This window comes from Sphaerodactylus townsendi, linkage group LG05 (assembly GCF_021028975.2).
Source record: "Sphaerodactylus townsendi isolate TG3544 linkage group LG05, MPM_Stown_v2.3, whole genome shotgun sequence".
NCBI lineage: Eukaryota > Metazoa > Chordata > Lepidosauria > Squamata > Sphaerodactylidae > Sphaerodactylus > Sphaerodactylus townsendi.
This window is the reverse complement of record NC_059429.1, coordinates 65,209,775-65,311,187: the sequence shown is the minus strand read 5'-3', so window position 1 is coordinate 65,311,187 and position 101,413 is coordinate 65,209,775. Positions and strand designations below refer to the sequence as shown.

Here is a 101,413-nt window from a genome sequence, read left to right as displayed (position 1 = left end):
AACATGCAACCCACATTCCAGGCAATCAGTGGTTAATGCCTCATTTAGACTAATGGTTCCAGATGTTGTCTTAAGCCTCTTAAAATAATTAAATATGGCTCCATAGTGAGTTGACCTAATCATCTCCCTCCCTCCCTCTCCTCCCTCCCCCCACCCCCCAGCCAAGGTTTACGAGTGCTTACAGATAGATCAGAAGAGATTTTTCTTTGACTGGACTTTGCTAAGTACTATTAGCTATCTGTTCTTATTTAATTCCTTCAAAACATCCAAGGAGTTTGTAGATCCTTGGACACTACTACCTCTACTTGTATTCTTTTTACAATACTGGATGGATCCCTCCCCACCCCACACTATCATTTAAAGTTAAAATAACTTTCTTGTGCCTTTTCAGTGTAAATAAACTGGAAGATTGAGAGTGCAAGTGGCATAGCCTCCTAGGTGAGGCTGGACCAAGGCCTCCCGTGAACTCCAAGAGGCCTCCTGGTGTGAAGTAGCAGGCCTATGAGACACTGATACCTCAACTGTAGTGAAAGTGCTTCATTTGGTTTTCCTTTGAACTGTCTGGGGAATGCAGATCTAGATCACTTTCACACCGAGCAGGTTGCATTCCAGTCCGCCCCTTTCCTCATGGCCTCCCACATAAAAGCCTAGAGCAGCCATTCTCAAACAGGGTTCCCTGGTACCCAGGGGTGCCGTGAGCATGTCCCAGGGGTACCGCGGCAACACTACCGCCGCCCCCTCATTTTTGTGGTGTCTCCCACCAGCGCCAGCAAGGACATGGAGCTGGCCCATGGGGGAGGGCCTGCCACAAGGTCAGCAGCCACCACCACCCCCAGTGCTACCCTTCACCCTGGGAGGGGAAGGTGGGGGGTGTGGCAAGCAGGGGCAATGGGAGGGGAAGGTGAAGGGTGGCGGCAGGGGTACCGTGAGATATGAAGAGTGAGGTCAAGGGTACCCTGACTTCAAAAAGGTTGGGAAACACTGGCCTAGAGGCAAAACTGATTAAATGGGTTTCTTGGCATGGCGTGCCAAGATTTCCAATCTGTTTGGAGAAATGCAGTTGCTGTGAATATGGGGCTGGCAGTGGAACACAGAATGTATTCAGAATGCTGAGGATGACAATACTGTGGGAAGATCTAAATACACTGGATTGATGAAGTTAGGATGGGGGATGTAGATTTCTGATAGCAGAAGAGTTCAAACAGGTCGGAACATGTGAAGGAGAAAGTACTGAATTGCAATCCTTTGTGTACTTTTTAATAAACAACCGAAGGCCGTTTCCGCACGGGCGTTTAATGGCGACCTGGGGACGGAAAAAACGCCATCCCCAGGCCGCCATTCGCACAGGGGGCGCAGCTGCTTCGCAGCCGCGCCGCCCTCGGGCCGCCCGCCCGTCCCCACGCCAGCGTTTCCCCAGTGTGCTCGGAACCGCACTTGTTGGGGAAACACCGGCTGGAAGCCGCTGCCGTGCAAATGGCAGCGGCTTCCCGGCGCTTCCCCCCCCCTTTCTTCCTGTACTTACCTTGTCCCCGGGCCTCCGGCGCGTCGCCGAGGCCTGGGGACACGCCCCCCTGCCCTGCGCCGCTGGAGGCCTGGGGACACGCTGGGCCGGCCGGGCGCCGGCTGCCCGGCTCTTTCTAGGACCGTCTGTGCGGACGGTCCTAGCGTCGTCGGGTCGGCGTCGAGTACGCCAACCGCGCCGCTTCCGCATTCGTGCGGAAACGGCCTAAGAGAGCTTGGCTTCTGCAATAAGGCTAGTGGGATACCGTGCATATATTAGCTTGTTGCATATCCAAGATTCATTGTTTAAACTTTATCCTTTTGACATGGACAAAGAGTGGGGCTATAATAATTCCTTCTATTATAGTTTCTCTTTCAGGCTTTGTGATGATCAGCAATCTGACCATACCTGCTATGTATCACCGCAGCGAGCTGCTCAATGAAGAAGCCATGCAGGTAGCAAGTTCCCTGCTAAAGTGTTCTGTAATAACCACATTGTGCACACAATGATTCATCTGTCATAGTGCGTTGTTACTCTTGCTGTGCTGGTATATAAGCCCTAACTGGCTTCTTTTGCTATGGCATGAGCAGTGAATTCTGAAACAAACTGTGTTAATCCCAAACTACTGAGAAAGGACAGTGGCTGCCTCAAATGTTGGGAGGTTCCAAGACAAATGCCTTCCTGAAGCCAGAAAATTAAACTAATAAAATACATGTAAGAAATGTATTTTTTTCCAGAAAGCATATTTTAAATATGTTAAAATGTGGAATTTTGTCTCCTCTTTAAATTAGTATTTATTTTCAGTAAGCCTGTAAACCCAAGAGCCTGTATAACAGGCTGGCAGGGGCCGATGGGAATTGTAGTCCATAACATCTGGAGTGCCAAAGGTTCACCACCACTGCATAGAATTACCAACCAACGACTGTAGATATGGCAAGCTGTATACCTTGAGAGAGAACCAGATTCTTCATTTGAAAATCAGGTTATCACATGTATTATTTTGTAAAATGAGGAACTGTAATAAATGCCAGTTTCAGTTCTGCAGCCTTGTTAACCCTCAAGTGTTTTACATTCCTTCCTGTGGACTGGCAGGACATGTTCTATTCAATTGTCATTGTGACTGTAGAAAAGAAAAGTACACACGTTCAAGACGTTCCTGTTTAGAAAGTTAAACCATGCTTGTCATAGTATGTGCTGGTTTTGTCCTTTCAAGAAAAGTTCGTATTTGTTCACTTAAGACAGTGAACTTTCTTCCCCGCAAAGTAGTTTTTAGAGAAAGGAGCAAATTTTACCAAAACCAAAAAAGTAGGAGTCCCAGCTTTCACAAAGTACCTGCAAAAAAATGTGAAAAGTTACCACCTTCTCCATTGCTCACCCAAAGGTTAATTTCAATTCTATTTCATATTCTCCATGTATGGTATTTTGTAAGTCAGTGACTGTGGAATATTTTTTAATGGAAAAAAAACTACTGTTGCCTCTTATATCAGACCCGTAGCCTGCTCTGAAATCTTAGGTCAGGAACAGAAACAATTTAATCTGGATGGTGCAATGAATAAACTACCTCAATAGGAAAATGAGAGCCTGGTATGTAGAAAGTTAAGGAACAAGCAGTTGGAAGTTTGCTTTTCTTTAGCTTTAGTATCTAATTTGCAACAAAAATACCAGAAGCCTGCCAACAGAGGATCAATATTTAGCCACTCTAGGGCGAAGTATATCTGCCACTTTACCTGCCATTCTAGGGCAGGCCCCACCATGGCTCCAGACTGAGATAAACAGTAACATGTTTACAAGTTTATTCCTGAGGGAGTTACTGTACTGTGCATGAGATACTTATTCCCAGCAGGACCTGTGAATCCAAACAATAAATCAGCCCTTTGATTAGTCTGTGAGCCCTGCCCCTTTGATACTGCAAACTTGCCACTTTATTGATCAATGAATAACATGCATCTCACCTTTGGTGCTGCAGCACTTGCAACAATGTGGATTGGGGGCATATCTGATGTATCTCTTCTCTTTCTTCATCCTCATAATAAAGCTATGCGAAGTAATGTGGGGGAAAAACAGATTTAACATGCACCTGCAATACACTTTAACCTTGGTAAGATTTTCATCCAGGTCATGCAGTGGAACATTTGCAACTCTGCTTGTTTTGGGTAGAAAGAAATCTGAAAGGTTCTTGCCTATGATTAATTAACAGAATTAGTTTGTCACTGCTGTTCATTTTGGCTGGTTTATGGGATCTAGCACTAAATCAGTAGAATGGTGACAATTTCAGAACTGTTGTGGTAATTTGATTTCACACATTGTCACATTCTGCTGTCAGACAGATAGCCCTCAATAGAACTAAACAAACTTTTAAAAGGTTTGCCAGATAGCTTTGTTTAAAATATTTACCTGTGTTGATCAGGAAGTCTGAGACATGACATAAATATCTGGTAAAACACCACTGCTTCAAATATTTTATTAAAATATTTATACCCTACTTTCTTCCCAAATAAAAGTGGGAAATAAGACACATAATTATGTAAGCGAAAGCAATAATTTAACAGAATAACAGCAGGACCAAACAAGCAACATAAAAACTTCATGGCTACAACTGATCCCCCCCGCCCCCAGCCCCATTATTGCCTCCTCAGATACCAACATACACCTTCTCAGGAAATCTTCTCTTAAACAGTTCAGTTTTACAGGCTGTCTAAAAGCAGTCTGTATTTGCTCCAAGAGGCCACTTCATTTCCCACAGCCTACTACTGGAATGTAACTGTAACCAATACCAAAATATATAACCATTACTGGGAAAATAGGATCACAGCAGTTAGTCCATAATCAAATGGACAGCTGTGTGCTGAACCACATGGAAGTTTAAAGTTTCCAAACTAGGCTCCACAGCACACATCACAGTAATTGGGCCTTCAGGTTACTGTAGAATGGATCAGTGTGGTCAGGTCAGCTGACTTAAGGTGTGTGTGTGTGTGGGGGGGAATAACTTCTGAGATACATACAGAGTGAAAAAATATTTTTCTGATGAAGCAAACCTCACTCCATCAAATACGGGAGTAGCAAAACGATCCAAACCAAAAGGCTTGCCAACTAGCATCACTAGATAACAAGACATTTCTTTCTTCTTGCTGTTTTACTGAATGACAACTAAAGACTTGGAACTATTTTTGAAAGACTCAAACCCATTTTACTTGGAATCCTCCCAAGTGCTATTATTGATGCTGTTTCATAGCCAAATACCAGAAGCAACCTTGAAAAGCTCTCCAGAGCAGCTCCTTCCAAGGCTGATATTTTTTTTTATATATAGGAAATCCAGTGATAATAAAGTGGGAGTTTCCTAACAAGGTCTCAGTGCTTGACTGAATGTGGTAGTTCCAGAATGCTCTCCTTGCAGCCTTGTTCATAAAGCGGATATTATTGCTATTTTAAAAAAACTAAGTGCCACCAATGTGCTTGGCATAGTATAAACACAGAATTTAAGACACATTCTTTCCTGGAAAAGGCTTGATTTACCTAGACAAAGGAGAAGGGAGCAGAGGAAGGGGAGCATAAGTCAAAGCAGAAGTTAAGCTCACATTACTAACAAACAAAAGAACTCCAAACTACAAGATAAACTGAAAGTATCCTTTTAATGATAAAATAAGGGTACTTTCTAAATTAGCCTACCCTGAATGTCGCAGGCTAGCCCAATTTCATAAGATATTGGAAGCTAAGCCAGATTGGCCCATATCAGTATTTTGATGGAAGACTATCGAGGAAGTTCACGGCCACTGTGAAGAGGAAGGCAATGGCAAACCACCTCTGTTTATCCCTTGCCCTGAAAACCCCATAAAGGGTTGCCAGCTGTGACTTGACTTTACTTCACATACACATTTTCAAAATCAGATAAATGCCAATTTCATATAGATGCAATTTCCTACCTCTAATTCACTAGGATAATATTTTCTTTCTGTATCCCAGGGAGGTAGCTCTTCAAACATGACCATTAAATGTTCGATAAATCTGAAAGAGATGAGAAATGTTACTCTCCTATAGCAACATCTTAGCCCATCATTAGTATTTTGATAATACTTCAGCAACCATTAGCATGAAATGAAAGCATACCACTGTGAATATTCAAATCAACCTAGCTTTATAAAAATCAAGCATGGTATTTATTTTCCAGAATTCTTTAATAGATATGTTCAGGGTGAGATTGTAAAACCATTCTTCTTTAATTGTGATTAATCTAAAATAGCAACTTTTCTAACACACTGTCCCCACAGTCCCTATTGTAGATGAGAATCACACCATGTAAACACATACTGAACTACTGGAAAATCCTTCAACTACCCAGGAAAAATGCTCAGTTAAGATGGGTTATCAAATTTAGGTCCTAATGAACATCTCATAAGAACATAAGAACATAAGAACAAGCCAGCTGGATCAGACCAGAGTCCATCTAGTCCAGCTCTCTGCTACTCGCAGTGGCCCACCAGGTGCCTTTGGGAGTTCACATGTAGGATGTGAAAGCAATGGCCTTCTGCGGCTGTTGCTCCCGAGCACCTGGACTGTTAAGGCATTTGCAATCTCAGATCAAAGAGGATCAAGATTGGTAGCCATAAATTGACTTCTCCTCCATAAATCTGTCCAAGCCCCTTTTAAAGCTATCCAGGTTAGTGGCCATCACCACCTCCTGTGGCAGCATATTCCAAACACCAATCACACGTTGCGTGAAGAAGTGTTTCCTTTTATTAGTTCTAATTCTTCCCCCCAGCATTTTCAATGAATGCCCCCTGGTTCTAGTATTGTGAGAAAGAAAGAAAAATTTCTCTCTGTCAACATTTTCTACCCCATGCATAATTTTGTAGACTTCAATCATATCCCCCCTCAGCCACCTCCTCTCCAAACTAAAGAGTCCCAAACGCTGCAGCCTTTCCTCATAAGGAAGGTGCTCCAGTCCCTCAATCATCCTCGTTGCCCTTCTCTGCACTTTTTCTATCTCTTCAATATCCTTTTTGAGATGTGGTGACCAGAACTGAACACAGTACTCCAAGTGTGGTCGCACCACGGCTTTATATAAGGGCATGACAATCTTTGCAGTTTTATTATCAATTCCTTTCCTGATTATCCCCAGCATAGAGTTTGCCTTTTTCACAGCTGCCATACATTGAGTTGACATTCCCATGGAACTATCAATTAAGACGCCCAAATCCCTTTCCTGGTCTGTGACTGATAGCACTGACCCCTGTAGCGTGTATGTGAAGTTTGGATTTTTTGCCCCTATGTGCATCACTTTGCATTTTGCTACATTGAACTGCATTTGCCATTTCTTAGCCCACTCACCTAATTTATCAAGGTCCGCTTGGAGCTCCTCGCAATCCTTTGTGGTTCTCACCACCCTACATAATTTGGTATCATCTGCAAACTTGGCCACCACGCTACCCACCCCTACTTCCAGGTCATTTATGAATAGGTTAAAGAGCACTGGTCCCAATACGGATCCTTGGGGGACACCACTCCCCACATCTCTCCATTGTGAGAATTTCCCATTTACACCCACTCTTTGCTTCCTGTTTCTCAACCAGTTTTTAATCCATAGGAGGACTTCCCCTCTTATTCCTTCATTGCTGAGTTTTCTCAATAGTTTTCTCAATAGTTTTCTCAATAGTTTTCTCAATAGTTTTCTCAATAGTTTTCTCAATAGTCCTGGCTCACTTCACATACACATCCGACCATCATATATCCTGGTCCCCTACTGTATTGCAATGTTATTCCCATACATCAACCCATGCCAGTTTTAGAATAATTTAAAAAACCCAAGATTATTGCACCACAAAGTCCAGTTCTCCATGGAACCATTATGCAAACCTGGCCAGATGTTACACTAGGGAGCAGAATTCCACACCAGAGGAACAAAATCCCTGGTTTCACGCTCCAGCCATGACCCAGTGGTGACACAACTGCTATAAAGTATATACCAGGATGGAAATCTGTATTTAAAACATTTTATGCTGCCTTTCCACTTGATCAGGATCCACAAGGTAGCACATAAAACAATAAAACATTTAAGCAATTAAAAATGCAGCTAAAATTATAAAATAACCCAATTAAACAATTGAATAGTGTATTGTAGAAGGCTTTCATGGCCAGATTCAACTGGTTGTTGTGGGTTTTCTGGGCTGTATGGCTGTGGTCTGGTAGATCTTGTTCCTAATGTTTTGCTTCCATCTGTGGCTAGCATCTTCAGAGATGTATCACAGAGGGAAGTCTGTTACACACTGTGTCCAGTGAGAAAGGAGTAAACAGTGTGTAACAGACTTCCCTCAGTCATACACCTCTGAAGATGCCAGCCACAGATGCAAGCAAAATGTTAGGAACAAGATCTACCAGACTACGGCCACAAAGGCCAGAAAACACACAAGCAACCAAATAAACAAACAACCAAATAAATTACCAGGGCAATCTGAGGCACTGAGTGATTCCACCAGGCTAGGGAGTAGGGTTTTATACTCAGCAAGTGGAGGTCACTGTTTCTAGCCATACGGAGGCATTCCATTTCACCTCACAGCCTCCATATCCACAGGCAGCTCTGGGATGGGGAAACACGTCATAAATCACTCCTTTGATGATGTCTGGGCAAGAGATAATTTTTTAAAACAATCAAACAAACCTGGATTCCTCATGAAAAGCAGAGATTAAATCACTTTGCCCATACTCAGGATACAAGAACAACACTGGCCAGGAAAGGCTACCATTTTCATCAAGACAGACCCTGGGACCAGCTGCACTCTTTGAGCTCAAGCCATTTAAAGACATCTCAGCCAAATCTGCTGGTATTACATTGTCATCCTTACAAGATTCTGGCAAAAAATTGATATTGCGATCCTATATCAAAAGGACAAAAGGGGGACATATAAACACACTTCAGACAAGGATTCAAAACACATTTTCATGCATTTAAATGGGCAACAATTTCAAACAGCATTTTTTAGAAAATAAATCTACCTGGATAGCTTTGAATACAGCATCTTTCTGAGCCTGTTCCTTCTTCTCCAAGAATCTGGCTTTTCTCAGATCTCTCTCTCCAGTACGCTGCAAGACAGGCAAAGCTACATTTTAACTGTGAAAAGTCAATGACACCCCCCCCCCCAGTCTGGTCTTAAAAGTATTTCTGAGAGATGGGGTGCCAATATTTTACAATAAACAGATCTACAGTACCTACAGTTGTGTTCCTTCCCCCTTCTAACCTTTAGTTGGTCAGCTTTAGCTCTTGTTTCTAGGAGTTTCTTCTCTTTTGGATCTATTCTCAGTCCCTCCTCACACCACGTCATGGCTTCAGAAAAATGCTTGAGTTCCAAATGGCACAGGACTCCTGGAAAAGTAGGTAGAAAACCTCTAGCACATAGCAAAACATGCACATATCAGTAAGATACAACGCATGTGTGGTAGCTGCCAAATTTCCAGCAAGGAAGCAAATGGGTCACGCCAGCCTCTTTAGACACCTGAAAGGCTATTTCAGGAATCAGGGACCAGCATGGCCAAAAAGCCTCACATCTGGGATGAAGGAGAACTGCAGTGAGGAGGGGAATTGGGGAGACTGCCCTTTCTCCTTTTAACACCCAAAGTTGTTAACTGGATATACTGAGTAGGCAAACAACAGACCATTTATGCCAGTCAATTTCTTCAGGATCTAAGTTCAGTATCAGGAAATGGGTCAATGAATGCAAAGACAGTGTGGACAATTTGCTTTTGTCACTGACCTACTCTGAGCAACATCCCTGCCAGGTTCCCAGGCTTCAGCTCTGTTTTTTGTCCACCAAAAGCAGGCACTACTCTTCAGCATGTATTATATTATTTGTTTCACTTAATTATAGCCCATCTTTCTCAGACTGAAGGCAGATTACAGAGTACAGAATATTTCATAACTTTCTGAAAGCTTCTCTTTTGAAAAAATTCCCTCAACACCCACAATTTTTGCACTGTTAAAGGAAACAATATTTCCTGCTGTTACTGGTACAAGCAGCACAACGTTTCTGTAACTACTTAAAGGAGATGTGTCAAACATGCAGAGCAGGGGCCGGATCCAGCCCCCTGAAAGGGATTATCAGGCCCATAAGCCAACTGAGGCAACCTCCCTTGCTCCCAATCTAGCCTGTGAGCTCACCACACCAAGCACCCACTCACCCCACTCCCAATCTTGCCTAGAAAACCCATTGCAAGCTTACCAAGTCCAGGCACCCACTGACACCCCACTCCCAATTTGGCCTGGAGAGCCTGGCATAGCCATCCCACCCCCAGTGCCAATCTAGGCAGGTGAGCCTAATGCAGGCTCACCAACTGAGACAGTTCCCGACACCCAGTGCTGAACATCTCTCCCAGTGATGTTCTGGGCTGGTGAGCCCACTATGGGATCAACAGTCAAGGCAGCTGCCTTCACACTGCTGATCTGGACTGGCAAGCCTACTGCAGGTTTGCTAGCTGAGGCAGCAAATCCCTCAGGCCCCAACCGATCAAGTCACATTAATGTCATATCCAGCCCTTGTAATAAATGAGTTAGACACCCATCTTAGAGGCTACCATTTACCAAGTGTCACCACTGGACCTGGTAGACTGTCTCACCTCTTATTATAGCTTTGAGGTGGTTGGGCTTGAGCTTTCTGGCTGCAGTAGCATCATTGAGAGCTGAGCGATAGCTGCCTAAACAAAAGATAACAAGAAAACATAGATCATTACACTGTTCTCCTGGATTTCAATACAGTTTTTGACAGGTTCCCCCATGATGTTCTGATGGGTAAACTGAAGCCTTGCAGACTGGACTCTAGGATTAAGTGGACTGAGAACCGATTGGAGAAGTGCACTCAAAGAATAGCTAGCAATAGCATTTCATCTGATTGAAGGAAGGTTTCCAGTGAAGTGCCTAAGGATTTGGTTCTGGGCCTGCTACTTTTCAACATTTTTGTTAATGATCAGGTGTGTGTGTGTGTGTGTGTGTGTAGGTGGAGGGACCATCCTTTAAATTTGCAGATGACACCAAATTGGGGTAAGTAGTGAATGCCCCTGGAAAATAAAGATAGTTTTCAACGAGATCTGAACATTCTGGAAAAGTGGGTGGATGTGAACAGGATGCAATTCAACAAGGAGAAATGCCCAGTTTTATATTTGGGTGACAAAAATGAGAAATGCGCCTACTGGAGAGGGGATACACTTCTGGATAGCAGTATGTGTGAACAAAATCCTGGGGTACGGATGGACTGTAAGCTAAACATGAGCAGTTGGTGTGATGCAGCGGCAAAAAACACAGTCATAACATTCTCAGAAAATCTAGGCCTGCATATGCAAGACTGAATTCTGGCTTTTGGAACACAGTAGAAAATGCTGATCATAGACTGTAAAGGTGGACACATGAAAACTTTGCCAGTTTGCTTCAGTGTTCCAATCAAAATCTCCGTCCCATTTGTGACATTCCATCACTTTCAATACACTCATCTGGACAGGCAACTGACAGAAATGAGTGGGCAGAGGAAGAAGAGTTGGATGTATGCCCTGCCTTTCTCTCCTATAAGGAGTTTCAAAGCAAACTCTCTCTTCCTCTCCCCTCAGCAGATGCCTTGTGAGATATTATTATTATTATTAATTGGGTTTATAAACCGCCCTCCCCCGAAGGGCTCAGGGCGGTGAACAACATAGGTAGAGCACAGCATCAGATTAAATACAATAAATATGGATTAAAACAGCTCTAATAAAAATAAACCCTACCCCATTTAAAATGCAGCATTAATTAACTCAGGATGGCGCCTGCTATCAATTCCCACAAAAACCCCAAAAGGGAAGGGGTGGCAGGATCTCCATGATGTTATAAAGGAGGGAGAGGAAAAGGAGGGCCCCTTATCAACGGCTGGTCTCCCCAAAGGCCCGGTGGAACAGCTCAGTCTGCAGGCCTCTGCGGAAATTCAGCAAGCTCCCGCAGGGCCCGGACAGCTGATGGAAGAGCGCTCCAACAGGCAGGGGCCAGAGCTGTGAAGCTGCTCCCGCCTGGGTGGGAGGCCAAGTGTATCATCGAGTGGCTAGGGGATCACTAGGTAAATTGGCCTCTGCCGAACGCAGAGAGACTCATTCGGGACATATGGGGTAAGACGGTCCCGCAGGTACGGAGGTCCCAGGCCGCGCAAGGCCTTAAAGGTTAACACCAACACCTTGAAAATGATTTGGAATTCGATTGGTAACCAGTGCAAGCGGCGGAGCACAGGTGTAATATGTTCTCTCATGGCACCCCCTGTGAGCATACGGGCCGCTGCATTCTGGACCATTTTCAATCTCCGAATCAGACGCAAGGGAAGGCCCGCGTAGAGCGAGTTGCAATAGTCTAGCCTGGAGGTGACCGTTGCATGGACCACAGTGGCCAGGTCAGCTTGGGAAAGGAAGGGGGCCAGCCGTCGGGCCTGACGTAGATGGTAAAACGCGACCCGGGTTATATGGGCCACCTGGGTCTCCATAGAAAGAGACGAATCCAGGTGGACCCCCAGGTCGCGGACAGAGGCAGAGATAGATGAGGCTGAGAAAGTTCTAAGAGAATGTGGATTTGGATGTGTATCCTGTTTAACTTGAGTCTGACAGGTGGGGAAGGGGAATCAGAATTTGAGTCTAAGGATGTTATACTCCAGCATTCAAAGAGAGCAGGGCTGTAGCTCAGTGATGGAGCATCTGCTTGGCATACAGTAGGTCTCAGGTTCAACCCCTGGCATCTCCAGTTAGAAGGCTCAGATGATATGAAAGATCTTTACCCCTGACCAGTAGTTCTCAACCTGTGGGTCGGGACCCCTTTAAGGGTCGAACAACCTTTTCACAGGGGTCGCCTAAGAGTCTCTGCATCAGTGTTCTCCATCTGTAAAATGGATAAATGTTGGGAGTCACCACAACATGAGGAACTGTATTAAAGGGTTGCGGCGTTAGGAAGGTTGAGAACCACTGCCCCAGACCCTTGAGAGCTACTGCCAGTCTGAGTAGACGAATGGGCTGATTCAGTATAAGAAAGGTCTATATGTGCATTTAAGGACAACCTCCCCCACCCCCAGACCTTCAAAGTTTAAAGGACTGGTTATTGTCTGATGAACTCTCCTTTTTCATGCTGGCTGTAGGGAAAAGTAGGCAGGACGACTCAGGAGCTCTGAATGCAGCTGCCACCTGGCAGGATGTTGTTTTGTTTGACTCATTTAAACTTGGCCAATGAAGTTTCCTCATATTTCCTTAAAAATATGAAGGAAGAGAGTTCTCTTGGGGAGAGGAGACTCAGGCTGTACACCTTTCATAGCCTCCTCTCTCCCCTTTCAGGCTGAAAGACTTTAGCCTTGTACATCTCAGCTACAGCTGCAGGCCACATGATGGCAACACACATGTTTAGCCCACACAGGTTGGGATCATTTGTTTTAAACCACAATTTTCATGCATATCTTTGGAGACCCCAAGGAACCCCTTTCTGGTATAACTTTCCCTCCAATTCCTGCCTGACACAGCTGTACATGAAATCTTCAACTGCTGTAATGGGGGTGTAATTTTATTACAAGGATGAGCAAACAGATATCCAAAGATTAACTTTATCAGGCCTCAAGTGGCCCTGCTGAATTTTAATAAACATATGATAATAGCTATGTTATTTCAATTGCAAGAAAAATGTTTTTAATTGTAAGAAATAGAAGCCACACTTTAATGTTAATCTCTTTCTTAGTTTGTAAGCAACCACACATTTTGCATGCAATACTGTCTTCAACATATGTGCCAAATAATTCATAAGCCTTTACTGCTAGATACTGCTGTTTTATTATGGAATCTGAACAGTTGTCTATGTCTTATAACAGACTTCTGGCTCTTGGACATTGTAATGGACTGTAGAGTAGCCTCTGACAACACAGAAGTTGAGCATTTACTTTTTTGGTTATTTTGGATTTTAAATTATTTGATTTACACTTTTAATTAAAAAGTGTATTCCGTTTTCTAAAAAACAAGATGTTTAGTAAATAAAGTAATTCAATGGATAATGCCATTGGATTTCTGAGCCCGATTAGTCTCATTTTACAGACAAAGATTTGATCACAGTTCTCTTGAATAGTCTTTGAGCACCCTTGACCAACTGTTTAATGCACACCTGCTTTTTAGTATTTATCTCTTCAGATGTGGATACTCAGCAGCTCCTTGGCAGCTTTCGTTTGTTTGAAAAACATTTCAAAATCAGTCTGCGATCACTAAAACACATAGGGGAGGAACTCTGATTTTTAATTATTTTTTTGCTACACATGAAAACAACAATATGGTACATTACCCAAATAAAACTGGGCTGCAGCTCTGTTAGTATGAAGCACTGCATTCAATTCTTGGTCACTACATTTCTTTTTTAGTCCTTCTGTATATGATATCACAGCCTTCTTATAATCCTTTTCCTTGAAGTAATCATTGCCTTCATTCTTATAAGTCATTGCTTGCTCTGGTCAAAAAGAGAGAGAAACATCATAGCCTTCTGTCAGAAGCCCGGGGGGTGGGTGGGTGGGGGGGAGAGATTTATTAGGTGCCACCAACCTGGTATGATAGGTTTAAGCCCCTTGGGGATTGGGCGCTCACTCACTCGCGAGAACCCAGAGCACCCTCCCTGTCCCAGACTGCTTCTTTTCCCAATAGGGAATACTTTTTAGGTGACCAAATGAGGCATGAGGACCCAGGCAGATTAACGAATACTTTTTAAAAAGAGATCTAACAACAATTCAAATCACATATAAAATGAGATCAGTAAAGACCAGTAAACAGACTACCACCCCCCCCACCCCACAAACAAGTCTACCTTTACTATCCCTAGCAATCTCTTGAAACTAGCCTGCAAATCAATTAACCTCTTCCTCCTCTTCCTGGATGACGACTCCCTCTAATTTAAGCTTCTCTCCAGCCCTGCTCCCTCTCTTTAGAGCAGGGGTCTTCAAACTATGGCCCTCCAGATGTTCATGGACTACAATTCCCATCAGCCCCTGCCAGCATGGGCAAGTGGCAGGGCGGATGGGAATTGTAGTTCATGAACATCTGGGGGGCCATAGTTTGAAGACCCCTGCTTTAGAGCAAGGCCTTTTATGCATTCTTCCCAGGCCCCACTCCTCCACCTACACTGGTCGTACTTTTTCCTCCAAATCCTCTTTTACAAATCACAAGGCCCACACAGTGCCTGGGATACGGTATGTAGGCCTGCTATCAATTTTAATATAGGCCTTCCTAGGGCCTCTAGGCCACATTCTAGGCCTAGGATCATGACACCTTCAGAAAGGCAATCACTGGAAGATTCCTCTGCCCAACACTTGTAGAGGCAAGTGAATACCGAACTGAAGATGGCAAGTTACCCACGACAGTCAAACAAGAACATATTCAGATTCTTGGAAAAAATACTGAAGAACATAACAAATTCTATCAATTGTTTATATTTAAAATATGCAAGCAAGACTGTGAAAAATACCTTCAAGAGTTTGCTCTTCGTCAAAAATTATAGACTGAAGGCAAGCCAAGTCGGGATTATGCTTAGGATCTACTTCAGAAGGACCTTTCTTCATGAACATTGGAATCTTCTCAAATTCCTGCCAATAGAAAAAAGGTAAAATAACAACAATACTGCCCAGACAGTGGTCCAAGAGGCAGAACTTCAAATGTAATGACATTTAACAAATGCAGGCAGCTCAAGTTAACACATGAAGTTAGCACCCCTGCTCTTGCCCTTTCCTTTTATTCCCTTCCTGTGTCTTTTTCCCCTTTACCCTCTCCATGCCCTTTCCTTCCCTACTTGGTTCTCTCCTCCCTTTTATCCCTCCCCTCCCTTCTTCCTCCTCCTTTTAGTGAGTAAATTGCATGGGAATGGGGCTGAGCTACATTAAGAGTAGCTAGAATTATCAGATTATACCCGCTTCTCCCCGTTTAGAAAACAGAATGGAAAATGATACGTTCTTGCATATTTATATTTTAATTGGTTATTGATTAACTTGAGTCATTTTAACTGTTATTGTATCAACTATGGTTGTGTCTGATTTATGAATGTGCATTCATGGGTTGTAAGCTGCCCTGATCCCGGCCTTTGGCTAGATTAGGTTAGGGGAGAAATTAAATAAAAGTAAAGTAAAACACTTTTACAAAATATACTCCACACTTGAATGATCAGAAGAGGTTTTTTTCCACTACACATTTGATTTTGCCCTTGGTCCTTTCTAAAGTCTTTTATTTTGGAATCTTTGCCTGTAGGTCAACTAATTGCAGGATGGTTTATTCCAGGGGTCGGGAACCTTTTCCCCTCAAAGAGCCATTTGGCTCACCCTCCCCCGCTCACCCCCCACTCGCTCGCACGCCCCCCCTCCGCTCCCCGCCCACTTGCTTGCTCTCAGCCCCTCTCTCGCCCGCTCAATCCCCTGCCTGCAGGGCGGGCTGGTGGGTCCGGCGGCTCCGCCAGTCGGTTTCCTTGTAACCAGCAGGGTCCGCAGGTGGCGAAGCCAGCGGTGCGGGCTGGCCGCCTGGCCGCCGCGAGTTCTACGCCCGGTTATGCTTGCAGGGCGGGCTAAGATAACCAGCTGCTCGGCCCATGGAGCCGCAGAACAGCGGGCGAAGTTGAGGCGTCGCGACGCGGCTTGCGAGCCACGGGTTCCTGACCCCTGATCTAGGAAAAATGCCTGGAACAAGTGGTCTGTGTTTACATGGAGTCCTCTTTCCTTGATGGCATTACTAATCGGGTTTGTTTTGTGTCTGTGAATAATTACAAACAAGGAAGAAAAGAGAAACGTCATAGAATTACATATCTGGGGGTGGGGTGGCAACTTAATTTACATGGAGATAGGTTTTGAATGTGTATTTTTTGCTTTTTTTCTGGCCCTAATACTGAAAATGTGTCAAGAAGGAATAAACCAGGGGTCGGGAACCCGCGGCTCTTCCGCTGCTGTTCTGGGCTCCATGAGCCGAGCCGCCGGGCCCCTCTTCGCCCGCCCTGCAAGCAGCAGGGCGGGCGCATCACTCGCCCGCGGCCGGCCAGGCCGTGCCGCGGGCTTCGCCTCCTGCCCGCCCCGCTGGTTGCGAGGTGGGTGTTCTCCCGGCAGCCGGCCAGGCTGAGCCGCCAGACCCATCTTCGCCCGCCCTGCAAGCAGCATCACTCGCCTGTGGCCGGCCAGGCCGCGCCGCGGGCTTCGCCTCCTGCCCAACCCGCTGGTTGCGAGGTGGGTGCTCTCCTGGCGGCCGGCGAGGCCGAGCTGCCGGACCCATCTTCGCCCGCCCTGCAAGCAGCAGGGCGGGTGCATTACTCGCCCGCGGCCGGTGAGGCCGCGCTGCGGGCTTCGCCTCCTGCCCGCCCTGCTGGTTGCGAGGCGGGCGCTCTTCCGGCGGCTGGCCAGGCCGAGCCGCCGGGCCCATCTTCGCCTGCCCTGCAGGCGGGGGGGTAGGGTGTGAGCGGGCGGGGGGGGGGCGCGAGCAAGTAAGTGGGCGGGGAGCGGAGGGGGGGGCGTGCGAGCGAGTGGGGGGGTGAGCGGGGGAGGGTGAGCCAAATGGCTCTTTGAGGGGAAAAGGTTCCCGACCCCTGTGCTAGACAGATATCTTCCTATTACATCTGGGGGAGAGGCTGTGAGCTTACAACTATAAAGTTACCAAATGTTTTCACAGTACAAACAGATCAGATGCGAACTTGGGACACCACCTACAACAACTCTTCCCCTCCACGAGTCCTGATTAAATCCTGTGGCACCCGATTTCCTCAATGCAAGCTGGTCGCCCCGATTTATCTTGGCACCTTTTTTGGCCAATATAATTCCAGCCTATCCCTCCCATCTCTTCCCAATATCTGGTCAATGACTGTAAATAAAGTCTTCTTCTTCTTCATCTCTTCCCAAGTCGCAGCTCCTTCTCCCTCGGAGTCTGTCCCAGTGCCCTCTCGTCACGACCTTAACTGAGGTGAAGCCCACCGGCCCCCACAAGTCTGGCCTCGCCTGCCCCGTAGAAACCCACCTCCTCCCAGTTCTCTGGACTGAAGCCCCCCTCGTAGCGCTCAGGGCCCCGGAACTTATCCAGGAAGTCGTCCCAGTCCCCCTCGTGGTCCCCCTCTTGGTCCGCCATGGTGATTGCTCTTCTCCGGCCAGCAGAAGCTCCGCTCTTCCGGAGGCGGGGCCGAGCGGGAAAGCCAATAAGGCTCTCCCTGGTTTGCAGGCATCGTATCTGTTGAGTGCTGCAAGTGTCATTAGGGAAAAGGGGCAGAATTTACACTCCATCTCTATAGTAACCTTTTAATTTTTACAGAGACTTTTTGCTTAAAATTTGCGTGTGAGAGAGAAAGAGAAAGCATCCCTCCCGCACTACGTACCAACCATCTAGTGGACTTTCTAAAACAGTCATTGTACAGAGAGAAAGGAGGAGCAAGCTCAGGGAAGTTAACCAGGAAGACTAAATGTGCGTTTTTATTGAAGAACCAGATAATTACCTGTGAGCCAGTGTGGTGTGGCAAATTAAAATTGAGAAGGGAACGTGACTCACTTGCGGGGGGGGGGGGTACTAAAAGGAATGACAGGATTGCCCATTGGAAACATTGGGGGAGGCTGGAAGGCCCATTTGAAATAATGGGAACCAGGAATGCCACTTGACTTGTATGGACTCCATTGAAATACATTAGGGCACAAACAAGGTAGCAAAGAAAATGTGGAATGGACTTCAGCGAAAGTCTCTGGGCCCACATAGACTACCTTGATACTGGAAGGACAGTGACAGCCCCTGGGGACAGACTCTATGCTTTGGGACTGGAATGATAGGTCTCACACTGGAATGACAGCCACGGGTAACAGAATATGGGACTAGAATGGCAGGTTTAAGGAACAAAATCTGTGCTCTGTGACTGAAATGACAGGTTGCAAACCAGAATGGCAACCTAGAGAATAACTGCTGGAACTGACATTCCAGTCCCAGAGCACAGATTCTGTTCCAGGGACTATCAGTGTGAAGGCTGTCATTCCCTATGTGTTGCGTGGTGGTTTATATAGCCCTTGTGAGACCTTAGGTGGTGTTCCAATTTGGCTACCGCTTGGGTTACCTTGTTTGTGCTGTAATGTATTTCAATGGAGTCCATAGGAGTCAACCGGCATTCCTGGTTTCCAGTATTTTAAATGAGCCTTCCAGCCTCCCCCTTTATTTCCAACCAGCAATTCTATCATTCCTTTTAGCACTCACTGGGAGAGTACCTGCTTTGCAGGTCCCCAGATTCAATCCCCAAAATAGTTGAAACAATCAGATGATGTGAGAGTTCAGCCTTGGATAGCCACTGTCAGAATACACAATAATAATCTTGATCATGCAGTGATCTGCCTCAGTGTAAAGCAGTGGTTCTCAACCTGGGGGCCGAACAACCCTTTCACAGGGGGCGCCTAAGACCATCGAAAAACAGTCTTTTTATATTTTATATATACCAATGTTATGGTTGGGGGTCACCACAACATGAGGAGCTGTATTAAAGGGTCATGGCATTGGAAGGTTGAGAACCACTGGTGTAAAGCATCTTCATGTTTTCTTATGTCCCCTTGAATTTCACAGGCCAGTCACTTTTTCTACCTAACCCACCTCATGGGGCTGTTGTGAAGATAAAATGATGGAGCGGAGAATGATGCTGTAAACAACTTTGAGTTCCCATTAGGAGAAAAGCAGGGTATACATATCTAATCTAAATAAAGAATAATTGAATATCCTAAACCCCATACCAACGGCTTCCATACTGGGATGTCATTCCTAATTTTTATTTTAAATAATGGGAACTTAAATGCCCATAACTTGGCCTTGGTTGCTGTACGTCACTTAAAACTTCTATCAGATTAAGAGCAAGTAAAACACTTATTGACAGCACTTATACCTCTAACATATCTTGAATAGTTGACTCAAGAAATATATTTGAGAAATATATATTATTCAGCTCAGTCCTATTTCTGAATCAGCCGTTTGGCTTAACAATATAAAATGGAACACATAAAATAATATATAGAAATGTAGAAGAGGTTGTACAGTTGTCTGCAACTGGGTTTTTTTCCCCAGTGCAGCTTTAAGTCTCTTGCAGATAGAAAGATGTAGGAACATGAACAGAGCCTTCTTATAGTACTGGTGATTCAATATACAGGTCCCCACTCAAGCATGGTACCATCAGAGTTCTGTAAATGTAAGTTGAACAGTCTGTCTTGTATACAATTTGCAAAACCTTTCTATTTTAATATGAGATGGTTTTAAAGGGAGCACAGCAATGGATAAAAGAACTATTCACATGTGTCACTCCAAATTCCAATTTAAAAACTATTTTCTCTTCTTTTTGGAGATAGTTTCTTGATCACTGAACACCCAGAATATATTTCATTTTGAACTTTTTTTTTGGTGAAAGCATGAAAGATATCTGTAACAATTAAACCAGTAAATAACTGAGCTAAAAGTAAGTTTCATGCTCTAGGAAATGCTCAAGTTAACTTTTCTAAGTCATGAACATGATAAAAATTGATGGGCCTATATAAGCCAGTCATCCCTTGCAGCAGTTTGTGAAGCTGAGGCAGAGAGGGATAAAGGCTAAGGTTAACCACTGGAAGTTCTTCACAAAGGCAAGATGTAAATGCAGTTTTCCTTAATCATCACATTTGAACGGGTTTGTCATTTATTCTGATCACTCACAGTGTGGAATACAATTTACTGGTAACATAATCTGATGTTTAGAAAATCATCATTTTTATACATGAACAAAGTAGCTGTCAATGTAATAGAGGCAGATTACAATCAATGATTAAAAATGCTGGATGAGCAGAGAGGAGAGATAGTAGTAGGATTTTTTGTAATTAGTAGTTCAGCTTTCAGATTAACAATTGATATATTTTGCTTCCTCAGACATTTGATAATAAGGCTGTTAAGCCACCTCATTTTTGTTATTTGGTTCATCACCTCTGTGACTCAGCATCAATAAGTGGCCAGTTGACTTTAAAATCAAATACATAGCTTGAAAGTATGCTTAACTTAAAATGCATGATTTTTCTAAAATTAAAATGTTACAGACTCCAACTGGATCCAAGTTGGCCATCTTAAATCATGATGAAAGTTGGGGTACAAATATCTCAACAAAAATATTCTTAGGCTAAACCCCTAAGAAACATTCGAACCTGTCCCAATCTTGACTAGTAAATGCACCATACTACTTTATAAGCCAGTAACATAGCTAGAACTCATATAATTTAGCTAGCAAAGATCAGAAAGACTCAGACACCCCATATTCAGAGAGCCAGTGAAGTATTCAGACCATATGGATCTCACCCCTACTCCACCTGGGAAATTCCTAGAACAAACTTAAAGAGTACTGCCCCTTTTGGATCTGTGTGTTCATCCTTTTTCAATTTCATTTTCATATTAGCCATGGATACAGGATTGCTTCAGGAGAAAAGGACTTTGGTAAGCACTTTGTTTCAAAGTATTTTAAGATTTACTTCAACCCACTCTCCTACAGATAAACTGTCAGATTGAATACACATTACTATGAATAACCAAGGGCTAACCTGGGTCTACAGTGCTGGAGAAACATCCCGATGGCACAGAGGGAGGTATCATCAGAGCCAAAGTCACTGGTCAAACTATGTCAGCAAAGCTTTGGAAAAGAAGTCATAACCTTTTTTCCTTTCAGTCCTTGAGCTAGATAGAATTATCTGGCTATTTCACCCCCTCACTCTGTTTATTTCAAAAGCATTTAGCTCAAGATTCAAAAGCCAAACACTAAAGAATTAGCAGGTTGACACTTTACTTAGAAAATCAATAATGGCTTGTCTGGTGAGGAACAAAGTCTCACCAGTCTTGTGATTCCATACTTCAAACAGTGAAGGGTCATCCAAAGCCTTCTTCCCACCAATGATCACATAGGGGTATCCAAGTTTTTTAGCATCTTTTAATCTATTACCAATGGTGAGATGAATCCGGTCATCAAACACTATTTCCTCTTTGAGTTGAGGGATTGCTTCAGCAACAAAGTCATATAAATCTTCCAGAAGCACTGTTCCTTTCTCCTCCTTGCTGCCTTTCTTTGGAGGAATGAAGCAGACTTGATAAGGTGAGATGAGGCTTGGCCAATGAATGGCATCCTCTGTAGAAAGCACTTCAATGGAAGCCGCCAGGATGCGAGTCACACCTAAACCATAGCAGCCCATTTCAGCTGGAGCAGGTTTACCCTGAGAAGTTTGAAAAGTAGCATTAAAAACAGAAGAATATTTGGTTCCCAAGAAGAATGTATGGCCAACTTCAATTCCTTTGGTCTCAACCAGTTCCCCTTTGCAAACTGGACAATACTTCTGATCTGGGCTTATTAATTCCACATTGGTTGAAAAGTCACACTTTGTGCATGTCATCAGCTTGTCCTCACCAATGTCAGCAGGAAGCTGGAACTCATGAGACATTGTCCCCCCAATGCTCCCTGTGGCTGCTTTCACTTTCACAAACTGCAAACCCAAGCTGTTGAATATATTACAGTATGCATTGCAAACGAGAGCATATGTGTGATGGGCAGCCTCCTCAGAGGCATCAAATGTGTACATGTCCTTCATATAGAACTCTCGACCACGCAGCAACCCAAAGCGTGGCTTTATCTCATCTCGAAACTTTCTTGTTATCTGGTACAGCAAGAGGGGGAGTCCCTTGTAGGACAAGTGGCCTTGAGAAGCTATGAGGTCTGTGATGGCTTCTTCATGAGTAGGTCCTAGACAATATTCTTGGCCATGTCTGTCTGCCAGGCGTAAGAGCTCTTTGCTCATCAGCTCCCACCTTCCACTGGCTCTCCAGAGCGTTGCTGAGCATAATGTGGGCATGTTGATTTTCTGACCTCCTATGAACTGCATTTCTCGGTCTATCACTTTGATGAGCTTCTCCATGGCTCGGACAGTGTATGGCATATAGTGATAGCAGCCAGGGCTGGCAGGATAAATCAGGCCTCCTAGTAACATTAGCCTCTGACTTTTACATGTCATTTCTCCCATCTTGCTCTCTTGTGATACCAAACTATCCTCCCGAAGATTCATTGACAGAAAGTGCTGGGATAGCAACAGGCGCTTCCGTCTATCATGGTAAAATCTGCAATGCTGTTGCTGCTTTCGACAGAGACTCACATAGTTTGTCACAGCAGGAGATAATATTCTCCATCTTCTCAGAAGTATACCCATGTCAATACTAACAGGAACAGCCTCTCTTTCAAATCTGCACATGGAGAGAGAACATCAGATAAACTGGTGCATTTAGGCATGCTGTAACTGAGGTGCTAGTAGGATTCCACCTAGACCTGCTTAGGATTGCACTGTGAGAGCTGCTTTCAGGGGGGAAAAACTTTACTGGCCGCTTTACAAGCTTCTGGCCAGACTGCAAAATAGACAGGCAGCAAAGTGCTCTCACACACAGTGCTCATGCACAGCAGCATACAAATTGTGATGATAGGGAGAATCTTCACAGTAACTTTGTAGGAACAGGCTAGAACTGGATAATAGATATTGTTACAAATGTTCTCAATGGCTACAACAACTGAGAACAGTGGCCATAATGCTATTATGTCCAGCCATTATGTCAATGGAAAGCTGAAGTGAAAAACTTTCACATTTGATTTATAAAGAGGAAACTACAACAACACATGAGGGAAGTAGTCAGAAGGAAGAAGAAAGATCACATCACACTACTTGGAAGCTAGTTAAAACGCTAATTAAGGCCCATATGGAATGCATGCTTCAGGTTAAAAAAGGTACACTACCCAGAGATATGAGGAAGAAAATTTTCTAAAATAGATTTTTTTTCAGTGTTTTATCTTCCCACAGATTTCTAAAGATCCACTGTTTCAGAAAATTAACAGGAATGAATGGATGGCATTGTCAAGATTAGGTAAGTCTGGCAGTTTCAAAGAGGAATTAATGTTTCTGTCTGGAGTCGGGGGATCCCTCCCCGCCCCCGCGCACAGCCCCCGCAACTCACCGGCGGCCGGGAGAAGGGCCTCAGCCGGCAGGGGAACGGGACAGCAAAGCCGGCGCGTTCGCACGAGGCCAGGACGCGCAGCCCAACCTGGGGGCGGGGCAAGAGCCGCCGGTCGCCCGAAGAACGCCCCGACGAGCCGGAGCCGGAAGTGCAGCCTACGGCTTCGCTCGGCAGCTGCCCGGACCCAGCAAGGCCCCGCTCGGCCGGCCAGACGGGCAGGGAGCTGGGAGCGGCCAGGACAGGCACGGATGGCTGGGAGAGGGCGGGGAGAATTAAGAGGAAAGACCAGCGATTGGGAGGGAGGTGGGAGGAGGAGGAATTGAGGGAAGATGAGCGAGAGGAAGGGGGCTGTGACTGTAGGAGATGGAAAGGGGTAGTGAGAAGAGAAGTGACGTTTGTCAGGAGAAACAGAAAGCGAGGGAAGGGGAGGAGGCCGCGGAAGAACTGGCGAGGAGGGTTTTCTTTTTGCCAGGGATAGGCCAAACTGTGGGTGCACAAGCTTCTAGGAACCCCATGCCAGCAGCCTGAGGCCAAGTACGGGTCTGGCAGCACCCGGGCAAGGAAAGGTGGGAAGGATCGGGCCTCAGCAAGCAGGGCCAGGGAGGTGGGGCACCACAGTTTCTTTGGTGCTTATTCTTGGGAATTGTGTGAGAGCAGACGTGTATTTCCCTGATTTATAAATGAGGGAGGTTAAAACATGAGTACATATTTTAAATTTTATGTATATGAAAATACAAATACAAAATCATAAGAAATTCAAGTGATTGGTTGTGGAGGTCAAAATCAAAACCAAAGCAAAAATTCTGATTTGTATGCTCCTGCTTCCATGGTACAGGGATGTTGTAATTTACCAGTCTAATATGGAACTAATAAGTAATGCAGGTGACTTCCATGCAGAATAAAATAGTTGGGATATAGATGAATAGACATTCAAGTATCCCACACACTTCTCTGAGAGCTCTAAAAAGTGTTGTAATTATTTTCTGTAAGAATACAGGCCAGAAAAGAATGTTTGCCCTGACCCGGATGGCCCAGGCTTGTCTGTTCTTGTCAAATCTCAGAAGCTAAGGAGGGTCAGCTCTGGTCGGTATTGGGATGGGAGACCACCAGGGAATACAAGGGTTGCTACACAGCAGCAAGCAGTGACAAACCACCTCTGAAATGTCTGCTGTCTTGAAAACTCTGTGGGGTTGCCATGAGTCAGCTGCCATTTGAAGCCAAAAAAGTTTTCTATGCTTTCTTTTTCTCCTCAAGTTTGGACAATGCAAGGGAGGCACACACTACATAGTCTTTAAATGTCAATTCAGTGTGTGGTAGCAGTGGGAAAACCGATTCAAACTCAGGCTGCAGGGTCATTAGGAAAAGGATAGAAAAGAAAACCATCAGTATTATAATGCTTTCGTATAGGCCTATGGTGTAATCATATTTAGAATACTGTGTACAGTTCTGGTCACCGTTCCTCACCAAAAATATTACAGAGGCTGGTGCAGAAGATGGAAACTATGATGATCAAAGAGCTGGAGCATCTTTCCTCTGAGGAAAGGCTAAATTATCTGTGCTCTTTCCTTATAGAGAAAACCATTAATACCAGTGCTAGGAGATGTCATCAGTATAAGACATTGGTCTCCATGCCCTATAGAACATCCAGTATAGTGGGCAGTATTCTGTAAGACAAGATGCTGGATTGCACCATTGATCTGATCCAGCAGGCCATCGCTTACATTTTAGTCCAAGTGCTTGCTTCATCCAGTCCTGGCCTAAACCAATAAAATCTCTGTCCCTTCTGAAAGACCTCGATACAACTCAGCGGAAAAGATGGGAAGGAGTGTGCTACAGAAGCAAACAAATTCCTTTATATTCCCCTATGATACCCTTCACTGACCTGTTACCATCCCTTTCACAATCAACTTTTCTTGAACTTAAAAGTATTACTGATTTCTACAGGACCTTATTCTAGCTCCATGTGAATGGTAGTGTTACATAACTATTTAAGGCATCATTTCAGATTCTGAATGGTAGGGGATAAAGCCACCATTAAGTTAAACACTGCTTCCTACTTCATTTTGAGACACAAGGAAATAATGGCAGCCTCCATTCCTCAGTTTCTCTTCATTAATACACACAGATATCACACAGTGTGGCCACACAGAACAGTCACCATCCATGGGCAGGCTTAAGATCAGCACAGTGAATAAAGGAGAGGGCTGGGATCAAATCTCCCCACCGCCACAGGCTCACTGGGTGGCCTGAGGAAAAACACTTTTTCTCAGCTCCTCATGCGCAATACAGAATATTCTATAGGGCATATACTCTAGGTTACTTTACCAACCTTAGGATATATGCTATCGGATACTTTACCAACATTATCATAAATCTCACTGGGCAAAACTAGGACAGTCACACACTCAGCTTACCTACCGAGCAGGATTGTTATTGGGGTAAAATGGATAAGAAGGAATCATTAAGGAATCACTCGGACCCCTTCAAGAAAAATGGATCCAACGCAAACTTTTAATGTGGCTTTCTACATCTCCCTTCCCCGGGTTCACACCCCACAGATACCAGGTCATTTGTCACAGAAAAATACATTTCTGAAATGACACGGACCATTTTATGGGAATAGACTTGCAGCCTGGAGTAGCCGTCCAGGCCTTGTTAAAGTGTATTGACCTTCCTCCCTTCTGCTTAGGCCCACCTGACAACACCAAACAGCATATGGATGAGTTTCAGACCCAAGCAGCAATGGTTTAAGCTGCATGAGTTGCATCACCAGCCCAAGAGCAGTTTGCAGAAATGAAAAGCAGCTAATGAAAAGCAGGTCCTTTTGTATCTTCACCCACACTGCTTTGTAATTATCTTTGAATAGTGTATCATTTTGCCCAGTTAAGTTTATTTCCAAATATTTAACTGGATTTAACATTACTGTGCATCCTGTAGTCCTAATACCTTACTCTTCCTAATTAAATTTTTTACAATTATTTTTGTCTTTTTCTTGTTGATTTTACAGTTCAAAAGGGACCCAAATGTTTCAATTTATTCTAATATAAAATGCATCGACAGTTAGGAATTTGCAATTGTCAGCACTTCATCAGCAGCATAATTTTTCATTTTGAACTCTTCTCCTTCCACTTTCAGTCCTTTAATTCTAGGGTCTTGTCTAGTCTTAGTGGCCAGCACTTCTAGTGCTAGAATAAATAGAAGCAGTGACAAAAGACATGTCTGAACATTCCAACTGAACATTCCAACTGAATGCCTTGAATGTGGCCCCCAAACTGATGGAACAATCAAAATCACCAGCCAGAAATTAACAAGGTCACTGAATTCAAATACCTTGGATCACTGGTTTCAGCTAATGCAAACACATTGACAGATGCCTGGCCACAAGTCAATACTGCATGGCTTAAATGGCAGCAAACCACTGGCATCTTGTGTGACAAGAAAATGCCTGAACACCTCAAGGCCAAAATCTACAAAACAGTTGTTAGCCCAGTAGCACTGTATGGAGCCGAATGCTGGCCAGCAACAAGAAAACATGAACAAGCCCTTCATGTCATGGAAATGAGGATGCTTCGATTGATGCTAAACCTGATGCTGTTCAACCATGTGCCAAATGATGACATACAGCAAAGACTTAAAATCACCAATTTACCAGTACATGAGGCAGTCATGGCTAAGGTGGTATGGCCACGTCATGTGCCGTGAGGAAACATCTGTAGCAAAGACAGCCCTGCACTTTGAACCTGGTGGATGCCGCCCACGTGGCAGACCCAAAAAACGGTGGATGGACACAATCAATGAAGATCTGCGGGCAAAGAACCTTACCCCAGAAGACACTCAAGCTCATGACCCCTGGAAGAGACAGTTACAAAACTGATCCTGCATATGCAGGAAACCAGTTTGGAAAGAAGAAGAAGTGATCAAAGACACCCTTGGCATATCCCTTTTTCACTTTGAAATCCATCAGCTCAAACTCCATTTTTAAAAATCTTTTCATGCTCTTTTGTATAATTACTCTATCCAATTCACAAATCTTGAATCTCAATTTAAATTCCAAAGCATCTTCAATTAAAGAACCAACCTATATTGTGGCACCTTGATAAATTAACAAGTTCAGTTTGCAGTTTATGCAGCAATATGTTGGCTAGATGCCAGGGCCATTTTGTTTACCTATGGCTTAGCTCTCCCTTTTAGTTGTTGCAAAATGTTTTTCCCTCTTGCATAATGCCTTGGCCTCTGTGTTGGTTGTTTTGGCAACCAACACACAACACTGAGTGTTCAAGGATTTTGCCAAGGACTCAAGACAAAGCCAGAACAAGCTTGTGCAGTTACAACATTGCTGAACTTCTTTTACGCTTGCCTGTCTTGACTACAGGGTAGTGTGTTTCAAAATGGTATAGGTGCAGTCAATTATTATGTCTGATTCTTGCAATGTGAACTAAATCTGTGAAAGGCACTTTAGGGAAAGAAATTAAACAAGTGTAGGGGAGTGGCTAATTGTAATATTACACAACAGCTATAGCAGGCTGACAGTCTGACAGTCAATAAATATTTATGTTCTACACAAGGAGTTAAAGCAGTGGCGGGATTCAAATAATTTAACAATCGGTTCTGGTGGTGGGATTCAAATAATTTAACAACTGGTTGTTTACAAGCACCATTTTAACAACTGGTTCTGCCGAAGTAGTACGAACCTGCTGAATCCCACCACTGAATTAAATTAATTTCAATATCCAACCATATAGTGACTGATTGTGTAATCCGGAGAACACTCTCCTGGGAGTAAGTCTCGTTGAGTAGACTTCACTAGGATTCTAAGTAGACCTGCTTATGATTACAATGTGAAGCTCATATAAAGAAATGCCTGAAAGTTGATTTTCAATATGAAATATGCCCTAAAATGTTATCTCAGGGTGCAAAATGCCTTAGGGCAGCTGTAACCCTGTCTAGGTAGGCAGCCAATGAAACCAATATATATTTTATTTCCTGCTGTACCTGTGTCTCATATAGCACATATGAGGCAAAAATAATTGAAAGTTCAACTCTGGGGTGATTTTATATTTTCTTAGAAGGATTAAACATTCACATTTCTGACAATTAAAAATGTGGGGGGGGGGAGGTTTACATTTATGAATATCAATCCACATACCTCCATTTTTCCACATACATAGCAGCAGAATTACTACTTGGTAGGTGCTCTGAGCAGTACACAATTCTATTACATAGCTCTTCATAAAATAGTTTCTCTGCCAAACAAAGTAAATGAATTATTGTACTAAAAGAACAAACTTGGTGAAAACTTTGTTTTGTACTGTGGCCCAGAAATCCGCTAGTCAAAAAGAGAGTGAGCGTTCATTCAGTTTGCCTTTGTTAAAGTCACACTTAATTGTTTCAAAGAGCAGCTTCACCAACTCAGTCTTCCCTTTGGCCACCATGGCTTTTGACAGTTCAAGCACCTCAGTTGTGTAATGGCGGCATACCAGCTTAAGCTCCAGCTGTAGTCGCTGTTTTGGGTATTTCTCCTCAGCTTTCTTTACCCAAAATTCTACTTCCTGCATCAGCATCTCAGTGTTCATCCTTTTCTGACTGAACAAATTAAGTAGTGTTTCCATCAAACAACGGAAACTCTCTGTGTACACAGAACCCACATCATCCAGCTCTATTGCCTGTTTGAAGTATTTAATGGCATTCAGTTCTTCATTTTTGATTCGTAGACATTTCCCTCTCAGCAACTGGATTTCAGGTAGGACATTTCCCATGTCCAATTCCATAGCTTTAGCAAAGAACGCAAGGGCAGTATTCAGGGCATTTTCATCCACTAGAAAAAGCTCTTGTATGGCATCAACTCCCAAGTAATAATAGACCTAAAAGAGAGCAGAAAAGGAGGAGTTGGAGGTTATGGTACAGTTTCCAACTCTGGCTTGTTAAATTCCTGGAGATTGGGGGGTGGTTCTGGGTAAGCCAGAGTTTGGGAATGGGAGGGACCTCAGCATAGGTGAAATGTCATAGAGTCTCCCCTCTAAATCTATTTCCTCCAGGATAACAGAAACAACGTGAAGGCACTAAAGATAATGACTTGCATGAACCTTCCATCAACTGTAAAAAATACTGAAACAACTTATAAATAGTAACCTCCCTAAAACCAGCTTCTTTTGTGTGTATTTGTGTATCTTTTTATTCTTTGCCATAAAAACTTCCTGCTTTAGTTCTTGTAAATAAGAACATTTGATTCTTTGTTTAACTTTATAAGCTTCTGGTGCCAGTTAATTATGATGTTGTTTTTTGACAATCAGGAAAAAGTTATTTAGGTGTCCCTGCAGAGCTGTTTATTTTCCTGTCTGTAAAGTGCCCAAGCTGAACAGCTAAAGAACATTCTTACTGTTTCATTTAATTTATACAAGTGGGAAAACACAAAGTGTATACACAAATTCTAAATCCCCATATTCATGCTACTGCATAGTAACATTGACAGACAAAAGGGCTAACTGACCTTTAGAAAATCAAAGTTTAACTGACCATTAGAAATTTGAAAAAAAATTCTCAGGGCACGAGGCAGTGGGAAGGCTTTAGGGCACCAAAGTCCCTACCTCTCATCATACCTGCAGTCATGCTGATAATCTGGCCACTTTGACTACATTTTTGCAGCATCCCTGTTGAGGCATAAATGATTCATCAGCTTCAGCATTCTACCTACTGTTTCTTGGAGCCGCAATATAATTTCCACATTTTATTGTCCCTGTTTGTAAAAACAAAACAAGGAAGTACAAGCAATGAAAAAGTCTGAAGAATTTGGATGGTTTCACTCACCTGGCCGAGGTCAAGGTATGTCTTCAGGCATGGATGTACCTTCACGACACTCTCAAGATCAGCTTTAGCATCAGAAAGGTTTTTCTGGTCTGGCATTCCTCCCAAGCCCATCTTTACACGTTCCAGGTCACGCAAATATAGTTTAATTAGCATCTAAAAGACAGATATATTAAATCAGTGGCTTATTTTTTCATTGGCATTATTCTGTGTTTTTCCTAATAAGCCTACAAACATTAGAATTGCAAACAGTGGATCAAGACACAGGAAAAGGCTTTTTTCCTAAGATGTGGATCTAACCAGAAGCCAATACAGCAGATACAGACAGGACAGACATTGATAAAAGGACCTTCCAGAAAGCAGAAGGCTCCAGAAAAAAGTGTTTTTGTTTAATGTTACTACAGAAAAGCCTGGTCTCTTCAATAACACTAGTATACTAGGAAAACATTATTTTGAAGGCATGTGTAATGGAGTCCTTATATTCCAGGCGAGGGAGAGATATTATCCCACCACTAGCTACCAATTGTAATGGGATGGGTGGTCTACAATCAAGGTTCCCACTAAACTGACCACTGGGGTTTCCTTTGCCACCCAAAATATCCCAGGCTAGTATTCAGGGATTTTTTAAATCTGCTGCCACCATTAAAGAGAAGGAACTAGGAATCCCAAAACTGCTTCTGGCTGCCAAATATATAAAGGATCCCACCTCACATTCGCTCTTGATCTGAGGGGAATGTCCTTCAGAGTCCCATATACAAAAATGGAGGGAACTCAAAATTGGCTGGGATTCTAGTCTCACAGACAGGCACTCTTCAACCACTCACACACAAACGCAGACTGGCACGAGGGTAACTTGAACACAATGAATGAAATTTATTTTGAAAACAAAAGAAAGGCTTCTTAAACTGGCTCAGAGAGGTACTAACACTTGATGGTTTCAGAGAGGTTCTTTTCACTTAAAAGTTACAAAGCTTCAGATGTTACTTAGGTTTCACACACACAGAGACACACGCAGGTGTCTCTTCAGGAACGATTTTTCTTTAATTCTACTAAATTTCTTCACAGACAAACACTAGTCCTTTCTGGTCCACAACCCACTGAATACACGCACACACAGTCTATGCCCTGTGAGATTCTGGTATACAAAGCCTCCCTCTCTCACACTAATCCCAAACTGGCCTCACTGCCTCTGGATCAGGCTTTCCCCAGACTGGTGTTACACAGGGGTAGGGCAGACCCTAGGTCTGGACAGTATTCACTGTCAAGCCACTGACTGGTGCGTCACTTTGCACCAAACTCAGGGCCTCCTTTCTCTGACAAGCCTCCTCAGCTTGTAGAGTGACTGGAGTTCTGTCAGCTAACTCGGCTGAGACAGAATCCTACAATACAGATCTGACAGACCGCTCTCTGTCAAACTCTGGCTCCTTCTGATCTCTGTATCAGAATCTCTTTAGAGAGAGTGTATTCTCTGACAGGCTCTGCTCTGTCTATTTATACTGCCAACACTCTGGCTCCCCCTATCCCGGGCCATAGGCAACTGTGCCTTTCTCAACCAATCAAATGGGGTCTTTTGTATAGTGGAGCCTGATGCCTTAACTCTGGCTGTTACTAAGGCCTTTTCCATTAGGCCTTTCACACACACCAGCCCTTCAGGGTGGGGCAAGGCTGTTACAGCATGCAACATACCTTAGCACGTATACAGTATGCTTGCCAGTTGAGTGCTGGGTCTGGCAGAACATCCAAGGCCATGTTGCAAACAGCCATAGCCATCTCTTGCTTTCCAAGGAAGTGGAAGATTTTTGCCAGACGGTTTAGAACAGGTGGATTGTCTCTTGCTATTTCTATTGCCTTCAAAGCAAGCACATCCCCCAAAAAAATATTTTTAGCAAAATTTCACCATTGTATGGATTATTTGGTTATAAATAAAAGAAATTTACTTGGTTATGTTCACATAGTAGACACAGCTACAGATTATGGTCTTTAGAAGAACTAAATGTGTGAGAGTCCAATTTGGGACAGAGTTTACTTTGGGACTGAAAATAAAATTTGCTGGTGGTTCCTGGCCCCTCTATGATTCGGCTGGCCTCAGCTTGGGCCAGGGCTTTTACTGCCTTGACCCCCACCTGGTGGAACATTCTGCCTCCAGCTGTTCAGGCCCTGTGGGATCTGGAGCAGTTCCGCAGGGCCTGCAAAACAGCTGTTCCGCTGGGTTTTTGGGGAGGCTGGCCGGTGATGTGCCGTTCCCTGCATGCTTTGACATCTGCACACTTTACCATCTTATTACTACCATCATGGCCCAAACCTCTCCCAGAAGTAAATGGAAGAGGCTATGTTAACTATGGGTTGCTATCTGTATTAGTTATAAATGCCATTTGTTGTTTTACTTATTGTTTAATTGGTGTGCTGGTTGTTAAGTTTTAATTCATATATTGTCATGCCCCCAGAGAAGCTCTTACTATTTTCTTATTAAGTCTCAGTTGTTCCTTTAGTTATTATGGATTTAATTCCTCTTGTATAGTGTTCTATGGGAGGGAACTTCAGTTAGACCCTGTCCCTTTGAGCAGCTCCCTAGAGGCAACAGTCTTACATTCTTCCTTTTATTACTCAGTAGTGCTCCTGTTCAGTTAGTTATAGTCTAAGGTGCCAGTGGAGCTGGAAGGCTGTAATATCTCTTAGGTCTAAGGTGTATGTTATGGAAAGTAGAGTCCTGATAAAGGACACTGAAGGAACCAAGAGGGAGCACAGACAAAGTGAACTTTCTTGGAAGAAGTCAAGAAAGGATCAAAGTCTCAAGCTTCAAGTTGTTCCAGTCAAGCAAGTACTTTGTTTTAGTCAGACCCTGGGAGGGGTTAGGGTCTTAATTCTTCTATGCAATAAAACCTCTTTTTTTGAACTATTACACCTTTGCTTGTGAGTCTCCCACTCTGTTCTGGCTGAATACAGGGCACCTAGACTATTTTACTTGGGGAACAGGACATATATATTGGTATTTATTGGGGTTTTATAGTGCTTTATAGACGTCATTTGTACACCGCCCAGAGCCCTTTGGGAGTGGGCAGTATATCAAGTCCAATAAACAAACAAACAAATGAATGAATACAAGAGAAGAAAAGTTCTTCTCATATTAACAGGTAAGAAGCAAGACAGAAATTGTGGGTTATAATTTGAGGTCCTCAATATCTTTCCATAGCCATATTTCTGAATTAAATTTTTAAAATGGGAGATCTCACTTCTGAGTGCCCGGACAATTTTTCAAAATCATGTAATGATTACAGAAATGCTTCCACAATTCTCTAGAAACGTTTATATTTGGGTGCTGAATGGCAGAGAAGAGCTTTGTCTAGATTTGGTGGCATTTAGGTGTACTGTTTCCATTAGTCAGCTAAAAATACAATTTGGGGAAGTTTGTTCAATAACTATAACCACATGGGCCAATTCATGTTTTGCAGCATGTTTTGCAGCATGGGAATTGTAACAAGGGAACAGCAATCCCTCTGATCACAGCCTAAAGTATTTCCTCCATTTAATTTTTTCTCATCTCCTCCAAGACCATGTCCAAACCAGAAATGTGAAGATTCCATTTAAAGCACTCTCTACCCTGTTATTCAGAGCAACTTGAGGAATAACAGGTATGTGTTGGATTAATAAAAATAGTAAAGGAATCCGGGAATACTGCTGGTCTGAGTAACAACTATGTTCTCTGCATTTCAGCAATGATATATAAATCTACCTTTCCAAAGCAGTCAAGGGAGCCATTCCCAGAGTAACCACAGTCTTGAATACCCATGGGGGTGGAAGAGAATGTTTCTGTCCTTTCAAGCAATATCCCAAGATAACACCAGGATAGAGCTAAAATCAAAAGAAAATAGCATTCAGAGCAAATCAAGTATGTCTTATTTCTACAAGCCACTTTTGAAAATTAGCAGCAACTGTAAGAGTTACAGCAGCATGAACAATAGGAGTGTATAAGTGTTTGTATGTAAATAGCTCTTCTGCATCTTGGCCATGAACCCTTATTCTTTTAGCTGAACAACCCAATTTGCTAATTTTATTACAATAGTTTTACATATAAACAGTCAAAGATGTGAAATACTCACAGAGCTGTTGTCATACTAGAAATATTATTCTACCTCTGTAATTTAAATTAGAAGATTTGAGGACTTGTTGAAGCAAAACCAGTGTCCTGTTGAAGGCTGGCAACCTTTTTTCCTCATTGTTACCATTGTTCAGCCACATTCCATCCAATCTGCAAAAGAAATGGAACCGCTGTTTTTGTTTATTTCTCAGCACATGTAGAAATACAATCTATTTGCTTCTTCCAGATATCTTCCTACTTGCATTGAGTTGCCACATTTTTTTAAAAAAAGATGACAATATGGGGAAGATATGCTTCCCTGACATGACTACCATAATTCTCCTCTGACATATAACCCCCACCAAATACATACAGACTTCAGATGTTTAACCGTTGTGGATCAGTCACTTAGAACACCTCCCTAATGGGTCCTTGTAAATTTGATTTTAGCACACAGATGATATTATTGGAAATGCTTCCAGTTATGGGCTGAAAGTCCCATTAAACAAAAAGTAGTCCATGTGAGGTTGTGAAATATGCCTGAAACTATATGAAGTGAAACTGAAGAAATATATTGTCCTAACTGTTGGAATAGACAATACCTAGAGTACAAAGAAGAAAAGAAAACCTTGCAGGGGATAGTAAGAGGGCAGTTAGAATAGTGAGGTTGGCACCTTCTTTCCTGTTAAGTATCATTCTTTGTCTCAAGAAAGCTACTCTTAGGGCAATAACTGGTTTCTTCTTGGAAGTTCCTGACTGTTGGGCCGATTCTGCATGGGCTAAAAACAGTGGTGTGAAAACTGTGTAAAATGGTTTAAAGCGGTGTAAAAGGGTTTTGACACCACTGTTTTCGGCCCATGTGGAATCCGCCTTGCTCTCTCTCAGCTAATCTTGTAGTTAGGAGTCGGACACTATCTCTCCCCTCTTCACTATCATGGATGTCAGTTCCTGAATAAACCTTTATCTATACTTTAATCAGGTTGTACATCTTTGCTGTGTTTATTACTCTGCCAACACTAATAAGAATGAACTTTGAAGAATTTGGTATACTGAGTTGGAATGGATTACAAACTCTTTTGACTCATATAAGATCTTTGGATTTTAAGGCATTAGGGACTGTTTGGGTATAAGAAGTGGTGATGGGGGAGATCTGGAGTGATGTACAAGCATGTGAAGGGCCCTTTTACAAAAGTGAAAGTTGGTCATGGAAACAGTGGATGAAGTTTGGTTAAAATTTGTTTCTAGTTGCCTGGATGGAAACAGCTTCATACCAAAACTGTTTTGTTACAGACTGGGAGTAAGGGTCAGTGTTTACCATAATAATATACTTCCTATTACAAGCAGATAATTACTACAGTTTTGTTGAAGACTTTTATAGCTGCCATTTTGTGGATATTCTGAGACGGTATCTTAATTATTTTTAAAATGCCCACAAGCCTAATAAAAATAATTCAATAAGAAAAGAGACCTTTAAAAAGAATTTGGCAAGATTCTGCAGAAACATATTTCAGCTGGAGAGAACCTTTTTGATATTGCACAAACTTGCAGAATTGGTTCAGGAATCATAACATACTATTGGAGAATTCAATCTGCTTCAGAACTGTCCCTACCTGCAGCGAATACAATTGTAGAAATGGTAAGTCGAAGAACTGGTAAAGTGTCTCACAGATTAAGAGGCTTTCCGAGGCGACCTAAGTTCGACTCGTGTCCGCGGAAATCGTTACCTGAGCTTGACTCTGCTGTTACTCCGCACAGCAGCCAGGTCATCTCTCCGGAGCCGAGTTCAAAGGGCAGGATTACCTCCTCGCGTCTTTCGCTCCTCATTCCCGATTGGCTGCCATTCTATGGCTGGAAATGTGAGTGCGCATCCCTTTTTTTCCGTTTTGCCACAGCCGCCAGAACATGCCACCAGAAAGGAGGGAGGGAGGTTGGCAGGGAGCGTGTTTGATTGGCTAACCCACAGAGATGCGGGATAACTGTTACAATTTCTGGCCGTTGCTTCGTGCACAAGAAGGGTTTTTTTTAAGGTGCACTTTTCGCCGCCACAAGTCTCCCGATCTGCGCATGGCCAAAATAGTACACTGTGATTGGCTGGTCAGGAGAGTCGAGGTGAGGGAGATTCCGCACTGTGCCAGCTTCGGCTTGAGTGCAATCTGGGTTCGCCAAAAAGTTGTGCCTCCCAGTCGAGCTCGAAAATTTGACGGTGAGGGGGGAGCAGAGACAGACACGAGTCGAACTCTACGGCTGTGCCTGGGTCGGACCTACGTCAAACTAAGGTCGAATCCTACAGTGCGAAAAGGGCCTAAACTTATTTCAAAGGTTCAAGAATAGATTCCAGAGAAAAATCATCAGGAAATCTAGACTACAAAGGAAAACCTCCAGAAAACCCCAAAAATCAACTATGCAGAAGACAGCAAGAAAATGGATTAAAAAAAATAAGAAAACTTTGGGACATTTTTTTCATTGTTGATGGATTTGTAAAAATATAAGAAAATGTTACATACTAGTTTTTGCAAAGACCCTCTAAAACACCAAGGATTAAATAGGTCTCAAATTTATTGGCGTTATGGTGTAATTATGTTGCTAAATACATTTTATAACAATTAGTAAAACATTAATAAAAATACAGAGTATATGTTGGAATGTTAAAAAATAATTTGGCTTCCTTTTTATATATAAGATGAATTTGTAAAAGGATAAAAATATATATGAAAAACTGGCTTTTAAAAATTATTGGATTTGCAAAAAGGTAACAAAATTGTGCATATTAAATTACACCAAGACTCCAAAAACAGGTTTTAAAATTAAAACTGTTATGGTATAATGATCTTGTAAGACACTTTTTCTTAACAGTCAACAATAATAAAAATACAAGAGTACTTGTTGATAAAGCTAAGAAAAGCTTGGTTTTTAAAAATATATATATGATGGATCTGTAAAAAGACAAAATTTTGGATATTAATTTACACTGAAATCTTATGAATTACCAAAGATAAATTTTTAGATGGATCTTAAAAATGAAGGTGTTATGATATAAGTATATTGTTAGGTATCCTTTATTAGAACAATAGTAAGAACTAATTTTATATTTACAACTGAACAGAGAGTGTTATTGCCTTTACCTGGAAATCTGAAAGAACTCCCATTAAAAATAATTGCAAAGATAATATGGGAATATTTATATATAGCTAAAACTTACTAATTTTTGAATAGAAGATTTGAATATAATCCAAAAATAGGATGGGAATCTTAAATTAATCATTTCTTTATGCGTATTAATGTTAAGTTTATGCTTTGCTAATATAATTCTGAAGTATATGTACACAAATTAATGTCTCTTTAATATACATAACTTTTAATTATATAAATGAATTATATAAGTGAATTATATAAATATATAAATGAATCTAAATGAATTATTCACATGAGTATGATAATATGTAGAAACATATGTAATATAATGTATTATATGTAAAATAATGTATTCTATATATATTATACATTATATAATACATTATATAATACATTATATTATAATGTATTATATATGTGTAAAATAATGTATTAAGCTTCTCTTTTCTATCTTGAATGTGATTGATGTTTTTTCAGTTTCGTGAGCTATTAATAAGCTGTTCTTACTGTATCCCCCTTCCCCTTCTTTTTTCTTTTCTGTATTATTCCTTTTTTATTTATAGAAAAAAATTAAAAATCTTTTTAAAAATACAGTATGATAATTCCAAATGAATAATTTGCTACCTGAAGTGGAACTTTTGGACATACAGTTAATATGTTCTAAACGAGTCATTCTTGAGCAATAAACCCCACATAATTACTCACACTTTGAATTTACACATGATATGATCTTGGCTGGACCCTTTGAATGAAAGCTGCAGTGAATGGCCATAAATATTTAATTGCTTGTTTGGTAGTAAACAGAGACAGTCCTTCAAATGTGTAAATGAATTAAAATATATCTTTCCTTTAACAGATACTTGAATTTGACAGGCCATGGGTAAACTGGGCCATAAAAAGCAATTCATTAATCTCACCCTATGGTTCTTGTATGAAATAGTCTTACTATTGGCCTGTAAATTGCCTAGAATATCTATTAAACCATACATGGCTTCAAACTTTGATTCTGCCAAACGTTTACCTTCTATCTCCAACCTTTCCTATCTCAACAAAAGCTAGTGGCATCTCTCACAAAGGTGGCACAGAGTAAGTAGGCACAGTGCAGAAAGCAGGTTCCTTTGAACAGATGCTAGCAAAAAATTGGGAGGAGGGACATTAACAATTTGAGATATGCTGATGATAGTACATTACTGGCAGAAAATAGCAAAGACTTGATACGAATAGTGTTGGAAGTTAAAGAAAAAAGTGCCAAAGTGCCATCAAGAAGACAACAGTAATGACTACTGCAGAATTAATTAACTATAGGGTGGACAATGAGGAAATTGAAATTGTTGAATACTTTCTAATTCTTGGCTCCATCATCAACCAAAAGGGAGACTGCAACCAAAAAATCAGAAGGAACAGACATGAAAGGGCTAGAACAGATTCTTGAGTGTCAGGATGTGGCACTGACAACCAAGATCAAGTTAATGCTACAGTATTTTCTATTACTATGTATGGGTGAGAAAGCTGGATAATGGAGAAAACTGACAGGAATAAAGTAGATTCCTTTAAAATGTGGTGTTGGAAGAGAGTGTTACAGATACTGTGAAAAATCAAAACCAAACAAATCAGCACGTTCTAGATCCAATCAAACCTGAACCTGAACTCTCCCTGGAAGCTAAAACAACTAAACTTAGGTTGTCGTACTTTGGTCACATAATGAGAAGACAAAGTCACTGGGGAAAAAATGCTAGAAAAGGTTGAAGGAAGCAGGAAAAGAGGAAGACCGAACATGAGATGGATTGACTCTATAAAAGAACCCATGGACCTGAGTTTGCAAGACCTGAGCAAGGTTGTTTGTAACTGGACATTTTGGAGGACACTGATTCGTAGGGTCACCATGAGTTGGAATTTTATGGCACCTAATACACACATGCAACAGAATATCACTATGATGTTACCAGATTGACCCACGGTGGGTTGGGGGAACCCTGTTTTATGGTCTCTGTTTTATGGCCAACCCTTGGGGTGCCTAGCAGTGCCATGCCAAAATGGGAGCCCATTCTCTGCATTGTATCCACAAGGACAGTAAAAGCTTGTCTGGACTTGTCCTTGCCCCTATCTGCCTTGCAAAGTACCTTTCTCACACCCTTCCTAAAGAGATTAAGGGAACATAATACCCTTGCCTTGGAGAGCATTCCCATCTCCAGCCCTGGAATATACACCCTGTGAAGACAAAGGACTTGTTAATGTGTTTGCCCCAAGTGTTGCTGCCAGTGTTGTAACCCAAAAACATCTTCTGCTGACTAACCTCTCTCTAATGACCACCTTATTTACATTGCTGTTGTTTATAGTTGTGATTGATTCAGCACTCTGCCCACCTCTGGGCACTCCTAGCTTAGCCCATCAAGCTAAGCACTTAAACCATTAGCTTAATGGCTCAACACTTAAGGTTGATTTCTGCTTCTTGTCTTTCCCCAGAAAGGCATGTTTCCTGTTTGTCCTGTGAGATTAATGGCCAATATGCATAACCCTGAGGGTTCCTTTTTCCCCATAAGAAGTTCCCTGTCCCAGTAGCCAGTGTTCAATATCTCTGGACATCTCTCTGTCTATTGATATTGCCCCCAGCACATTGATCTTTCTTCTACCAGAGCTAAGCACATGTCACTCAGCTCTGTCCATCGGACCTGTCTGCTCCAAGATCAGGCAACAATAACCCTTACTTCTTCAGTTCCTTTAATCTGTTCCAAACCTATCCCCCAATCACTGCTTATGTTCTAGGACTGTGTGTGTGTGTTCTGCTGCTTTGATTATTGTGTGCTTGGGTACCCCTATTATTCCTTAATAAAATTGTCAGACTTTATTTTGCTCTCCTGCAGATTTTTTGCAAAAGCTGACCTTGGTATACATAGGCAAAAAAAGACCCCAAGCTTGTCCGATCTTTTGCTAAGCCAAGAGTCTGCTCTTGCTAATTCCCCACTCTAAAAGGGACAAACTCCCACCATTTTAGGTAACAATGTTAGTGGCTTCAAGTCATGCCGGTGTCATCCCCCATGCAAGTGGGACAAACAGAGTATTTCTGGTAAATCCAATCACTTCAACCATTAGTATTGCTAGCCAAACACTCATCACCACTTTGGCTTGCAGAATCATAGCTGCATGGAACAGCCCAAACAGAAACTTCAGACCATGTTCCTGGGCAACTCCTTAAGAAGAAAGGGTAAGTACTGGTCCAGTGACCATACTATCTTCATCAACAGGTGAATTCTACCATGTTGGAAGTCCTTAGGGTAGTGTGGACATATAGGGACTCCAAAAATGCCTAGGTTGTGTCCACTGAGCTCACTTGCTCATTATTGCTATTGCAGAACAATACTCATTGTCCTCATGTCTGTTTGGGCTCTTTCCAGGCAGTTCTCCAACAGGAGTGAAGGAAGAATAGAACCCCATTCACAATGCAGTGCAGATGATATACCTACAACATGACCAACAGTTCAGCAACAAAGTAAATTCTACCACAAAAACTACTTCTAGCCGGCCTGCCATTATTTCTCCTCTTGTTTGTTGAGCAATTGCTGCCTTTCTTTCTGGAGTGCTTTCCTACCTAATGTGCAGTGTAGCCATAGTGAAGTACCAACTTCTTTTCTCCTCCAAAGGCATCTGTAACAGAAACAAGTCAGTAGAAAAGAAATAGCTGCTTCCTGCAAAGAGATATGTGGATATAATAGCTCCATTAAACAAAGGATTCCAGCAACCAGCCCTGTTCTCATGATACTCAACAATGCTATCTATGTTTGAAGAGCAAGCTGTAAACTTAAAGCAGGACCCTAATCTTAAAAAATGCAGGAAATATGCAGTGAAGTTTCACCACATACTGTCAGACTATCAGGTGTTTGAAATTAATGTTCTTTACACCAAGGGAGATCATATTGCCCCCTCCCTTCCCTTTAGGACAGTGTTTTCCAACCTTTTTGACGTCATGGTACCCTTGACCTCACTCTTCATATCTCACGGTATTCCTGCCATCCTCCCCCCCACCTTCCCCTCCCAGTTCCCCTGCTTGCCACCCCCACCTTCCCCTCCCAGGGTGAAGGGTAGCACAGGTGGGTGGGTGGGTGGGAAGTGGCTGCTGTCCTTGTGGTAGGCCCTGCCCCCTGGGCCAGCTCCTTGCTGGTGCCGGTGGGAGACACTGCAAAAGTGAGGGGGGCTGGTAGCATTGCCGCGGTACCCCTGGGAAATGCTCACGGCACCCCAGGGTACCACGGAACCCTGGTTGGGAATCACTGCTTTAGGATTTACTTGGAGTCAAATATTACCAAGACCTTTATTATAGCAGTCATTTTTGTGGCTGAATCAAAGTTATTTTCCCACAGTAGATGGAGCAGGCAGAATCATTTAAATCATGGCTGAACACTGATGTTTGCTTCAAGGGCATCATGTTTGAGTGTTCCCTGTGTATAAGAAATTACACTGCTTTGTGCAGTTTCATAATCTTTTAAAAATGAGTTGAAAGAAAAGACATAGCAAGCAAATGATCTGCAAATGATGTTCAAAATATGTAGGACACACCTGAAAGCAAATCTGTCATTATTTGGCCAAACTGCAACAGAAAGCCTGAAATATTTGAGGTTAAAGAGTTTATTTCTTGCCAATGTATCTGAAGAAGTAAGCTCTGTCTCCCAAAACCTCATAACATTGCTAGTCATTAAGGTGCTAGTGGATTTACAATAGACGCACACAGGTCCATGCTGCACAGCACAAATAAGACCCCCTGAGGACCTTAAAACAAGTGTATTGGGAAGGAATTCTGTACAACTTTTTCCCCAAGACGTCCTCAGCTCAAGGTGTCTTTTTTTGAAAATGTTTTGAAGTGCACCTTTCCCCCTTAAGGTGCTGCAAGACGTCTCCTGCCTGGCTATTTGGAATGCAGAGCTGAGGAAGCATCTTATTTTTGCCACCTGACCATTTCTCTCTCTGGTCAGTTTCACCCCCTACAGCACAGAAAAACAAAGGTAGTCCACAGAGGGCAGGTCTACCCAATGCTTTTCAATGGGAGGTAAAGCAGACTTCCGAGTGGCTAAGATTCTCTTATTCATGTCTGCATAACTACGAAGATAGTTCCTCAAATTTCTTTTTAAAAAACAGGAAAACTATATATTGCCAGAATCAGAAGGACGAGCTGAGTACAACTATCTACTTTTTGGGCTGAAAAGGCATCCAAGATTGAAGCCTGCAGAGCAGATGTCCTGGGGCAATCTTCAGCAAATGGAGGCAAGGAGAATCCTTTCACCAGCACACAAAGGCTGTTTTTGCATGGCCAAAAAACAGCGCCCAAGGGACAGAAAAACACCATCCCTGGGGCACTGTTCACACAGCTACCGTGTGCCGGCCCCTGAAATGGCGGGAAAACGAGTTTTCTCAAAAACGTCAACTTCCTGCTGGCGCGGTGAGGGTGCTGCTTTTAGCCCCTCCGCTGTTAGCAAGGGTCACAGGGAAGCGTGGGCGTATCTTTCCAGCTGTCCAGAGGTGCACAGGAAGGAAAGGTAAGTGCCTTGCTAACACCCTGGGCGGCTCCATGTGGAGCCGCCCCTGCGGGCAGCAGTGGCGTCAAGACTGCGCGCATGGGACTGTGAGAGTGGTCCCAGCATTCCACCGGCTTTCTGTAAGCCGGTGGGAAGCCGCTGCTCTGGCCGTGCGGAAACAGTCAAAATGTCGGGTGCAAGTAGAGGGTGAAACTGACCAGAGAGTGAAATGGTTGGATGGGGAAAAGTCTCCTTTCTCCTCTGACACCTTTGCTATCTGGAACCAAACTAGTAGCTGCCTCTTTTTAAACATCCCCCAGACATCTTGTTTTGAGTGTGCGGAGTGAAAAGGAGCAGTTGCCTCTTTTTTAAAACATCTCCTAGATGTCTTTTTTTGTGCTGAGTGGAGCAGACCACAATTACGCAACTGGCCAACCCTATGTACATCTACTTCAAAATAAATTCCATTGAAACAGGCAGGATTTACTTTTAAGTGAACTGACAGCAGCCTTGGCTGACAGAATAGTCCCAGCTTACAGAAAATTTGAGCTGAATAACTTGTAGAGCAACATTTTTGTTTAGTCTTGCCAAAGGTTACAATTTTAGTGTGGGTTTTGAATCCCCGTTTTTGGCTCTTTTCAAGCTTCAGAAGTTTGGTAGTTTAAAGATAAATACAGCCCAGCCTCAGTGCAAACAGAGTTCCCTCCCAGGTACCTGCCCTTCTGTGGGTGATTCCTCTAAAAGAACTATAAACTGGACGAACAAAGTGTCGCACCTTTGTTTAGATAGCAGAAAGGAACCAACAGCATATACTCTGGAAACTGGAACTAGTAGAGATTGGTACAGAGAGTTTGGAGCATTTATTGATTCACTTGCAACCCATGTCTAGACCTATGTGTTCCCTTTGTTGTAGCGCCAACAGTTTGTTTGTCCATGTTGCATGCCATAATGGCTACTGTACATTAAGAAAAAGGATGATATCCTGTGCAGACATTGTGAATTGTATGCTTGCATGCCTTCAGAACAGTGGTCCAGCAACAGTGGTGGGATTAGCTTGGGAACACTATTACCAGACCTGAATGTATGAACAAACGCAAACCACAAATGGACCTCCTTAATTATCTTTAAATCTTCCTCAAAGCCCCATGCACAGCCATTTAAAACATTTTTTAAACTTTGCAGCACCGTATCCAGTTGCAGGATCCAATAGTTTATTTACTTAGATTTACTAAATCTCATGATTGAAAGTGGGGAGGGAGAGATGGTAAATTACTGTTTTTAAATTTAAACCTGTCACCTGATTTAAAAAAATCTTAAATAATTTGTTTAACTAATTAATTATTATCAAACACTTCACAGTCATTGAATAGTCACTTTACAGTCACTGATTATTATCAAACACTTCACAGTCATTGAATAGTCACTTCACAGACACTGATTATTATCAAACACTTCACAGTAATTGAACTCCATGCAGAGTCCAGGAATGGAGTCAGCCCCGCAGTGTTTAACTGTGCCCTGACCTTGAATGGGGTGTCGTTGTGAGGGGGGGGGCACATAAGTGCATCCCCCAGGAAGTGGCACCCTGTCTATAACCCCCTTCATCCCCCCTATGCCAGTGCTTACAGGGTCACTATAAGTTGGTTGTGACTTGGCGGCACTTTCTACAACCACCGGAGAAAATGTCCAGTCTTAGATGTCTCCTGGCAGCTACAGTTTTGATATTAGAAATGGCTAGCATTTTTAAACATGGGTTGTCAAATTAATCAAGTCAATCAAAAGGTTTTTCAGTAACATTAACTGACGAACTTACTAAATGCTGCAGCTTGATTTAACTTGTTTTCCTACTTATTTTTCCTTTGGCTCCATAGTTGAACCCATGCTATGTATACAGAAGATCACTGCTTTTGTTCATGGAATTTTCATCAAAAAGATCTTAGATAAAGGGTCTGGAAAGTTCTCTGCCTGTATCAGCTCAGACCTAGATAACTAAGTGGTCTAAGAAAAGGGTAGGTTTATATGTTTAACCCATTAAATCATCCTCTGATACCAACCTACACACAGATCATTAACTACATTTTCATTTCTTCTCATCCTTCTGATGAAGACTACTGATGAAGGTTAAAGCTGAAAGTACAAAAGCAGGTGTACAGCTGAACATCAAGAAGACAAAAGTAATGACTACTGAGAAATTATTAAAGATTTTGTATTTCTTGATTTCCTCATCAACCAAAAGGAGACTGCAAATATAAGAAAATCCCATATGAAAAGAGGCTTTGCCTCTGTCCCCTTGGTGAAATAGATTCCCTTAGAACTGGGTTCATCTATCATGTTTTCCGATATGTTCATGGATTCATACTCCTTATCACTTCTGCCAGCATGGCCAATTGGGCATGCTGGCAGGGGCTGATGGGATTTGTAGTCCATGAACATCTGGAGAGCCGTAGGTTGCAGACCCCTGCCCTAGAACATATGTTTTTTAGAGGTCCTATTTATGAAAAGTTTTGTAAGGAAATCCTCAGTCCAGTCCTGGCAGGCCTGACTGGCTTAAATGACAATGATACACTGGACTACATGCTAATGGGTAGGGATCACAAAATCACATGTGCAATGACTCGCTTTTGTTCATTAATTTGTAAACATAAAAAGAGACACCTGGCGGTTGAACAGGAAGCAATGGGATGCTCTTAAATACTGTACAGTTTTAATGTTTAGATTAATATGCTGAGTTTTAAATAGGGATCGGGTACCTCTTTTAATGGTGTTTAACTTTTAATGTTTAATTTATGTACTAATCAATGTATTTTATTTCATTGTCGCTGGTATACCATGATAAGATGGGGTTTTATATACTGGACGTTGACTGTAAATAAACAATTATGAATTATTATGACTGCAACCAAGAACTCAGAAGGAGCTGGAGACTAGGAAAGGCAGCCCCAAGGAGCTGGAAAAGGTTCTTAAGGTCGATTCCCCACTGGCAGAGTCAACCTAGGTTCGACCTAGGTTCAACCTAGGTATTCCCCACAGCTGCTGAGTTCGACTCGGTTCCATCCCAGCTTCACCCCCTCTAACTGTCAAATTTCCGACTCCACCAGGGAGGTACAACTTTTTCAGCAAACCTAGGTCGAACTCAGGTTGAAGCTGGTAAAGTGGGGAATCGTCGAGGAACTGTTCCCTCCGGTCAGCCAATAACAGCTCAGTGTTTGGGGCATGTGCAGAATGGGAGACTCCCGGTGGGAAAAAGTGCGCCTTTAAAAAAATCCTTCTTGTATACAAAGTGATGGCCATACATATAAACAGCACACATTTACACGCTGCTTCTAACTACATAGAGCACTGCTTTGTGGCTACGTTGCCATTATGTAAAAAACAAAAACAAAAAAGGATACACGTTCACGTTCCCATAGTAACACGACAGCCAATTGGGAACAAGGAGCAGAAGAGGCGCTGAGGTGATCCCACCCTCTGAGCTCAGCTCTGGTGGGATGAACTTGGCTGCTGTGGGTAGTAACAATGGAGTCGACCTAGGGGGAATTGGCTCCCCCACCCCATGACCGCCACATGTTGAGAGCTGAGGATCCACCCCCTGCCATTCCCCTCTGAAGCTCAAAACGCGGGGAGAATTGGCTCCTCCACGCCCTGCGGCAGGCACATGTTGAGAACTGAGGATCTCCCCTCTGTCTGAGGATCTCCCCTCTGTCTGAGATGCAAAATGCAGGGGAAATAGGCAGGGAGAATTGGTCCTTCCCCCATGCCCCATGACTGTCACATATTGAGGCAAGTGAATGTGCACAGAAGCTTCCCTCTTCTGAGCCCTGCATTCTTCCGGGGCCAGCTTTGTGCAATGCTGACTATGGCAGGAAACTTGAGGAGATACATGGTGGGATCCTCTTCCACAAATTCTGCTTACCCAAGTCCAGGGGGCTTGGAGGAGGGCAAATGTCCGCCTAGTTTATCATCTCCAGCCGCATTGTGAAGAACTCCTCCGATTCCAGGTTGGGAGGAGCTGGAGGCAATAGCTGCTTGGCATGGCTCTCATGATCGGGGTGTGTGTGTGATGTTTCTGCCCTCCCCAACAATCCTTTCGAGCTCCTCATGGAAGGGGAAGATTGCCCTGTCGTTACCCGACACCCTGTTGTGTTGCACAACACTCTTGAATTCTCACCACATTGTCTTGGTCTCGGTGCAGCATTCAACGGCAGTCCTGCTGTGATCCCAACTCCTCATCTCCACAGTCACCTCCTCCAAAACATCCATGTTCCTATGCCTCTCGATAAGGGCTTTCTGGATCGCCTGCTCGCCCCAGATCCCGGGCAGGTCCCTGGTTTCTGCCTCCTTCCAGGCGACACCTCTCCCTAGTCCCTTGGCAGCTCTCCTGCCGGAGATCCCAACAACAGCATTGCCACTTGATCCAGCCATTATTGTCCATGCACTCCAATTGCTCAAAACCACACTAGCAGTTGCTGGTGATCCCTCCTTAATACTGAACTCAAACTGTTTCCTGTCTGAGATCTGTTTTGGGCCGTTGCCACTCCCACAAAAAGGCTGTGTTTCTGACTGGTCAACCCCCAGCGAGCACGGGAAAATGAAGCCCCCCCTTTTCCAATTCTTGATAGTGCCCGGTGCAGGCCTCAACCTGGAAAGTGGCAGCAACAACCTGGAAAGCGGCACAGCATCACATCACATTCCCGCTCACTTTCTCATATCTTTGTGGAAAGGAAGAAACTCCACTCCCCCCCGTGATATGCCCACTAACATTTGGTCCAAAGTGCACATCCCCCTAGCTATGCGCTTCGAGCAACCAGTACATGTACAGAAACGAAAACGGGGACATTTTGGGACTTCACTCCTGATTAACCTAGCCAAAATGGCACCCGGTCAATACCATGAGCAGAAAATGAGCTTAGGGGAACATTTTGGGAAGGGCAGGCTGCAATGGTCAGCAGTTCAGCAGAGTTGAAAACTGACATGACGTCAGGTGGGGAGATCAGGGGGTGGGCGGTGGAGGAGATCAGGTGGCTGGGCGGGAAAAATAAACTGGTTCTGCTCCCATGGTGTTTGCACAGTAGCGGGTTCAACAAGGGATTTTTGAAAAGGATCACCATTTTGGCAAATTTTGAAAAACCCGTGATGAGGGAAATATTGTGGGACAAACCCGCTTTAGGACCAGGAACCGTGCAAACTTCTTGGCCAAACCGGAATATTTCCCTTGCTCAACCCGGGGTATTTGGACCATGTAGAAATGACCTTAGAATCCTACTGAGGTCCAATCATTAGGTGTTCTTTGGATTGCGCTGTTAGGTTCAAACTAGAAGAAATGCTGGCAGATCCATAGTGAACTCTAGTGCATTTTTATTGTTAAATTGCAGCCAAAGGAACCTTGATTTGGATCAGGGCTAACCACAGGAGGGAGAGAGGGTTAACTTCACTCCATGCAGTTTTCCCAACCTCAATGCATCTCCCCTAAACTTATTTGACCCATGGGGAAAATGTTAGACCTCATGAGGCAATCTGTATCTTTTCCCCAGTGGGCTAAATTACAGCTTGTGGTATGTGCATGCACATTACAGTTAAAAGCATGGAAGAAAGAATTAAAAAGGTGCTGTGTGGTTTTCAGGCTGTATGGCCGTGTTCTAGGATCAGATCCTCTGATGATGCCAGCCACAGATGCAGGCGAAACGTCAGGAGAGAATGCTGCTAGAACACGGCCATACAGCCCGGAAACCACACAGCACCCCAGTGATTCCGGCCATGAAAGCCTTCGACAATACAAAGAATTAAAACTTTCTCTACACTAAACTATGGTTCCAATCCAGACAGAGTGGGGACTGCTATTAAGTAATTTTAAAAATTGAGTTGTATTCACAATTTTTCCAGAGTTTCTTAGCAGCCATGCTCGAAAAACATTTCTAAAGAGAAAGTGAATATAGTGCAAGTTCTGAACCCAAAAATAGAAAGTGTGTGTATTTCTCATCTATGAAGCCTGATTGTCTACTTAGGGCCAGACTTTCTGAAAATCAGATATTTATATACATATAAAACTGCGTCATATCATTTGTCTGTTTAGCTAAGTATTTTTCTGGACTTGTATTGGCTCTCCATAATCTCGGGCAGAGAAAGGCTTTTCCGAACTCCTGTTACTTCAGGTGCTTTGATAGGAAAAAAAGGTCCTGAGTCTGTTCAAGACAGAGGTTCAATTCATTTAAACTGTGGAGACTAGTAGGGGTTGAACCTGGGAGCCTGTGCTTGTAAGACATTAGGTTCTGCCCACTGAGCTCTAATCCCCCATTATCTGCTTGAACCACTTCCCTCCCCTCCTGCCCTGAATAAACTGTAACATAAAAAGGGTCAAATGCCTCCTGACCTGTTTCCCATAAGCAAGAGCCTTCCCATAGAGTGTGAGGCCGGCTGTCAGTTTCTCCAGCTTCTCTTCTTCATTCATCAGTCCAACATCAAAGGCATAAGCATAGCCCTGCTCTGCTAAGCACCGAGCAGCATTGAGCTGGGGATCCTCTTGTGGCTTGTCTTTGGAATCCAAGCCCATGAGGTGGGAGAGTCTTTCAGTGCACTTCGCCTCTTCTTGCTCATCATTCAGTTGGTCATACACATAGGCCAGATTGGCCCAGGCATTCAGATTCTCCGGGTCCTCCTGAGAAATGTGGAGGAAAATCTCCTTGGCATGCTCCACATCCTCCAGGTAGAAAGAAAAGACCCCGAGGAGGTTTCTGATGGCAAACTGCTGGGAACCCGTTTCAAACTCTAATTCATAGGTTAAGCTTTCTCGTTTTAACTTCAAGTCTCTTCCCTGGAAATTCATAGGTGAAGAGGATTCAAAATTCAAGTTCATATCTAGGTGAAAGTGACCAGGAATATAATCCATCTCATCAATGAGTGTATCAATATCCACCTCAGGTTCTTCCATTTTTTCAATAAAAAGAATATCCACAGCTCCAGTTATCCTTAAACAAGTTGTATGCACTTCCCCACTTTTCTTCTCCAGCTGCCTCACAGTATATTTGCTTTTCCACCTCCTCCACCTCTTTCTTTACTTGTATTTCTGGTTTAGCTGATTCATATGACATCTAGAAAGGGAGGAGCACAACAGAACGCTTGTCATTCTTCTGCTAGCTTGCTGTTCAGAGTTGTCATTTGTGTAGTGAATGGCAGAAAGCCAAGACCAAACAAAGCCCTGCCTCAATTGATCCTCCTTGTTTGTCAGTAATGGGCAAGGCAATGAGATCTGACAGGTTGTCATGGTGTGTGGGTTGTACAAAGATCAGCTTCTTGATGTCATAAAATGGTAATACATTAATATTTGTGTGAGCACTGGGAATGAGCTTCAGACAGAGTAGGAGTTATGCATGAAGTGAGTAAGCCACAGTTTAGGCCTTCAGATTCTGAGGGACCTCTAAATGTGAGGGGGGAACGTACTTAAGCTCCCTAAATTGCAATTTGGGAGAGTAATGCTGCCGTATGAGCCTTCATCAATGTGATGAAGCCTCAGCATGTCTTACTCTAGCCCCAAATGAACACTAAGAATACTGCTGTCTTCTTAATATTCGTTTTGTTTGGAAATACATAAGCATAATTTGGAAATACATAAGAATACATAATCCTGATTCAGCAGGGAACACTGGTGCTAATTGGCAGAGGCTGAATGCCAATTGAGGTGGTTCCTTGTAAACTCTCAGTTCTCTCTCTTTACCCTTTTCAAAACTACAGAACCAATTCCAAACTGTTTTTCAGCTTCTTCATAAGTTCCAGAGACTATCATTTTTCCCAGGCTCTAATGGACAGTACCTTCTGAAGGCTTATTTCTAGGCCTTGAGGAAAACCTGTGATTGTCATATCATGTCTTCATAACTTTGAAGACACCTCACTCACTACTACCACAAGGTTCATGTTTTCCAGCTTTGGGTATCAGCATCCAAATATAATGAAAATGGTAAAAAGGAGCCCTATATCTGCTTACAGTTCTTGTTCTGATCACAATGCTAATCCAGATAGCGGACTAGACAGTAGCAGTATCAACACAGGCTCAAAAAGAGGCATTTTTTTTCTGTCCACCTATGGTACTTCTTGGGGTACCTTTTACCTGTTTGAAGTTTAGTGTCACAGCACAAGCAAGCTGAGGAAGAATCTGCCATTTCTACAAGCCACAAATCACGTCAAGGTTCTGTTTGTTCCATGGGGGTTCTGATGATGAGCTGGACCAGCTGCTTGAAAAGTCATACCTCCTTGTGAACACAGCAGCCTGACCTGAACACTTGCCCCTCCCATGGCAATAGAAGCTCAAGCGTCTGATGTTGCCATGGCAATGAAATTCCAGAGCTATTCTTAGCTGTGGTCACTCATCAAGAAGGTGGTTCTTCCTATGCTCCAGACCCCAGAGGATGGAGCATGGAACCAAAGGGCTTTTCAGGGGCCCCATTTGGGTCTCAAGCAGCCAGGTAAGGAAAGTGTCAAAAGGATCCAGGATCAGTTTTGTTTAGTTACGTGTTTCTATAGATAGGGACTTATGTGAACATGTGAAGCAAGGACTTATGTGAACATGTGAAGCAAGAAAAATGAGAGGGCCTCTGAACATGTTCAGAGTACTTTCCCCTAACCCTTCAATAATCATATCTTGCCTCCAGAAATCTGAAATTTGGTGTAAGAGCTTACAGCTCAGAAGTCTTGATCCCCAGGAAGGCAGGAGGAAGCCAGGATGCTGCTAAGTACTACCTACCAGAGGTTTACAATTTACAGGTCACCCTTGTTCTGTGACATTGGGTCAGTCACCACATTCAACCTAATCTACCACAGTGGATTATTTTGAGGATACAATTGAGAAATAGAGAATGATGTAAGTCACTTTTGGCCTCTATTAGGGAAAGAAGGCAGGGTATAAACGATGTAAAGCTTCAAGTTTGAGTACATAATTGTAGTAGTGCACTGCCGACCCGGGTGAAAGTCGGTAGTGAGAACGCTACACGCCTAACGGACTCCGCGCCTTGCCTGCTGCCAGATCGCACTCCCCCACTCCTCATCCCCCCATGAGTCACAGGTCGCGAACTGTCTGGCTCAATCACCGGGCGCAGGGACAATGATCTTGCCCCCAGGTGAGGATTAGGCTCAGACGCTGCGATTTCCTCGGTGACGTAGCCAGATGAGATCAAGCGCATCACCTGATGATCTCCTCCCGACCTCCCGCCTCCCGAACTCCCCCCCAGTCCCTCCCTCCTACACGCCTATAGAGTAACAATAAAGGTGCCAGGAACCGCAGACGGGAGATTCGCGAACACGGACCGTCTCCGCTGCTGGCGCATTCCCCACCAGATGTTATCTCCGCTACTCGCTCGCTTTCTACGCTTGACCGCGCGGTCGACATCATGCTTGTGCCGAAACCCGGAATCCTCTAACCTCCAATTCTGCTCACCGTCGCCCTGGGGAAGGGCCGCTATACCGGAAGTCCGCTGGATCGGCGCAGATCCAGGGACTCCCCTGCTTTCGTATCATCGCTTCGTCCTCTGGATCGGGCGATCCAGAGACACGCCAGTCTCTAGGACACTCCTCTCAACCGGGACTGAACACCGTGAGTATGGGAGCTTTGCAAAAGCAGGCATGGTGACAAGCACGCTTGACGAAGCTGGAAGGCTGCTGACTTAAATGCGCAGGGTCCCTCAGAAGAGAAGGGAGCTGGCGCAAATTGGTTGAGGAGATTGAAGCCCAGTGTCCATGGCAACGCAGAGGTGGGGACACTCGAATCTTAAGGACTGGGGAAACGATCGGGCGACTTCGCGATAGAGCCTCGCCAGCCGATGTCGCTGCTACTGACGGGAGACAATGTTTTGTCGCCATCAGCCCGCAGACCTACGTACCCCTCGCTGTAGGTCCGCCTCTTCGCCATCTTTCTCACCTTCAATTTCAACCCCGGAATTTTCTCTATCCACTAAATTGATGCCTGTCCTCCTTCTGCCCCTCGCCCTTCACCCACTCCAACTCCTCCCGCCGCCTCAGTCAGCCTCCCCTTGCTCCGGCCTTCTTCATTTTCCGCCAATACTCGTGCACTCCGGCTACGCTTATCGTAATGGCGCTGGTTTTCGAAACCTTCGCAGAGCCGCGATAGCCAACATCTGCAGAAGAAGGAAACTCTGGACGGAAGATCTATTTATTATTCTCAGATTGTGCCCCATCCACTCTACAGATAATTTAAGAGGATGGCATAGTTCGGGCGGGTTGTCGAAAATACGCTTCCGAGCCATAATATCCTTTACCGAAGCTCCAATAATAAAGCAATGCGGACGTAGGAGTCACTAGCCCCTACGGAGAGGCATGCATGGAAGTGCCACCGCAAGGAACCACCTAATGGTTCCGTGATGACTGAAAACCACCTTCGTGATGCTCCTGAGCCCCTGCACAATTTGTAGTCTGGGAAAGTGAGTTCCGGGCCAGCAATGCTTCAACAGAGTCACACTTCTGGTATGCGGCGCCACACCGGGCCAGCCAGCTTTACGGCTTCGGGATGCTTTTTAAGCAACCCTGGAACGATCAGGATTGTCCTGCCTGAGGCCACCTTCTACGGTCGCCTTCTGAGTGGCGCCTCTATAAGGCATTTGTCAAAGTCCCTAATGCCGCCAGCCAACTCAGAGTTTCTCCCTCCATCCGCAGAAACCCCAAGATTCTATGCCACTTTGTGAACAGGCTCCAGGAAGCGCCAAGAGGCAGGTAGTAGATAGCGAGGAGGCTCCAAAGCGAAGCTCCCTCATGCGCCAGCAAAGCGGTGCAGCGCCACGCCGCCTGAGAACGCTGCCTATGGAGTGCCAAAGCAGGGCACTCACGGGCCTAGGCAAAATCCTGAATCCCGTGTTTGAGCAAGCTAAAAGCTTGCCAGGACATTGGATCCTCCGCCCACTGCAAGCTAGCCTCCGGCCAGCAGCACTCTCCATCCGGGCGGGAGACGGGCCCCAGGATTGACTGCTTTGAATCCGCGGCAGACCCGACACTTCCCTCGGAGGGAGTGGTAGGCAGTCTCCGGCGGGGGCCTAAGCAACCCCTCATGGGAGCACAGGAGGGTCCTCCCCCCCCTGAGGTGGAGGGAGAAGGGGCCACCAAAACCCCGGGCGCCCATCATAAGCCAGAAGGGCTTCCACTGGAGAGACGACTTTATCGCCTGGTCAGAAACCTCCCGCCTCGGGCGCCTCCCCAGCCCAGGACCAAGGAGGAGAGTACTAGAGCAAACTCAAATGCCAAGGCTGCCCCCTGCCAAACCACACTCCCCTCGCGGCATCTCGCCTCACGCATGCACTCAGCCTCGTCTCCTTTTTTGTCTTCCCCTGCCCACGCAGGTTCTTTGTCGCCTCAACCCAGCATGATCTTGCTTCCATCCCCAGCCGGATTTCAATTGGGCTTGCGTTGCCAAAGTGCCTCTGCCGCTGAGCAGGGACTGTTCATCGCCCCCGAGTGATCGACTCCACGCACCAAGGACCCCATCCACCTCCAGGTCTGACAAACATCCCACAGTGAGCTGCCCGGGCTGGAGCCAGCTACTTTCGCGCTTCTCAGCTGATTCTTCTTGCCTCTATGCGCTGCCTCATGTCGCTGCCTCCAATAAAGCACAGGCTACGAGCTCCCCAGTGCAGCTAACATGGCGCAGCTCTACGCCACCGCTTTCAAAGCAGCGTGGAGACGCTTATCGGGAGCTCCCTCGCCCGTCTCTGGAGAGCTCGCCATAGAAGGATGTAGGGGTTCGGCGGCCTGCGGACACCGGGCGCTTGATGTTACTGGCCATCAGAGCAGCCGAAAGTGGCCTGCGGCCCAGTGGCCGCACCGAGGCTTGCCCGCATTACATCTGGGTGGGGAGACAAACTACATGGTGACGGCAGCATCCGCCTTCACGGTCAACAGTTCCAGGACTCGAGCGCCGCAGCTCATGTCCCGCTTCCCATCATTCTAGACATCCATGTCAATCTCTGGGAAGAGACTCATGAGTCAGGTTAGAATCCACTACCTGGTCTGGGATGGGTAAAGCCGCCACGATTCGCTGATTCCACTCGTGGCCTTCCTGTTGCCTCCTAATTTCCACAGGAAATCTGCTCTCCCTCCCCCCCCCTTTTCCTTCTGTTTTTTCTATCAGAATGCGAGGGCCAACTGGCTGACTGGCTCCTCCTGGATTAAAAAATCTGGGCCCGCCCTGATAACAGAAAGCATCTGGTCAGGACAGGCCCTAGTTTAAAAAAAGGGCTGCCTTTATTATGCGCGCTCTAATACTCTAAAACTCCGCTTAAGCGAGTATTGCCCAGCTCTGGCAAATTCCTTTATCAGTACCAATGCTAAAGGCCATGCCAGGCCTAAACCGCCTCTTTAAGGAGCGGGTCCCAAGGGCTGCAATTTCCAGATAATTCTATCACAAAATTCTAGCACCATCCAGCTTCCTGTATTGGCCACCAAGGTCACGGTAAGTGCAACTCCCTTGCAAAGCAGGAAACTCTTCTCCTTTGTGTGTGTGCAAGGAATTTGCCTCTAACGCCTGATTAAGCTTCTATCTTCCCTGGATGCACCCATCCTCCTAAAGGTGCTTCCAAAGCCCCTTTGTGTTGCTGATTAAGCAGCATACCCACAATCCTCCCCAGGGACTCCTCGGCCCTGTTCTCTCGGAGGCTCGGACCCTCGGCTTTGACGACCTCCCATGATGACGCTTGAAGCTAATTCCCACCCAGGGTCAGCCTTTACCTCCTGCCCCTCCTCCCTGTCAAACAACTACAAAGAAAGTAGGAGTGTAGGCGCCCCCCAGGAGGGTTGCATTAAAAGCAACCTTCACAGGCTGCAAAACAAGCCTTCTTCTCTTCCCATACTAAATATAAACACTAACTCATCCCACCTCCTTCAAGCCATCCGGGCTTAGAATTGAGCCTGGCGGGACTCCGCCCCCCCCCCTCGCAACTCCAGGGGCAGTGTGTGTTTCAGTCCCTCTTTCCTACAGGTTCCTCGCGGACTCCGGATTCGGCTGTTTTACAGGCCCACTCTTGCATGGAATGGCCAGTGAGTGAAACCAACTCCCCATCCCGGAGATGGAACGCATCTCTAGAGGATCCCCGGGCCCCAGCTGACCTCGAGCTAGGAACGCCACGCCAACGCCTAAAAGCACCCGTGATGACTCGGGAGACGCCTGCTACACTCACCAGCCAGGTTCTAGCTGCTGGCGCCAGCAAGACCACGACCCCTGAGACACTCCCGAGAACCTCAGGGTGTCCTCTTTGCGACATCATCACCACTCAACTCAGCAACCACTCATCCTTTTGCCTGCTCTGCTGCCTTCCCGTCATGGCGACATCGGGCCACCCCTGACTTAGCTTTCACTCAGACCACCATCTGGGAGCAGTTTGCTGTCAGCTGCCAACGCTTCATCTTTCTGCCTGCCAGGTACCTCTAGGGAGTCGGGAGCCTGCTAAGCTTCTGCTCTGCTCCTCGCCTGTAAGCTTCCGAGACTTCCTGGCATAGAGTCTGCTGAGCCCCTTCACGAATGCCTCTATCCATCAGGGATATTCTCTATGAGCGCATCGTACTGGGACCCGCTGGCCAGCCCCTGCTGGCTTTTTTCCCTTTGTCACCAAGACGGTCGCTAACCACGAAGTCCAACACTCTTGCGCCGTGATCACCGGGCAAGAGCCGAACGGGAACCCACCCGGGCCCATTCGGCTGCCTCGGGCCAGTTGGAACTGCATCACATGGAGGACATTCCCTCGCGTGTTCGAAACATCCTGCCTCCCCCCAGGGGCTGGTTCTGGACTCCAAGGGGAGAGGGACGCTTAACCATATCCCCGCCCGGCCAATTCTGGCCGAACCCTTTGCTGCCTCAGTCAGCCTTCACCATTGTCCTACTCCCAGGCTCCACCTCCCCCGAGCTCCTCCGGACGCCAGCTGGCCGCTTCTGCTCTTCTTTTCGACCCTCTCTGTCGGAGCTGACGCTGGCCGCCTCTCCACAAGCTGGAGTTCGCCCCTCCTCGCGAACTTCCTGCAGTGGGAGTCCCCCCCCTGACTCCGCTTCCTAAGGGAATGCAATGCTAAGACCTGCTGCTGGCCTGTGCCCTTGGCGAAGTCCATCAATCCTACTACCTCCACCGGCTTCTGGATGCCCTGGCCTCCTCGGGAGCAGCAGCAGGAACTGGGCCTAAGTTTGACCCAATTCTACAATCGTGCCGCTACTATTTGTTTGCTGTTGCTGCATCACCAAGGCTGTGAGAATGTACATAATATGTGTTGTTTTAATTCTTTCTGATAATTCCCAGTTGATCCATTACATGAAAGCGCGGAGCTGCAAGAAGTTGTATCTAATCTGAAGTACGATGTTTTGCCCCATTGGTGGTCAGCCCTCTGGAGCTGGCTGCCGGGAGGATGGTTGAATGCTATTGTACAGCTCTGCATTGGTTTAATTGTATGCCTCGCTATCGGATCTTGTTTCGCTCAATGCATGTCTAATATTGCCTGTAACGCGGTGTGTAAGAAACCCTCAAGATTTCTTTACCCCGCAACCAAATTCTAATGTTGTACAAGCAGCTTGGCTCGGCTTGACTATACGACGGAGGAGACAAGCTGCCCCTTTAAATCGCCCCTAGCATTTCGCCAGCCCCCCGCTTTCTAAAAATGTGTGCGAGGAGATGCTGTAGTAGTGCATCGCCGTCACCTCGCAGTGTTGTAGTAGAACGCGGCACGCCTAACGGACTCCGCGGCTCTGCCGGGTTGTATCGCACTTCACTCCTCATCTCCTTCATAAGGAGTCAAGCAGGTAATGCGAACTGTCTGGCTCAATCGAATGGGCGCAGGGACAATGATCTTGCCCCTTAGGTGAGGATTAGCTCAGACGCCTGACATTTTCTCTCGTGACGTAGCCAGATGAGATCATGCATCACCTGATGATCTCCTCACCTCCCGGCCTCCTCCCGAACTCCCCCAGTCCTCCCCTCCTCCTACACGCCTGGTTAGAGTAACAATAAAGGTGCCAGGAACCGGGCAGGACGGGAGATTTCTTCCGCTTAGGAACACCGGACCTCCTGGCCTCCTCGGGCTGCTGGCGCATCTCCACCAGATGTTATCTCCTCGCTCGTCTTCGTTTCTTATACGCTTTAGGGATCACAAGGGGTCGAATTTCACACATAATGTGACTCAGACTGAACTTTGAAGCAACATATCATAGACAGTGGTGCAGTGTCTCTGCTCCCAATGAAGAAGTCCAAACTGTAGTTCTGTCTTGCTCCTCCAAATAACAGCAGGTAGTCTTGTGTTAAAGCGTGAAGTGCCAATAACTGTTCCAAAGGCTCTTATGTCACATGCAGGGGTGGGATTCAAATAATTTAACAACCGGTTCCGATGGTGGGATTAAAATAATTTAACAACTGGTTGTTTACAAGCACCATTTTAACAACCGGTTCTGCTGAAGTGGTGCAAACCTGGTGCGAACCTGCTGAATCCCACCACTGGTCACATGATTTTGATTTCAATGGCAACATAAGGATCTTTTGGTTTTTTTGCAGTTTGACTTAGTTGTAATTTCTTGTATTTCTTTGCTAGATTTGATATATCAGCAATTTATCCAAATTTCAAGAAACCTAGTACCTTCCTGCAGGCTCCTTACTCCAAATCTGTCTGTTCAGACTTGGTAAGTTCCCTGATCTCAACCGGGATGGGTTCACACTGCTCAATATTAAATGCACAGATACCCGGCGACGCATGGTTTGCACACTTTTCTCAAATCTTTGATTGCCCCTTGACACTCATGTCACTCTCAGATTTAACAATAAATGTGGTTCTTGACGATATGCGCTTATCCCCAGACTGGCCCCCAGTAAGGGAGAAAGAAATAGAGAATTTGATCAGCTCCATTAAAACTGGGAAAGGTCCTGGAGAAGACCAGATTCTTAATGATTTGTTTAAAACATTTCCATCATGGTGGGTGCCAAATCTTGACAAACTCTTCACCCAGATTAACAGCACAGGCAGTTTTCCTAGTGGATGGAAAACCAGAATAATTGTCCCAGTCCATAAAAAAGGGGATAAAACAGACCCAAACAACTATCGCCCAATAAGTCTTTTGAACACTGCCTCCAAAATATATGGCAAATACCTTCTTCTCAAATTAGAAAATTGGGTAATTGAAAACCAGGTACTACATCCACAACAGGCAGGATTTAGGAAGGGACAAGCCACAGTTGATCACTGCCTGGTATTATACTAATTAGCTCATTCAGCCATAAGAGGCCCAACTAAAGCCTTATGCATTTGTTGATCTGGCCTCGGCGTTTGATTCAGTCTGTAGGTGGAAATTGGCAAACACAAATATAGAGATAAACACCTATTCTTTCTTATTAGGAAGCTTTACAAGGAATCACAGATTAAAGTCAGAGTGAATACACCCTGCAGTAAGACAGTTAATTTTATTTTAATTATGTAGCATCATAAAGTTCTTTGACAATAGTATCATGGGGGAAGAGATACAATTTAGGTTGGAGTGAGAGGAGATATAAACATTGGCAGGTATAATAGGTCAAGATTTTGTATAAAATGATCTACCGTATATTGGTTTTCCTGATTGTAGAATTCCCTAAATGAAAAAGAGAGGAACTTGTGTATGGCTTCTTAAGATATATGTATTAAGAATGTTTTATACATTTTATATTTTCAAACCCTATATATATATAAAAGTCAGAGTGAATACATCAGGCTCTTTAACAGACGAGATTATCAGGCTCTTTAACAGACGAGATTATAGCAAGGAAAGGAGTTAAGCAGGGCTGTCCACTTGCCCCCACTTTATTTAACCTGTATATTAATGATGTAATCCCCAGACTAACTGGCCCTGAATTTGTTGCCCCCTCAGAAAATTTCGATTCTGCCTTATGCAGATGACATGGTCCTGACCATGTAAACCATTACAAGGAATGGTTTAAAAATACTTTTATATAGCTTGGGTGAGTACTATAGAGAGGAGGCCCTCTCCATAAATTATTCCAAAACCAAGGTAATGGTGTTTAAGAAAATATCAGGAAAACACAGATGGAATATTCATAATATTCCCATTGAGCAATATAGTAATTTTAAATATTTAGGTGTAACATTTAGTCCTTCATTAAACTGGAATGCCATATAGCAGTAGTCAAAGCAGGAGCCCAAAAATCTGTGGGGGCAATTCTGAGATTTTACCATACAAGAGGAGGTCATTTAGTAGATCCAGCCCTAATTTTTTTTTCAAACGAACGCTTTCCTTAGACAAATTCTGTTATTCCCCAAAGGAACACCAGCGGCACTTCTCAGGGCAGAACTCTGTTTGCCCTCCTGTAAAGCCTGCGGTCAATTGGCAATTCTGAAATATATCAAAAAGAGCTCTTTAAAACCTATTTCATTTGGTAACCAAAGTCTGCAGATACTATTAAAGGTTTCAAAGTTACATAACACCTCTGTAAGCAATATATTGCATAGTTTCTCAGTACCAGATGATTTACTGCTTTTGTCATCTTCTAATCTTGACCTTCGGGACTGGATATTTAAAGGTGATAATTCTATGGACAGAGATATACTTTTACATTCCAAATTTGCTCCTTAATATAGCCCAGGGGTAGGGAACCTTTAACACTCAAAGAGCCATTTGGACCCGTTTTCCACGGGAAAAGAAAACACTTGGAGCCGCAAATAATTTTTGACATTTAAAATAAAGATAACACTATATATATATATAGGGGTTTTTTTTACCTTTTATTCCGCTCATTCTGAGAAGCGCATGGATGCGCCCGCCCTGCTGCCTGCAGGGCGGGCAAGGATGAAGCCAGCGGCTCAGCCTCACCGGCCGCCGGGAAAGCGCCTCTTCGCCCCGGGCCCAACGGGCGGGCGAGAGGAGAAGCCCGAGGCGTGGCCCAGCTGACCGTGGGCAGTTGGTGTGCCTGCCCTGCTGTCTGCAGGGCGGGCAAGGTTGGGGCTGGTGGCTCAGCTCGTGGAGCCACAGTGCAAGGGCAGAAGAGCCGCATGCGGCTCTCGAGCCGCAGGTTCCCTACCCCTGGTATAGCCGCATCAAAAAAACCATTACAGAGCCCCCTATCTTGTTGGCATAACCCAATATAATATAAGGAAGGCTCTGACTGCGCTACGATTTCAATCAATGCCAACAAACTATCTAGAAAGCAGATACACTCAAATACCAGTAGAGCAATGAATCTGTATTTGCAAACGTGAAGTAGAAGATCTACCTCATTATATATTGAACTTCCCCCTGTATGTTGAGCCTAGGACCTGTTCCTTCACAGTTTTATATCTATGGCCCAGGTATACTCTGATCCAGATAAAATATACTTTCTCCTGTCAGATTCGGATCCTTACATATCCTATAGGGTTGGCCTCTTTGCTTTGGCAGCCTCAAAGATCCGATCTAAAAACTCACTGAAGTAAATAGTCAAACCAAAAGTTGTGCAAGATATGTTTGACTCTAATTTAGATACACTGGAAGGGGAAATTGAGAGAGTCTCAGTGTCCATATATTTGAATTTTAGCTGTTAAACCTTTTTACTGGTGTATTATGCTGATCTATGTGTTTTGATACTGTAATATTGCAATGTCTATGACTCTACAATAAAGTTGTTGTTGATGATTACTTGGTAAGTCTGTCTACAGTTGTATTCACAAAGGGACATTATTCTTTGGATTTCCATTATCTTGGAGTCTCTGTCTGGGCAACTAGCTCTTTGTTTCTTCCACGTTACAATGACTGCCACCCAAATGGAGCCTTATATGGGGGCTTCCTCCTGCAAGTTATCCCCACATGGAACCAGTCATGTTAAATAGGTGTGGGGCCAGAGCCGCGTTTCTGGTCCTACACAGCTGAGTTAGTTTTAAGAAAAACTTAAAATTAGCAAACACCCATGAAGCAGTTTTGAGAAAGATATGTTAGAAATAAATTCCCAAATAAAAGCACAAGACCTCTGACATTAGAAACAAACAGACAATTTTTACTTAGCAGAATTTAGATAAGATACAGAAGGTGACCTCTCCCGAGGGATAGGCACGCCCTGGTGCTCTCAATTGAGAGACACGGAATTTAGAACATTACAGGAGGTTACCCCTCCCGGGTGGCTCTCGAAAGAGGCACGCCCCGTAGAGGAAGAGCCTTAATTTTTATAGATACAGAATTACAGACGTCACACAATCCATCCCCTTACGTTCCACGTATCATAATCCATACCTCTCACGTGCTACAAGCATGTGTGTTCAAACCCCATTGGTCAGATCTGTCTCCTGGTCACATGAAGGCAACCTCTTATTCTACTACGTGTTCACATTCCTTCTGTTACTCAAATGCTACATGCTGTCAGCGCATGGCCTCTATGCATATACAAAGGACAGCCATAAAACTAGCTTGCTGTCTTCAAGAAAAACCCGTTTTGCTAAGTTTCTCCCAGAGAGAGCTATGTCCCTAGGCAATGCAGGCTTAAGCTATGCAGCATTCTGACTCTACATACTTTTAGATCATAAAACTTCCCTTTACCAGCATGAAATGTTAAAACATGATTCTAACAGATTTTACATACACTGATTCTAAAACAATAGAATTATAGTAAAATACTAATACATGTGAATTACTCATTATCATTTCTCTGTATTCATTTAACTATATAGAAAAACACTTTGTAATTTAACTAATCACATTCATTTAGCTAGTTCTAACCCAAAAACAAGGTAATAAAATGCATCTTGTTCATGCTAAAGGTCACGTAGGCCCCTCAGTGCCAAGATGTCAAAGATGTTATCTTGTTTGGCTTATATAGTCACTCAGCAAGCTGCTGGTAACATTCCTTTTGAACCGTTACAAAACTACCGTATATTTCTGCTGGTCACTTACACAGAAGCTCCCATTTTGATTCTTTGCAATCTCTGGTTCTATGACTTTCATGTTTCTTGATTAAATACAATTTTTATACACATTCTGATCCGTTCCCACATAGGAATGTGGGAAACATACATACCCTGTATCGCAAAGTAGGAGAGGGATTTGGAAATAGTTGATGAAATCACAGTATCACTGAAGACTTTTACTGAATAAGGATGTTAAGATCCATTTCCAATGTTGTGTTGAAGCAGATGAAAGTATTAAACTTTAAATAATCCTATATTGTTTCATTTTGTCTTCACTCATCCAGCAATGCAAATTCTCCACTTTCATCGCATGAACTCCTTACAACAATGTGAAGGCATGCTAAAGTTCTGTTCCATCTGTTCATGTGTGTTCTATGTGCTTTTAGCCTTCAGAGATACAGGAACATGGCCATTACTCCCTAATAAGTGAATGGCTACTGTATCCTGAGCTGTGTGAAATTTTAAGGAGAATAGCAGGAAGTGTGTATAAAACATGCTAATGATACTGAGGGAGCACTCATTGGGCCCCTAGTCTACAGCATACAGTCTAACTGCTAATCTAAATGTTCTCCAATATTTACTCCATTTTTCAAAGAAATTGTACCAATGCAAAAAATCCCTCTAATCTTACATTTCCTTTAGAACCGAAGATTAGGACCTGGCACTTACAGTACTGACCATGGATGCTTCAGTTTCATCACTGTGCAGAAATCTTCATTCTCTACCTGGGCAAAAGCACAGGAAGCAACAAGACTCACTGAAATGCCACATTTTAATTTTAAGGAAATATGCAAGAAAGGGAAATTTCTGGTGAGCTTTTGATTTTGTCTCTTAACTGCATGTTGGTTGGATCAAGGACTGAAAATATTAGGCAGATCACTGTCAACTGAACCGGGAACTCTAAACAAAGCTTCCACCCACTCCCAGCTGCACTCTCAGTCAGTTGTGTAGATTCTGCTGTAGTAAATGCCCATGTAGTACTCTCTTAAATCTGAAGTTTGGTTTCCAGACAATCAGTGATTCATCTGCATTATGAGCAGTGTAGTCTTAAGCGCATTTATGGATGCAGAAATACATCTTCAAGTAAGTTATGCACCCCCAAATAACTGTAGCCATAGCATCACAAGTAGGCATGGCAAAGATAACAAGTATTTCAGCATCTTTAAAACTAAATTATAGTTACATAGGCTGCAGTTCAAATTGGGGCCGGGCTGGATAGCGAAAAGGACATTTAACCATTCTGTTCAGGCATGATTTCTCTCATCAAAATTGGGTGTCCTGTACTCTTGTTAGCTCTTTAAATAAAAAGAGATCATTGTCTTTAAAAAGAAGAGCTGTAACTGTGGGGGCAGAGGTATGGAGGGAGTTTTAGATAGTGAAAACAGGCAGAAGTTGAACAGTTAAACCATCTCTTCATTTCTTCACTCTTACATGGCACTGATCTGGATGAGGGCCCAGTCACCTGTCACTCAGCTTTAAATAATGTTCAATAATTTCAGTCACAGATCCCCCAGGGCCTTGTTTACTTTGATCCTTAGCCTAGAACTGTGGTGGTGAACCTATGACACAGGTGCCAGAGGTGGCACTTGGAGCCCTCTCTGTGGGTACACGCAAACAGATTATTTTGTGCTCGATTATTAGCATTAAACCTAGGACTGAGTTTTGGGGAAGCAGTGCAGATAACCCTCTAAGCGCTGTTAAACCCCACTGATTTTCATTTGAAGAACTAAAATGCGATCCTTCACCTGGGAGTAAGCTTGGTTGCTGGCAATGGGGCTTGCTTCTGAGTAAACCCTCCTAGGGTTGTGATTCACCTGTTGGAAGAGCTGTAACGGTTAGCCCAAAGCAAAGCCAGCGCACTACCACTAGGCTTACTCCTGGAGTAACGCATGCCTTGGACCCAACCATTTTTTTTCAAACTAAAAAAAACCTCAGTATTCAGGTTAAATTGGGCCGCGGTTGGCACTTTGTACATAAATAAGTGGTTTCTTTTGGGCTTCGCAATTTGGGCACTTTGGTCTCGAAAAAAAGGTTCACTAATACTTCAGCCTAGAATGTTGCTATTATTGAATATGAGGGAACAGCCTATTGATGGGTCCGGCAAGTAGAAAGGGGACCCTGCCATTTTTCTCCAATTCTGAAGGTTATTCATAACCATGAGGGGAAATTTCAGTGAACCTTATTTTCAAATAAATATGTTTCAAACAATTATTTGAATTTTATATGTAGGATAATGCAACTTGACAGTCATGTTATGCCAGCTCTTATGCCACCAGTGCCATGCAAACTGGCATGGACACTGGTGCCAAGGAATTTACTTAGGTGACTGGCTGCCACAGTGCCGAAACCTTGACGCTGGCCACTACGGCAGCTAGCTGCCATCACAAATACTCATGCAGGCATGGAGGAAGGTGTTCCAGGGGTGTTCCTAGAGGTGCAGCTGACTTTAGTTGGCTCCCAAAGGACTTTTGGCCTGGGAATGCCCCCCTTCAGTGGAACTGACTAATGTCACCAAAAAAAATGATGGGGCATGTCTAACTAAGGGACAACTCGACTTTGCAGATTTAGCTGATGCTAAAGAGGCACACACCCGGTCATATAATTCTTATGATGTGCTGTTCATTTTCTCACCTAGAAGCAAAAACTGGGTCCTGGAACTTACAACTATCAAGATTTTCTGGAGCTCCAGAAGAGTCGTCCATGCAGCATTAAAGGAGCTTGTAACACAGGAGAAGTAAGGTTTAAGGATCATATCAGGGTATGTATTGCATTCCATCCTGGAATCAATTACATCATTTGAAAATGCTTCAGAAAACAAACAAACAAGATATTAGATGTATCTGCTTTAGACATATTGCGTTGTACTGTAGAGCATTACTGGACATTCATAATAAGCAGCTTGACATTACATTCAGAATAAACCCTTAACGTGACAAGCAGAAATAATGAAACTTAATGATCCTGTTGTCGTGTTCTGCCTCCTCTTCATGCACTTCACATCCCCTTTCTCCTCCTCAGTCTTCCCCTTCCCCTTTGTCAACCTTAGACTTGGATTGGGAGCTCAGAGGCATGCTCTCCATGCTCCCTCTATTCAGCATTTTATCCTTCACTCTTTTTCTCTCACTCTGTGCTCTGTGACTTGGGCCACTCAATGCTCCCTTCTCCTCCCTATCTGGTGATTTCTGTGCCTTTAGTCCCCTCTCTCCTCTTCAATTCTGCTTCTTCTCCTAGGGAAGGAGGAAAGCACAAGGTGTATCTCTGTAGACATATGTGCCTCCTGTGGTTGCAATATGGGCTCCTCACCTGTGAATGAGGGGTCTGCAGACCAAGTCTTTTTTTCCCTTTCCCTATAAATAATCTTTATTAAATTCCACATAATAAGAAACATCATAAACATAATCATAATAAACCATAATCCATAGGCGTAGCTATAATGGGGATATCTGGGGACAACCGCCCCCAGCAGCCCCCATTGAGTCACATGAGGGTGGTGGAAAATTGCACCCCACACTTCTGCCAGCCAGCCAGGTGCCATCCAGGCAGGCCTCGGCTGACTTGGCTGCTGCCCAAGAGGTGAGCTAAGGTGAGCTAGAGGGGGTGGGGTGGCCACGGCGCAGTGTGCACAGGCACGGGGGAGCAACCAGGAGCCACCCGGGCAGGCCTTGGCCTGTCGTCTGGCTCGTCTGCTGCCCAAAGGGCGGGCTGAGGCAAGCCAGAGAGGGCCTTCACTTTTTTCTCCCCACCGCTGACCAAGGTAAGTGGGGCACGGGGTGCGGGGCTGGGGCATTATGTGCCATCAAGTTGCTTCTGACTTATTAATCAATTATCTCCAAAACATCCTTCTCTAGCTAACAGCCTTGCTCAGGTCATGCAGACTGAGGGCCATGGCTCCTTTATTCAATCAATCTATCTCTTGGTGGGTCTTTCTCTTTCCTATAGTCTTCAACTTTCCCTAGCATTATTGTCTTTTCCAGAGAGACTTTTATGTGACTATAGAACAGTAGCTTCAGTTTAGTCATTTTATAGTTTATAGCATTTTATAGCAGTTTATTCTATAATTTAAAAGAGTTGTTGATTATATATGTTGATCCACACACACACCACACACACACACACACACACACACACACACACACACACACACACACTCATCTGATCCTTACATATATCCTATATAGGGTTGGCCTCTTTGCTTTGGCAGCCTCAAAGATCCGATCTAAAAACTCACTGAAGTAAATAGTCAAACCAAAAGTTGTGCAAGATATGTTTGACTCTAATTTAGATACACTGGAAGGGGAAATTGAGAGAGTCTCAGTGTCCATATATTTGAATTTTAGCTGTTAAACCTTTTTACTGGTGTATTATGCTGATCTATGTGTTTTGATACTGTAATATTGCAATGTCTATGACTCTACAATAAAGTTGTTGTTGATGATTACTTGGTAAGTCTGTCTACAGTTGTATTCACAAAGGGACATTATTCTTTGGATTTCCATTATCTTGGAGTCTCTGTCTGGGCAACTAGCTCTTTGTTTCTTCCACGTTACAATGACTGCCACCCAAATGGAGCCTTATATGGGGGCTTCCTCCTGCAAGTTATCCCCACATGGAACCAGTCATGTTAAATAGGTGTGGGGCCAGAGCCGCGTTTCTGGTCCTACACAGCTGAGTTAGTTTTAAGAAAAACTTAAAATTAGCAAACACCCATGAAGCAGTTTTGAGAAAGATATGTTAGAAATAAATTCCCAAATAAAAAAGCACAAGACCCCTGGACATTATTGTAGAGAACAAACAGACAATTTTTTACTTAGCAGAATTCTAGATAAAGAGATACAGAAGGTGACCTCTCTTGGTGGGATTAAGGCGCCCTGGTGCTTCCTAAATTACAGAGACACGGAATTTAGAACATTACAGGAGGTTACCCCTCTCCGGTGGTTTCCTCTCTCGAAGAGGCACGCCCGCGAGAGGAAGAGCCTTTAATTTTATATATAAGATACAGAGAATTACAGGACGTCCACACAATCCATCCCCTTACGCTCCACTTATCATAATCCCATACCTCCTCTAATGCGGTGCTACAAGCATGTGTGTTCAAACCCCATTGGTCAGATCTGTCTCCTGGTCACATGAAGGCAACCTCTTATTCTACTACGTGTTCACATTCCTTCTGTTACTCAAATGCTACATGCTGTCAGCGCATGGCCTCTATGCATATACAAAGGACAGCCATAAAACTAGCTTGCTGTCTTCAAGAAAAACCCGTTTTGCTAAGTTTCTCCCAGAGAGAGCTATGTCCCTAGGCAATGCAGGCTTAAGCTATGCAGCATTCTGACTCTACATACTTTTAGATCATAAAACTTCCCTTTACCAGCATGAAATGTTAAAACATGATTCTAACAGATTTTACATACACTGATTCTAAAACAATAGAATTATAGTAAAATACTAATACATGTGAATTACTCATTATCATTTCTCTGTATTCATTTAACTATATAGAAAAACACTTTGTAATTTAACTAATCACATTCATTTAGCTAGTTCTAACCCAAAAACAAGGTAATAAAATGCATCTGTCTGCTGTCACGTAGGCCCTCAGTGCCAAGATGTCAAAGATGTTATCTTGCTTGCTTGCATAGTCACCAGCAAGCTGCTGGTAACATTCCTTTGACCTGTTACAAAACTGCAGGCTTCTGCTGGTCACTTACACAGAAGCTCCCATTTTGATTCTTTGCAATCTCTGGTTCTATGACTTTCATGTTTCTTGATTAAATACAATTTTTATACTAATATTTTCGATCCGCTTCCCACACACACTTAGGAATGTGGGAAACATACATACCCTGTATCGCAAAGTAGGAGAGGGATTTGGAAATAGTTGATGAAATCACAGTATCACTGAAGACTTTTACTGAATAAGGATGTTAAGATCCATTTCCAATGTTGTGTTGAAGCAGATGAAAGTATTAAACTTTAAATAATCCTATATTGTTTCATTTTGTCTTCACTCATCCAGCAATGCAAATTCTCCACTTTCATCGCATGAACTCCTTACAACAATGTGAAGGCATGCTAAAGTTCTGTTCCATCTGTTCATGTGTGTTCTATGTGCTTTTAGCCTTCAGAGATACAGGAACATGGCCATTACTCCCTAATAAGTGAATGGCTACTGTATCCTGAGCTGTGTGAAATTTTAAGGAGAATAGCAGGAAGTGTGTATAAAACATGCTAATGATACTGAGGGAGCACTCCGTTAACTCTAGTCTACAGCATACAGTCTAATTGCTAATCTAAATGTTCTCCAATATTTACTCCATTTTTCAAAGAAATTGTACCAATGCAAAAAAATCCCTCTAATCTTACATTTCCTTTAGAACCGAAGATTAGGACCTTGCACTCCTACAGTACTGACTCATGGATGCTTCCAGTTTCATCCACTTTCCGTGCAGAAATCTTCATTCTCTACCTGGGCAAAAGCACAGGAAGCAACAAGACTCACTGAAATGCCACATTTTAATTTTAAGGAAATATGCAAGAAAGGGAAATTTCTGGTGAGCTTTTGATTTTGTCTCTTAACTGCATGTTGGTTGGATCAAGGACTGAAAATATTAGGCAGATCACTGTCAACTGAACCGGGAACTCTAAACAAAGCTTCCACCCACTCCCAGCTGCACTCTCAGTCAGTTGTGTAGATTCTGCTGTAGTAAATGCCCATGTAGTACTCTCTTAAATCTGAAGTTTGGTTTCCAGACAATCAGTGATTCATCTGCATTATGAGCAGTGTAGTCTTAAGCGCATTTATGGATGCAGAAATACATCTTCAAGTAAGTTATGCACCCCCAAATAACTGTAGCCATAGCATCACAAGTAGGCATGGCAAAGATAACAAGTATTTCAGCATCTTTAAAACTAAATTATAGTTACATAGGCTGCAGTTCAAATTGGGGCCGGGCTGGATAGCGAAAAGGACATTTAACCATTCTGTTCAGGCATGATTTCTCTCATCAAAATTGGGTGTCCTGTACTCTTGTTAGCTCTTTAAATAAAAAGAGATCCTTGTCTTTAAAAAGAAGAGCTGTAACTGTGGGGGCAGAGGTATGGAGGGAGTTTTAGATAGTGAAAACAGGCAGAAGTTGAACAGTTAAACCATCTCTTCATTTCTTCACTCTTACATGGCACTGATCTGGATGAGGGCCCAGTCACCTGTCACTCAGCTTTAAATAATGTTCAATAATTTCAGTCACAGATCCCCCAGGGCCTTGTTTACTTTGATCCTTAACCTAGAACTGTGGTGGTGAACCTATGACACAGGTGCCAAAGGTGGCACTTGGAGCCCTCTCTGTGGGTACACGCAAACAGATTATTTTGTGCTCGATTATTAGCATTAAACCTAGGACTGAGTTTTGGGGAAGCAGTGCAGATAACCCTCTAAGCGCTGTTAAACCCCACTGATTTTCATTTGAAGAACTAAAACGCGATCCTTCACCTGGGAGTAAGCTTGGTTGCTGGCAATGGGGCTTGCTTCTGAGTAAACCCTCCTAGGGTTGTGATTCACCTGTTGGAAGAGTTGCACGGTTGCTTCAAAGCAAAGCCAGCGACTACCACTAGGCTTACTCCTGAGTAACGCATGCCTTGGACCCAACCATTTTTTTCTAAACTAAAACCTCAGTATTCAGGTTAAATTGCCGTGTTGGCACTTTGCGATAAATAAGTGGGTTTTGGGTTGCAATTTGGGCACTTGGTCTCGAAAAGGTTCACTATCACTAGCCTAGAATGTTGCTATTATTGAATATGAGGGAACAGCCTATTGATGGGTCCGGCAAGTAGAAAGGGGACCCTGCCATTTTTCTCCAATTCTGAAGGTTATTCATAACCATGAGGGGAAATTTCAGTGAACCTTATTTTCAAATAAATATGTTTCAAACAATTATTTGAATTTTATATGTAGGATAATGCAACTTGACAGTCATGTTATGCCAGCTCTTATGCCACCAGTGCCATGCAAACTGGCATGGACACTGGTGCCAAGGAATTTACTTAGGTGACTGGCTGCCACAGTGCCGAAACCTTGATCGCTGGTTACAGCCTAACCTCTGACAGGTGCTAACATGCCATCACAAATACTCATGCAGGCATGGAGGAAGGTGTTCCAGGGGTGTTCCTAGAGGTGCAGCTGACTTTAGTTGGCTCCCAAAGGACTTTTGGCCTGGGAATGCCCCCCTTCAGTGGAACTGACTAATGTCACCAAAAAAAATGATGTAAGCATGTCTAACTATGGACAACTCGGACTTTGCAGATGAAGGGATGTTAAAGAGGCACACACCCGGTCATATAATTCTTATGATGTGCTGTTCATTTTCTCACCTAGAAACAAAAACTGGGTCCTGGAACTTACAACTATCAAGATTTTCTGGAGCTCCAGAAGAGTCGTCCATGCAGCATTAAAGGAGCTTGTAACACAGGAGAAGTAAGGTTTAAGGATCATATCAGGGTATGTATTGCATTCCATCCTGGAATCAATTACATCATTTGAAAATGCTTCAGAAAACAAACAAACAAGATATTAGATGTATCTGCTTTAGACATATTGCGTTGTACTGTAGAGCATTACTGGACATTCATAATAAGCAGCTTGACATTACATTCAGAATAAACCCTTAACGTGACAAGCAGAAATAATGAAACTTAATGATCCTGTTGTCGTGTTCTGCCTCCTCTTCATGCACTTCACATCCCCTTTCTCCTCCTCAGTCTTCCCCTTCCCCTTTGTCAACCTTAGACTTGGATTGGGAGCTCAGAGGCATGCTCTCCATGCTCCCTCTATTCAGCATTTTATCCTTCACTCTTTTTCTCTCACTCTGTGCTCTGTGACTTGGGCCACTCAATGCTCCCTTCTCCTCCCTATCTGGTGATTTCTGTGCCTTTAGTCCCCTCTCTCCTCTTCAATTCTGCTTCTTCTCCTAGGGAAGGAGGAAAGCACAAGGTGTATCTCTGTAGACATATGTGCCTCCTGTGGTTGCAATATGGGCTCCTCACCTGTGAATGAGGGGTCTGCAGACCAAGTCTTTTTTTCCCTTTCCCTATAAATAATCTTTATTAAATTCCACATAATAAGAAACATCATAAACATAATCATAATAAACCATAATCCATAGGCATAGCTATAATGGGGATATCTGGGGACAACCGCCCCCAGCAGCCCCCATTGAGTCACATGAGGGTGGTGGAAAATTGCACCCCACACTTCTGCCAGCCAGCCAGGTGCCATCCAGGCAGGCCTCTCGGCTGACTTGGCTGCTGCCCAAGAGGTGAGCTAAGGTGAGCTAGAGGGGGTGGGGTGGCCACGGCGCAGTGTGCACAGGCACGGGGGAGCAACCAGGAGCCACCCGGGCAGGCCTTGGCCTGTCGTCTGGCTCGTCTGCTGCCCAAAGGGCGGGCTGAGGCAAGCCAGAGAGGGCCTTCACTTTTTTCTCCCCACCGCTGACCAAGGTAAGTGGGGCACGGGGTCTTGAGGGCTGGGAGGCATTATATTACCCATCAAGTTGCTTCTGGACTTATTAATCAATTCATCACTCCAAAACATCAGCTTTCTCTAGCTAACAGCCTTGCTCAGGTCATGCAGACTGAGGGCCATGGCTGGCTCCTTTTATTCAATCAATCTATCTCTTTGGTGGGTCTTTCTCTTTCCTATAGTCTTCTTCAACTTTTCCCTAGCATTATTGTCTCTTTTCCAGAGACTTTTATGTGACTATTATAGAACAGTAGCTTCCAGTTTAGTCATTCTTTTGCATAGTTTTATAGCATTTTATAGCAGTTTATTCTATAATTTAAAAGAGTTGTTGATTATATATGTTGATCCACACACACACCACACACACACACACACACACACACACACACACACACACACACACACACGTGTGTGTGTATAAAATATGGGGAGGTGTCAATTTGTACATGTGCCCCCCCTTCAAAAAAAGATGTAGATCCAGCCCTCATTCACAGTGGAGTAATAGATAAGTCACTACTTATTGCTACAGATATACCTGCTGGAAAGTTATTCAGAGCTCCACAGTACCTTCAATCGCAGCAATCTTTGCTGGGTTATCATAGTGTTTCCTTCAGTACAAACCATCACAAAGAATGCCTAGCTATATTTTCTAAGTGTCTACATTTGTAAAGATGATATGCTAATAATATTGCTCTATGACCTAAAGAGCATTATCTCACCACATTTGTTTGGGGGGAAGAAAAGTATCCAGAGTACTTTGCCTAAAAGTGTGAACCAGAAAGGTTTATTTTGCTGAAGACCAGAAAGAGACCTGCAGACAAGGACCAGTGAAATCAGTGAAAACAGTGACTTCCTAGGGTTGCCAGGAGAGGTTTTTTTTCCTGTAGCAGGATGCCTTTGCCCACTGTGACAACCAGAGTTGGGCATTGCTGGTTTCCCATCACTACATCAGCAAAAACAAAACTTACAACCCAATCCAAGTGCCCACTGTGGCCAGGGATTGCACCACTACTCTGTCACCCCACAGACTCCAGGCAGTCTGGGGAGGCAGTCTGGGGAGGCAGGTAAAACAAACCAACAAAAAACCTCGGCTGCCTGAAAGACCTCCCTGGGGCTAAATGGAGTCACACCACCCTGCTAATGGGGACATAGGGTGCACATTGTTCCATCACGTGGGGCACCACTTGCTGGCTGAGTTGTTCACCATGGCCACAGGCTGACTCCTGCACACCCAGGAGCCGAGTTGCAGGGCTGCTGGGGGGGGGAGGGCTCAGGGGAGTGGCCCAGGCAGGGGGAGGGCAGAAGCCAGCCTGCAGAAAGGCCAGGGGTGGGGCTCCGGGGGGCAGTCCAGGTGCTTCTCCATGTGGTGCTCCTCAAAGTCCCAATCCCCAACCTCAGCTCTCCCTGCTGGCTCCCTCCGATAAGTGGGGCATGGGGGGGAAACCAGAGGGGAGCTTGGGGGGGAGGGCAGAAGCCAGCCAGTAGAGAGGCTAGGTGGTGGGCTCGGGGTGGTGGTGGTGGCCTAGGTGGACACCACAATGCCTGTCCAAGCCCCATCCCCACCCCCACCCTTTCTGATGGCTTCCTCCCATAGGTAGGGCATGGGTGGGGGAAACGTGGTAAGCCAGGAGGGGAGGGGAAGGTGCAGGGAGGTGGTCATGTCCCCAGGCACAATTTAGCCACAGTACAACACTGCACCACTCTAATGTTGGCAGAGGGGGCAAATGTGCCAGTGCAGCCCTGTGCTGTCTCCACTGGCCAAACCCCCCCCCCCCCCCGCCCAAGGACTGGTTCACCTGACTTGATAATGATCTGAAGGATACGAGGGATCTTCCTGGTTTCTGTGACCAGGGCACATCTTGGTTCATATTTGATTAGATAGTGTTGATTATCCAATCATTTTTCTTTCTCATATTGGTCATCTTTCTAGGATTGTTACCCTGGCCCAGGAGCATATGGGAATCCTTATAAACGTTTAGAGGAGAACGAAAAACGGTCTGTGACTGCACTTGGGATAATGGACAGCAAAACTGCAAAATGCTTCACCTTTCTCAACATGGCAAGCTTGATCTCTTAATTCTTCACTCAGCTGCTTCTTATCTCTATGGTCTTCCTGTTTGGTAATTACCGACCCCAGGGAGGGAAAAAAGTTCAGTACTGCTTTGCCACATGAATAGTTCATGAAGGCAAAGTCCTGTCTCTGTACCTTCTCAGTCTTTTTTTAGGGTGATGGTAATAACAAAATATATAGTTACTGTCGAAGGCTTTCACGGCCGGATTCAACTAGTTCTGGAGGGTTTTCCAGGCTGTGTGGCCATGGTCTTGTGGGAGTGAGAAACAGTGAGAAACAGACTTTTCTCTGTGATACACCTCTGAAGATGCCAGCCACAGATGCAGGTGAAACGTTAGGAACAAAATCCACCAGACCACGGCCACACAGCCCGGAAAACCCTCGAACCAGTATATAGTTACTGCTTATTGTTAGACCCAGAATAATTTCTACCTTTCTCTCCATTCTGCTTCGCCTAAATTGGATCTCCTAAATGCGAAGTTCTGGGGGCCACTCATAATCACTTCTTTCAGTCCCTCCTATATTGCTAGAATAGGACTGATGTGCAATCCCAATTCTTTGGGTTTTGTAATAGGAGTATTCTGCTTAATCTCTTGCACAGAATGTTCCCAGGTTATTTTATGATGACAAAATGTGGAGATAACGATTACCTTTACTGAGAAAAGCACCTCCAGGTTTGGAGTAGCAGCAGAAAAAACTACGCTCTGTTGCTTTCACTCCAACATGTTCCACCGCTCAAGACTTGGGCTTGTAATATTTTTATAAGTAACTGCTTCTGCTGTGAAGTTGCAAACCGCCCTGGGGGTACTGGCTACTAGGTCAAGCAAATTGACAATGGGAAACACGCACCTGCCAAACAGTAGCTGCATGCTGCCCTTCCTCTAGAGACAGATAACAGGAGCCATGAGATTAATGCTGCAACCCTGCTCCCAAATGGACCTGATCCAGGAGAGATGCATCTAAGGAAATATTTCTCTATACACGTAGCCAAAATAATTGCAAATGCTTCTGAATGGGCTTTTGTGTGGTAACACTCATCTGGGCCTTATTGAATTGGATGGCTCTGTCTTTTTATATTAACGGGTCTGCACATCTACATGTAGGGCCATTGTACTTGCTGTGCAAAATGATAGTTGGATTGGAACTGGTGTATTCCCAAGAATTCATCTGGCTGACGCAATAGTTGCTGCAGCTTGCATCAGTTAAATATGTCCAACATTTGTAATAATATTTTCTCTCCATGTATTGTCGAAGGCTTTCACGGCCGGAATCACTTGAGTGCTGTGTGGTTTCCGGGCTGTATGGCCGTGTTCTAGCAGCATTCTCTCCTGACGTTTCACCTGTGTGTGGCTGGCATCTTCAGAGGATCACCACTTTTCTCTCCATTCTTGGTTGACTTTAGGGAAGTGGTTTGGGTCCTGGCACTTATAATCTCAAAAATGGTATAGACGAGATGTTGAAACAAGTAGTCAGCACAAGAGGTCCCTACGACACCTTCACAGGAGACAGGTCCAAGCCGATTATTTGTGGACATCGTGCTACTGAAGTACGTATGCTCATCTTCTTGGTGTACTAGAGGTTTCTAAAGCATCATAATGTTGGTTTGTCATTCAGGCAAGAGTTGTCAGTCTTCACTTTAACATATAAGCCTTCAGAAATTTAGTAAACTCCCCCATACCTATTTTTGAGCAATAGAATGAAACAAAGGTTAATCCATAAGGTCCTGGGGCAGCATTTTCCCTCCCTACTATTTCCTCTTTCACTTTCCTGAAAGTTCCCATAGCCTCTCCCTTTTTCTTTCTTTCTTCCCACCCAACAGACAACCTACAACCACTGCCTTCATCTTTCTCTAACTCCCTCCAGCAGCCTCACCCAGGAAAATTAGGGCACAATTGTGCAGTACCAGCCAGTGGGCCAGGGCAACTTGCAGAGTAAGGAACCCTCAAGGACTTGTGGGGGACACCTCATTTTCTCCTGTGTCCCATTCCCCACACCATTTCCTCTTTCCTGCCTCCTGGTGACAGATTATTGTCACTCCTTTCCTGATTCATTCTCTCCTCAGCCATTCACCATCCTACCTTTTATCTGCTCTTATCTTCAGCTGTATTTATTCTTAATTTATTTCATTTATACTCCACCTTTCTCCATAGTGGGAACCAAAGCAGCTTATATTATTTTCCTCTCTTCCTTCTTATCCTCACAACAGTAGGTTAGGCTGAAACTGAGTGGCCCAGAAATCACCCAGTGAGCTTCCACAGCAAGATGGGAAATTGGACCTGCTACATTGCACTGGCTTTCAAAGGGTGGCTGCTGTTGAACAGTAACAAGCAGCTAGACTTAGTTGTCATGCAAACCAGGTGATGTCAAGTCACTCAGGAGTTGCTGCCAAGTCCTAAGGTTGCCCCGCTCCAGGGGGTTGGAGTACCTTCCATTTGAGAAGGACTAGCATGACTAGGATTTCTGAGAGGCAATATGATAGAGGTTTATAAAATTACTAGCAGTAAAGCCTGTTGTATGAATAAATTCAGTGGGCTCTAGAAAACTGTTGGTGGGTTAATGGTTCCCACTGAGGGGAGCAACTGCTCCTGACTTTCCTCCCTTTCTTGACTTTGCATCACCAGCTCCCTCCTCACCCTCATCCTCTTCCTGGATACCTACATTGACATGCAAGGGTTAATGGTGACCACCGAGGGGAATAAACCCTCCTGCCTTTCCTCTCATCTCGCCCCGTATCACCAGCTCCCTTCTCCTCCTCTTCCTGGACCCCTGCTCCTCCTCCTGGATGCCTTTGTCGTCACACAACAGTTAACGGTGCAATTGCAGCCATTAGCAGTAATGACCCTCTCATGGGGATGAGCTGATGCCAGCTCCTCCTCAGGCAGTTGCAGATGGTACAATAACTGAAATTATTCAGCAATGGGGGAGAAGGGTGAGCGTGTGAGAGAGTAACTGCCATATTCAATTTTGTTTGTATTCTGTGTAAGCCCTGCCCCCTGGCCATGTGTGCATGGCAATTGGCTGGAAGTGAGTCATCACCACCACGACAAACCTTTTATATAATATGATATCTTGGGCAGAAAGTGTGGATAGAGATAACTTTTCCTTTCTGAAAATAGGGCACCCAATGAAGTTGATGTGCAGTAGATTCAGAATGCACAAAAGGAAGTAAGCCTGTGGTGGCCACAGGCATAGAATCATAGAGTTGGAAGAGACCCCAAGGGCCATCAAGTCCAACCCACTACAATGCAGGAACACATAATCAAAGCACTCCTGACAGATGGCCATCCAGCCTCTGTTTAAAAACCTCTAAAGAAGGAGCCTCTGCCACACTCTGCCACACTCCAAGGTAGTGAATTCCCCTGTCGAACAGTCTTTACTGTCAAGAAGTTTTTTCTGATGTTTAGGTGGAATCTTTCCTTCACCTTAAATGTATTACTCCTGGTCCTAGTCTCTGGAGCAGCAGAAAACAAGCTCGCTCCCTCACCAATATGACATCCCTTCAAATATCTAAACATGGCTATCAAGTCACCTCTTAACTTTCTCTTCACCAAACTAAACATACCGAGCTCCCTAAGTCTCTCCTCATAGGGCATGGATTCAGACCTTTTACCATTTTGGTCACCCTCCACTGGACCTGTTCCAGCTTGTCAATATCCTTCTTGAATTGCAGTGCCCAGAACTGTACAAAATATTCCAGGTGAGGTCTAACCGTCGCCTTGGGCGAAGTCGCGCCCCCGGGTTTCGCGCCCCCGGGTTTCGCGTGCCTTCACCGATCACGAACACAGGGCCGGGGGGGTGGGGTGGCATTGTTCATCCGTGAGTCTATCCCCTTTAGGGCAGTCCCTGTCCCGGAGATCACTGGCATGGAGTGTGTCGGCCTAGAGTGGTTGGCCTCGGAGAGGTTGGCTGTTCTCCTGGTGTACCGGTCGCCTAGCGCACCGGGAGGCAGCCTGTCACGGCTGCTGGAGGTGGTGTCGGACTGGGCGTTGCGGTTCCCCAAACTTATTGTTTTGGGGGACTTCAACATCCACGTCGACGCCGCCTCATGTACGGCGGCCGCGGACCTAGTGTCATCCATGGCGACGCTAGGCCTCTCCTTAATCAACTTTGGCCCCACCCATGAGGCCGGTCACATGCTAGATTTGGTCTTCGGGTCAGGGATGAACCTGGTCGTATCCTCTGTTGATAGAGTGCCATGGTCCGACCATTATGCCTTGAAGGTCCGGGTGGACTTGCCACAACATCCCCGTCTAGGCGACGGGGCTGATTTATGCCCGCCTGTGGAGACTTATGGATTCACTTGGTTTCCTGAATGCTCTTCTGAACCCGCCGGCACACTCGATGAGCAGGTGGAGGACTGGAATGCCCGGCTCTCCGATGCCATCGATGTTGTTGCTCCTCGGTGTCCTCTACGTCTTCGCTTTTCGACGCCCATGGTATACGGAGGAGTTAAGCGCCAAATGAAGCGGGGTCTTAGACGCCTAGAGCGAGTGTGGAGGAAATCTCACGACGAAGCTGCGCTAACATCTTATAGGACGCTTATGAAAGTTTGCGAGATGGCGACGGCGAAGCGAAGAGGGTCTTCTTCTCCTCCTCCATCGCGTCCGCTAGCTCTCGCCCAGCTCAATTGTTTCGCGATAATTCGGTCATTGACCTCCTTGTCAGAGAGGTCATCAAACTCTCAATTGGATATCAGCTGTGAGGCATTTATGAGCTTCTTTGGCGGATAAGGTTGCGTCGCTCCGCCATGACCTCCCACCCACGCTGGCTACAATTAGTGAACTGGAGACTCCTTGTCAGTCTTCTGGCCCGTGTTTGGCCCAGTTTTCCTACTACTCTATGAAGCCGCTTGTAGACAGGACCTTAGCTGCTGTTAGACCTACTACCTGTCCTTCTGGATCCGTGCCCGCCTTGGCTTGTGAAAGCCTGCCAGGCGGAGCTACGACCCCATCTGTTGAGTATCATCAATAACTCCCTTGAGCAAGGAGTTTTCCCAGATGGGTTGAAGGAGGCAGTGGTCCACCCACTCTTAAAAGACCATCATTAGATCCTAGGGATCTGGCCAATTACCGCCTCGTTTCTCGGAATCTGTCGCTTCTGGGGAAGGTAATTGAGAGAGTGGTGCTGGAGCAGCTTCAAGGCTTCCTGGATGACACATCGGGCTTTCGACCCCTTCCAGTCCGGCTTCCGTGCTGGGCATGGGACGGAGACTGTTCTCGTCGCCGTCACAGATACACTCAGATGCAGCTTGACCAAGGCGGATCGGCGCTGCTGGTATTGTTAGATCTTACCGCAGCGTTTGATGTGGTCGTTCATGACCTTTTGACCCACCGCCTGGTTGCCTCTGGAGTGCGAGGGCACCGGCCTTCAGTGGATTGCCTCGTTTCTCCGGGGCGGACTCAGCAAGTGAGGTGCAGGGATGAGGCCTCCCGGAAGTGCCCGCTTATTGCGGTGTACCCCAGGGGGCACTATTATCCCCGCTGTGGTTTAACATCTACATGCAGCCCTTTGCTCAGCTGGTACGGAGTTTTGGGCTGTCTTGTCATCAGTATGCAGATGACACTCAGCTCATTCTGCTGATGGAGGGGGGAACAGCCACCGCCCCTGCAGCTCTACAGCATTGTTTGGAGGCGGTCGCTGGTTGGTTGCGACAGAGTAGGTTAAAACTGAATCCATCGAAGACAGAGATCCTCTGGCTGGGCCGTGAGGGGGAGAGGGGGATGTTTCAGCCGCCGGTGTGGGAGGGGGTCACATTGGCACCGACTCTCCGTACGCAACCTGGGGGTCCACCTGGATTCGTCTCTATCAATGGAGATCCAGGTGGCCCATATAACCCGGGTTGCTTTCTTCCACCTTCGCCAGGCCCGGCGGCTGGCCCCCTTGCTCTCCCAGACCCATCTGGCCACAGTGATCCATGCAACGGTCATCTCCAGACTAGACTATTGTAACTCGCTCTACGCGGGCCTCCCTGCAAGGCCTGATTCGAGGTTAAAACTGGTCCAAAATGCAGCTGCCTGCTTACAGGCAGTGCCACCTGGGATCATATCCAGCCTGTGCTGCGCCAGCTGCATTGGCTCCCAGTAGAGTTCCGCATCATCTTCAAGGTGTTGGTGCTGACCTTTAAGGCCTTACGCCGCCTGGGACCTTCAGATCTTCGACCGCGACGCCCCACATGTCCCTATACGGCCTCTTCGCTCTGCGGAGGCCAATCTACTGGTGGTCCCTGGCCCCTCGATGATACGGCTGACCTCCACACGGGCCAGGGCTTTTACAGCTCTGGCCCCAGCCTGGTGGAACACTCTCCCACCAGCTGTCCGGGCCCTGCGGGACCTTACTGAATTCCGCAGGGCCTGTAAGACGGAGTTGTTCCGCCAGGCCTTTGGAGGATCCAGCCGTTGATGGTGCCCTTCTCCCCATGGCCTTTACATCAGTGCCTTTGCCATCTGGGGTTTGCTGATCTTCCCCCTGAAAGAGGGTTTGGAAATGGATCTGTCGGACGCCATTGCGTGTTAGTTTTAATCTTTCTACTAGTTTTTATTTTACTGCTGCTTTTAATGGTTTTAGTTATTTTACTTGTATACGTGCATTTTTATCTGTATATGTGCATTGTATTGTACACCGCCCAGATCCCTACGGGGATGGGGCGGTATAATAAATCGAAATAAATAAATAAATAAATAAATAACCAATGTGGAAGAGAGAGGTACAAATACATCCCTCAGTCTAGACACTATACTCCTATTGATACAGCACAGAATCGCATTGGCTTTCTTTGCTGCCTCATCACACTGCCACTCTAATGTATACAGATTGAGAAGGAAATGTATCAACAAGTGTGAACAGGCAAGAATCTGTGCAGATCCTACATCCAATAATATCAGATTCCACTGGACTCTATATAGATTAAATCTAGATGGCAGTATGATGGCAATTTATGTAAACCATCAACCAATTCCAGTTCAGATTGCTGAGTTCATATGGGTGTGAATGTGAGACAGACAGAGCAGTATTACAAGAATTATTTGTGGCAGTTACTATGAAACAACAGAAGTTTGCTTGACATATTTTCTTTCCTGAGGCAGTTCTATTTGCTATTGGTAGAAAACCATTGTTGAACTGGGAAAGGGTGAGATTAAAAGCTTCCTCAAAGAACTGGAGTCAAAGGAGAAAAAGAAGCATGGAATGTTCAGCAGCCTTGCTCGGAATCCTGGTTGCCCCCCTGAAAGGATCTTCTGGGAGACTGTTGGCCAGTGTCCACATATAGCAGTAAGTGAATTTCCTCTGGTGTTCAACATTTGATTTCCTCTAAATACAACAATCAAATTAGAAAGCAGTATGAGGCAGAATAAATAAAATGTTACAATTTATTTTTAAACACAAGAAACCAATGTGTTTTAGTACATTTCAGAAAGAATCTTAGTTCATCCAAAGTTCCAAACACTATTGTGACTCCTTGGCTGACTTTAGGTAGAGGCAGAATTATATCTAGTAGACACCTCAGCAATTGGGCATTTATATGGTTCTATATGGTTCTACACAGCAATGTCTGTTTACTAATTACATGTGCAGACCGGTTACACTCTTCTAAAACCATTGACTTCAATAGTCAATAGTCAGTGGGACTGCACTGTTAGTTTAAAATCCCTAGTATGAATTGCAAAGCATTGGATGACAAGACAGTTGTTGTCTGACACTGTACTTGTTAAATCTCTTTTGTGTGGATACTGTTTCCCTCTCCCGCTCCTCAAAGCATGGAATACAAATTCATTTCTAGCCCACAGGCAGAGGAAAGGCAGGCTAACGTAGCTGCAAGTCCTTACTGTAAAAGAAGAGTTGGTTTTTATACCCCACTTTTCTCTGATGAAAGGAGTCTCAAAGTGGCTTACAATCAAGATAATGAGATAATGAAGATGGGAGATGGACACAGGTGCTAGTCAGACTATTATACCTAGTAGTTTCAAGGCCAAGAAGTTTGGCCTAAGTATTCCATCTTGTTAGTGTGGGAATCCAAGGATGATTGATTAGGCCTTATACAGCTGTAGCATATATGGTCTCATTATGGCAACTCACCTGGTTAATTGGATCACCTGATTACATACAACTGATTACACCATTTACAAATGATTACATCATTTACTAAACATTTGATTGGTCAACTAGAATCATGCCAAAGTGAGGCATTGGGAATAACAATCTTTCATTCTAGTTTTGCCCTGTACCCAGTTAAATATTCTTATTATACAACCAACATATTATTTTATACAAAGGCTCATTCCGCACATGCAGAATAATGCACTTTCAAACTACTTTCAGTGCTCTTTGAAGCTGTGCGGAATGGCAAAATCCACTTGCAAACAGTTGTGAAAGTGGTTTGAAAATGCATTATTTTGCGTGTGCGGAAGGGGCCATAGTTTGTAATGCAAATGAATTGTGTCTCTCATATTTATCTCTTTTGTATAAAGGTAACATTAAGTACATAAATGTGAAGTTTCCAAATAACATTCTTATAGTAACTTCAACATAAAGATTGACATAAAAGTAATTAATAGCCCTTAAGTAAAACAGCCTTTAAGTAACACAACACTAAAATATAGATTCAGATATCCCAATCGAGTCTTATATCTTCTGTCACATTTTAAATGTTGATCTTATCTTAAATGTTGCTTTTATCTTAACAAGCTTCTGGTAAAACTTGTTTAGACAGTGCTTCCTCAGAAGTTCAATCCAATAAATACAATTCTTTCTTAAGATAAAATCAACGTTTAAAATGTGACTGAAGATATGAGACCCAATTGGGATGTCTGAATTTACATTTCAGTGTTATATTACTTAAGGAATGTTATTAAGAAACTTTAGGCCAATCTTTATGTTGAAGTTACTATAAGAATGTTATTTGAGGACTTCACATCAATGTAATTAATGTTACCTTTATAAAAGAGAATTAAAATACAAGAGACCAAAGGCCCTTGAAGTTCTCAACCTCTACATGGAGATTGGGGTTGGGGCAAGGCAGCTGGCCCAGGTCCCGATCTCCGGGTGGAGGTGGGGAGGGCAAGCACTGCTGGCTGGCATTCAACTGTGCCCCTGCTCCAAACTCTCTGGTTTGGACTGGGACACAGTTGTGAGAGGGGGTGGCCCTACAATGCACCCCCTAGGAAGTGGCACCCGGGGTTCCAGCCCCCCATGCTCCCTAGCTACACCACTGGCCTTGCCTTGCTTGGAGCCACGGCTATCAGCAACCAGATTGGCTGCCCCAAGGGCAGCCCCACCAGTGCCATTTGGGCTGGCCACTCCAAACCCAGCACTGCCACCACCAACAATGTCTGGGCTGGCTATGCTGTAGCCATTGCCACTGATGCTGATGTCCAGACCTTATCACCTGACCAGGTAGGAGGAGACTCACTGAGGCCAGGCCAGGCAGAAATGGAAGTTAGAGATGACAAATGTACTGGGAAATATAAAAGAGGGCTTTATAACCAGGGCAGGGAGAAAGAAGCGGAAACACTGAGCCTGTACCAGAGACACAAGCTCTCCTGAAGGGAGAAAAATTGGACTGGGCTGCTGTGATCCTTGTCTTCTTGATCCCTTTCTGAGGCCTGTGGAGACTGGGGGAGGGGGGAGACAGAATGTCTGAGGATGGAGCTGCTAGAAGAGGGGTCTCATAGTGTGCCATGACCCCTTGAAGTATTCATTTTGCCACAGTTACTAGCACTAATTAGCCATAATGAGCACAATGATGACATAATACTTGTTGTACAATGAAACCCACAAATTAACAATGTTTGCTTCTCACTTTGCTGCAGTTCACAGCAGGGCCAGGATCATACGACCTAAAGCCTATTAAGCGATCCGAATTTGAAAACCAACCACCATTTTGGACGGGTGCAAAACGATTTGACCGGAAAACATACCGACTCTTTTTTGGAAATAATGTAAGTGAGAAAAACATGGCATGAATAAGCCTCAAACATTCTATCCTCTTGGTTTCCACCTTTAAATCCCACTCATGGTCAGTTCAAATTCACTTGTTATACTTGGAGCTTCCCAAAATATCTTTTCCATAAGAGAGTGTTTCCCAGTCAAAACATCTGAAATCAGCTCACCAGATGGATGTTCATTGATGCTGCTATGGAGATTCCCCATGTGACTAACTCTATCCATGTAGCAAACTGTTTTCAAATGTTGTGACTCCTTTATGACTATTGCTGTGCAGACATGGTTTCCACTGGCCTCCTGATAGGAGTTTGTAGATGGTTTTAATGAATGATACCAAATTAGGTAGGTTGGTGAGAAACACAAAGGATTGCGAAGAGCTCCAAGCGGACCTTGATAAATTAGGTGAGTGGGCCAAGAAATGGCAAATGCAGTTCAATGCAGCAAAATGTACAGTGATGCACATAAGGGCAAAAAATCCAAACTTCACATACACGCTACAGGGGTCAGTGCTATCAGTCACAGACCAGGAAAGGGATTTGGGCGTCTTAGTTGATAGTTCCATGGAATGTCAACTCAATGAATGGCAGCTGTGAAAAAGGCAAACTCTATGCTGGGGATAATTAGGAAAGGAATTGATAATAAAACTGCAAAGATTCTCATGCCCTTATAAAAAGCAGTGGTGCGACCGCACACTGTGTTCAGTTCTGGTCGCCACATCTCAAAAAGGATATCGAAGAGATAGAAAAAGTGCAGAGAAGGGCAACGAGGATGATTGAGGGATTGGAGCACCTTCCTTATGAGGAGAGGCTGCAGCATTTGGGACCCTTTAGTTTGGAGAGGAGACGTCTGAGGGGGGATATGATTGAAGTCTATAAAATTATGCATGGGGTAGAAAATGTTGACAGAGAGACATTTCTCTCTCTCAAAATACTAAAATCAGGGGGGCATACATTGAAAATGCTGGGGGGAAGAATAAGGACTAATAAAAGGAAACACTTCTTCACGCAACGTGTGATTGGTGTTTGGAATATGCTGCCACAGGAGGTGGTGATGGCCACTAACCTGGATAGCTTTAAAAAGGGCTTGGACAGATTTATGGAGGAGAATTCGATCTCTGGCTTCCAATCTTGATCCTCCTTGATCTGAGATTGGAATTGCCTTAGTAGACCAGGTGCTTGGGAGCAGCAGCAGCAGCAGGCCATTGCTTTCACCTCCTGCATGTGAGCTCCCAAAGGCACCTGGTGGGCCACTGCGAGTAGCAGAGTGCTGGACTAGATGGACTCTGGTCTTATCCAGCAAGCTTGTTCTTATGTTCTTATGAATGATTTTTATACTAATAGGAATGAGTATTTTCATTTAATTCATTCCAGTTCCACTGTGTGCTAGATTCTGCAATAAGGATTCACTCTATGCTCCATCTTTGTGGAGAATTTCTCTTTTTTAGAGTTCACTGAATATTTCTTTATTATTTCTTTAATTTATTTATACTCTGCCTTTTCACTGGGACTCAAGCAGGATACAGAATAAAAGTCAGTACAATTAATAGGATGAGGAGACATAATAAACAATGCAATAGGATTAGGATCTCAGAAATCTGAAAACAAGCATATGTATTAAACAATGCAAAAATGGTGATATAGTGAAAGTTAGATTAAAAAACATACAGCAATAGAAAGTATATATTAGTATAATCAACAGTCCTTTCTCTCTATTGAAATGCCTCTCTCTGGAACAGTGAGATGAACATGACCATCGACATGCTTACTCCCAAGTGCTCTCACTTTACCTATAGACAGTGAAGTAGGTATAGATTTTTTTATGGGGGGGTTCGGCGGTGGATCCATGCCCCCACCCACTCCTGGGGGTGTGGCCATGCCTCCCCAAGCCCCGCCCCCACCCTTAGTGCTTATAAAAGCAGCTCTCCGAGGCCAGGGACGGCAGACTACCCTGCTCCACCCCCCACCAGCTGGGCTCCCAGCTGGCAGCCAGCAGTCCCTTCTGCCCTCCCCTCCAGGCAGAGGTGTAGCTACGGAAAATGGAGCCCAGTGCAAAATCTGAGTTTTGTGTCCCCCTCATGCGTGGCTGCTGTGATGCTGGAATCCACCCCCAAACAGCATCACTTTCAATGGTGTTTAAACTAGGGAGCCCAGATTCTCCTTTTAAATTCACCTTTTTTTTTAACATTTTTAATTTTGGGGATTGTAAATCAGCCAAAAGAAAAAGCTGACTGTAATTATTTAAATTAATATGTCCAGGTTTGTATTTCTTTCTGACTATGCCAATAAAGGCTTATGTGTGTAATATGTCCAGGTTTACACCCAACAAATATATACTTGAGATGCCCTCTTTATTCTTTTTTCAGTAGAACAAGTGGGACTTACTACAAAGTAGTCATGTACAGGGTTAGGATACATGTGCTAAATTAAGCTCTTTGATTTCAACAGACTAAAATATTACCTTGCACTGGTATGCTTGTGGGATGTAATCTTCTCCACACAGTTCTATAGACAGTTCACAGGCTCAAACTTCCTACAATAATGACTTGCTAAAGGGAGACTTTCCTTTTTACCTTATGCCCTTTCTTGTATCATCTATACTCAACTTTTTCTGGGTTCCTGTGATGAGCAGGAACAAAGCTGGATGGACTCAAGCGGACAAAGGAAAGCTTGCATGTGAAAGAGTTCACTTCCACTTAAGAAAACAGACAGGGTCTCCCAGACAGGTTTTTCCCTTGATACCAGAGAACAGGGAAAGTTAAAAGAGGTCAAGTGTGAAGGTTGTTTTATAATTGATGGGGAACATTGCTGATTGTCAGTGGACTTCCTTGCAACTTGTCTGAGATTTTATTGTGATATGGAAGTTAACAGTTTGGGATGTGCTGCAGTTCAGTGGCAGATTAAGTACGTAGAAAGAAGAGACCTCCCTAGAAGGTAGAAAGAAGAGACCTCCAACAACCAGAGTTGCAAGATGTGTGAGAATTCTTGCTATCTGAGCATCAAAGGTCTATGGATGATACACAAGTCTTTAAAAAACTCTGTCAGATGCAAATATACACAAATGCATCATATCTGGCAGAGTGTATAGGATGGCTGGCACAGAGGTGGCAGCTTCACTCTTCCTCTAGTTATTGCTCCAAGTGTGAGGGACGATGGCTTTGTAAGGAGATGCTGTGACTATATGGTTCCCACAGTGGTAGCAGCATTTATATGAGATTTCCAGGCCTACAGCGTGGACTACAGACTACTTGCTTCCTGGCAGAGTCAAGATGGATAGAGAAGAGAAAGAGATGTTCCCTGACAACTTCAGTGACAGGCTCTTTGGCAGAATGACACACACATACACAACACTCCACCACCACTGCCGTGGTGAGCCTGGAGTTTTTCTGGAGTATTTTAGTGACAAACTTCCAAAGTGAAATCACAGCTCAGGTTACAACCAGTTCTTCCCATATGCAAAATAAGCAGAGACTGGTTACCACAAAGGGCCACTAAAGTCACTTTCCATTTTGCCTAGAATGTGTGTGTGTGTTTTAACAGAGTGGCGTAAAAGCTTGAATCAGTAAATATGCCAGAAAAAAGTATTTAAAATTGTCAAATGTTTGCCCCAAACATGGGAGTGTGCTGTATGCACGCATGCAGAGCTGGATACATGTGCTGGTGGAAAAGGGATCAGGGGAAAGGAAAATTAATCCCACTATCTGAGGATATGATCTGCTCTTTGACAAGCATCCTTAAATGTTTAGGGGCCAATTTGCAACACAACTGAGAAATGAGGAATAAACTGTAGAAAAAAGAAACCTTGTAGCTGTCTGGTTTGGAAAATATCCTTCATGAGTTCCAACATGGATTCTCAGATGTTTCCTCTAATATCATCAGTTGAAAGGAGTCCTGTTGCCAGGCAACAGCAGAGGCCTTAGACGGCCATCCTCGTGTTTCTTACTGATCTGCTCTCTGTATTGTCACAAGGAAAATAAGCTGTGCACAATTTAATTTTTGCTAACACAGTTTACCCACTGCTAATATCTGTGTTACCCTCGTTTTCAGGGCCTTGTTTGTTTGGGAGGCTCTATTGGGTTTTTAACTAGTTTTCTGAGCATTGGGGGGGGGCAGTTTGCTGAGAGTGGGGACTTCCTTCACCCCTTCTTTCTTTTCTTCTTGAAAACACTTGCCTTCTGGTGTGGGATAGGGGGAAGACAGGCCAGAAATCCTTCGAAGACCTGGGACTGGCTGGTTGTATTATCTTGTTTAGTTGTGAGGTTTTTCCTGTGTCTTTGCTGTTAGATGGTTGCAGAGGTTGTTGTTTTTTTAAAAAAATATTTGCTTGACCTTGTTTGGGAGATTCTGTTTTGCCCAGGTTTTATGCTTGTGTGTGTGTGTATGTTTTCTCATCACTGTTCCAGGTTTATTTCTTTGGGTTTCTTTCTCTGGGTTTCAGTGTCTTAGCAAAACTTCCCCCACATCTTCAGTTATCTAGCATTGTGTGGTTGGACATGGGCTGTCTTGGGTTTCTGCTGCCAGAGTGTGCCTGGTCATCTGTGCACTGGATTGGCTTGTGGCTCTGTCAGGGCTGGCAACTGTGTCCCCTGTTTTGATTTGTGTGTGTGTGTGTGTGTGTTTCTATGTGTTCTTTGTTGCTTTAACAATTCTGTTAGACTTTGTGATGCACTGGCACATGATTCTGCTGGATTGGGTTCTGATCTGGTTCTGTTGGGCTTGTATTGGTTCTTGGTTGGCCACAGGCATGCCTCTTTGCTTTTCCCCTGGGGGAAAAAGCTGGGTTTTTTTCTCCACTGGAAACACTGTTTTGCTCCAATTGCATTCAACGGGAGATCTTTATGGGGCTGGAAGGGTGCTGTTTTTCAAGGTAGAGACCAAATTTGCAGCACAGCTGCAGGTGACTCTCCTCAGAATAACAGAATAATTTGTGAAATTTGGGTGGGTGGGTCCAATTCCATGGGCACCCAGCTTTTCTCCATGTGGGTGCTCATAGAATAGCCTCCCCCTCCAAAAAACCTTCACCAAACCTGGGGGTTATTCTGAGGAAGGTCATCACAACTGTGTAGCAAATTTGGTGCCTCCATCACAGTCGCACAAAAATCTCACAAAACAGTGTGCCCCCTCCCAACATTAAAGCCTACTGTGGAAACTCCTCACAAATGATTGGGTGTTACGCTGGCCCATTAAAGTCTATGGAGGATTTGAGATGGAGGACTCCGGGGGGCTGTTTTTCAAGATAGAGACATCAAACGTACAGCATAGCTGCAGATGACTCTTCTTAGAAGAACACTCAAGCTTAATGAAGATCCAAAGCGAACAAAGTTTGGTTGAACTTGATGAGCCCCCAAAGGAGGTGTCCCCATCTTTCATTGGAGTTTTTAATTGTTTCCAAGGGAAGATGGGGGCACCCCCTTTGAGGGACAAAAATTGGACCCCCTGAACCAAACTTGGCCATTCTTCTAACCTTTACCTTGAAAAATGGCCAGATCTTAGTCTGAAACTCTAACCACTGTACCAGATTGACTTTTGTAGACTGGCTGCTGTTGGAAAGTAGCTAACAGCTGGCCCTGGCTGAGTTACGGAACTGGCATGGTAGCAAATCATCTGGTGGTTGTTGCTGGCCCTGGCCCTTCTCTTAAAGACCAAGGCAGCCCTGAAAAGGGGCCTTCCCTTCCTCTTCCCTTTAACCAACAGAAACCAAGGCTTAAGCCATAGGGGGCATGTTTCTTAAAGCTATAGATGCTGCTTTATTATTTTGGGGCTTTTAAAATTTTTCAGATCTTTCAGATCTTCCTTCAAACCTAGAGCTTTCCGCAAGTTTGTAGAAATAACTGTCTTGTGTGTTCATAGCTAGAGTCCCTAAACTTAGGCATCCACAGATTTAGCCATACTGAGAATTTGACATATTGACAAGCAGGGGACTCACAGTAAGTTGTGGGGGGAGGTATCTTATTTTCCCCTACACTGAAAGCTCCTACAATCTCTCCTAGTTTCTTGTGTCCCTCTTTAGCCACCAGCCAACCAACTTTTATCTGCCTCCCCATCTTCACCTATATTATTGCTTTTCTCCACAATGGTGATACAAACCAGCTTTCATCTTTCTTCTCTCATGTTTTATTTTCACAACAGTCATGTGAGAAGGTTAAGCTGAGAGTTATGACCAGCCCAAGTGAGTTTCCAAGGCAGAGTAGGGATTCAAAACTAGGTTTCCCAGTTTGAAACTCTAACAACTATACCACACACACTTTGGTGAGGTGGCTACTGTTAAACAGCAGCCAGGCCCAGGTAATTCAGGCAAATTGGGTGGTAGCAAGTTGCCTAGTGGTTGCTCCTGGCCCTGCTAAGTCCTCCCTCAAAGGCCAAAACAGCCATGGAAAGGGTCTTGCTCCCCACTTCTCCACAGAAACAAAGGCTTGAAGACTGGTGAGATTGTTGTGGTTGCCCTGTGTAATCCCTGAGGGCATTCATTTTCTAATTCTACTTGCACTGCTTCTACTGGGCTTTTTTTTTTTAAAAAACCCCTCCCAATGTATTTTTTAAATTTTAGATTTTTAATTTGTAGAAACATCTGCTTTGTCTGTTCACAGCTCCGGTCTCTGATTTTATGTATTTACAGATTTGGCCATGCTGAAAGTTAAATATATTGACTATGTTTGTATTAGTGTCAAATGTCCCTTGTTCTGAATATCAATTGTAAGTATCTGGTCCTTTCACAGAAGGGAATGCACTTGAGACCTGTGCATCTCCTCTCTGAGGTCCACTTCAAACTGTGTAATGGTCATGCAAAAAGGAGACGTGTGAGAATTTACTGAGCCCCCGGTCAGAAGTTCTTACTTCTGCAGCTGTTTCCACTGTACTTTTTCATTCACAGAACCCAGTTGGGGTTGGTCGATATGATGTCACAAAGCATGAGAAATACCCAAAGAAGATTAGATACCGTTCACTTTACAAGAATGAAGCACAGCGTTACCTTAGTGACTTGGAAAGAGACAAGTCCCTACAGTAAGTGGAGTCTTACAGTTGTACAATGAAGAAAAGCAGAAATTAATTGTACAATATCCACAAAAAAATCTCTTTGAAATTTTACAAAGAAATGAAATTCTCACAAAATCCATGTCGTGTTCTGGAAGACAGGTTTGGTCCATTGGAATGGAATTCCATAAAATATCAATGAACTATGAATCTATTGCTGAGGGATAGGGAGGGACAGAAAGCTGTCCAGAGTCCTCCTTTTGACTTTTCTTTAGATGCTGAAATGGAAATCTACAAGGACATAATAGTTAGGGTGATACACTTTCCCCCGCCCTTAAACTGATTTCCTGGACAAATTCTGTTAAGAGAAGGAAATAGGATGCCACTAAGATTTTAGTTTCGGAGGGTAGCTATGTTGGTCTGCAGCAGAACAGCAAGTTCCAAGTCCAATAGCACCTTAGATACTGACAAGAATGTTAGGGTATGAGCTTTGATTCTTCAAATCTAGCTGCACTAGGATTTTATTGCTAACACTACTAATGGTGGAAAAATTTGTTGAATTGTTATTGCAGACTGCTGCCTAGTTAAGACTGCAATGGGAATTTTTATATTTATATGTTTTCTTTGTTCCACAAAATAAAAATCTAAATTGCATACAACCAGGCAGAAAACAGAAAAAAAAACAAGAAAGCGTGATCCTTACAGTCTGTTTCTCACACAAAAGTGAAGGATCTGCTCAAAAGTGAAGGATTTCCTCAAGAGAGCTTGTCTTATATTAAGCACTTTCCAAATTCCAACCTGGTCAGGTTGGGACTAGGACATCACAGGATAGCCTTCTGCAAAGGTACCTCCCCCGCTCCCCCTATCCAAGTATAGTTTCTCACAGAGTTGTTGTAAGCTAAGAAGGTGCATCTCTGGGTTTCTTGGAAGAAAAGTGGGATGCAAAAGATGTCTGATTTACTCTTCTCCCCCTCCTCTTTTTCAGGGAGCGAATCACTCCTGTTAATAAAGGCCAGCATCTCTCTGAATCACTGCTGCTTACTGAAACCAAGAACAGTTAAAGCAATCTGATTATGTCACACTGCTATAGTTAATTCTCAGACAAATTATGCCAACATGACTGTAGAGACCCAACAGCTAAGACACTTACACATTTACACCACAGGACTATCACAAACACACATGCAGTCATCCCCTTATGATTACTCATACCATTTAATCAGGGAATTTGATTAATGCTTGTCTTTTTCAAAACCTGTGTACTGCAATAATTATGTTACTATTAAACAGCTGGTTGTAGTTATCAAAATTTTTGCTTTTGTAATGTAATAAAAGGATCAGACTTTGGAATGGTTATTTGTCCTACAAAAGCAGACATGGCCTTTTGGTCCATTGTTATAATAACATAAAGAAGATTCATTTTTAGAATCTCTCTCTTGTGCTAGGATCATCAGGCAGACTTCAGCACATCCAAAGAGTATCAGTTCATGGCTGTAAAAATGTTTCCTGCTTCTAGTGCAACATCTGAAGGCCAACTTACACAGAAGAAAAGTGCACAAGCTATTAAATTTGTTCAGAACAAACCAAGGAAGGCTGTAGTACCAGCAGCATTGCTAGGGCAACATGATCTCTCTGGTTCTTGGTCTACAGCCACCAGATGAATTGTACTTTGCTATTTGAACTCAGGTATGCATAACACAATGTCAGTTACATGCCTCTACATATGTTGTCCTAACTGGCCTGATTTTTCAACAAGGTATATTTTGTTCCTGATATTTAAAGCACACTGATTTTAGAGCATGTGAACAGTGCATGGTTAAATACTTTCTGGTATATGCCCAGAAGTATCTAACTAGATTGCCTGGAGACACTATGGCAGTCTAACTCCAAGCTTTCTTGGATGTGATATTACTCAAACCTATTTCAGTTCTGTTTCTGATTAAGTTTTGTTCAGAATTTGTACTGAAATGTTACAGATATGGGCGTATTCTTGCAACCATGTCTCGCACTAGTCTCAAATTGTCGCGGCCGCTTTCCCGACAGTTTTCGAGGAAATTTCACGCCGGCAAGAATTCTGCCGGCGTTTCTTGGAGCGATAAGCTTCCGCTTCGCGACGCGAGCGCTGAAAGGGCCCTTGGTAGGAGAGGCCGCCGCGGATTTACGCCAGGCTGCTCCGCATGGAAGCCGCCTCTGCCTCACCTTGTCCCCTTCGTTGGCCCGCCACTGGCCTCACACGCCGCAAGCTCGTTGGCCTCCGGTTTCTCCCACGATGACTCAGAGGACGGAGTGAGGAGGGGCTCTGAGGCCAAAGGCGGGCCGGACGACGGGGACAAGCGCGAGTCAGTGAAGGGAAACAGCGCAGTTCCCTTCATGCATGTTCGCGACCGCGCAGCCAGGAACACGGCGAGTTAGGGGCAAAAAACAACCCTTTAAAGCTGTTGTTTTTTAGGGCGTGCCTTGGACAAACGCCCCTGGGGGAGGGAGTTGAAGAAGCCCAAAGTCGGTGCCAGTTGCTGCGTTGCAGCAACGCCGCCTGTGCGAATGGCTCCCTGGGAACGGCGTTTTTGCTGTCCCCAGGGCACCATAAAAGGGCCGTGCGGAAATGGCCTTTGTCACTTTGACAGACAACCCACACAGGGCAAATGCAACCCTATCAATCCTTCTGGATCTTTCAGAAGTTTCTGATTCTGTTAGCCATAATCCCCTTTGAACCACACCAGCAGAAATGAGGATCAGAGACATCTTGCTCTGTGACCAGAAAGTGCGCCATGCTTCCCAGCGCAGGGGACAAAGGTACCAGTAAGATAAGGTAACAGGACTGGCAGGGAAGGAATTTCTCCCTCTTGAGTTCTCTGCATGTCTCCCACTTGTATTTTTCCAATATATATGTACTCTAAGTGAAGTCAGGCTCTGTTCAAAGCAAGGCTCTTGCACTACTATATGTACAGTACAATCTTTTCAACACTACTTTATTCAATCACACCAAAATAGTACTTTTCTTGTAAGTGTACACATTTTGTCTTAAGGTATCAGTGCCAACAGTAACAATACCAGCAGCAAGATTATATTTGTATCAATGAGATATTTGAGCTAGCATTTGTTGCAATAAGATACAAAAACCACTTTGCAGCAACAACCTATGCTGAGAAAAGTACAGTGTGTAACCCAAAGTAAAGGCATAGAACAGATTAGAGTCTTCAAAAAAACTTTTCAAGCAAACTGAACCAATTTACACACAGATAAATAGAAAGCCTCTGCACAGTTTAAATCACATCCTATTTTTGGATTCAGAGTATATTCATTGGCACAACCATGCTGGCTTTTTGCTGTTTTTGTAATTTTCCATTCCACACATGGATTATGAAATAGATTCTCAAAGGTCTGGCAAAGTCACCACATAAGCATAAACAGAACCTTCAATATCATGGAATGGACTGCTGAAAGTCACACATGAATAGTTACATTTCTTCTTGAACCCCAATAAAATCACTGGCTGAATATTACTATACCATAGAGACTTGCTAGCATTCAAATCAACATTTATCTGTAAGTTCAAACAAGTATTGCAATTAATCTTTTAAAATTATACTTAACTAGTCTTTGGGTCAGCCTTTGGTTAACTTGTGGTAAAATTAATGAAAAAAAAAACCTAACAAAAATCAGTAAAGCTGGTTACTTTTTATGATGGGAAGGTTCATGGCCCCTGCGAGTTAAACTGGACATTTATTACTATGGTATTATCAGTCTTGAAGTACTGACTGGGAACAGTGGTGGCTTGCCCCTTATTATTTGAAGTAGAAATAGGATAAAAAGAAATGACACTATTGCTTCCCCTCTTGTGCTGCCTGCCTCCCAGTTTGGCTTCTGGATCTTTAAAATAGGGAACATCAATTTCCTTTTATTTTGTTCTGGAACACACATTTGGAGAATTAGTAGTCTGGAGATTCTCACTGTACCCCTATATTTTGAAAGTCTAACTGTTGAAAAATAAATTAGTATAAGATGGTTGGGCTTCATCCAGCTGATAAGGTTGAGGATGTGGTGAAATCTTTAAAAAAGAAACCTTTTACTGGAAAGAGACACCCAAAGCAAATAACTTCAGATTGGAACTGCTGCAATTCATTATTTTTATGTACTACCCAGACACCATTATAATTCAGCTGCTGCAGTTCCAGTAACTTTCATGTGTGTGTATGGAGGGGAGGTTCTATTTTTTATGACTTGATTTTAAGACTTAAGCTCAATTGGCCACACCAAGTCAACAGCATATTGACTATTGAGGTTTCCCAGGGTTGTTGTCCCTTTAGAATTTTACCACTTGTCTTCTCCCAGCTTGATTACTTCTAGCTCTTTCCAAGGGGGAGGAATCTCATAGCATTTCTGAATTAACTGTAAATAATCAGTGCCTTCTCAGAGAGGGTGGGATGTCCTCAGCTAGAGCCTTTTCAGCTCTGGACACAGGTTGGTGAAAGTCTCTGTTGAATGAGACCTGGGCCCTGTGGGAACTGGATCAATACTGCATGACCAGCAAGACTGAGATGTTCCGCCAGGTCTGTGGTTGAGGCAGCGACTGTTACAACTGGCCCTACCTTCTTTTTGGCTCTTCAGTTGTGCTGATTTTGTCTTCCTTTATTATTTTCCTCCCTTACTTAGTTATCCTCAATGACACTGTTTGATAGGGCGCCGAGTGGAATTTTTTAAAAAAAGATAACATGTAATTATATTTATTTGGTATTTTAACTGATTGTACTTTTTAACTGTTAGTCCCCCTGAGCCTGACATCAGTCAGGAAAGGATGTAAATCTTATAAAAGAATTTAAATGCTGATCCACACTTTTTAGGGAGCGAAAGCCATTGTTTTGTCTTTTTTTAAAAAAGCTTTTATTATTTCATGATCATGCTGTTAATGAGCGAAACAGTTTTTAAGACTTAAGAGCAGGGGTTGCTACAAAATAAAAAGTAGTCAACCCCCTCCCACCAAATAACATTTACATTAGGTCCTATGTGTTACAAACCTAGGCCCTTTCCGCAAGGGCCATTAACGACGCCCTGGGGACGGCAAAAAAGCTGTCCCCAGGGAGCCGTTCGCACAGGCGGCGCTGCCAAAATGCAGCAGCGCCGACCTGGCTCCCCTCCCCCTCCCCCAGGGCGGCCTCAGGCCGCCTCCAAAAACCTCCCTCCTGGAGGGAGGTTTTTGGAACAACAGCGCATTCCCGGCGGCGCTGTGCGAACGGCACCACCGGGAATGCGCTGCTCGTTCCGTCTCTCTCATCGTTGCCGCTGTCACCCTGCTGGCCTCGACGAGCTCTCGTCCTCCGACCCCTGGAGGTCGGAGGGCAGCGTGGGCGGGTCTACTGAGGCCAACAGGGCGATGACGGCGACGAGGTGAGTGGGAGAGGGACGGGGAAGAGGTGGCTCCGTGCGGAGCCGCCTCTCCTGCACCGGCCTCTGCGGGGGCTGTTCGCACGCTTCTGTGCGAACGGCCCCCACCCTTGCACCGGCAGAATTCCTGCCGGCACAGGGACGGCCCAATGGCCGTGCGGAAAGGGCCCTAGACAGGTAAAGAAAAAATGGTATTTAGCAGGCTAAAAAACAAAGGAACCAAAACACAAAAAGGCAGGGAAAACTTGGACCTTTGGTGAAGAGGCTGTATTTCCAAATAGCAATCTTTCTACATGTCCTGTGTGAATGGGGAACATAGCACTTAATATTGTGCTGTGTACCCACCTCCTTTTTATTCTGTTTGCTGCCTAGTAGGCATCCTTTAGCAGTGCAAAAAGCAGAGGTGTATTAAGGTAAAATGGCGCCTGGGGACAGAGGGTACCCCTTGTCCCTGGGTAAATACGCCACTGGCAAAAAGGTCATATTGTGGAACCACCCTGAGTGATATCAGCAAAATCTGTCAGTAGTAAAGGCAGGAACAGATACCACCTGATTACTGCACATCAACTACTACATAACTCCAACACCACCATATTTTCTTCACATTACATAAAAAGCATAAAATAGGAGGCACAGAAACAAATGAAACATTTTTCTGTTCAGTTACAAATTAATGACCATTTCTTTGGTCCTCTTACACATCAGATCAGGTCTGTATTTCCAACAAGCATGTTAGAAACCTGTTAATCTGGCTTCTGCAACTTAAGGTAAGAATCATTCAAGAATGTTTCATATCTTGTATATGCCATTAAAGGTTGAATTGAATTGAATCTTGTAACCAAAGCATCAACACTAAAAAATAGCATACAACCCCTCCCCAAACATAACAGTTTCAAGAGAGAACTTGCATGAAACTAAGCAAAAATACTTTAAAAACAGTGGTTTACTATAGACAGGGGAACATATATTAAGCTTCTCCCCAGTCAAAGTATGCAAACAATATTTTTTGCTGATTGCATGGACACCTTTACGGAATAACAAGTGAAGTCAGAAACAACTCACGCTGGCTCAAGCTAACCCCAAGTTACAACTTCCAAGGTGTTCACATAAAAAGATTTATTAATTGCAGATCTAATGCATGTTAGATTTACGTACTCATGCAGAAATTTTCCAAATGCTAAAGCTCCCATAAAACTCCACTGGCATTTTCTAATCAGAAATATTACTGAAGTTATACATTACTCTTCTACTTAGTTTTAGACTTTTCCACTTGCCTCCTATAGTACATAACCAAATGCAAGTATGGAGGGATCTATAGCTATGACTAACTGAGCAATCCAAATGGGAGGAGGTGCTGCAGCTGTACTGAAAGAACCAGGATCCGTACGCCAACGTCAGTGCCCACTATGCTGTGAAAAGTGGCATGGACGCTGGCCTTGGGCCACTAACCTTGATATTGGGTCACTGTGTGGTCAAACCCAGAAACTGGCCCCTGCAAATGGTTCTGTAATTATTTGCTGTCATAGGGGAGACCTCTGGATGTGGACCCCACTATTTGCCTAGGTCTCACTTGTACTTTTCAGGTCAGAAATGTCGCGCCTCCTGAGTGGCACTGACTGTCCCCACCCAAAATGCCCGGCATAAGCCACCCCCTCTATGTACTGGGCTTTTCCAGGAAGCTGCAAAGGTTCTTCCCTTCTTCCCTGGCATCTGTGCCACTGATTGCCAATTGGAGGTAGGGTGGCAGCGCTGTCCCTGGCCACCACTTTACTACCCCTCCTCCCCTGGACTTAAGCTGCAAACCTTACAGTTTACAACTGAGATTCATTAACAGTATTAAAATATAATGCGGACACAATTGGTAATATCTCCCAAAGAAAGGTGTTTTATGGGCATTTTCAAATCAACCATGCGTAGGCATCTTTTGGCTTGCCACCAGCATTGAGTTTGTATAAGAAATGCTGTAAGTTTTTTTGAAATCCGGTTTCCCTGATTATTTGTTGAGGTTAGAGATTTAATGTCTTGCAGCTTTGGAGATTTTATCATAAACCTCTGGAAAAGCATCATTGCACTGAAGTTCCTTCCTCAGCTTGTGGTATAGGGAACCATCAAACATTTCCCAGAATTCCTCACGAGTCCATAGGCACCCGGCCATCACATCTGAAACCTGAAAAAAACAAGGAGTTGAGCATTTGAAGGATGATGGTGAAATTGACATTGAACACTTCTAAGATTAGGCTGCTCTACCAGTGTAATAGGCACCATGCTGATATTATACCAGCAGCAGAACCTTTGAACCCAATCTTATGCATTCCAGTAGCAGTGAACCAACCCTATACTGTGGAAGATCTTGTTTTCTTAAAAGACTTCAGCCTTATCAGTAACAGTAAAAAAGCAGTTCAGAATATGTTCACAGAAACAATATTTTAGTTATCTATAACTAGAATAAAACTATATTTTTAAAAAATTGACAAACATAAAACAGGCTAAAATTCATTTTGTGTGACCACTATATCATGTGAGCAAATCAAGGGTTAATTACTAGAAGCTTCTCCCAAGGGTTAATTACTTGAAACTTCTCCCAATTATTTTTATGACAGAATCCTTTCTTCAGGACTTAAAAATTCTTACCCGTGTATACTCCTTACAAATTTCTCCATTTGTCTGGTAGAAGCCATGGCATTAAAGTGTTTTGTTTGGGGTAAACGATAGATCCCGGAACATCCACATATTATGCTCTGTTTTTATCTCCCGGGGTGAACCATGCCAGGAAGAGTTCGGGTAATATGAAGGTGACAGCCACAGGGGATAAACCTACAGGCAAGTTGGAGAAACAAGTTACTTTATAATGACCTCAATCACCTATCCGACATATTATCACCATTAACCATTTCTATTTATCAATAAGCCAAGAGAAGATCTACAGTCATGAACATAGGTAGAAGAAGAAGTTTTTATTTATGATCAATTTTTTATTTTATTTATTTATATATTAGATTTTAAACCACCCATCCCCAAAGGGCTCTGGGCGGCGTACAGCAGGCCTGCAACAACAATACATAATAACATTAAACACAGCAGACTAAAAACAACTGATTTTGTTTATAAAAAACTAAGGTGGTGAAACACCTTCGCTACAAATCTATAACCATGCACCGCAGCAGCAATAATATATGGTGCCCAATCCCCAAGGCCGGGAGGGGACAGTAGCCCCATTTAGATAGAGCATCAGGGCGTTAGCCAATGATGGTACGCTTAAACACAAGGAAATCCTAGAGGGGGAATCCGCGGCTTCTGGCCCCCCACCCAAAGGTCCCCGGCGGAATTGAGAACTGGTTTTACAGGCGCTACCATGGAATTCTCACTCCGCGATCCCTGGCGAGGGCCTGCACCTCTGATGGAAGAGTGTCTCCACCAGGCAGGGGCCAGGGCTGCAAAAGCCCCGTCTTGCAGAGGCCAGGCCGCGATCATGCGAGTGGCTGGGGTTACTCAGTAAATTTGCCCCCCCGCCAACCGCAGAGGCCTACCCCGGAAGAGCATATGGGGTGAGACGGTCACCGAAGCTAAAGGGTCCCAAGTCATCATGGGCCTTGAAGGTCAACACTAACACCTTAAAGGTGACCCGGAATTCCACTGGTGTTTCAGTGTATGGTTCAGCACGGGGGTGATATGCTCTCGCCCGAGCTTACCCATTCAGCAGCTTCGCCACGCATTCTGGACCAGTTTCAACTTCCGGATCAACTGGGGTGAAAGCGCCCATGTGAGGAGCGAGTGCCGCTAATAGGTCTGCTTCCGGGAGTGCAGACCATTACGTGCGACCGGTGGTCAAACTGGGGAGGAGATAGGGAGCCAGTCGCCGGATCTGACGAAGATGGTAAAAAAGCTTACCTGCGTGACATGGGCCACCCGGTTCTCCCGCGAAAGGGGAGTGAATCCAGGCGGACCCCCAGGCTGTGCAGGCCAGGGAGGTAAGTTAAAGATGACTCTCCAACACCGGGCGCCGAAAATCCCCGGGTGTCCCCTGCACTCCGGCCCAGCTGTATGACCTCAGTCTTCTTCGGCGATTTAGTTTTAACCTGCTCTGCTTCAACCAACCAGCAACTCTCCAAACAATGCTGCAGGAGCTTGGTTAGGGTTTGCGGTCGCCACCCCCATCCATCAGAGTCGAGCTGGGTGCTCAACTTCATGATATTTGATGGCAGGCCAGCCCAAAGCTCTGCACCAACTGAGTGAGGGGTTGCATGTAGATGTTAAATAAAAGAGGGAATAACAAGGCCCCCTGGGGCACACCGCAAACAAGTGGGCACCTTCGGGAAGCCTGGTCCCCGCACCACACCTGCTGACCCCTATCCCGGAGGAACGAGGCAATCCACTGAAGGACAGTGCCCCGGGCCCCGGAAACGGCCAGGCGGTGGACCAAAAGGTCATGATCGACCACATCAAACGCTGCAGTAAGGTCTAATAATATCAACAGTGCTGATCTGCCACGGTCAAGTTGCATGCGGAGCATATCTGTGATGGCGACGAGGACGGTCTCGGTCCCATGCCCAGCACGGAAGCTGGACTGGAAGGGATCGAGTACCAATGCGTCCTCCAGAAAGCCCTGAAGCTGCTCCAACACCACTCTCTCAATTACCTTCCCCAGAAATGAAAGATTCGAAACTGGGCGGTAATTGGCCAGATCGCCAGGA

The 101,413-nt window shown here is 44.3% G+C and overlaps 5 protein-coding genes across 6 annotated transcripts in view; 1 reads left to right on the top strand and 4 right to left on the bottom strand.

Moving 5' to 3' along the window:
- Positions 1 to 2,277: 2,277 nt before the first annotated feature.
- Positions 2,278 to 17,593, bottom strand: TTC4 (tetratricopeptide repeat domain 4). 2 transcript variants are annotated; one of them, XM_048498938.1, is made up of 10 exons: positions 17,480 to 17,593; positions 14,967 to 15,084; positions 13,797 to 13,958; positions 10,103 to 10,180; positions 8,731 to 8,855; positions 8,489 to 8,575; positions 8,154 to 8,368; positions 5,422 to 5,503; positions 3,454 to 3,536; positions 2,278 to 2,833 (listed from the first exon to the last, which is right to left on the bottom strand). In XM_048498938.1, the coding sequence occupies exons 1-10, from the start codon at positions 17,585 to 17,587 to the stop codon at positions 2,731 to 2,733; spliced, it is 1,161 nt and encodes a 386-aa protein (XP_048354895.1). In that variant the 5' UTR covers positions 17,588 to 17,593; the 3' UTR covers positions 2,278 to 2,730. The 2 variants fall into 2 exon arrangements, with proteins under 2 accessions (XP_048354895.1, XP_048354896.1); XM_048498939.1 differs by lacking the exon at positions 17,480 to 17,593 and adding an exon at positions 16,640 to 16,818.
- A 2,512-nt stretch (positions 17,594 to 20,105) lies between these two features.
- On the bottom strand, positions 20,106 to 23,727 carry PARS2 (prolyl-tRNA synthetase 2, mitochondrial). Its single transcript, XM_048498978.1, has 2 exons — positions 23,468 to 23,727; positions 20,106 to 22,708 (listed from the first exon to the last, which is right to left on the bottom strand). Exon 2 carries the CDS (start codon positions 22,672 to 22,674, stop codon positions 21,250 to 21,252), a length of 1,425 nt encoding a protein of 474 aa, XP_048354935.1. The 5' UTR covers positions 22,675 to 22,708; positions 23,468 to 23,727; the 3' UTR covers positions 20,106 to 21,249.
- Positions 23,728 to 28,506: 4,779 nt separating this feature from the next.
- On the bottom strand, positions 28,507 to 50,020 carry TTC22 (tetratricopeptide repeat domain 22). The gene is made up of 7 exons (XM_048497635.1): positions 49,347 to 50,020; positions 41,062 to 41,117; positions 34,399 to 34,514; positions 33,999 to 34,117; positions 31,955 to 32,116; positions 30,272 to 30,424; positions 28,507 to 29,328 (listed from the first exon to the last, which is right to left on the bottom strand). Exons 1-7 carry the CDS (start codon positions 49,902 to 49,904, stop codon positions 28,798 to 28,800), a joined length of 1,695 nt encoding a protein of 564 aa, XP_048353592.1. The 5' UTR covers positions 49,905 to 50,020; the 3' UTR covers positions 28,507 to 28,797.
- Positions 50,021 to 51,338: 1,318 nt separating this feature from the next.
- On the top strand, positions 51,339 to 92,675 carry LEXM (lymphocyte expansion molecule). The gene is made up of 10 exons (XM_048498216.1): positions 51,339 to 51,432; positions 58,529 to 58,616; positions 63,497 to 63,664; positions 65,490 to 65,612; positions 74,296 to 74,424; positions 75,839 to 75,982; positions 81,538 to 81,702; positions 84,240 to 84,368; positions 91,240 to 91,370; positions 92,326 to 92,675. Exons 1-10 carry the CDS (start codon positions 51,383 to 51,385, stop codon positions 92,399 to 92,401), a joined length of 1,203 nt encoding a protein of 400 aa, XP_048354173.1. The 5' UTR covers positions 51,339 to 51,382; the 3' UTR covers positions 92,402 to 92,675.
- Positions 92,676 to 96,892: 4,217 nt separating this feature from the next.
- Positions 96,893 to 101,413, bottom strand: part of DHCR24 (24-dehydrocholesterol reductase) — a 23,878-nt gene continuing 19,357 nt past the window's right edge. Inside the window, exons 8-9 of the mRNA XM_048497992.1 lie at positions 99,354 to 99,536; positions 96,893 to 98,889 (exon numbers count right to left, since the gene is read on the bottom strand). Coding sequence (XP_048353949.1) covers positions 99,405 to 99,536 — 132 coding nt within the window. The 3' untranslated portion in view covers positions 96,893 to 98,889; positions 99,354 to 99,404. The remainder of the gene's footprint in view (positions 98,890 to 99,353; positions 99,537 to 101,413) is intronic.

Excerpts from the sequence above, each read along its gene's own strand:
- PARS2 (XM_048498978.1), bottom strand. The coding sequence starts at position 22,674 with ATGGGTATACTTCTGAGAAGATGGAGAATATTATCTCCTGCTGTGACA.
- TTC22 (XM_048497635.1), bottom strand. The coding sequence starts at position 49,904 with ATGGAAGAACCTGAGGTGGATATTGATACACTCATTGATGAGATGGAT. Across the intron at positions 32,117-33,998 it reads CCCTTGACTGCTTTGGAAAG|GCAATAGAAATAGCAAGAGA; the intron begins GTAGATTTATAT and ends CTTGCTTTGAAG. Across the intron at positions 29,329-30,271 it reads CATACCTTGACCTCGGCCAG|GTCTATTATTACTTGGGAGT; the intron begins GTGAGTGAAACC and ends GCTCTCTTTTAG.
- LEXM (XM_048498216.1), top strand. The coding sequence starts at position 51,383 with ATGGAACCAAAGGGCTTTTCAGGGGCCCCATTTGGGTCTCAAGCAGCC. Across the intron at positions 75,983-81,537 it reads GTGGACATCGTGCTACTGAA|AAAACCATTGTTGAACTGGG; the intron begins GTACGTATGCTC and ends TGCTATTGGTAG. Across the intron at positions 84,369-91,239 it reads GACTCTTTTTTGGAAATAAT|AACCCAGTTGGGGTTGGTCG; the intron begins GTAAGTGAGAAA and ends TTTCATTCACAG.
- TTC4 (XM_048498938.1), bottom strand. The coding sequence starts at position 17,587 with ATGGCGGACCAAGAGGGGGACCACGAGGGGGACTGGGACGACTTCCTG. Across the intron at positions 3,537-5,421 it reads ATTATCCTAGTGAATTAGAG|CTTTATTATGAGGATGAAGA; the intron begins GTAGGAAATTGC and ends TACTTCGCATAG. Across the intron at positions 2,834-3,453 it reads CAAGTGCTGCAGCACCAAAG|GTACTTTGTGAAAGCTGGGA; the intron begins GTGAGATGCATG and ends ATTTTTTTGCAG.